The sequence below is a fragment of the Mustela putorius genome, unplaced genomic scaffold, assembly GCF_011764305.1.
Source record: "Mustela putorius furo isolate JIRA1106 unplaced genomic scaffold, ASM1176430v1.1 tig00000589_pilon_pilon_pilon, whole genome shotgun sequence".
In the NCBI taxonomy this organism is placed as follows: Eukaryota; Metazoa; Chordata; class Mammalia; order Carnivora; family Mustelidae; genus Mustela; species Mustela putorius.
Window position 1 is genome coordinate 8,128,576 of NW_025421425.1, and position 144,179 is coordinate 8,272,754.

A 144,179-nucleotide genomic window follows, 5' to 3' on the forward strand; every position below is an offset into this window, starting at 1 on the left:
AGTAGAGGCAGGTAGTAACAAGGAACGGGTTAGACCTCAGGCTCATGCTATTTAATACTTGAATCTCTTCCGTCTCACTTATTCAAAAATAGAGCCATGTGAATAATTGTTCTACAACATTCTTTACGCTATTTAAAACTAACTTGTTCTTTGAAGGTTTTAACAGGCGATTATGGGGGAAGGGCAGCCAAAGAATTAAGGACTGTTTTCCTAAGACTGAGGTCCCTCTGCTTTCATACCCTGCCCTATGTCTGTAGAAACAGGTGGGCACCGTCTAGAAAAAGCCCTTGTATGTGAGTCAAGCAAACACCCTTTATCATTGATTCGATGTATTTCCTGAATAGAAAATGCAGGTGAATAGAAAAGTATCTGGGGGCCCATGGGATGGCAGGGGGGGAGGGGGCAGAAATCACAGTGTTCAAAAGGGAGAAGGGAGTTGGGAATGGGAGTATGAGGTTTTGTTTTTGTTTTTTAGATTTTTTTTTTTTTTTTTTTTTTAAATCTGCCTTTTGACAGAGGGCCAAAGCCAGCTTGCTCCTTCCAGTTCGAGTCTGATGCTTTGTAGTAAAGACATGCTTGCTCGGGTTTCCGAGCTAACGTTTTACAGGACTGGAAGGGGAGGCTGAAAGTGGGAAGCCAGGTGAAGTCGTGTTCTTCCAGTTCCTCAGCGTGTAGGGACAGAGACTGGAATTCAAAATCCCGGAGGTTAATTTTCAGCACTGCTCTTGAAGCGACTGCTCTGATTTGTGTTCCAGTCAAGGAAGGTCATCAGGGAAGGGCTCAGGGTGCATGGTGGGCCCCTGCTAAGAGGAATATCTCTGCACCGCGTTCGTCTACACCCCACTGCCGGCTAGACACCCTGACCCACAGCAAGGGGCGGGCCCCCCGTGCGGAATGTGCTCTTAAAACAAATCAAGTCTTTTCCAACTTCATGCTCTTTTTAACCAGGGTTTTCCAACCTTGTCATTATGGGCATTTTAGACTGGGTAATTGCGGGTTCTGGGGCTGTTCTGGGGGTACCGTAGGATGCTTAGCAGCAATGCTGATTTTTACCCATCAGATGCCAGGAGCACTTAACCCCCTGGCACCTTCTTCTCCCAAATGCCTCTAGATATTGCCAGCTGTGCTCTGGGGAGCAAAAGGGCATCTGCTGGAGAACCACTGATGGACACAAAGGAAGGCCTTTCACTTGGGTATGTGAATGGTGAGGTTGTGAGCACGGGAGGGTTGGAGGGTAGGACGAGAGAAAGATGAAATGCATTTACAGATTCCAATATTTTCCTTTGATTAAAAATCATAAATATATTTCAGGGGGAACCAAAGCTGTACAATTTTGTATGTCACTTTGGCTGTCTGGCCTTTATAAAGCTTGCAGTTTGAAGGTCAGGTCTTTGAGCATTTACAGAGATTCCGTTATCCACCCAGTCCTTAGGCACAGAGCTGAACTGATCAAATCCTCTGTGGGGGTCTCGGAGGGCTTGGGTGACCACAGTGGCCTTGAACAGGAGCTAGCCAGAAAGACGTCAAGCAAATGCAGCCGGGGTAACACAAATGATAGCATGTCACCATGCTTTTGTTTCACTCATGTTGGTTCATATCTTTTATTTGGGGTCTTAATTCTTTTTACTATTTAGGAGAAAAGGAAGGGGAAGTGAGGAAGATGCCAGGCCTGGGTGGCTGATGTGAGAGGTCCAGGAGGAGCGGCGGGCGAGGTCTGGAGGGGAGATGAGGTCTACTTCCTACTCTCCTGCACACTGGATAACAATTTGGAAAGCTGAAGACCCACTAAAATTCTTGGAAACTGACTAGTAATTTAGGTGACAATGTATCCATTATATTGCAAGCAATTCTTAGGCAAATCTTTCAGGAAAAATCAGTAGTCACTGGATACCTCCTCTTTCGGATGAGTAGTTTCATAATGCACCTTATCTTTCACCGAAGCAAATCATTCAGGCAATTGAAAATGACAATAGAATTCATTTTACAACCCAGAAAGTACAGGTTTGTTTATTAAAAATATATCCATTCCATTGGGAGAGTAAAGCAATTTTTATTTTCATGAGTGTCATGTCAAACAGGTAATTAAGTTTGTCATAAATTGCACCTTGAACTTATCCATCCAAGTCGTTAGTTTAGGATGTAAGCAGCTAGTGATGTCCACAATGGTTAATGTTAACAACTTCTTTTAAACTCCAGAGCTTCAAATGCTTATTCATGAATTCCCTAGGTGTGTGTTTATAAAATTTTTCAAGAGCATGCACCTTAATAATGTAAGATGTTAGAAAAATGACTAAAAATCAGACTAAAAACATCACCATATTGGATTTTATGTAGTAATGGATTGAGATGAAACATTTCGGTCACCATGTGATACATGAGTACAAATTCTGGGATTAATAAATAGCCCTATCAACCAATTACATCATTGTTTCATTAAAGAAGAATTCCTTAAAAAAATCCTTTAAAAGGACAACTAGATCTGATGGTAGATAAAATTGACAAGACACAGTCTCACTGGAGTAAGCTTCTGCCTTCCATTTCTATAGTAACCTGTGATCTGTTTTCCAATCACTCCTTTGAAAGGCTTGTTTTCTCCATCAGGAACATTTGACCAGAAGCACTGAAGGTAACAAACATTTCTTTCTGTATTGTCTTTTTTTTTTTTTTTTTTTTTTTTGAAAAATTGGACTAAGGAAAAATAGAAGATAACATTCAGAGGCCACTCACACAAACACAACAGTTTTATTAGTTTGTGGATGACTGACATTATCTGAAAGATCACAGAGTTAAAAACTGAATATTAATGAAATGACCATTCAGATGTCCTAACAAATACATTCAGTAAATGTCTTGAGCTTTAATAAAATCGCTACTGCTCATTTGATTTGGTAAAGTAAGAACTTAGAGGCCTGCTTGGGATGACCTAAAATTTTACAGCCCAGCAGTTTTCAAACTGCAGTGATTTTTGCCTCCCAGGGGACATGTGGCAATATCTGGAGACATTTTTGGCTGTCCCAGCTCGTGTCACGCTAGTGGTGGTGGTGATGGTATGTGTCGCATGCATGTATACTCACTACTGGTAACTAGTGGTTAGAGGCCAGCAGTGAGGCAAGCATCCAACAGAGCCAGGACAGTTCCCTCCCAACCCCCCCCCCCCCCCCCTCCAAAATAAAAAATTACTGGCCCCAAATAGGAGGTTGAGAAAACCAATATATAGCCTCACAAATGCTGTTCTACAATGAGGGACATATATCGAACATATGAAATTATTGAGCGTAAATGTTCAAATATATAAAATGCTTTGGAGGCAACCCTAGTTGAAATTTTCTTCCCTGCTCTTGTACTATATTTACTTCTTTGCTATTTCATTTAAGTGGGCAAAAAAAAAAAGGAAAGGAAAGGAAAAAATTGGGGGAAAAAACCTACATAGAAACAAAATCACCATTTTTTAAAATCCACTTTTGGTTAAGAAGTGAACATTTCCAGCTTACACGTGTTTAATTTGCTGTGGTCATATATGAACTGTAAATATCCATTCAGTGCCATAGTCTAGTGTTTCCCCTGCATAATTTCTAGCAAAGTTGAAGTATTGGGTTGACACTAAATTTAAAATATAGTTAAGTTCTGTTAAGTTTTTTCCCGTTAATTGAAAATGGACTTACCTTTCCTCAGTGGAATGCGGACGCACTTGCCTTTGGCAAGTGCCAAATTTGCCTTTAAATATGGTGGCATTTTGTCTTCTTGATTCTGGAGGAGAACCTTACCCCCTAAATCCACGCACAGGTCTGGGGCTCGATCCACCTTGAAGGAGGACTTGCAACTCCACCGCTTTCTTTGCTGGGGTGCTGGCAAACAGGAAAGCAATCCAAGCACAGCCAGAGGGCGCCAAAATGCCGCAAATAACAGTTCCAAAGGTTCGGATGGTTGCGGGAAGGTAAAATTGGCTTTTGTCTAATGAAACAGCTGCGGTGGCAAGCGTTGTCGTGTTATTTCTCGCATTTGCTTCTTGCCAATAGATAAGCAAGGTGGGTATGCAACGCCACCCTGACGGTTATTTTATGTCCCGGTGTTAAAGTGGCAGTGCCTGAAGCCACCCGGCACGTCGTAGGTGGTTGGCCACGGCTTTGACCTGTGCGCTTCTAGGCGGCCCGGGAAGGGTTGCCTCCACTATCCCAGTCTTCCCGGGAATTGGTTGCCCCTTTTAAAGCACAGACATAGAACACCGACGGTTCCTTTCCTCGGGCTCTTGTCCCTTCTCCCTTCTCGCCAAGTCCCGAGAGCATTCTTGCAGGGGCACGCCGCCCGCCCCACTAGGGTGGACCTCGGCGGTCGCGCTAGTCCCCAGCCGCAGACCTCCAGGCTCAGCCCAGCGTGCGAAGGCGCCGCCTGCCCAGCTCGTCTGGTCCGCCGGGGCGCCGCCCGGGCTTGCCTGCCGTTAGCCGCCACCCTCAACCCCGAGGACGTCTGCCTCGATGGGCTGAGGGGAGCCACCAGGTCACCCTCACCCTCACCGCCCGTCCAGGTATCGCAATCTCAGGCGGACGTCGCGCGCGAGCGGGATTAGGGTGCTGCGAAGGGTAGCAGGTGGCAGGGGGCGTCATTCATCACCTCGAGGCAGCCCCTTAAGACTGAGCGAGACGGAGCACTTCCTATCAAACCATTCCAAAGGGGGTTGAGATGGAGAGAAAGAGAAGAGACAAGGGCCCACAGACAGCCCTGGCGCGGCGGGGGAGGGGAGGCGGCGCAGGGCTGGGTGGGGGGGGGGGGCGCGGGAAAGGACAGGACAGGAGGAGAGGGAGGGGAGGGAGCTGGGGAGGGCGTGGGAAGCCCTCCTGGAGGGCAGATGAACCGGCCGGAGGGACGGGGGACGGAGGGGAGGGGAAGGGGACAGGGGGACCTCCGGGACGTAAGGAGGGGAGCGGGAGGGAGCGCAGTTGAAGGGAGGCGGGCGGGGCCCGAGGTGGAGGGGAGAGGAGGGAAGGGGAGGGGAGGGGAGGGAGGCGGGCGGGGTACGCGGGAGGAGGGAGGCTGGGCGGGCGGACGCGCCGGGGGAGGGCGCTGGGCAGGAAGGGGAGGGGGAGCGCGAGCGCGAGAAATGCAGAGGCTGCAGCGGCGGCGGCGGCGGCAGTAGCGGCAGCGGCGACGGCGGCGGCGGCAGCGCTCCAACTCGCTCCTCGCTCCGGGCTCCGCCGTCGAGCCGGGGAGAGAGCCTCCGCCTGCGGCCAGGCACCCGCCGGACGACGCCTGCGACCCGGGCCCCTCGGCGCCACCGCGCTCACTCAGGGGCGGCACAGGCACCCAGAGCCGGTAAGGAGGCGCGCCCCGGAGGCCCCGCCGCCCCCGCGGACCCGAGGTGCCGGGAGCCCGGGGGCTCCGTGCGCCGCCGCCCCACCTCGAGGCCCTTTGTTCTCTCCGCGCCGCGGCCGGGGGCGTGGGGCGCTGCGGGCCCGATTAGACGGCGCCCACCGTGGGGACCCTCCGCGAGGCTCCTGCCGCACTTCGGGGATTCGGGGGGATGGGGGCCCCCCGAGGTGGGTGGCTTCAGCCTCTTGCAGGGTGGGAAGGGTGTGGGGGTGGCGAGTCTGCTAAACGGAGTTGGGGGGTGGGTAACGTGAGGGAAGCTGCTCGTTAAGGAGGAAATTGGCGAATGCGAACCCCTTTAAACGCAGAGTCCCGAAGAGACGGTTGTGTGCGGCCGAAGGGAGCGTATCTGTCATCCGAACCATTCACAGCCCGAAAGAAAGCGCTTCGGTGCGCGGGGCGCAGCTGCCTGAGATGGAGGGTGGGGGTGGGGTGGGGCGGGAGTAAGGGGGAGAGAGAATACGGGGATCTGGTGTGATCCGGAGGAGGGAGGTGCCTCTTTGGTGTCACAAATGGGGTTCCTTGACCCGGGGGACTCCTGTCTCTCGGCCTGCGGTGGCCACGGAGCGCGAGGTTCCCACGACGACGTGCCTCCCGGAGCACATCGGAGCGGAGCCGAGCCGCAGCCTCGGACGCGGCCGCCCTGCTTTCCCACTAACCTGTGGGCTGTGTCTGAGCACTTCATTTTTACGGAGGTTTGGGTTCCGAGATGCGCTGGGCGTCTCCCCCCTCGCGGCCCCGGCGGGGAGGGTGTGAGCTTGAACCTGACAGCGCGCCGGCCCCCACGGCGCAGCCCCGCTGCGAGCGAAGGTTTGGGGTTTAGCAGGTTTTGCCGAAAGCGCTAACGCTGAAACCCGACGCCCGGTGCCTGCCTCCCGCCCCACGCCCTCCCTCCGGCCTCCCGCCCCCGAAAAAGAAAAGCGGCGAATCCCTGGATCCGTTCGCACACGCCACGCGCGGCTACTAACCGCATTCTTTTCATGAATATTCATCGAACGCTCGGCCGGGCTCCTTATCGGCGTCCCCAGAGACATTTCCGCCGCGAAACGAGCTCCGCGGACAGCCTCGGCCGGTGTAGTGTTCACCCGGCCGGAGTCAGCCCCGCGCGCGCGGGTGCATTTTTTTAGGACCTTGAGCGGGGTTGACACACCTCGGTCTCCCGCGAGGCCGCGAGCACATGTACGGGGGGTTAAAACCGAACAGGTTAGCGTCGAGGGGGTCGTTGGGCTGTAGGGGTGTGGATTCCCCTCCCCGGGATTACAGCCAGGGATAACCGATCTCAGTACTGCGGGCAAAATGAATGAATCGGGACTGTAATTACCTATTCCTTTGTCTTGGCCTCGCGCATGCGCCGGAGAGCAGGGTGTGGAGGGCCCCGGCAGCCGCGTCTGATCTCTCCATCACCCACCCACCCACTCCCTTCTGAAGCCGAGGAACAAAGGCGGTTGCCCTAAATGTTGCGTGAAATCCTTGGACACAAATGACAGTTTTTCCCCCCTCTGTGTGTGTGTCTTCTTTTCCAGGTCACCTTGCGTCTTTTGCTTTCTTAGTGATTTCAGTTGACGAAAAATAAGATGGTCCTTGGTGATGAGAGCACACTGTGGCTTAAATATTTTTGTGACCGAACCCTGTTAACTTTCCTTCCTAGTACTCTTCATTGTCCTTTTTTTTTTTTTTTTTTTTTTTTTCTGTAGCTTATTGCACTGCAGTGATGGTGGCCCTCGATTTGCATCAATTAACCATTTGACAGATTTTTTTTGCTGCTGATCCTTTGATTAAGGGACATTGGTTTCAAAACTGACAGTGGCTGTCTGCCCCTAGTGTCACTGCTTGGGAGAAATTAAGACATTTTGGCGTTTATAGGAACAAGATGGCCTACAAAACCCAGAACAGAGAAAATGGTTACCTTGTCAGAATCCTAACCCTGTTTTTCTTCTTGATTCTTGCCTCATTGTTTCACTAGGGATCCCAAAAGGCCAGCCCCATGGAGGTGAAAATCATTGGTAGGGGAGAAAGGAGGAAGAAGGCAACTAGGGCTGATGGGGTGAAGATGGTTGATGGAATTCATAATGCTTCTCTTTCTTTTTTTCTTTATTTCTTTTTTTTTTCTTTTCTGTACTGTCTAAAAGAAGCCATGATATATATACCTTTGATGGTCAATTTTCTTTAAAAAAAAAAAAAGGTGTATTATCCAGATTATGCACATTTAGATTTCTTTTGGGTTTTGGGGGCTACTTTAGTCTACTATCCAGAAGGTGACTTACGGATATAAAATAGCTAAATACGGTATTTTTGCAATGGCCCGTTTAGAATTTTATGTTTAAGTATTCTCCGTACATCCTGGTGGGACGATATCGAGCAGGCAAATGGAAGTCATCTCTTTTGTTCCTTTTAATAAGGGGATATTGATATTGATCACATTTAATATATCAGAACCTATATTTGGTAGGATAGCTGGCTGGTACCCACTCTGTTCCTTCGTATTGGGTGGCTTATTACAGTTTAGGGGGGTATCTGCAGTTTTTTTCTTTTTCTTTCCCCTTTAGATTATGTTTTTGAGGGAGAAGTGAGTTGGAATATAGATGGATTTGGATAGCAAATATATGCTAATATGTTCCAAATTCAGAGAGTCGTAGGTTTTTAAGCAAGTTGATTTTTAAACTGAATTTGGAAAAAACATCAGTTACCTTATTCTTTTATCTCGTTAGTTTTTTGGCCGTCCTTAGCAGGTGGAGCAAGGGAGCTAATGGGCCTTTTGACAAAAACGTGCCAACAAGAAGCATATGGGCAGTGGCATTTTTGTCTTTAACTGGTGCTCATGCTTTCATTATGGCGAACGGAAGAGAATCTTCTCTCCTGCTGGACCACCCTAATTTGAATGTCCGATGGAAGGGCTGTGGCCAAGGGCTGTGGCTCTCTGTCATTGGAGGCATCTTTACAATTTCACTGGATTTACCAGAACACATAATACTATAGTCGAAGATGTGATGTCTTCTGCCTCTTTAGTTTTGTGTGTGTGTGTTTTTTTTTTTAAACAAATTCACATTAAGAACAATTTAAAAACCATTTTTATTCCGTGGTCAGATAAGCAAAGTGTGGAAAGCTTCGGTTTGGGGGAGATTGGGTCACTGTGAAATGCTGTAAAAATGGATGTCTGCGTGTTATACACAGTAGTTTTGTAAAAACTTAAAAAATCCAAACATTTTTTAAGGTGCCACATAAGTGCACATGGGTGTATGCATTATATACATGCTCATATATACACATTATATATACATACATATGTGGTAAAATAAAATCTTATTAATGATAAGCTAAACTAGTTGGTGTAGAATTTTATATGGTTTTGGGTACTTTATAGTGCTTCATACTGGTCTTTGGAAAATAATCAATTTTTGGTCTTTCTAAACATGTATGTCAATGTGGGAGCCTAGGTAGCAAGTGTCCTAAGAAGCTCATTTCCAGTTTCTAGCAGTGTAAAACATACGGGTTGCCTCGAACATCTTAAATTAAGATGTTCATTTACAGGCTTAAAAACTCAGGTGAAACGCCACTGAACTTGAAAAGCTGTAATAAACAATGGTTACAAAATAAAGGACTTATGAAATTGTTCTGTCTTATTTTTCTGACCTCTTTTAAAATTTTGTTTAAAAAAAAAAATCCGGAAAAGGCCTTTGCCAACTACCGTGTCAGAAGCCATTGCTTTTGGTGTCTGGTTCTATTGAAAGAAATACTCTGATGTGCGTAGGCCTGTAGTTTACATGGAATTATACCTACTCATTTTACATCTTCTTTATCAAAGGTTGACATCTCAATGACCATGTTAGCTGGTGAACTGGAAGCCAAGTTGCGGCTGAGGGAAATTGGAGGACGTAGGCAAGCTGTTCTCTGGGAAGTGGGTGCCACAGCATCTAGGCTTCCATCAAGTTTTCTCAGCCCACCCAATCCTTTCCATTTATTCTAGTGTCTTAAGACTTCAGATAACCCAGTGCAACATGAACTTTATTCTTTGGCTTAATTATGGTAGATAAATAGTCAGGAAACAGCTTTGAGTTGTGATGATCCCAGAATTTTTTTTTTTTCCCCCAAAGATAAAGTACTCAGTGTGTTTTGAGAAGGTACATCTGGGATTGGTTCCCTAAGGCACAGTGGAAAGGAGCTGGTTTGAAAGCACTTAAAGACAGTGACTAAACCACTGTGGGCAAATGACTTCAAGCCTCTCTGAATTTAACTTAACTTTGGTTGTACCATTGGGGTAATAATTCTTATTTTCTCGCGTAATAAGGACCACACACAGAGCTAAAATGTGCCTAAGCACAATGGCTAGCTCTCGGAGGCTTCTTGACTTCTTACTTGACTTCTTACTCTTCATTTTCAACGGTTGTGTGATTGTCATCACTAACTCTTTCTGTATGTTGAGCTGTATTTTTGTCCCATGCTGATTAGTCAGGACCTGTGGGTTTCAGTGTATTCAGTTGGAAATCAGATATTTCAGTTTCAAAGATGCTCAAATACCATAATTACTAGCTACTGTTCTCATACATGTACATATTTGAAATTTAATGAGACACTGTATGGGAATTTGCCCAAAAGTGGATTGAATGAAACCAGGGTAGCCACCCTCATTGAATTTCCCATGGCTGCTTACGTAACTTGAGAGATGGCATTTACATTCTTACTGGAAAATACGGGGGTAGTCCTAGAGCCACAGATGCTCCCAGCCTGCCAAAGGAAGATTTCTGTTGAATGCTGTTCCCTCCATCACTATTAAGACAGACATCTAGGTAAGTGTCCAGTGAACCACATGGAAAGTAGAGGACCATATGGAATCCAGTTCTTACCAGGATATAGTTAAATTGCAGTTTTAAAGGCACAAGCCTGGGCGCCTGGGTGGCTCAGTGGGTTAAGCCTCTGCCTTCAGCTCGGGTCATGATCTCAGGATCCTGGGATCGAGTCCCGCATCGGGCTCTCTGCTCAGCAGGGAGCCTGCTTCCTCCTCTCTCTCTCTCTCTCTGCCTGCCTCTCTACCTACTTGTGATCTCTGTCTGTCAAATAAATAAATAAAAATCTTAAAAAATAAATAAATAAATAAAAAATAAAGGCACAAGCCTTAGCAACACTGATTAAACAGCTTTCTCTTGTCCCCCCCTGGAAGTCAGAAATCGGCTGACACGGATGCAGAGAGAGTCCTGTGGTGGATTTTCCTTCTTCCGCAACCTGAGGATTTAAATAACCTAAAAAATCAGGCTTTCTAAAGGCGGCAGATTTTTTTGAACAAAAACAGGAAAGCAGAGAGTTTTTTGACTAGCTAAGGCTGTTGGTGAGGGGAGGTTGCAACTGAGCAGGTTTCAGAGTCTGGGAATAAATTCCTGAAAGCTTTGGAAATTTAGAAATAGAAACCATCTGCATGCACACCAGGGGCCCAGGCCATAAGAAAACATTTCAAGATAATATAGAAAACGGCATTTAGTGGGGAAGGCAAAGCATTTGCACAGTATTTCCTCCTTATCACTTAGACATTTTATGAACTTTTTTTGAATTATTTTTCTTCATATTTTCAAAGGGACTGGATTTCACTGGTTTGTTGCTTAAACTTCTCTTTGAAATATATTTCGGCCATTGCTTGTACAGGGTGTGAAGGGTATGATATTTAGAAAAGCCTGATTTGGAGGGTTGGGTATGGTAGAGTTGGACTTCACTGGGTTGTTTACTAGCTGTGAGGCCTTGGGTAAATTGCTTAACTTATCTGTGCCTCAACCCTCAAAAATCTGTAAAATGGGGGTTACTCTATTGGGTTGTTGTAGGGATCAAGTGAAATCATCAAACACCTAGGACACTGTCTCATGTATTCCGCATGACTTTGTAAGGCCCAGTCACCATAAAGTGGTGAGCAAACCAGCTTTCCCTCTATGTCTCTAGCTATTCACATACTTGTCCAAGAGGTCATCAAACAGGTCTTGGACAGAAGTTGGTAGAACGTTGGTAGAACGTAGAAGTATGTGGTCTAGGAAAACACGCCAGGTGTAGCCATGATACCTCGAATATGTTGCCTAGTTTCGGAAGTTCAGACTGAGTCGATGAAGACAACCCCAGCCTCCGTATTGAACTGCTTTTAAAATGGGGCCAAAAAAAGTGAAAGCATCAGAGAAAGGTTTACTGTTTTGATAAGGTTGAGATCTGGGCAACACTGGATGACCTGCGAAGTAGACACAATGCATTCAGATTCCTTGAAGTAGGAAGTTTGTTGGGTCCTGAACAAGATGTACTTGTCTGCATTTGAAAGGAGGGTTTTAGTCATTGGTACAAAGATCGACATAAACCAATCTTGATATTTAAAATTGGGAAGACACATGGTTTACACTTGGCCAATATCCCTACCACCCCATGCCAAGAGTAAAATGTGTATTATTCAGGAAGTATTATTATTGTCACCTACCTGGTCACAGAATTTTTGAAATTACCATCATGGAGACCTGTCATCCTGGCTTCTTAAAAAAAGCAAAAAGGAAGTTGGGTTTGGTGAATCCTGGGATCACTGACCCTTTCAGGCCTTTAATTCAGGGCTCTCTGCCCAAGTGGTTTGTGTTTTTCCTCCTGGACACTGAGTTTTGCTGTTAGGTGAAGGTAAAGTCATTGTCATTTTGGTTAAATCATTTTCTTTCTTTCTTTTTTTTTTTTTTTTAAGATTATATCTGTGAGGGAGAGAATGAGTAGTGGGGGGGAGAGGGAGAAGCAGGCTCCTTTCTGAGCAGACACTCCAATGTGGGGCTCAGTCCCAGGAGCCTGGGATCATGACCTGAGCCTAAGGCAGGAACTTGAACCTACTGAGCCACCCAGGTGTCCTAGTTAAATCGTTTTCTAGTTTTTTTAAAAAGTTTTTTGAATCTTAGGGATTTAGGAGGGAAATTTTATTTTCTCCTCTGTCAGGTGTTCACTGTAGGAAAGGTTTTAGATATGGATGTTATGTCTTTTAAAGTTTTCCTCAGTGAAAGCTTTTTTTTTTTTTTTTTTGCTGTTAATCTGGAGAAGTTGAAGGATGGGGGAGGACATTTGTTGGTATTTCCTGTATATCATATTCTCTAATTGAATTTCAAAACCATAAAATGAATTTTACCCAGAAGTAAATAAAAAATGGAGGGCTCCATAATGTAGGTAAGACTGTAAAGCAAATAGAAAGTGCTAGAATTCAAATCCATGTCTGATGGCCCTCTCCTCCCCAGTGCTACACTGTACTTTCCATTAAGCCTTGGACGTTTTATCTTACGTCAGACGGACGTGGGATAAAGGGGTGACCTCCTAACATATCAGCATTTTCAGTTTGGATTTAGAGAGAGTTGTCCTAAGTTCTTCAGTGAAAAATTACTTATCTAGGAGAGATATGATGCAGAATAAATATTTAGTCACTGAATACATGAAGTTGACCTGTAGATTAGAAATGCTTCTTGTTAGAGTGAACAGGAGCTAATATCCTTAAGTCCTCCTTTTCTTGGATGGCGATGATGATGATGACGATGGTCATGGTGGTGGTGGTGGTGAGGACTCTTAGATGGATGTGACTTTGGTTGGCCCCTTCACTTTCCTTATTACCCTTCACTGGTGGAAATAAGTGCTTGAATGCCTTCCTTGTAATTCTGCCCTTGAGATACTAATCAAGATACTACTTGACCCCCTTCCTGCTCCGTACCTAGCGTTGCCTGATGCGAGAAACAGACTGAATCCCAACGTTGTGAACCCATTTCATTCTGCCTCTGCAGGATTCATTTAGGGGAGTTTGGTGGCTGCTTTTAAATACTACTACCCTGGCTACCCTAGCCTCAGCCTTTTGTAAATACCTTGTGTCATCCTAACAGAATGTTTGAAAGCTCATGACCGACACTTTAGAGCTCAGAAGGATCTTAGAAAAGTCGGTGGCTTACTCAAAAGTCTTGAGCTGGTTAGTGGCGGGTGGAAAACCAGGTTATTTCCCAACAAAGCCTTCCTCCAGCTGCCCCTCCCTTCTGTGGAATTGAGTCAAACTCTTACTCAATTTCTGCAACTTAAATTCCTGCCATGCTTGTACCCTGGTACCATTTTTTGAAAATCCAGTCCTGATCCTGGGTGTCTGTTCCTGCCCATCCTCTTCTCCCTGCCTCTGCAGAAACCATCTCTTCTGCCTTTGATGGACCCACTGATGGGACTTGTCTGCGGAGAGTCCCTGCTGTTCTGCTAGCTGCATGCCCTCTTTCCTCTTCAGCTTATCTCTTTTTTCTTCTTGCGTCATAGGCACGTGACTTCCTTCATAGGCCAAAGCATTTATGGCATGCATTAAAATAACTTGGTTAATAAAACTAAATTTTGGTGTCAATATCTTTGTTTCCCTCCTTAAATGAACCGGGTGCTAGCTTGGGGGGCTGCAGAGAGAGGGTACACAGTTGAAAAGAAAGCCAGTTGGCTTTAGACTCATGGTTGGTGGTGGTGGGGGGGTGCTGTAAAATGAGTGGAACAATCCAGAATTGGACGCTGGGGATGCTGAGAGTGTCTTGGCAGATCCAGTGTACAATGTTGTGGAGAAAGATGGACACCAGCTTTTATTACTAGTGTTATCTGGCCTCCTAGTTTGAGAGGTACATAAAACATGAGGTTTAATTGTTTTTCTTTAGAATTACCATTTATAGTATTGGGACCGACTAGAGGATTTGAAAGTGCCGCAAGGTTCTGAAGTAGCCATGAAAATACGGCACTTAATACGGTACTTAAGTTGTTGCAAACATTTTGTAAGGCTTAATAATCAGGCTTTTGAAACTTCTGTCAGCCTTGTAAAAATACGTGGATTTGCACTCCGAGAAACCGTGGTAAGTTTACCTCTGATGAGATGCAGTTTTCATCTCCTATTTTAAGTGATCTGTTTAGACGTTTCAATAAGTGGAGAATAAGCTTTGGTGAATTTCTGTTCTTCCCAGGGAAGCCCGCAATATGGAAGTGACTTCACAGTTTTAGTAGTGCTTTTAATTACTACAGTTTCGTAGGTCAGAAATACAGTCCCAGAATAAATCCAAGTGAAAACCTCTTTTTTAAGTTCTCGAAGAAACAGACCTTAGAGACCAGGCTTTGCTGGTTGAGCTTCTGAATTACAAGTTTCCTAGATTGCTTGGCAAATCGATTTTGAACAGACCCACTTCACTTACCTGTTGACCTCTGTTCAAAACACCATTACCACACAGACTAATGGAATAGCCAAGTTAAATAGTAACACCAATTAATTGGGGAAACACTGTATCAAAAGAGAAAACAACAGCAGCCATCTAGTAACTGTAAGAACCTCCCGCCTTACTTAAGGATATGTAGAAGGAAGGTCTTGGGTCTTCCTGGAGTATTGTCTCAGCTTCTCTGGGCCTGTAGAAATCTGTAGGGGCTGGAGGAATGTTTGCTGTCTTTGACCTTTACAGATGTTCTCAGCTGTTGAGTACAGAATAGCAGCATCTGTATTCGCCTTGGGCATATTTGAGATGGTTGTGGAAAAGGCAGATCTAGAGAAGTCAGTGATCTGTAGGCGGGAAGATGAGAGATACCTTTCTGCCTTCCGTTATCCTGCATTTCATCAAGGAGGTAGGGTAAGGAGACGTGACCACGTGGGCGTTTACTAAAGACATTCAGATGATTAAATAAGGTGGTCTGGAATCTTCTCTGGATGCTTCATTTTCTTAAGGAAAAAAGAATCTCAACAGTTGGTGGTGACAATAGCTCCCGAGGCTTCTCCTGGTCACCCAACCTCAGCGAGCAATGAGTAGTAACCAGTAACGCCCTGTTGACAGGGAAGTTTGTTAGACTGTGCTCAGATTTCTTCGGTAGCCCTGATAATCCTTTGTCCAGACCTTAAGCCTTGAATTCCCAGGGCTCACCCAACTGGACTTTGGAAACCCACGCGGTTCTAGAATTTCCAGTGCTTGGCTTTCAGACAAATAGGAACAGGTGTTTGTAACACTGTTCTTCACAAGGTGGTTAATACAAGATTAATAATGTTTTCTCAGGTTAAGTGTTTCTTCACGTGACTACCATCTGAATGTCATTCTTCTCCCTCCTCCAATGCAGGGGTGGGCTCATGATCGAAAAGCCACCCCGAAGGTTTCTTTGCCGCAAGAGACAAAAACATTAATAGCTCACTCCATTCCCCTCCGCCTTTTGTGTTCTAACTGGCTTTGTTTCCGCCATCCAGAGAGTTTAGCTTTATTTCACCTGTACTACAGTCTCTTAGGGTGGAGGTCATCCTGGGAGACCCCTGATGGCCCCAAGGGAATTAAAACACATGATTTCAGTAAGGTAAGAGCGGTCGTTTTCAGTGGAACAAACACGGTGGGAAAGAAGTTTTCCTAGTATCTCTAAGACCTCATGTTTAACTTTCTACCAACTCTGAGTGCAGGGAATGTTACAAAAAGTGAATTTTTGGAAAAGTGAATATGAGTGTTTATAGGCTTCACTTCGCTCCCCCACATCCAAACAACCCTGTCCGTTAGCCCTTCTGCTTTATAAAATACCACTTTGTTAGACATTGAACTTGAGTGCTGTCCATACTAGCACAATCTCTGACTGTATCCTCGCTTCTGGCAACAAATCCTAGGATGCTCGGGAGAGCAGGTATTGGTTAGAGGGAGCAGTTGGCAAATTAGGACAGATGAACTCATGTTCCCCTTTAACTTGCCTTCTCTAAGCCAATGCCTCCTATTTTCAGTTCTCCTTCCTGTATTGATTGCCATAGGCTAGGCATTCTACCAAAGGAGAATCTTTTGTCGCTCCTTTCTATAGTGAGGTAGCCAGGAATCTCAGATAAAGGGTAGAGAAGTCCAGAATGATGTAATACTGCAAAAAATGTGACTCTGGTCGCTAAGGGGAGTGGAAAAAAAAAACAACCCCAAAACTGGAAGGCAGTTTCGAGTTGGGCATGATTAGTGTTGGAAGAGGATGTAGCCTGGGGGAGATAGAGGTGGAAAACCCCACCAAACCCAACCCAACCCCTTAGGGCATGTAGACAGTTGGTAGTCTTGCACGTGACAAGGCTAACTCGGCAGACCCTGGCACGGAAGCACTTGTTTGCATAGTGTACCTGGTAGAGAAATCATCTAACTGCTTACAGGAAGGTGTTAGAATGTTGCAATGCACTGTGGTGAGTGCTAGGTTTCATTGTTCCAGTTAAATCTGATTCTGAGAACCTGCTGAAGGATCTCCCGACCCAAGGAAGGATCTCCCGACCCAAGGAAGCAGTTCGGTCTTGCGGGGGGGGGGGGACACTTGTGCAGTGGCATTCCTTGTTAAATACTGATGGTGCATAAGATGGTTCTGAAAAGGAGGAAGGGGCTGTACTTGGAAGTTTTTTGTTCGGTCATTTTGCAGCCATGTGTCTGGCCGGAGAGAGGGGAAACACCCAATCCTTTTCTGCTTCTAGAAGTGTCTGGATTCCCTGTGTGTGGGCAGGATTTCTGGTAAGTACAAAAAGTAAGCAAAACTACATTGTGGCAGGTCAAGGGTCAGTGACGCCTTGTCAGTGGATCCCCACTGCTCCCTCCGTCTGAGGTTCATGTGACAGAGGAAGGGGTACCGGGGACTGTAGGAGACACCAGTGCTGTGCTCCTGCCTATGTCCTCTGGCTGCCATTATGCAATACCACATGCTGCATGGCTTAAACAACAGAAATTGCTCTTCTCACAGTTTATGGAAGCTGGGGGTTCACGATCAAGGTGTCGGTGTATTTCGTTTCTTCCAGAGTCTCTCTCCTTGGCTTGCAGAGCTGCCCTCTAGCTGGGTCCTCCTGCATTCGAGGGCACACACCTGTCCCTGTGTCTCTGCCAAGCACAGCAGTCCCACTGGGTGAAGACCCACCCCAGTGGCCTCATTTTAGCTTCATCACCCGTTGAGAGACCCTGGCGCCAAATACATTCACATCTTGAGGTCCTGGAGGTTACAGCTTCAGTGGATGGATTGTGTGGAAACACAGCTCAACCTGTAACAACTCGTGCTTGGTATTAAGAAACAGTGAGGAGCGTTTGAAAGTCCTATGCAGAAAGCTGCTTCACCGGTTGCTACCCTCGAGGAGGAGAGTGGAGAGAATCAACAGTGCTTGAGCCCCTGGCTTGGTCCTCACCAACCCATGGGGGGCAAACATAAGAGCCTCCACTTGACATGAGATGAAGAGAAGTTAATCTTCCCCAAGAGTCACATCACCAGAGAATGGCAAACCTGGTATAAGATTCGAAAGTCCTGTTTCTGTGGCATCATTGTCCTGGGGGCGGCAAAGGGTGTAGGCAGATCCTGTCCCCTCTGTTGTGTGCGTGATGGACTTGGGTCCATGCCAGGGGCCTTGGAATGAATCCTCAACACAGTGCCCTAAGCTGTTGCCACCAACTGGTCACCATTAGCGCGTGGCCAGACAGCCTTGTATCATGATTCTTTGCCTCTGCCCGAAGGCTTTCCCATTTGGATGTCCACATACCCAAATGTGACAAGAGAGTGAACAAAGGAGTGAGAAAAAGATTTCCTTAGAACAGTGTAAAGAACTAGCTAGTCTTGAGTAAATGAAGATGGAGTTACTCGGGGAAGGCTCTCTTTAGAAAGCTCCTACCAAGAGTGACCGTGGCAGAGAGACCTTACTGTAGACGGAAGAGTTGAACAGATGCATTGGCCAATTTGAAATCCTCTTCTAGCATCAAGGCTTATTGGTAGGGATAAGCCTACCAATTCATAGGGATTGGTAGGGATTCACCACACACAATCTTACCATGGAGCAGGTTTTAATAGATGGAGGTGATGGGAGACGGGGGTTTTAACAAAGGCAGGTGTGGGAGGAGTGGGTAGAGATCTAATGAAAGATTTACCATACAGTGGGACTCTAGCAGGTGGAAAATTAAGAAGTGTCAGGAATCCTACAAAGTCTTGATGACTGCTGACATCAAGGCTAATAAATTTTGGGTCTTTCCAAGCAGTAAAACAAGTAGTGATACTGAGGGGATTTTTTTGAGGGACATTCTCAACAAATGTGGGTGTGGGGTGGGGTTTTGTCTCCGCTGAATGTCACACTTGGGAGAGACTCTTTCTACAAAAGCAATGTGCCGTGTTTGAGGTACCCTCTGGAATGATTCAGCCATTGCCTTGGCTGTTTAAAATTTCAGGTCACGTCATGTTGTGTTAACTACAGCAATAAAAATATTACTTCATTAATCCACCACGAAATTGAATATAATAATTCCGTTTTATCAGACAGGATAAACCACGGGCCCTAAAATAATTGAAAGTTGGTGCTCTTTAGTTTCTTTTTAAAAGCTTAGATTACTTTCTGCATAGAATGTGCCATAAGTAGTAGAATTTTTAATTTTAACTCTTTAATTTATGCAACGTCTCTTTCCAAGCAGATGTCCGTGGTCCGCAGTTGAGCGCTCATTCTTGGCCGGTCCCTTCTCCTCTCATTGCTGAACACTGGGCTCTTCTGGTAACAAAGCTCTGAAGTGCGCCGTGTCACTGTCTCTCCGTCTGTTCAGTAGCCTCTACTCTAAGCCGTGAACCTCGCAGAAGCTTCTCTTCCTCTCCTTGATGACCGCCCTGATAACTCGTCTATATCTGAACATGGCATCCCTCTGCCAAAGACTTGATATCATGACTTTCTGGTCCACTTAGAATAAACTATAAAAATCCTTGCTGATCTGCAAGTCCCCGCACATTTATCTTCTAGTTTCCTCTTCAGACTCCCTCCTGCTTCTCTCTCATCCGCCCTCTGTTCTCGGCCATATGGCCCCCCACGTGGTTCCCCCTGTGCTGCATGCTGCCTCTTGCCTACTCTCTTCTGCCTGGAATATTCTTTTCCCACTGTCCAAGTATTCTTCAGTGAAATGCCGCTTTTTCAGAGATGCCTCCCCTGCCTGTCCCCACATCTCTTGGAGCACTTGGTGTTTTTGTTCTTGCATTGACGGAAACGGATGTGATTATTGAGTATCTCCACTCTTTTGGATGAAGAGACCAGAAGGCAGGAATATATTGGTTTTGTTGACCCATAACCGTGTTCTAGGACAGTTCTGATGGCAGGCACTCCATGTTTGTGCAGTGTACGAGGTTGCCTACTGCACATTATCTTTCTTCTGAAAATCACCTTTGGCAGCAGAAAGGGCTTCATTTATGGACACTAAATTTCACCTCATCTGTTGTGCTTACTAGGAAGATGAATATCTGATGAACTCCAATTAGTGTAATTATCCTGTTTCGAGGCAGTAAGTTTAGTAGTAATTGTTCTAAAGCCCCGAGACATTACGAATAATTGGTACTAATGGCTTATGCCCTGTAAGCCTCCTCCCTAGGTAGGGTCTCCAAGTAAGAATGAAACTGTATTATTGGTGAGAAAAAAAGCACCATTACACTGTGGAATCTTTCTGGAAATACAGCACAGCGGGGGAAAGCTGGGGCTGATTACAGGTACCTTCTTCTTCCTTTCCTCCAAGTGCCTGGATGGAATCCTGGTTCGCACTGGATCGGTCAGGACTGAACAACTTAACTAATGCATTACCTAACAGCCCCTGTGAAGTTGGGCGTGTTGGGCCCCCCAGATGGTGTGTGGTTTTAAATCTTCACGCCTTAGTTGATCATAATAAGTAAAAGTGAGTTCAGCCCCGATTCTGTGCTGTAACCACTTACTCTAACTTGTACATCCTCCAAGCTTGAAGCTTGCAGCTTGCTTCGTTCCTCGTTGGATGTCAAGTTTCTGGCTCAGAACCTGTGGTTGCAGGAAGGGCTGAATGCATGGAAAGGCATGTTTCCTTTGGCCACTTGGCATCAGTCATTCTATACAAACAAATAAGGCGTATTTCATATTATTTGTTTTGCCTTCAAGTCCAGGAACCAGCTGGTAATGAACCTTTAGCAAACATCATAGTGTTTCCTTTAGGGGGTGGGGCGTACACAGTTAAGAAAGCACTTGTAATTCCCCCTTCCCCTCCTCATTTTCATACTCTGCTTGATGGTCAACATTCAACTGTCATAGCCGCCTCCAGGAGCGCTGTGCTTTAGTTGAAACTAAGATGTTTAGAGCAATAAATACCGTCAACTCTTGAGATCTCTCACAGATCTGTGCCTAGTTTCCTAAAGCTGAGTCTTGTACTGATGGGATTCTTATTAAATAAAAAAAAAATGTTGGTAGTTTTTTACATCGATGTAAAATCAATTTTCAAATCAATCTTTAAGAAATAATAATGCAGGGTTTCGGTAAACTTGTGTCTGACAGAAATAATTTACTCATCCTAAAATGTTTCTGGATATTGATCTTTTCATTTGCAAAATTCTTCCTGTAACAGGTTTCTTTTTACGTATTAAAGGCTGTAGTTGAGATGATCACAGTCTTCGTTGCCTACATTTGTGAGCTGAGGATGGGCTGCGAGACCCTCTGTGTGATTTATACCCTACACACTTGCTACTAATGCTATTAAATCAATACTTCATCTTTAAGGGGTCTCATTTTGAATGAATTCAGTTTATGGATTAGCCAGTGGCATTCTCTGCACCTGTAACCTTCCCCTAACGCCCCTCAGCTCGGCCTCCAGAAGGGCACTTCTGCATCCATCAAGAGGAGCTAGCCATCAGGAAAAGGGAGAGCACAGCTGGAGGTGGTCTCATCCTTAAGGTCAAGCCCGTTAGATTTCAATTGGGTAGTGGAATAGGAAGGGCAGTGGTCACTCTTCGCAGTAAATTTTTTATCTTAGGCACTATTGAGGCCCCCTGACTTCACGTTCTGTTTGGAACCCTTGGCCCCATTGTAGGTTAGGTGCTCAGAAGGTGGCATTAGCTGGCAGGACGTGGTGTCCGTGGTTGAGCAGGAGTCCTGACACAAACTGGCTGCTGTGTATTTCCGAACAGTTTCCTAGATGGTATTTCCATCCTTTATTTTTCCTTGATCCCGATGATGTGACTTGCGTTAAGGAAGCCCAAGCAGTATTGCTGTGGGTGTTCAGATTTGGTCGTCTTCAAACTCCAGGGAATTCATGTGGGCCTCGGTCTTTGGCTGTCGTGAGCACATACTTCCCCTCCCTCCTCTTCTGCTTTGTAAACATGTTTTTGGGGGTCGATGGCACGTGATGCACGCTGACACATTTGCAGCCATAAGTAAAAAAACTATATATAATGTATATATACACACACACACATATATATAGTTAAAACATACAAATATTGTTTTTGTGGTGAATGTATCCTTTATTTAAAGATCAGTGTGGAGACCAAGCTCCTGAAAAGCCCTTCGAATGAGCAACCGATGTGGGATTCATCTGCTGTTAAAGACAACATGGGAAAATGCAAACCACATCCAACTGTTGCAGAATTACTGTTTGTTTATTGAATGAGCTGGGAGATGCAAAGACCGGCGTCCTTCCTTGAAGGAGCTTAGAGCTGGGGAAGGCAAACAAGCACACCAGTAATCACAGTGAGACAAGTGTTGGTCTCTAGATGCGTGAGACAGCCGTTGATTCTACCTTTTCTCTTTTCTACCTGTGTGTCCCTGGACCCGCCTCTTTCACTCGACTAAGCCATGTGAGATACTCCCAAGTTCAGTTGGCAACTGCTGAGTTTTCTGTGAATATCACTTGTGAGCGTGTGGAATTCAGGATTGATTTTGTTTCATTTAAAGGTCTTAATTTTCTAAAGATAGAAAAGACATTTATGTATCCTACATTTCCATCCAAAATAAAGCACTCAAAGGATTAGAAATGGAAGGAAGAGCCTTCCAAAAAGTTAGTAATTAAAACACAGTAAGAATATACTTTGTGTCCTTACCCTGCAGTGCCTGAAGGACCTCTTGGGGCAATGTCCCCAGGGCACTCTGACCTGTCTGTCTAACCGCACTGGCGGGGTGGGTACTCAGCTGGAGACACTGAGGGAAGAATTACTGTTGTTCTCTCCAGAAGATTCTAGGGAAAGCTCACGGCAGTGTGCAGGATCCTTCAAATTGTTACTCCAGGGAAGCTGACTTCTTGAATCTAAGGTGTAAGTGGTGTTTGTCCTTTATTCCGGAGAGCGAAGTAACCCCTAGGAACACAAATTGGGGGTGCATGGAAACAACTCTGAAATTACACATCACCTGTGATACAAAGGGGTATCTCTGTACAGAGAAAACATGTAGAGCTTCTTCATGAATTGGGTAAGTGTGTAGTGCTAGGGAGGGCAACAGATTATTTTTCCCTTAATATTTTGTTACAGGAATTCTATTTCCCTCCATGTATAGTCCCTTTCGCCCAAAAGTGCTGGTTTTTATGGACTCCTAAGTTGCAAAGAGTTTACAGAAGTAGCTGAGACTCTCGAACGTGATTTTTTTTTTTTCTTTTTAATCTCAACAAAGTTAGGGCAGGGTTGGTAGTCAGTCTCTTACCATGCCTCTGGCCTTAAGCTTCCCATCTGATTTGTACACCTGCCATCTGTAATGGCTCTTTGACCAGTGATGACTTGTCACGGGAACCCTGTCTGCTTCAGTGCAGTCTTTCTAGAACTTCGGGCAGTAGGTGGCCCAGAGTAATTCCTCAATGTGAATCAGCGTATTAATCCTTGAGGTTATTCCACCTTCCAGGGAGAAAAGCAAAAGTGACTTCTTATTACAGGTATTAAACCAGTGTATACATTGGTGGTGATCTTGGGCACATTATTCAGAGAGCTAATTTCCCGGCTGGTAAATAGGAAATCAGTTGTTCCTTTGTGTTAACGTTCTGTCCTAAATCGTTAAGTGGCTGCTTAATATATTCTGAAAGTGGGTCTTACGGGTTCAGTTTAAAAACCTGTTAAAGAAAAAACAAATATTTTAGTAATAGGAATTGAAGATTTATATGAAGTCATAATTCTGGTATCTAGAGGCTGAGTAGTTAAATACGATTAATGCATACCTCCCATTAGGTCGATATTTTAAGAAAAAATTGCTAACAGGCAGTCTTGATACAAATACATTACAATTCTGGTTATCCAAAAAGCTGGTGTCTTATTGTGTAATTCCCCTGAAATTTTCAAAGACTGGGATTTTTCTGTAGAACTTGAAAGCTTGTTCATGGAATCTCCCAGCCATACTCCAGAAACACCCAAGGATTCTTCATGAAAGTGTTGAAACAAAGACTGAAGGACTGATAAGGTTATGTGATTAGGGACATGAAGAACCTTCATTTGAGCTCATCTGGAATGCTTTTCTGAAGTAAAAGACAGACTACATAGTTCTTAATCTTAGTGACTTGGGTAGTTTTCATTTTGGAGAAGGAAAACTGCTGAAGTCTGTGGTTCAACTTGCAGGCATTACAGGTGTGGACCCACGGGAATGAGGATTCTGTCACCTGACTCTGGCTAGGGGTTCCCTGATGCTGCTTTCTCAAGTCGGGGTACTCGAGTCCCCAAACCAGAGCGTAGCACTCTGTGTGTGTGTGTGTGTGTGAGAGAGAGAGAGAGAGAAGGCTGTGTAGTTCCGTAAAGGCTTATTAGGGGGGAATTACTGTCTTTTCAACTTGGCACTTCGATTGCCACTTTATTTGGTTTTGACTTGAAATATTTTGTGTACTTACTCTGTTGTCCAGGAGCCCTTCTGTTTTCTATTTATTGAAGTTGCCTTTTTTTTTTTTTTAATTAAAAAGAATAGCTCGGGACTTTTCCTTCTCCTTAAAATCTTAGCAGATTCATTTGGTTCTCGCCATTTCAGCTTGCTTACACGGGAAGAGTGGTCGCTGTTTCCAGCCAACCCAGTTTACATAGCTGGCTTTCCGAGTTTTTATTGAAACCAAAATAAAACTTCAAAGAAACTGCCGAAGCTTGAGCCTCCCGTCTCTCCCTTTCAACTAACACCTACCAGTGTTTATCTTGGGAATAATTTGATGTTTATTTGCTGAAACGTGTAGTTAAGTGTTAATGGAGATGAATGTCAAGCTTCAGAACGGTGTGCCGAAACCTTTAATATTCTGTGTTGAGCATTTGATGCTCTGTGGTCAGGGGTTTCTGCGGATCCCATGAAAGCGAGAAGGAAAAAGGGTTGCCTGCCCCCGACGTGGGCTCGACTGGACGTGCTGGAGGGTGGCCACAGGCCTTATATCATTGGACCTTGGCACACCTTTTCCTTTTCATCCGCTGCTGTGTCTCTGACTGCCTCACGCCACCTCTGGTTTGTCACCGTGTTTTCTAGCACCAGGAACTGTTCGTAATTTCTGGTAAATACTGAAGTGTGACATAAGCGGTATTGCTGTTGAAACATGACTCAGTATGAATTGCATTTAAATATTGTTGTGACAGTGACTTTTCAAAGAATACGTGGAAATTTCTGTTTGAGTGTAAACTGTTAATCACCTGCTTTCTGTTCAAGTTTGGTAATCTTTGGTATCTTTTAAGTCTCTTTCCACCCTAGTGAGGAGTGTCCAGGTCTGATAAATGTCTAGGGAAGGAGGATTGCTTTAGTGCTTGCTCATTTTACCCATATTGGAAGCCAGTGGAGTTGGCTTTATCTAACAGTATGTAAACGAGTTGACAGATAGAACCATCCGTCACCTTCTTACCTGGATAATCCGTCAACACGTGACAATACTGCACATGGCCTTTAGCTCCTCCTAGAAAGAAATACAGCATATATGAAAAGGCCTCTCATTCCCTTTTTTAAAAATAATTTTTTAAAAAGATTTTTCATTTATTTATTTGACAGAGATCACAATTAGGCAGAGAGGCAGGCAGAGAGAGATGAAGGGAGAGAGGAAGGGAAGCAGGCTCCTCGCTCAGCAGCGGGCCCGATGCGGGGCTCGATCCCAGGATCCTGGGATCATGACGTGAGCCAAAGACAGAGGCCCACTGAGCCACCCAGGCACCCCAGTGTTTTTTTTGTTTTTTTGTTTTTTCCGCTTGATAAACCATTTGTGAAGCCACCAAATTCAGAGTCTGAATACATGGGTCAGTGTTGGTACATGCGACAGAAGACCATATGTTTGGTGGTGATGGTTGACCTCACACTCATCCTGGGGTGAGGCCTCAGTGTCCCGAGGATGTGTTTAGATAGCCCGGGCTGTCGATCCAAATTACAGCTTCCTCTGTCTCTCTTCCAAGGACTGGCAAAACAAGGCTGTTTGTCATTAGGGCCCATCTAGGATTTCAGATATGTACGGCATATGTGCATCTCATAATGTCCTCTCACACTTGAAAATCCAGGCTCTAGTTTGTGAGGCAAAGCTCTTCTAGTCTGGCTCCCCCTCTCCCCCCCAGTCTGTGAATTTGTACTTATTCAAAGTCCCTTTTACCGCTGACTACCGTGGTGGTGGCGGAGTCTTCGGAAATGTCACTCCCGTGGTGTGCTGGTGGTTACCTTTCTTCCTTCAGTCTGTAGTCTGTAGTTGGAACTGTTAATAGAGATGTAATTTCACAGACTGCTAAATAAAAAGCCTGGATTATTGTGATTTCGACTCTAAGCTGACAGCGTAAAACCTTCATCACAGGGAAGACAAAAAACTGCGGAGATTGATTTTGTTTTTTAATAGTATTTTACAGCATTTTATAATGTCTTTTAATGGCAATATAACAGAATAAAACCTTTTGGTCAACTGAACACAGGCTTGCCATGTGCCATCCAGGCAGTGTTCCAAGCTTTACAAAGACTGACATGCTAAGGAAAAGTCACCTGATGAAGTAGGTGCTGTTACCCATTGCGCAGATGATGAAATTTTGACACAGAGAAGTAAGAAAGAGTATATGCAGCCAGTGTGACTTCGCCCTTCGGGGCCCACTCTCCATGCTAGTAATTGGCGGGAGCACTCCCATTCAGCAGGAACACGGACTTTGTTGCTTCTAATTTGGGTAACTTTTACTCTTTAAGTGCTGTCCATGTTGTGCGGTTATTGAAAATGAACTAGATTCCTAAGCTCGCATAGATCCTGCCCGGCAGCTGGAGCAGAGCCAGTGCCCGTGGCCTGCCTTCTGCATGAGATTCCCTGAGAGCCGCTGGTGTCCCAGACAGCTCCTCCCCTGGTCCCTCCACCTGGGTGATGAAGGGGTGTGTCGTGGTCCATTCACCTGGACTTAAATCCTCAGGTCACACCTTATTTGTGTGAACGGTCGTCGGCTCAGGCCATTGCCTCCAGCCATCTTACCTTCTGTGTCTAATTTGACGTGAAAGAGGTCTAATTGATTGGGTTTGCATTCTTAGCAGAGAGATGCTTACACTGTACACCGTGAACAGGGTTCAAGATTTCTAATTGATATTTTAGGTTCTCAAATAGTAGAAGATAAGTTTCCATGTTATGGGAATCTGCATATTAAATATTTCCAGTATATACTCCCCTGATAAGAAATCTGTACATTACATATTCCCAGGGTCTGGAGGACAGAATGGTAAGAGGAAAGGTTAGTCCAGCACTGTGTGTGGGGGTGTGTTTGTGTTTAACATTTAACACATGCTAGTGTCGTTGGATTTATGCTTGGGAGTGAGCTGCTTTAACTTCCACTGAATTTTATATTCCCGTCACTATTGTTTGCTTTGCTCTGTGTGTACAGGTAAAAATTGTACTGACCCTTAAACATGAATAGAATTTAAGAGTGTTCTCCAGTGTCGGGAAGACACAGTCTGGCTTAGTAATTTGTCATCTGTGACCATCTGGGGACCTGTGTTGTAGTTTGTAACTCCTGCCAAGCTGGGGTCCAACATTGAATTCTAGGGGGGTGTCCCCTCAACCCACATTTTAAGGAAGAGGGAACTCGTGATAGAGGACTCTGAGTTAACCGCGCATGCACTGCTGTTGCATGTACTGTCAGATACTAAAGTGATGTTGTAACCAAAGTAGGACTTGATAGAGACATATTATTGAATATGTATTTGCATTGATGTGCATTGAAGATACTATAATGACAGTTTTTTTAAAAGGTAGTTAAATGTCATTGTTGAAGTAAGACATTTCCCCCTGTAGTGGCTATCAAATAAATTACATTAAATTGTTTCCTTATTTAACATTGATAGTATTAAAATTATTTTTAAATTAAAATGGAATTTAAAAAGAAAACAATATTTTGCGCTCTCATTTTGACGGTGGGGAGTGTATTTTATCATTGTTCCGTGGAGCTATTCCATTAACACTGTTTGGTTTCACGATTATATTCAAACTGTTAATACACATTGTATAAGTGATAAGTGTAAATACTGAATACGTATTTTATATATAAATCTGTACAAATCTAAATTCTGAGATGAATGAGAAATAAATTGTATAATTTTATAGACTTTTAGAAATTACTAGGCTCTGCATAGAAAGTTACATAATTCTTTCCCCCCTTCTAGGCAGACTGTCTCCTTAAATTAGGAAAATACAGAGAAAACTTGGCTGAGGTAAGAAAAGACAAAAAATAAAGGGGTAAGGGAGGGAAGAAGAGACAAGGAGAGAAAGAAGGAATTGAGATCATGGGGAATAAATTCATCGTGTGGGACAACTCAGCTGGTATCAGGATGGATCGTTTGGAAGCATCTGGATTAGAACGATGTACGTGAGACACTTCAGCCTGTGTTTGCTTTCTTAGAGTCGGTACATAAAACTGGGAAATGTGGTGAATTACTGGTAAGTTGAATAGTATGGATGAAACGTGTGGATAGAGGGGAAAAAAATGTCAAGAAGAGTCTAGAAAGGGATTAGATGTTTTCTAGAATCTTTCTAGAATTTTTGGAGATAGCTTCATAGTAGAGCTTCATCATACTCAGAAGCGTTTGAAGGATGGGACCTCTGGGTGGCTCACTGGGTTAAGGCTCTGACTCTTGGTTTCGGCTCAGGTCTTGATCTCAGGGTCCTGGGATCCACCCACGTACATTGGGTCCCACACTCAGTGGGGAGTCTGCTCGACATTCTCTCTCTCCCCCTCTCTTCCTGCCCCTCTGCCTGCTTGTGCTGTCTGTCTTTCTCTCTCAACTAAATAAAATACGTCTTGGGGGGGGGGAGTATTTGGAAGAGGTCTTGCAGCCAGGTAACATTGCCCCAACTTGTCCCCGCTTTGAGGATGGGCTTAGCCTCTTCAGAGGACGGTCTGAGCTCAATCAACGAGAACAGAACCCTTCCCATAAAAGACCTTTGGGAAAGGTAGAAATTCTAGATCACAGTGGCCATGACAACCCTGGAAACGAGGTTGAAAACTGAACCCCGTGAGGGCAATGGGGAGCCAGTGCACCCGTATTTCATTGACGTGTGCATACTAACAGAGCAGCACGGGGACCCCCCAACCCCCAGCGCAGTGTGGTGACTCGGCTGGGGGAGAAAAACCCCCGAGCCAGGACTAAACTGCATGCAGGCTGGTGAGCGTGAGGCGGATTTTTAGATTCAGAATGGGATTCTGGTGGTTATTTCAACTATTGCTATTTAATTTAATTTGAATTCCTTTAAGCACAGCTTACTCTTAAAGAAACGGTACGATGCTTTGGGTCAACTCACATTTCTGTAACTAGACATGGGTGTGTGAGGCTGTTTGTAACTTAACAGGAATGTGAAAGAGGGGTTTCATTCCCTAATTGCCTTTTTCCACAATTTACTTTACAAACTCTTCCATACAAGACTTTTACCCAAATTGCGTTTTGCTCCCCAGCCCTGAGTCTCTGGGGATCTGAACTCTGGCAGCAACCATTAGCAGAGAAGGACTAAGCGTCTATCATCCTGTCTCACCTTATAAAAGTCATTTCAGTTTCTGAGTGTTGGATTCTTACTTGGATTGAAATTCTAAATGCAGATCTGAGAGGCCTTTGATTTGCAGCCTCGTAGACTGAGAAGGGTTCCACAGGTGCCCCAAAGGATATGGATTCTGACTTCCTGCATAGAAGTAAGTTCTAGTGATGTTTTCGTTGGTGCAGGGGATTGAAAAACATAAATGTTACTCTGTCGTCATTCAGCTGGAAGAAGTAGTTGAATACCAGACCGCCCACTGGATGGATGTTCCATGTGCTCTGATCTCCAAGTTGTAACCCTTATCGGGAGTGCTCCTTCAAAAGGTGGGCATGGTTGGGAGTCAACTTTGATGTGGCCTATAAAGTTCCCCGCCCAGCACTTAAGCTGGCCTTTGATGGGATAACTCCTCAGTTAATTTTAAGAAATTGTACCTCTTCCAATGTAAGACAGTGGCTGGAATTAAGTATGTGAGAATGGCTCGCCCAGTCCTCGGCCCGTCATATGTCCCAGACTTAACTTAAAAGAATTGGTGGACTTTGTGTTATGAGAATCAGGGGATAAGTGTACGGTAGAGGATTTGGAAAATATTTAGCATTTTTATGGTCTCTTTTAACAGTGGCCCACTGTTTTCCTGGGGGGGATGGCATTAGTGATCAGAGAAATCAGGAATCTCTGCATCTGGGCCACCACGGGGCTTTCTTGGCCATGGACTGGGCAGTCCCCCAGGGTCATGAGTCTTACTTTGTCTTGTTCCTCAGTTACTTAGGACTTTGTTTCAGTTCAAATAGGTCTGAGATATCCCAGACCTGGGATAGTGAACAGATGGTTTCATGCTAGTCAACATTCTGGTAAATACGGAGCACATGATTGGCTCAGTTGGTAGAGCACGTGATCTTGATCCTGGGGTCTTGCGTTCAAGCACCGCACTGGGTGTTGAGCTCACTAAAATAAACAGGTATATGTGTAAAAATAAAAAATACTCTGGTAAATAAATTTTAGATGGTTACCTGTAGTCATCTTGTTGGAATTCTCTTCAACTGTAAATGGCAATAGTGTCTCTCTGGCACACACTTCGATTTGGCCGCTGTTTGTAAACTGTTGTGATGGAAAGACAAGTTCCTGTTTGATGTTTGTTACCTGGAGAAATTGACCAACAGGTGTGCCGATCAGCCTCCGTTGGGACCTTACTAATCTGCTGATCCTGAAGTGAAAACGATCATACCATACTTTCTTTTTTTTTTTTTTTTTTAAAGGTTATTTTTTGGCTCCTGGGTGGCTCAGTGGGTTAAAGCCTCTGTCTTCGGTTCAGATCATGATTTTAGGGTCCTGGGATCAAGCCCCACATCAGGCTCTCTGCTCCACGGGGAGCCTGCTTCCTCCTTTCTCTCTCTGCCTACTTGTGATCTCTGTCTGTCAAATAAATAAGATCTTTTAAAAAAAGAAGTTATTTTTTATCATGGGCGTTTGCTCTGTGTGATGGATAAGGCAACAAAATTTTGAATTTCAGTGCACGTGTGATGTTAATTCTAGGTTGACTGCCCTGTGTACATTTCAGTGGTAGCAGGGTGAGGGGGTCATTTCACCAGAATAACTCAAAAAGTACCTCCAGCTCTAGTTGGACAGTACTCTGGGCAATGGTGGTGGTTCATAATCATTGCCAGAAGGACAGCGCAGTGTGTCTTCTATGACGGAATCTTCTCATTGTGTACACCTGAGGATTTGTAAAACCAGGTTCAGACTCTGACCAATTTCAGTCACTGAGGGGTTCTTGCAAACTCAAGTTCCACTGTACGTGTCAGTTTCCTTCTGCCGAGAGGATAGCGCGGAGCCCTAAAGCAAGCATGTTTATGGTTGCCCACATTAAACAAGAGGACCCTGGAAGACTAACGTCTGGATATAAATACGTGCAACATGGGGGCTTAAGTGGGTACGAGAAGAATCAATGAAACAAGATGGGATTGGGAGGGAGACAAACCATAAGTGACTCTTAATCTCACAAAACAAACTGAGGGTTGCTGGGGGGAGGGGGTTTGGGAGAAGGGGGTGGGATTATGGACATTGGGGAGGGTATGTGCTTTGGTGAGTGCTGTGAAGTGTGTAAACCTGGTGATTCACAGACCTGTACCCCTGGGGATAAAAATATATGTTTATACAAAATAAAAAATTAAAAAAAAAAATACGTGCTACATCACAGCTGTATCTTAAAGCTCTTAAAGTGCTTTTTCCTATTGTTGTTCCTTGATTACCTTTTTTCTAGCCCCAAACCACCATTCCACAAATCTGAACATCTCTTAATTATGGAGGCCTTTTACCACATTATATTAAACTTTAAAAAATTCACATCTCAGATTAAATTTATTTTGCAATAACGATAGATCTGTATGTGTTGATATGTAGAAGCTCGAGGGTATCACTGTTACTGTAATCATTTGTCTTAGCCCTTCCAGACAGCTCTGGAGTCAGTGGCTTAAGCAGTAAATGCTAATTTCACTCAGCTTTGAGGCTGGGGTTTCCAGGATCAAGGCACCGACAGATTCGGGGTCTGGTGGGAGCTCTCTCCCTGGTTGATTGAGGACTCTGTTCTTGCCCTCAGCTCATGGGGTGGAGGGGGCAGATGCTCTTTGGACCTGTCTGAGAAGATCACTGATCTCATCCATCAGGGCTCTCCCCCCCCCCCGACCGCCCCCATGACCTAACACCCACCTCCCAGAGGCCTCCCTCCAAATACCATTACACTGGGGATTAGGTTTCAACATAAGAGCTTGGTGGGGGAGCATTCAGTCTGTCTGGAGTCCTCTTTATATTTTGGACGCCCTGCTTTATTTCTTCGAGATCTCAAAACTCAGATTTTACAGGACCCTTGAGAGCTGACACCCTTGCCCTATGCCTGTGGGGCCCCACGATGCAGGAGACTTCCCTATTGCTGGCCTGGACCCGCCTCACCTCTTGGGGGGTGGGTTTGACCTTGCAAGCCAAGGTGTCAGATGTCAGACTCGCACAGCCTTGTTTTTCAGCCAGAAGAGAATTCGAAAGGTAAGCAGCCATCTGCTCTTCCTGCACGTAACTGCAGGTCCAGAGTCGACCTCCTTGCGTTGCAACGTTCAGGGTCTTCATTCAGGGTCTTCTGTTCACTCCTGAGCTATGCAGCGAGCAGAAGTCTAGATAGATGTGATTCACTGACATGGAATTTGCAAAGCCAGATTCGTTACCAGAGGCTTCTTCAGTCTCTTCTGTCAGTGGTAAGGCAGTTCCATCATCTTTTTTTTCAAGCCCTACTTAAAATCACTGGTGACACACAGTTTTAAGCCTTCAGTGTCGACTCTCTCATGTTTTGTGTAAATGGCTCTTTTTTTTTCACGTACTAACATTTCTCTATCTTTGCCTGCTTTGCACCTTGCTCTTTCGTTAATTTTCTTAAAACTGACAATCACATCTCTCTCTCTCTCTCTCTCTCTCTTTGGACCATCCCTAAGGCTTTTCATTTGAATGTGTTTTGAGGGTTCCATTGCTTTTATTTACTGCTAAAACTCTTGCTAGTGCTTTTTGCTCCATCCGTAGAAAAATAGGCCCATGTCAATTTGATGTTTGTTCCACTTGTCTAAAATGTTATTTTATTCTTCATAACAACTGCATTTTATAGGACATGTATTCTTCAATGAATGTGTCTACTTTGTGACATTAGCTGCATTGCCCTTACAGTAAGTATTAAAAATCACCCTGATTTTTGTTACTATTTATTTTGCACGACGAGTAATATTCTTTGTGGTGAATTCATTCAGATTTGGTATTTTCAGGTGATACCATGTTCTGACCACCAATTGTTGAGAAGTGCATGTGTTGGAAAGATGGTCAGGTGGGGAAGGAGCCCTCCTATGAATAATTCTATTGCCAAATGTGTTGAGATATTTTAACCTGAATTTTTGGTGCTTAAAGAGTGGTTTTGAGAAATTTAACACTGGTAGAATTAGATTTTTTTTTTTTTTTGCATAGAGCGGAAGTTTTTAAGTTATAATGGCTAAAATGGCAGAGAAGTTTAATTCTCTTTTACATAAAATTCCAAAGATGGGCAGCAGGGTTCATGTGGCAGTTCACTGGGTACCGGGCTCCTGTCTCTCAGCTTTCACTCTGTATCTTGACTTCTGCCCTCATGGTTCAAAATGACTGCTGGAATGCTGAGCTCTCTTTTCCTCAGAAGTACCTATTAACACTTTAGATTGTCTTTTGTTTCCCAGCACTTAGTAGTGGAGTCATGAACCTATTTAAGTAAAAGAAAGACATAGTCAGTTGGAAAACTTGGTGGGGCAGATGGTGGTTCTACTCTTGGATAGGGAACGCAGGAAAAGGAGTAGGTTCAGGTATGTGGGAAAGTTGATGATAAGCTCACTTGGGGGAAATCTTGAGTTTGAGGTACCCAGGGATGTCCATGTTGGGTCGTAGGTATACCACAGCATGGCTGAGTTTGTGGCTCAGGAAAGAACAGTGGGTAAGCGATCGACACAAGACAGAAGAACCCCCAGCATCCCTGAAGGCTCTTGAGGTTGTGCAAGTGGGTGAATCTCTCAGGAAAAGCAAGAGAGGTGAAGTGATGAGCACCAAGGGTGATGCCTCCGTGAATCTTTGAAGGAAGTCATGGACAGAAAAGAGAAGAAGGTTGAGGCCTGAAGATGAGAAGGACCGGTCTGCAGAGGGAAGCTGTAGCTGTGTTTTTCTTTTTTACTATTTTTTAGAGGGGCGAGGAGGAGCAGAGGGAGAGGGATAGAAAGAATCTTAAGCAGACTCCACACCCAGCGTGGAGCCCAACTTGGGGCTCATTCTCACAACCCTGAGATCACGACCCTGTGCTGAAATCAAATGCTTAACCAACTTAGCCACCTAGGTGTCCCAATGGCTGTGGGGTTTTTTTGGTTTTTTTTGTTTTTAGCTTCACTTTCACCATTGGACTATTGTTTGATTCTATGGAAGCATCAAAAGACAAGCATTAACTTCAGAGAAGGTTAGGTATGATCTAATTTAAAGGGCTCCACCACAAGACCACGCTGTCTGTTCAAGAAGAGCACTGAAGTCTTTGTTGTCTCATTTAATTATTAATAGATCTTCTCTCAATAAATCTTCCCTCGCAGGAAGGTATTATTATCCCCATTTTATGCATCTGAAAACCAGGCATACACAGGTTAGGCAGCCGTCTCTTTGCCGTGCACAAAAAAGGGATGGTACTGAGGGATTGGAAACCAAGCACGTTCTTTGATTCTGGTCAGGATTTTGTGCTTCAGTCCCATGCATGCCTCCTGAGGGGTTCGATGACCTGTCAGCAGTTTTTGACCTGGAAAGTGCTGTGTTGGTAACTACAAACTAAGTTTCTTTGCTCTCAGTATTCAGAATACACAAAGTGATGAGAATTTAAAAAAAAAAAAAAGAAAGAAAAGAAAAACAAAAAAGAAGGTGGGTGACCGTGTTGATGACGATGATGGTCTTGTTTCCCAATCTTAAAACATTCCCCTGTGACCATCTTCTTTACTGATAATGTTACTGCGAACCAAAAGGAGCGTGATTGATCTTTGCAGCACCTTTCAGACTTGAATCGCATCCTCATCTGATAGTAGAACTGAGTCACTGGTCACTTGTGTTTGTCTTAGACTAGACAGGGGGTGCTTGGGTGGCTCAGTCCATTAAGTGTCTGCCTTTGGCTCAGGTCATGATCTTGGGGTCCTGGGATCGAGCCCCGCATCTGACCCCATGCTCAGCAGGGACCTGCAAACTTTTCCTCAAAGGACCAGATAGCAAATGTTTTAGGCTCTGCCAGCCATGCAATTTCTGTCAGATCTACTCAGGCCCATTTGTGCAGGATGAAAACAGCTCAGTGTGTAAATGAACGGTCATGGCTGTGTTCTAATTAAACCTTATTTTCAGCAACAAGCAGGCGACCTAGTTTGCCGACTCCTGCTCTAGAAGAATGCTTAACTTCTACAATTTCTGCTGTTAATCCTGCAACTAAAATCATTTGACAAAACTGTGGAAATAGTGAATTACTTTTTCTTATTTCTAGAACTCAAAAAATACTTAGCTAGGTTTGTTCTTAAAATTGACTTTAGCTCTGTAGTGATCTTTTGTAAGTGTAATGCCAGTAATTCTGGGAGAACAGATGCAAAGTAGGAATTTGGAGATCCTGTCATATTCTCTGTTTTATTTTCTCCTGTGTACTCTGGACAGAATTCTGAGTTACCAAGGTCCTTCTGAAACACTCAAAAGTAGTCTACATCTTTCAAGTCAACCCCAAAGTCACGTAGACACTTGATCACCCAACTGAGACTTGAGTTGCTCTGAGCACCATCAGTCTGCACCCCAGCACCTGTGGTGTTAAAGACTGGAGAAGGGGAGGCTTGGATACTCACACTATTGGCAAATTTTCATCCTTTTATTCCCCACCGATCAGAAGACCACTAGTGCATTCAGGAGGCTTCAAAGAACAGAAAAATTCTTCAACAGTAGTTCATCTGGTGTTTTTTGGTTTGTGTTATGCAGATGTCCACACCTATCTTGGAAAAGCATTGTAAAGTGAATTCGCATATTACAATGTGTTCCAGTTGCAGCCCTTTGATTTGTACCATTGTTGAGAGTTTTTAGTAATTGAACTAGACTACATTTTTAGGGGAAATACCTTTTTTCATAAAAGAACAACTAAGAGGACATTAGCATTGTTTATGCAGATTAGTGCTGATTATGAAGAATGAGCATAATGAATTTGTAAAGAATCATAAGCAGATTCTCTGTTCTTTTCAGCTGTTAGTTCTCATTTGTTTGTAATAGAGAAAGCAGATTTTTGTTAAAATAATTCTAGTTCACCTTTTGGGTTCCTTTAAAAGCGCCTGTCCCTCCCAGGCAAGCTGCATGCATTGCAGTAATACAGGATGGCATCTTTTTTCTTTTTTTTAAGATTTTATTTGTTTGTATTGGAAAGAGAGGACTTGAGTGAGCTGGGGGAAGAGCAGAGAGAGGGAATCTCAAGCAGACTCCCTGCTGAGCTGGGAACCTGACACGGGGCTCGATCCCAGGACCCTGAGATCATGACCTGAGCTGAAATCAAGAGTCAAGAGTTGGGCTCTTACCAGACTGAACCACCCAGGTGGCCCACAACAGGATGGCACCTTTAACCCACATACCCTCTCGTGGCCTGTGAGTGCTAGTAGCTGTGTGACCTTTGGCTGTCCTCCTGACTTAGTGGAAATAAAATATTTTCTCCTTGTGCAAAAAGGTCTCGAAGTTCGAGTGACTGGAGGAGCTGGAGCTTGGATTTGGGAATCCTAAGAGTCTCTGATAATCACACATGATGGTCAAGTCTTGCTAATTCTAAGTCAAAAGACTCCATTTTGCCTGGCTTAGAGAATGATTGGGATTTTAGCATCATCTACTTTCAGAGTTACTTTATGAGGGGATATAAACCTGTGAGTAAGTAGAAGGAAGTCATTCCGATAAAAACTGCTACATTTGTAGTGAATCTGTACTCAGTCAAAATAGTCAAGAACTCAGTGACAGTTTTGAAGACCTACATTTATTTCTCTTTTAATTTGTTGAAGAATTGCAAATCCCATACTTGGGTTGTCACAAAGTATGAGTCATGTGATCTAGGATAATGAATTTTTACTGTACGTCATGCATGGCACTGATTCCTAAGACATTTTAGGCTTACAGTAGATAAGAGGTCCGGTGTAAAGGGGGAGAGAATAAATCTTAAAGCACCAACTCTGCTGGATGTCTGTATTTCGAATTTGCCAGCTTGGCCATTTTGTTTCAGTTGATGCTAAAAAAAAGTAACAGTGTTCTGAGAACTGATGTTGGATGCTCCCTCTTTTATGGGCAGTCTGAGGTCACGTTAATTCACACTCTGCATCTTTTTTGGCCTTCCAGCTGACTAAAGGTATAGCTTTAATTTTCCATGATAATTTATTCTCACCTTTTATTTATATATTTAATATTTTGGACCCATTGTTCAAACATGTAAATAGTTTCGGACCTGTAGATTTTTTCTCTATTGGCATTTGTTGTATTGATGTCTTACATGTCTCAGATTTTAAAGAAGATTTAGCTCAGTCCCTTTGTTTTACAGAAGAATGTAGGTCCAGAGATGCGTGGGACAGGTGTCTCTAGTCACTGGGGTTAGAAGGGGCTGTCCTAATGAGTATTCTCTTTCCCTTTGATTCAACTTAATCTATTTTAGGTCTCATGTTCATGACATTGTAAAATAATCTGTCCACTTAATACTACAGTTAAGTATGCTACGATTTTCTCCATTAAAACCAACTCATAAGTCGCTTCCAAGGAAAGCTTCCAAGCTTTTCTTCTATATTCTCCTCACATCTAAGAGTCCTAGGGAACCTGTGGTACTGTGCATATCTAAGGCTGCCTTCTGTTTTGAAATCTCTTCCCCCAGTCTCTTACCCCACACTGATGCCTAGTGTCAATCAGGAAATGTTGCAATTTGTAATCCACTTCTCGGAATTGTGTTACAGTGTGGGAAGTTGTGGGGATGCACGGTTGGTGGTGGGAATGAGGAGTGGAAGTCTCAGTCTTTTCTGAGGCCAAGTTTTGTTAGCTTGGATCAGATAGATTTTTTGTCACGTTAAGGAATGTCTTCTCTGTCGCTTCTGCCTTCTGTTTTAAATGGACTATATGTTTGCCTTTGACTTGTTTACTAAGACAGTACACCTCTCCTCAAACACATCTGTCAAAACTTCAGGATTACTTAACACTCACTCTGTCACCAGTGTATTCCATTTAGCAATGTCCTCCAGACCGGAGTAGGTTTGTAGACTGGGAACTCGAGGTACCCCACATAGGAGACAAGGGTTGAGTGCATAGGATGGATCCTTCGTCTGTATCAGAAGGAATTCGTACCTGTTTGAGTGAATCCTCAGGTCTCCGGGATCAGCATGACTTCCTGCCCTTGCCTTTAGCACCCCATGTTAGCCGCGCTCACCTTGTTCCACATCTCCGGGCACTACAAATTTGAAAGGCATCCCTAAAAGAGCCCAGAGAGCCTCGTTAGCAGATATGTGGGCCACTGCCTATGCATTTTCTACTCTAACTCTGCAAAATAATTGACTTTTAATTTTAGTGTACTTGCTAAAATTGTTTAAAACCATGCTGTCAGAATCCAGCCCTCAGGTTAGCATTTCACCTTTGGCCACTTTTAAGAGGTGTTTTTTCCTGCAATGTGGGTTAGCGAGACCTCTGGGAACTCGGAGTCAACCTAGGACTGTGCCTGGGTGTTTGTGGTGGTTCTGAAACAAATGGGAAAGTGGATTTGAGTGCTCAATACGGTCTTATCCAGTCCACACTTGATTATTGCACATTTGTACAAAGGTCTAAAGTTACAGACCTAAGGGTTATAATCATAGTCACTAATATCAAAAATGAAATAACCAAGCCTTGAGGGATTTAAAAAAATGGCTTAATATAAGCAGCTTGTAGTGGCCATTGATGTGAGATTTTGGAGTCTGGGAGTGAACCGTGAAGAGAGAATTCTTGAGACATCTTCGGTGCATAAAAGGTGATTTTAATTAAAGCACGGAGAGAGGCCCTGTGGGCATAAAAAGTTGCACTGGCATTGGAAGGAGGGACTGATGATATGCTTGCCAGTTGGGAGGGGGTTACGGATAGCATAGGTCTCTAAGGAATTGGGAAGCAAGGTTTCTAGGACCTTGAGGGGTCATGTACTTACGTCTAGTAAAACCCGAATCATGAGACCTTTAAGATGTATGGAAGATGTGAGCTGTGTGTTTGGAGGGTGATTGCTAACATGGATCTTGTGCGTGTGGAGAAGGAGATAAAGGAATTTTCCAAGGGGATTTTTGTATGTTAAAGGAGACTTACAGGATCCTGGATATTGGGCCCTTTAGCAGAGTGCTGACACGGAGGCCATTGAGTTGCTGGGGGAAGGTCAGTCACACTCTGCCTGTCCAAGCCTCGGCAAGGCTGTAAATTGGAAGTTTCATTTTTTTCTGTATTTTACCTTGTCTTCACATCAGCCATCATGAGATTCAAACCCAAGTTGAACACATGTTTAAAGATTCAAGTTCACAAAATCATGCAGTTAATGGTGTTCTTTCCTTTTCTGAGGGGAGTGATTGGGGTCAGTGTGTTGTGGCTTGGACACCCCGGGAGGGGCTCTCCTGAGGCACTGATAAGGTGTTGGTTTTACGATAGCGTGTAGGGCTGGTATTTAGCATTTGGTCAGCAGACGAGTCCCTACGTGCTTTTGGCGTGGCTTGGAATGCAGTGCCTTCTTTCCTCGTGGCCCCCGAATTCCAAGGAAACCGCTCACGAATTTGGGCAGTCTGTTTCCTTGACTGGCTTTTTTCTAAGCCTGTGGGGGGGGGGGGCGCTCGGGGTGGGGACAAGAAATGGCTGACTTCTTGCCTGAATTTTATGCTAAGATTCGGGAAGGGTATCTGGTAATTCTTCTACTTTGTGTTTGAATAAATTATTTTGTAGCAGTGGTGGAAAATAAAATATTCTAGGAGAAAGGTTTATTGATATTTCCATTTTAAAACTAAGACTGAACTCCAGACATGTGAAATGGGCAGAACAGAGTATTGTGCGTGGCCCTTTGCCACAACCTGTCAACCTACCTAAAGCAAGTAAGATGGAAACACACATAGTTTGGAAAACACTCTTTCCCAAAGTTGCTGTAAAGCCCCTCTTGAGACATTTTTTTTTTCTTCTGGAACGTGTTCCCGTATATACTGGGCTCACTTAGTCATTTGGTGTTCCTAGTTGGCCTTCATCTTTTCTCAACACGAGGCATCTGTTCTTATCATTGTACGTTTTTGCACTTTTAGTAACATTTACTTGCTCTTAAAATCTACAGATTATGTAATGAGTATTTTAGGCTTTCACCTAGGATTTAAATGTTACGGACCGTAACTGAATCCCATTTCCATGCGTTTGCCTGTTCTGAATGCAGTACTTTGATCCACCTGTGTTTTACTGCCTCTTGAAATTCAAAGTTACCTATTCACAGAACTGAGAAATGGTTTTAGGCACAAAAATGTAAAGATCCGATTGGGTTCCTCCAGGGATTCACGAACCAGGCGGCTTCCCATCTGGCAAGTAGGGGGTAGTTCCAAGGAAGTGCGCAAAATGAAGGCTTTCACTGGAAAGAGGGTGGGTTAGGACGTTATTAGCAAAAGAAAAGGATTGTTTCAGGCAAGGTCACCTTCCCTTAGCTTGGGGGAGAGGAGCTGCTCCTGTCCTGTGGATTACTTCATCTTCCTTCCAGCCTGGAGAGAGCCCATGTGACAGATGACCTCATTGGTGCTGATCAGAAAATTCCTGGCTGATGGGGTAACCCCGCATTTCTAGGGGAGGTTGAAACTGCAGTTAGCTTAGGTGTTCAGGCCTGGTTTGGGGACTTGGCCTAGCATAAGTGATGCCCTTTGGGCCCTGTGGTTTTCTTTTTAACAAGGTAAAAGAAGGTAAATGAAAATTTGCTGAACACCTACTGTGTGTCATGAACCAAACTGTACTCTGTCCTGCAAATACTTCGTTTAATGCTATGAACAACCTCCCCCACCCCCCTTTTTTTAATCTTTCACAGAGGAGGTTGAGTTTGCTGAGGCTAACGTCCTTGTCCAAGTTCACATAGCCGGCCTTGGCCTGCTGACCCGTTGCCCACGTTTCTCTGACAGAGGGTATCAGATTGGGGCTCAGGACTCCTGGGTGAGCCAGGAAAGTCCATTTGAAGTAAAAGAGAAAACCTATTTTCTAAGGACAGAAAATGGATGCTTCTGAAAACAGTACCCTCTCCGAGGGAGGGCTGCAAACTTGAACCACAACTGAAGTCTGAGTTCTGTTAAGAAGGGAGTTTACAGAGCCCTCTGGCTACTGGAGTGTGTTCTTCCCCAGCCTGTGGCAGAAGTTGCTGGCGCCACAAAGGAGCCCCTGAGGTGTGGTGGAGGCCTAGGGGCTTCTCTGCAATGGATAAAACCCACCCTTGGGGCAGAAGCCTTGCCCTTCTCTTCCGGGCTGCCTCCTCTGTGGCTGAACAGTGTTATGGATGAGGAGGTTAGAGGAGGTGGGAGCAGGTGGCCGCCCGGGAGTTTCTGGAGTTTCTGTACGGGACGCTAAGTCCTGATTATTGTGACATAGTCCTGATTCTGATAGCACAGAGAACTCAGATGGCTCAGGAGTCCAGGAGACTTCCTTGGGGCTGATCCCACCCTGTTTTCTACACCCTTACCTCTAGGCTAGACCCTGCTAGGTATGAGTCCTTAATCATGCTGGTCTTTGGGATTTTCGTGTTTCAGTTTATGCAGATGATGCAAAGCCTTCCGTGACTCAGTGTCAAAAGGTGCAGACCCCGTCTGTCTGTGTTGCTCAGTGAGTGGCCCTGGAGCCACTGGCTTCAGGTTTACCAGGTCAACTTGTGAAAAAAAGTTGATGCTTGGGATCCATAAGGGTCTGGAGATAAAACACCTAGGGGACACAGCTTGGGGTGTGTGTGTGTGTGGGGAATATACTGCCATTTGGGGGGGCTACATTACAAAGCACATTAAATGTCACACTGTGTTGTTTAAACTCAACATTACAGGGATGCCTGGGTGGCTCAGACCGTTAAGCATCAGCCTTTGCCTCAATTCATGATCCCAGGATTCTGGGATCCAGCCCTGCATTGGGCTCCTGAGTAGGGGAGCCTGTTTCTCCCTCTGCTTGTGCGTGCTTTCTCTTTCTTTCTCACAAATAAATAAATCAAATCTTAAAAATAAATTAACTCAGCATTGTAGTAGCCTCTTGAAACCCAGAGAATCTCGTTCATCTGTGCATGAATACATACGTTCTTAATTCCCCCAAAGGTTTACTAAACCCTGATTTGTTTTGTGCTAAAGCCTAACATCAAGACAAAAAGCAAATTCTTTGTTAAAAAATCAAGGACGTGTATATAATACTTTAGAATGGTTTTCCTTGAAAATGATTAAAATATGAAATCACCTCAGAATTGGAAATTCTACATTCACCATTGGTGCCAGAACCAAAAGATACATTAAAATGTCAATATGTGGCCATTTTAAGCGGCCATAAAAAGTGTGAACCAGCCCTTTATGACTGGAGATAGAAAATCCTGGAAATAGAACTGCGGTTACTCCCTGAGGAGGTGCACCTCCTCCTTCCCTTGGCTACCAGTCAGTCTTTGTCCGGCGGACTCCATTGAGTGAGTCTCTTATGGCTCCAAGCCCAGGATGGACTGTCTAGTTGACCAGTAGGCTGCAAAAATATCTCAACTTCTGGAAGCCTTTTTAGTTTGTTTGTTTTTTCCCTGCGCTTTATTTAATTCTCTCTTGAGAGTCTGAAATTAGTCCCAGCGATAGGACATATTAGTTTCCCGGGTCTGTGGATGGGAGGAGTGGCTCAGGAGTGATCTTAGTTTGCATGTCCTGAGTTGGTTGTGGGTTCACTTACCAGCTTTATTGATCGAAAGAACAGGTGATTCCTATCAAGTCCAATGTTAGCATGCTGGAAATAGGGCTTTTGAAAGGACTGCTCGTTAAGTGCACATAAATAATGATACAAATCCGCAGCAGACGCAGGAAGGTATTTAACTATCGACGAGAATGAATAATGCATGTTTTCTGATAGTGTCTGCTGCAAGTGGCAGGATGTTTTAAACGGGAGGAAAAAAGCCCTCTCTGCCGAAGGTCTGCATTTGGTCAATGTGATTTTCAAAGACAAGCTTAACTATCATCTATTGGATTTATAGGGCCATCATCATCAGTTCGGTTTTATGGTTAAGCTTTGTAGAATCAATAGGAGGTATACTTTGAGAAAAATGGTTTCTCCAGTATGCATACAGCAGCTTCAAAGATAATCTGGCCAGTGTTACTGCAGTGGTTTGTGTATTCTCCCTGATGGCGAGATGACAGCTAGCTCCATAGAATTGGCCATCATGCAGGATCTCTGGAACTTGGCCGTGTCTCATTTAATGGAACGGACGTTTCAGTTACAATTCAGCGTACTTAGATCTACTGCTAAGTGAATGCTTAGTTTATAGAACTGAATTTATACTCGTGGTTCTTTTCCTTTTTTAAGTTTGTAATTTGAAAATTGCATGCTTTGGTGTATAGTAAGTCGGCAATACTTATCGGGCATCCATCGTGAATTAACCTTAACACAAAGTCTTTGTTCTGGGGTTTTCAGATTTATGTTGAATAAATTTAAAGACAGCCTTTGAGATCAGTGCTGAAGTAAGGCTGGTTCTGTTCTACTGGTAAAACTCCCTACACAATACAACAGAATAGAAATGAGGTAAGGAGGGATGTTTCTGGTAAATACCACAGACGGATGGCTCATTAAAGACCCAAGACCAGATTGCGTGATCAGGAAAACTAAGTGTGGCGAGGTGGTTCTGAAGAATTGATGTCCTTTTTACATCTCCACGGAGAATCTGTGTCTAGAGACCCAGCCGAGCATTCCCATATCCCAAGCCCTTTTATAATGCAGCAAGCAAGCATTGTTGCTTGACTTTTGCCCATCAAATCATTTCGCAGTAAGACCTCCCCAGATTGAGAGGTCACTGTGTTTGTCCTTGAGCATTTTAATTGATGAAATGTCTGTCCTTTTCCTCCTTGAACTTGAGAAATCCTAAATGTTGTTAAATGAAAGAAGCTAAGTGATAAGATAAATGACTAGACAAATACAGACCAGAAATGCTAGAAAGATAAACAACTATTTCAGATGCTCATGATTTAACATTTACGGTAGAAAGATCTTACTGAGATCTTAGTGAATCTTTTTTCTGGAATATATTACACTGACCATATTCACTTGAAAGAAAGTGATGTGGATGCAGAGTCTGGGCGCACTGTTGGACTTGGATTTGCCCTCACTCCTCTTTCTCTTCCTCCCCATCTGTCTAGTAAATAAACTTGGTTTTTTTGACTAACTTTCTGGCTCTTCCAGAAAGTTGAAGTATTAGTGATTTCTCCTCCTTGTTGCTACTTGAGCTTCTTTCTTTATTCTTTTTCTTTTCCCATCTCCCCTTAGGTATTTGCAGGTCTTCCCAGTCCTTGTAAACTCCATCTTGACAAAATTGCAAATTCTTGTCTTGACTTCTCCCTTCCTTGAGCAGCACTCTTTCATGTTGACCATTGTGGGTGGTCTGTGGCTCCTCCTAGACTGTCTGAGCCCTTCCTAAGAGACCTTTGTCCTCACCCCTCTACCTGGGTCACTCCAGAGTTAGCAGCTGACAAGTCGTCACCAGATCAAATTGCACAATTTCTGTCCTATCTCTGTTAACTACTTTGCAGCTGCACAGAAAACCTCCAGGCTGCTTCTTTTTTTTTTTTTTTTTTAAAGATTTTATTTATTTATTTGACAGACAGAGATCACAAGTAAGCAGACTGCTTCTTAAAGTCCTCTGTCCCTTTGCTTTCTGAGCCATAGACTTTTCCTTCTTTCCCAGCTACTTTTAAGAGCTCATGTTCTACTTTCTGCCACCTAAATACCAACATTCTGTTAGACGACCCTTATAGTTTTACATTCTACCACCACACTGCCCCCCCTCCGGCCTGGTAGATACATCCTCCCCATCTCCTAAATCTCCAGAGGGTTTTCTTAAAATCTCAAGTGGACCTTCCTGGTTTTCACATACATACTTTCTACATTGCCATCTTCATCTACAGATAGCATAGCCATCTTTCAAGGCCATTTGTCGTGGTGGCTGACCCCTCAGGTGAGGCAGCCCGCTTGGGCTCAGTACCCATGTCCAGGTGGGTAATTACATAATTGTCCCAGGTGAGCTGTTCACCTGCACCCTGCTTTTGTTTCCTCAGGGTAAAGTGGAGGTAGTAAGAATTCCTTCCTCCTAGGATTCATGAGGCAGCTATAATGAGTTCATATACACAGAAATTAAATAGTAAGAGTTCTAGGTAGAGTAAGTACTGTGTGTGTAAGTACTTTCCGTATTTCTACCATCTCAGACCCCTTTTTCTCTATAAAATGTTCCTGAGCCCTGACTGGGATGAAAGGCTGTCTTTTGGGGGAATTTTCACTCTCTTAAAACACTTCACATCCTCTCATTTTAATTGTCTCTGTATGTCTTCTCTCTCCTGCAAGGCTAGAGGAGGCATTTTGTTGACTTGTCCCTGTGCATGGCTTCTTATACTTGTTTATACTTCAAAAAGCTTCCTTTTTCCATTAAAGTCAAGTCTATTTTTCTAGAATAATTTTTGAACATCTGAAGTTTTAGAGGCCACTCTGCATGTTGGATTTATTTTTTATTTTTAAGATTTTATTTTTAAGCAATCTCTGCATACCCAACGTGGGGCTAGAACTCACAAACCTGAAATCAAGAGTTGCACGCTACTGAGCCAGCCAGGTGCCCCATCTGTTGGGTTTTTGGTGAGCGATCTCCAAAGATAACTTGAAGATGCTTCTAGTCTGTGCTTTATGAAGGAGGATAATGGAGAGGTCACTTGTGGTTCATTTTGTTTTGTAGCTGAGACTGTTCTGGTTTTGTAGGTCCAACTCTTCTTAATCAACTCTTTGGTGGGAAAATTGGGTTGTAAAACTATGAGTGTGTCTGTCCTTTTTTCCAAATATTTCTTGCACATTTTTATAATAACACTTTTTGGTGCTTTTTATTATGATGGGAATAAATCATCTTAAATGTTGTAGAAACTTGGGACATAAGTTGACAATTCTTGCTACAGTTCCCTGTCCCCAGAGGACATTCACATCACCTCCATGGTGGTGATGTTACAGTTGCTGAATAGAGGCTTTGACTGAACCAGATACCAAGAACAGTAATTTCAACAGTGTATATTATCACCAGGCATTGATAAAGCCTCACAGCAAATCAGCTGTGACCAAGCGCACTCTGGTAGGAATACCAAAGACGCACATAGGCTCCAGGGTCTTTATTTCAGTTTTTCTCTTCTGGAATAAAAGTTGTGACTATTTAAAAGAAAATGAACAGTCATTTGTTGATACTCAAAATTGTTGGACATAACCAAGTGAATGCTCTCGTTCCTCTCTCCTTATTGAATAAAGCTTTTGAGTTTGTTACGTTTCTTCGTTCTTTGTAAATTCTTTCTTAAAGGGCCATTTCCCACCCCCGCCTTCCTCTAATCCTAGCATTTGCTTCCGCTGGATTTGGCCAATAACTTGGATTTACTTGTGTGTCCGGAGTCATTATAAACCCAGTTGGTCTCCTGAAGAGTTCATTTGAAAATGCAATTCACAAGTCAGCTCTGACTTTTTATAGGTTCCTTTAAAAAAAAAATATCAATACTGGATTGCTTTGTCTATCAACCTGTTGAAGCTTTGCAGCCCTGAATTCACAATTGCTTGTTCAAGGATACAATGTTCGTACGCTCTGGCCATACATTTACCCTTGTCAGGAAACATCGATCCTTTCTCAGCATCCTTGTGAAGCAGATGTATTTTCTTCTGATTGTAAAATGGAAACAAAACAAAAAAGAGACTGGTTTGTACTGGTCCCATCATGAAGCAGCAGTCAAAGCAGGAATACCAGTCCCGTTTGTGGCACATTCATTGTTGTTTTGCTGTATGGATAGAGTCGTCATCTTCATTGTAATCTGTTTGCAGTCATCCTTAGAAATCCTTTTCTCTTGGTTCTAGGTGAAATGGTAAGTTAATCCACACTTGCATTTTCAAAATCAAAACTTGGCAGTGGGTGGGACCTTTGTGTGATTCAAACTGTCCTACAGAGGAGATGCTTGGGTATTAGAGAAGGAAGACATAAATAGAATAGTGTGTGAAGTTGTAAATGTCGTAACTTTGGGGTCATATGGGAGAAAATTTATATATATTAGCCGTTTTTTTTTATTTGGTTCTCTATACCAGTTAAGTATACCAGTTACTTTCATTGTCCTAGAATTACAGTGGTGTTCACTGGCAGAGCAACAAAAGTGTGAAAATAATGCTAATAAGACATGGAATTGGGTGATACATGGAGTATGTAGTAATTGTAGAAAGAATACAGTGCATGTAGGCCCCCGTGGTTTTGAGGTGGTTAATGCCTGGAAACTGTGTCATCATGCAAGGTTGCATTTTCTGAAGAGAGACAGTGCTATAATCAGGGCATGCATTTTTGTTCCAAAGACTTGTGCAACACTAATAAATATAACCAACACTGTGCTACTGAAATAAAGATTCAAAGATCACAAGTGATGACTCTCTGCATATCAAAACATCTAAAATTCAGTAAGTGGGCAAAGATAAATATTAATAGTTAAACTACCAATAATTTCATTTGCCACCAAGGTGCAGACGGATTCTTGAAAGCTGTTTGGACATGGTGGGAAATGAGCAAAAATGGGAGAAGGGGCACAGGGGATACAGGCTTCCAGTTACTGGATGGGTAAGTCTTGGGGATGAAAAGTACAGCATTGGGAATATAGTCAGTGGTATTGTTAATCGTGTTGTGTGGCGGCAGATGGCAGCTACACAAGGGATGAGCACAGCTAATGTGTAGACTTGTCGAATCACTATGTTGTACACCAGAAACTAATGTACCGTTGTATATCAGCTATCAACTACAATGAAAAAAAGCATCTGGGAACTTTGAGGCATGAAAAAGAAAAAAGTTTTTCAATTAAAAAAAATACAGCAAAATAGAGATGAAGTGTCCCCCACTATGTAGAGGAAGAAAGCAAAGCTTGGGAGAGAGGAATTCATTGGGTGACACAGCTACCCCGAAAACACGCAGTCCATTTCTTATCATTGAACTCTGTTCTGATGGCAGTGGGACTGTGAGGGTGAGAAGAATGTTCTGGAAAAAATAAAAAGCAAGCAAGCTATTAGGATGACCCAGGTGTCCGGAGGGACTCTCCTGGGGTGGCTGGCGGGCATGTTACTTAGACTTGCCTCAAAGGACTAAAATGTCGAAGTCAGCCCTGCTTCTTCTTCTGCTTAGAACTCCTTTTGATCTAACATTTCTCTTTTTCTCTTTCACCTGCACCCAACCAGACTCTTTGGGAAGTGTTTAATATCAGGGACTAAAGACAGGAAAGCATAAATGATAGCTCCTAGAAACCCGACATTTCACTGGGAAGCCATAGGAACAGCTCCATCGTGGCTAAAATAGTGATAGATGCTCTCCAGGTAAGGAGGGCTGTGCCTTCCTTTGTTTTAAAACATTGGCAGTTTTTCTTGACTGAAATCGAAGATGGTTGGGATGAAGCCATGTGTTTTTCTTGATAGCAGCCATATAGGATTTGGGAACCTCAATTCTGGAAGAGGGAGAGCTGTCTTCTGTCTATGGAGGCTGTTGAACACTAAGTCACATCAGGGGTTCCGCTCACCACAGCAACTGGTGTCTGCCAGATTGTGCTCCTTTCTGAGCACCAGAGAACAGAGGAGCTATTTTAAGGGGCTTCCTGATTTAGAAGGCCTTTGCTTTAGCTTCCGTGCATAATGGAGTCAAGGTATAAATCCTGTACAGCTGGGTGTTCTCATTCTTAGGTGCCCTGGAGGTGTCCTGCTAGGGAAGTTTGCAGGACAGAACATTTGGCTTTAGTTTCTGTAGGTTAAAAATGCAGAAAGATACTGGATCTGGTGGAGGAGTAGATTTTCAGAAAAAGCATTATATGGAAGCTGGAGAGAGACTTTATTCAAAATGAAAAATATTCTGTCTTGCCTGTCTCATTCACTGTCGCTCTAGCTCTCTCTTTCATGTGAAGGTAATGAATCTTGGCCCTTACTGTGTTTAAAATCACCATGACCTCATGCTGATATTCCCAAAGCAGAGTTGGCATTTAATATCTATACCTGGTCTGAACTCTTCCCCGACTTACAGACTCCAAAAAAAATCTTCTAAAATGTTGCTTTCTGGTAGTTTTGTAAAAGTGGTGGTATGTCCTGGCTTTGTCTTGTGTGACTTTTCCATGACAATAAATGTAGAAATGAATTATCCCCTAATTGGGGGGGGAGCTATTCATGAGAGATGTCGTAGATAAAACTGTTTAATGAAGTTATGAGCATGTAAGAGAATCTAGAAAAGATCTGGACCTTTACAAACAAATTGAAATTTTTTTCCCCTTGGAAGAAATGTTCCATATATCTGTGCCCAATTAAAGATAAAACAAACAAAAATGGTTCTACCCAAAGTAAGTGGTATAATTGATTGGTGACGGTAGTGCTTATGTGTTAAGCTCTTCCGATTCTCAAAAGAAAGGAAAAGAGAAGGAGTCTTCAGAGAAAACCTTCAACTCCCGCAAAATGTAGACCATTTTTTTAAGTACTGGACAATCTTAATATTTATTCTGTCTCAAGAATTAAACCTACGTTTTTCCATAAAATTCAAGATAGCTTCCCCCCCACCCACCCCCCATGAGATCAGCCTAGGTTTACGCAGAATTGCCCTGTATATTTTAAATACCTCTTGCCAGCTCTTGGGTATGAGGGAGTTTGGTTAGGAGCTTGAGAATTTTAGCACTTACTGAAGAAGAAGTGAATCTAATCACTGCTTAGATCATTTTTCTCACCCGTAGCAAGTGGGTGAAAACTGGTTTCTGGCAGACAAAATAGATTTTGTCAGGAGGCCACACATGACTAAGCGCTTAGTGTTAGTGTCCTGTGAAACAGTATAATCTTGCTTTAGAAGGAAGGCAAGTCCTCCATTTACACTGAGCAGTGTTCCTGAAGCATTTGCAAACACTGTTGGTATCGGCTAATTCTGGATGAGGCCATGGGGATGATGGCAAGAAAATAATTTTATGTTTTACAAACACTTTTTTAAAAAGATTTATTTATTTCAAAATGAGAGAGAGCGCAGGGAAAAGGTCAGAGAGTCTTAAATAGACTCTGCACTGAGCATGGAGGGCCATCTTATCACCCTGGGGCGCCATCTTATCATCTTGAGATCATGACCTGAGCCGAAACCAAGAGTGTGACTGCGCCACCCAGGAGCCCTATAAATGCTTTTTATATACAGGAAACAGTTTCTTTAATTAGACTTAGATAACTGCTGAATTTATATATATGTGATATATTTAAGTAAGCTCTGTACCCATTATGGGACTTGAACTCATGACTCTCAGATCAAAAGGCACAAGCTCTACTGACTGAGTCAGCCACATGCCCCAGGATTTATATATTTGAATGGTTTTCGCATGACACAGGATGGGATTAGGAAACTGTTTAATTTGGCAACTCGGGCTTGGTAATCATTTTATGTCACTGTCTTTCTATTTAAGTCACTGACCTCTTTTTTGAGGGTTACGTACTGCTCTAGCAAATTGGACCCAAGAACTCTTCCCACATGGTTTTTCTCAATATTTCTACACAACACTTAACTGAATGTCGTGTTAGCTTGAGGAACTTGAGATCGATCCTCTGTAGACTGACTTAAATTCTGTTGAAAAGATAGTTTTCAATTATCTTTAGCATTGCATAAAAGGGAAGATGGCTAGCATTTGATCATTTTTAGAAAATGCTCCTTCTTAGAGTGTGACACAGGGCAAATCTTGCCAAGCAGGACCACCAGTGGTTGGTAGGTGACCCGTCAAAAGTAGGTCAAGGGGAACAACAGAGTATTTTCTGTAAATAAAACACTACAAAATAGTTCTGCATGAGCCAAGCCAAAGAAACATGATTTTTCAGACAGTTATGTCTTTATCTGACATGTTTTCAGTGTTAAGTTCCATTCTCACTCAATGCTTAAGAGATGAAACATTCTGAAAACATTTCCTAATGTAATTGAAGGGGCGCCTGGGTGGCTCAGTCAGTTAAGCCTCCCGCTCTTCATTTCGGCTCAGGTCATGACCTCAGTATTGTGGGGTTAACCCCGAAAATGGGCTCCTCGCCCAACAGGGAGTCCACTGAGATGCTCTCTCTATCCCTCCCCCTGTTGTCTCTCTTTCCAAAAGAAATTAATCTTTAAAATAATGGAATTGAAGATACCAGAAAATACTTTTTGATAAATATTTGGATTTATAAAAATAAAATTTTATTTCTAATTTTTAACAGGCTTCACATATGTTGAAAGAAATCCAGTTATATCAGTAAGCCAGCTGACTGTTGATTTCATCTTCAGGGTGCAAGATTACACACAAGGTGTAATTTTTTATGGTAAATAATTCGCGGGCATTCGAACTTGATTGTCTTAGGATGTTCCCGCTGCTCTAAGAGAGTACCATTGACTGGTGGCTTCTAAACAACAGAAATTTATTTCTCATAGTTCTGGGAGTGGGGAGTCCAAGATAAGGAAGTAGCATGGTCAGGTTCTGGCGAAGAGCCTTCTCTGAGTTGGAAAATGCCAACTTCTTGCTGTGTCCTTACCCTTATGGAAGGGGCTAGGGAGCTCTGTGGCGTTTCTTCTAAAAAAGGGCACCACTCCCATTCATGAAGGTTCCACCCTCACGACTTGAGCACCTCCCAAAGGTCCCATCTCCTAGTATCATCACCTTGGGCAATAGTTTTCAACTTAACAAATTTTGGGAGGATACAAACATTCAGAATATTGAGCATAACACATTTTTCACACACACTAGTATTTTGTTAGTGTCACAAGCATTCATAAAATACACACGCACACACACACACACACATAACATCCCCCACCCCCAAGAATGAACTTTAAATATCTTCATTTTACTGAGTAGGAAATTCGAGACCCAGAGGGGAAGGTGATTTGCGCAGTCTTCAACAAATTACTTACAGCTGGGACCAGCACTCAGCATACTTGCCATTTTTAGCAAACTTCATATTGAGTGCTAGGTGGTTTGTTTTTGACACGTCTTAAAAGATTCATAATGTATTTAATTTTTTTCTAAATGACATTTGTCCTTTGCCTTTCTGCCTTTATTTTCTCAGACTAAATTTTAATTCAGAGGCTATGCTGAAAATATATTTTTTTAAAGATTTTATTTATTTATTTGACAGATAATCACAAGTAGGTAGAGAGGCAAACAGAGAGAGATTGGAGGAAGCAGGCTCCCTGTGGAGCAGAGAGCCCGATGTGGGGCTTGATCCCAGAACCCTGGGATCATGACTTGAGCTGAAGGCAGAGGCTTTAACCCACTGAACCACCCAGGCGCCACTAGATTGGTTTGTTTTAAGGTAAGAAAATTAGGTGCATATCAGGAAAGTTTTAGATGAGCTGATCACATTAGAGCACACACTGCAAGAATTGTTGTTGAATGAATTCTGGATTGAATTCAGCTTGTAGAGAGGTGATTCCGAGCTCCGTGTATCCTGGCGGTTGTGTCTACAAAATAAATACGATTTAGATGATTTTTGGTGGCTAAGGAACATCTTCCATGTTCCTTGGCAGGCTTCCTAGAGCAAAAGTAAAAAAGAATTCAAGAACTCTGTAGGGGAAATCATATCTATTAGAGTATGTTGATTACAACGTAACCTTTCAGATGATTTCTTGCCATTAATCCCCCAAAGAAATTTTTCATGTTAAATTTAAGTGCTCAAGAGTCATTCATTTTTTTTTAGGTTTTCTATAGTGGTGATATATAGGATCACTATATATATATAGTGATTTTATATATATATATATATATATATATAATGAGAAAAGAAAATATGGTACCCAACTTAATAGTTGCACATTAGCTTGAAAACAGGATTTTGTTTTATAAGAAAAAAGATACTTGGGGCTCCTGGGTGGCTCAGTTGGTTAAGCGTCTGCCTTCTCCTTAGGTCATGATCCTAAGGTCCTGGAATCGAGCCCTCTCTCTCTTACTTCTCCTCCCCCCTGCTCATGCTCTTGCTCTCTCGCTTGCTTGCTCTCTCAGATAAATAATATCTTAAACCAAAAAAGTGCTTGTCAGCTTTAAGGCTCAACAGAATATTTGCTTTGAGAAAAAATTGCTTTTTTGTGTGTCTTTCTCCACCTGAAGATGTTAGAGAAACACACCGTTGGAATTTTCATGAAAGTTCCTGAATACACTGTCCTTTATTAGGAAAAGTCATTAGCTGCCAATAAACAGAGGCAAGTTGTGTCAGAAATGAGTATGTAGGGGCACCTGGGTGGCTCATTCATTAAGGGTCTGCCTTCCGCTCAGGTCATGATCCCAGGGGTGCTGGGATTAAGCCTAGCATCAGAGGCTCCCTGCTCAGTGTGAAGTCTGCTTCTCCCTCTCCCGCTCCCACTGCTTGTGTTCCCTCGCTCACTGTGTCTCTGTCAAATAAATAAGTAAAATCCTTACCACCACCACCACCAGCCCCCCGCCCCAAAAAAAGAAAAGAAAAGAAATGAGTGTGTAGTGTAAGCTAACAACAGGGAGGTGGTGGATGCGGATACGGGCTCTGAGTTCCCTCACCCAGGAGAACCTTAGAGAATCAGCACCATTGGTCCCTGCTCTACTCTTTCATGGCCTCTCTTCTGGACTCCCACTTCCTACGCGAGGTTTCTTTGATCAGTGCACAATGCCAGAGTGACCCTCTCTCTCCTCCCGTCACCAAAAAGCAGGACTTCAGTTTTTCTGAATATTCATTTATATCCAATAGAATTAATTAACCAGAAAAAGGTCTGGTTTTCTAAGAGTGGGGGAATAAGTACAGGCCAGCTGTGGGACCCAAGTTAGGACCTTCAAAATATTAAAGTATTGGTACTTTATACAAGAAAAAACTCCTCTGCAGAAAGTTGGATAAAAGGGGAGGGGGAGGCATTTGAGGGTGTTAGCTCACTCCTAAGAAACTGAAGTCTAGCTTACTAGCTAAGATGTGGTCAGGCTTGTTGCCTTGTGCATATTTAATAGGCAGTAAATGAGTTTCAACTGCAGAATTTGGGTTCTATCTTCATCCTCGTGACTGAAATGGATTTTCTCTTGTTTTTCTGGAACAAATGAAGAGGTAGTGGGAAGATGAAATACTTCTTCTGTGGTCGCTCTAGTATCAGCTCAAATTTGGAGGATGGAGATTTGCTGGCTAGTCTACAGTAGACTAATTTACTGTCGGCAGCATGGTGACAGCGTATAAATGCACCAGCTTCCTTTCCACGTACACTCAGTCATCAGGCACAAGCTTGGGATACACATAGAAAAAATGTTCATGATGACACTTAAATATTTTTAAATATTCTTTTAATTACAGCGCTTCTCAGACCTGATCATAGAGCTTGTGTGTTCCGAGCCCATGTTCTGCCATTCTCTTGGGATTTACGAGGATAGAACTACCCAAGAATTGCAAAATTAAATGTTGGGGAAAGGAATTAACATTTATTGCAGGCCCATGAAATGTCAAACATTGTCCTGATGCCTCATGTTAAATTCTTATAAGGTTGACATTTTGTGCTGTACAGGAAGTAAGAGGACAGAGTTTAAATAGACTTGCCCAAAGATTCAGGGCAGGTACACTGTGGAGATGGGATTCATAGCAACATGTTATAGGAGTCAACCATGAGGCAACATGCAAATAGTCCATGAAATAATTCTTGTCCAGAATTTTCTAGATTATGGACAGTGAAGTTCTCTCTCTGTTGTTGCTGACTGTTAGGTCTTCGCGTTGGCATAGAAAATAAGTCTGTAGTTTTGGTCCTTGTGGCATCAGATTCTCTTGTAATTTTAAAGGACAGCTCTGGAGTTTGCTTTCTTTTGACGTGTTTTAACTACGAGATCAACGTAAGTGTTGGGTTATTATATCATCAACACATGGAGCTTAGTTCAGTCCATCAGCGTGGGTCGCGTTTTAGTGGCTAGTGAGTGTCCCAGATGTGGAGAAATGCAAAAGGTAGTCTCAGCCTTCACTGTAGCTCAGATTGAGGTTTAAGTGACTTCCAAGGTGGGTTATTTGTTGCTGGGTTTTTGTTTTTTGACTGCCTTTTTTTTTTTTTAACCTAGATGTTTGAACTTAAAACTTTATATACCAGCTAATTTCCTTCAAAATTAGAAATAACAGATTCGAGAGAAATGGTTAAAATCTGTGCCCGTTGCTCTCCTTACTTCTTATGGATACAAAGCTCCACTGACAATGGGGTGATGACAAGGTTAGGGGCAGAGAGTACCTGAAGTTCTGTGTTCATCATTCACTTGGTGATGTCTTGAGTTCTGAGTCACCCCACATCTGTGTGCACCAACCTTGTGACCCAGCGTGGGTAACATTCCTGAGATGAGCTCTGTCCTGTTACCGGCTTGTTCATGATGTTCCCTTTGACCTCCTGGATGATGCCTTCTCACCTTATTTCTGTTGGATTTGACCTTTTCCTTACGATACTGCCCCATGAACTCTGCTGGTTAGAATTTCCATATGGGTAAAATGAGCGTGCTAATGGTAAATTTACTACCTTATGGTACTGTGGAGAAGATTAAATAATAATTTAGTAATGTGTTTAGGATTAGGATTGTGCTTGACACTCAGAAAACCATTAATAGATGTTAAATTGCATATAGGCAAGGTTTTCACCCATATTATCTTGGGAAAAACCGGACTACCTTGCTTTTCCAGGGTTCTTGTGGATTCTATAAGCCTGCCTCTGATACCCCACTGCAACTTCTACAAGAAAATTAGCAAAAAGCAGGGGTGTTTATTAACTTTGTGTTTGAAAAACAGATAAGGATAGAGACTTTCTTATTTACAACTTGATGATATGTATTTATTTCCAACCCAGAAATGAATCGCAGCTGGGCCTAAAGGATAGAAAGTGTCCCTGACTGTGTTTCCAAAAACCAATTTTAGTAACATAGATTTTAGGTTTGTAAACCAACATGACTTTAAGCCTCTGGGGATGGCCGTATAGAGTTTCTTGCTGTGTGTGTCAGAAAGAGGCACTCCTTTATGTTCAGAATGCACACCACATTTACACTTTGTCTTCTATTCTGTAATTTGTAAGTTGGTGTATGGTTTTCTACTGTAGAATGGGAGAATATATAGAAAGAGCAGAGCTGTCAGGTTTTCTTGTTTCTTAGCTCTAACCTAATGTACCAGAATATATCTCAAAGTGTCAGAGCTGAAATTACTTCTGACATTCCTGCACACTGGCTAATTAACTGAGTTATAAACTATTTAAAACACTGGTCCAATTTTTTTCTTTTTGTATTTTCATTTTTGCTTTGTGATTGCTTATAAGATTAAAGTATATTTAATTGTATTTTACCATATGTATTTGCCCCCACTTCTGAGGGAAAAATAACCCAAAATTAAGTCAAATAGAAACCATCATTGGGTGTCTGAAGTGGGTTATGACCAAAAACCATTCCTTTTTTTTTTTTAAGAGATATGTAAGAGAAATTCTTTCGGAACATAATAAAGGCCTTCCTTCAGACTTGGAACATTATTTTGGTCATCTTTCTGCTTACTGCTTTTTTTCTTCCTCCAATGTTAAAGGCATTCCAGACAGGAAATTCACATACAGGGTAGAAATTAGCAGATAGAGACAAATTTTGACTGAAGAATAGCGCTCTCCTACCTAACACCCAGCTTTTAAATAAGATAAATGTAGATTATTTCACTCTCATGAATCATGCATGTTTCCAAGAAGTGTAAAGAATAAAATTTTCTGTTCTAAATGGATGACTTAAAAAAAAAAAAGGTTACTGGTCAATAAGAACTTCATAACTCAACCCAGAGTCATCCTTCACCTAGGACAGAGCCAGGTCAGCTGTCACTTGTACTCCCCTAGGCCCCAGAGCAAGGCTCTCTCTCTCCCCTGGTCTCTTCTTAATTGTGGGGACTAAAGAATACTGGCATTGGATCTCTTCCATGCTTCATCAAGGAGAAGCAACAGATTTTCCTCTGAAGAGCAATAGTTTCCAGGAGTTCCCACTGATATATGATGGTATCAAAATGCACTTGAAAATAAAAATACCGTGACTGTGTCGTTCTGGCAGTGTTTCTAGAATGAATTTATTATTTATAATTTTAGGATTTATTATGTATTTGGGTTCATTTTCATACCAGAGGAGAAAAATCAAGGATTCAAATACAACTGTAGTTTCTGATGTCAGAATCAAAGGCCTTCAAGAAGTTGGGGAGTTCACCTGGAGTAAAAAAGTCCATTAATGACCATTTTATTAGTTTGAATTCGAATCCGGTAATTGACCATGAGGGACATTTCTATATTGCTGTAGAGTATCTTTAAAGCCAAAAACCTCTAAAAAAGCAATGAATACAAGTCGGACACAACTAACCAACTAAATGTAGCTAGAGACATTGTCTAGGGTTTTCGTGTTTGGGGCGACAGTTTTCTTTTAACTGGTCCTGCTGTACTAAGCAGATAGGCCAAATACTACTTGCTTTGGTCTTTGAAGCTATGTGCGCTTCTATGAGCAGGTATATGAATAACGGAGTTTCAGAGGAGTTTGTAGTTTGAGACTATTTTCTAGAAATTTGGGATTGTGCTTTCATCAACAGCTGTGCCATTTCTCGGGGAAGTATTTTAAGATTGTGAAGGCTTTTTCCAGCTCTGCCGTGGATCTAAAATGGCTGCTTCTGCCATTTCGCACAGAAGTGCTCCAGCTTCTCTCGGAGCCGCCCGCCAGAAGGCACCTCACGCGCACACACTGCCCCGCCGGCCCTTACCACGGCCGAGCTTAGTATCTAATCACGGGTTCTTTGCTCTGCGTTTCTTCTGTCTTCGCTTGCTGCGGCTGGACACGGTGTACTCGAGCTCTTTCACTTTTTTATGATGCACTTTTTAAGAAATTTTGGATTGTGGCAAAAGACCGTCCACAGCAGCTTGACCCCGGTCGCCCTGGTGGAAGCGTCCCCTCTCCAGCAGCTCGCTGAGCTCTTGGCTTGGGAAGCAGCAGTGGCCGCCGTCAGTGTTCCTGCAGGGCAGCGTCGCGGCCCAGGCCGGCCCCTGAAACAAACTAGGGTAGACTTGAGGGCGTCTAAGGGGGTTAGTTTCTCCCTCCGGGTCGCGCAGGCGGGGAGGCCGCACGTGCAGGTGCAGGCCGGTGCGGGCTGTGCGGCCGCGGGTGGGCGGTTCCCCGCCGGGCCTCCCCTCCGGGGACGAGGGCGCGCCGCGCCACCAGCCCCGACCGACGCGCGCCACCTTCCGGGCCGGGTCCCCGCGGGAAGGCCCCGCCCCCCCGCCTTGCCCTCACCGTGGGGGGTCGGAGTTGGGCCCGGGAATGGGGGCGGGGGAGGTGGGGGGCCCCCGGATCTCCCGCGCGAGCCGGCAGTAACCCGTGTCCGTGTTGTGCCCTGTTGTGCTGTGTTGCAGAACCGCAAGATGGGAGGCAAGCTCAGCAAGAAGAAGAAGGGCTACAACGTGAACGATGAGAAGGCCAAGGACAAGGACAAGAAGGCCGAGGGAGCCGGGACCGAAGAGGAGGGAACCCCGAAGGAGAACGAGACCCAGGCGGCCGCCGAGCCCGCGGAGGTGAAGGAGGCCAAGGAGGAGAAGCCCGACAAGGACGGCCCCGACGCGGCGGCCGGCAAGCCCGAAGACAAGGGAGGCGACAAAGACACGGCGGCGGCCGCCAAGGAAGACGCCCCGAAGGCCGAGCCCGAGCAGACGGAGGCGGCGGCCGAGGGCAAGGCCGAGCCCCCGAAGGCCGAGCCCGCGCCCGCGGCCGGCGACGCCCCGCAGGCGGCGGAGCCCGAGGCGCCCGCGGAGGCCAAGGCGGATGACAAGGGCCCGGAGGCCGGGGAACCCACAAAGACTGAGGCTCCCGCAGCTCCTGCCGCGCAGGAGACGAAAAGCGACGGGGCCCCGGCTTCAGACTCAAAACCCAGCAGCACCGAGGCTGCCCCGTCGTCCAAGGAGAGCCCGGCAGCCACGGAAGCGCCCAGTTCCACGGCCACGGCCAAGGCCCCGGCCCCCGCAGCCCCCGCAGACGACGCCGCCGAGGCGCCCGCGGCCAGCGCCGAGCAAACCGTAGCGGTCAAAGAGTAACACGGACACCTCTGAGCCCGGTCCCGCTCCCGCCGCTGTCTCTCTCTCTGTGTCCTCTCTCTGTCTCTCTCTCTCCTCTACTAACTCGTTTCAATTGGAAGTCATGATATGTATTGCCCAAGGAAATAAAAATAATAATAATAATAACTAAAAAGGATGCTGTCCCATCGAGGGAGGGAGGGGGTGGGGAGAATCCAAATAGTATTTTTGTGGGGAAATATCTAATATACCTTCAGTCCTCGTTCCCAGTCAGTCCTGGATTTTGAAGATCAATGTCTGAAAGTGCACATCTTCCGCACCGACTGCTGCCACACGCCCTCCGCCGCCAAGATCCGAACGTTCTTGTCTTCTGCAAGGGGGCGTCGGGAGGGATGCGATTGATTCTGCCCGCGGGGCCTATGCCAAGGCAATCAGATCTTTATGAGAGCAGTATTTTCTGTGTGTTCTTTTTAATTTACAGCTTTTCTTATTTTGATATTTTTTTAATGTTGTGGATGAATGCCAACTTTCAGACAGCCCACTTAGCCTGTCCACGTGTGTATCTTGATGCCAATACTCCATTCTTCCTCCCCAGGTACTTTTGGGAGTAACAAACATTCTCTCATCCTACTTAGCCTCCCTAGATTTCTCATGACGAGTTAATGCATGTCCGTGGTTGGGTGCACCTGTAGTTCTGTTTATTGGTCAGTGGAAATGAAAAAAAAAAAAAAAAAAGTCTGCGTTCATTGCAGTTCCGGTTTCTCTTCCATTCTGTGTCACAGACACCAACACACCACTCATTGGAAAATGGAAAAAAAATAAAAATTAAAAAAAAAAAACAAAAAAAATGTACAATGGATGCATTGAAATTATATGTAATTGTATAAATGGTGCAACAGTAATAAAGTCAAACAATTAAAAAGTAATGAAGACTATGGTTTTCTTTCACCACCCATCCTTTCCTCTGTAATTACCTCAGTAGAGAACAGAATGCTTTGTTGGACCTGTTCCTGGTGGTACTTGGGTAGAAAGCAGTGCGCTCCTATTTTCTCGAACATTCTCTGTTTCAACAATTAGCCGGTGGATCCGTGTCTGTACACTACCTTGGAGAGGCCAAACTGAAAACTGACTATGGCTATGGATAGGCACCCTCTAAAAATGGATGTTATTAATTTACTTAGAACAGATATTTTGAATAAAACAAGAGGCAATAAGTGGAGTTGAAGGTTGGAAAGAGAATTAGAGGATCTTGTAGAAATAATCCTATGTACATGCATTGTGAGACCACTGATGATGGTGATATTTTATCCCGTTACTTAACCATATTCCTGCAAAGCCTGGAAAGGGGACCCAAGGGCTCTGAGGAGGCAGAAGAGCACTGTGAGAACAAGCATGGAACTGGACCTCATAGTGGCCCTGTCCTGGTTTTGTCACTAATGACATATGGCTTCTAAGTCATTAACCTCCAAGCCTCCCTGTTTTAACTACAAGAGGGTGAAGGCTTTATGATGGCTAGAGAAAGACTCCTTTCACTTTGGAAATATTTAGTAGTTTGTGTGTACACCTGGTGACAATTTTATAGGATGGATAGATGTTACGTCACCTCCATTCCTTGGTTTCTCCCCCAGAGCTTGCTCGGATTCCGTATTCTGTAGTTGGGGAAGAGCATGGAGAACCTGGATAATTTTTACTGAGTGTGCTCATCGATCTGGAACATAAAAGGAGAAATGGTCTCTTGGATCTCTTGGTAGTCACTGGGTCTTTTCTAGTTGGATTCTAGAAACTACATCTCAGATGTAAAGCTCTTAAAAATGAACTCAACCCTAACAAAAAGTTTTTTCGTGATTGAATCAGATAAATGACAGATTTTGCTGGGGAGTGGGATTGGGTGGTAATCTGTAATAAATACAGTTTCACACTCTAACATAGAAAATTTTCTGGAGAACTTGGGAAGGGTCAGTACACTGGAATTAATTCCCAAAGAGACATGAGGGATACAGTGACCGCAAATGAACCTGGTCCTGTTCCTATGGGTTCAAGAACTTGGCTCCAGTTAACCTGAGTGGTCTGTAGTGATTACCACACCTAACATGTTGGCAGTGGGTCATGCTGGAACAAAAAATGGTGAAATTGAATCCCGGGCAGATACAATGAGTGTTGGGGTCAATTCATTTCTATTACCGCCTTTGGCACTTCTGGTTCTTGTTTCTATAGTGAAATGAATTTGAATTCTTAATGCTTGAAAGCACAGCATACAAGAAATATGTAAACACCTTAACCACCAACCACCTGTTTTAGGTAAGGAAAATGGCAGAGGAATGTCCAGGTTGTTCACAGTGTGTCCTGGCAGATATAAAATAGCCTGGGGGCAGGTTGCTAGTGGTGGGAAGAAGAGAACAGATTCAGTGAACCCTGGAGGACATTTATATGGTTACTAATATTAAATGCTATGCATTTCTTACAGATAAATGTGATTGGTGGAAGTGATACATTACACATTCACTGTGTTTTCATCCCTTTCTTTGAGTTAAAAATTTCACTGGGTTTTTTGGTGATCAGAACAGTCAAATCAGGGACGGCTGGCTGACTCAGTCGGAAGAGCATGTGACTTGATCTCAGGGTTGTGAGTCCCATGTTGGATGTAGAGATTACTTAAAAATCTTAAAATCAAATCAGCCTCCTGGGTTAAGAGTTATCACTATAAATCACTGTTTAGGGGTAAGTGAAACTAAAGAGATGTTTCCTCTGTTGACGTACACTTCGATGTGTTGGGTAGGTAGCATATGGGAGAATTAAAACCTGAGCCAAGTATGCCTTTTTTTTTTCCTCCTAACTATAAGAATTATGTTCAAACAATTAAAGTCATCAATGTGGTCACCAAAATTAAGTCAGACTTGAACCTAACTGTGGTTCATGTTTCAATTCTATCATACTTAGGCAAACTTAAGATGTCTGAAATCATATATTCAGCAGAAAACATTGCATGTGTGGGAGTAATTGGCTCAGCCAGGAAGGGAACAATTGGGCAATCCATATTAATTTTGGATTAACCCAGATTATACCCGCCTCGTGAATAATCCAAGCTGAAGAGGCACACAGGCAGTGCAGTGCTTAACAGGCAAGTTAGCCCTCTTCGGAACTCACCACCTGTTTGGCCCATGAACTCATGAGTACAACCACGATGAAGAATGGAGGGTTCCAGGGTCTAATACTCGTTGGGGACCTAATGTGTATACTGTAAGGAGGAAACAGGAATTGAAATGAACTTGTCCGAGGTTACCAGCTTTGTCTCTCCATCTTGAAGATCCTGTCTAGGGGCTGACACAGCCCCTGCCTGATGGAAATGGACCCAAATCCCAAGAGCTGGGGAGAGCCAGGCCTTCCAGGGTGGGCCTTCCTGGCCTCAACCAAGACCATCTTCAGCCTGGCCCTGTTGATAGAGGCAGAGGTCACACATGGCCATGATCCAAGAACAAAATTCACCATTCTTGGAGAATCTTCCAGTGGGGTCCAGACCCAAGGTCTAGCGTACAGGATGGAATTGATGGCCAGTTCTGGTGCTGACAAGATCTAGACATTCTTCAGCTCCCCAAGTTGGGTAAATTGGTAAGTGCCAGCAGCTATACAAAGTTCGTTTTCATTAGGCCTCCTGAATCCACAGTTTTCTTCAATGAAACATCATGGTGTATTGAAACATGCTATCTTCACTGAAACATACAACATACCACTTAATGTCTGCTGTCAAGGGTTGGTGCTGGGACACACATCTTAGGTTGCTACTTTACCGATAGAAAGCTGTGATACACAGCCAATCTCAGTCAAGTTTCATCTTTGGGGACAAAACCTACTATTCATAAAATGACTATTTTGGTGATCAACTACTTGTCCCAAAATCAATGAGATTAATCTTCATTCTTTTGATCATTATTTTTAACTAATCCCCTCAATATTAAATGTTGGATGCTCAGAAGATAATTTAAGAACAGGCCAAATAACACTATCACTATAGTTGTGAGGTTAATCAATAAAGTTTTTATATGCATCCTCATAAAGGAGGCAACATTTGCCTCATTTTAGCTTACAGGGCTTTTGGTCTGCCAAAGAGTTAATATTTTAAACATTTAGTTTAGAGACTGCAGTTTTTTAATTTTTTAAATTGAATTTAATTTTAAATTTCTTTTTACTATTTTATTTTATTTTTATTATTTTTTAAATTCTCTCTGCTACTAGAAAAGTGAAAAGGGCCATGCAGGGAGTTTTTTGTGAAGATACAGATCTTCGGTTAAAAAAAATAAAAGCTATACCTTACCCTGAGCCTATACATTTCATGCCTTTTTTCTTTCTTTTTTTTTTTTTTTTTTAAAGATTTTGTTTATTTATTTGACACAGAAAGGGAGAGAGTGCACGAGAGAGCATAAGCAGGGGGAGCTGCAGAGGGAGAGGGAGAAGCAGGCTCTGTAATAAGAAGGGAGCCCAAAGTGGGGCTCCATCCCAGGGCCCCAGGATCATGACCTGAGCCAAAGGCAGACGCTTAACTGACTGAGGCACCCAGGGACATCCCTCCCCCCCGTTTAATGCCTTTTTAATGATAGAAATTTTACTAATGTATGAAATCTTGAAGTCCCAGAAACCACTGTTTTGGAACATTTCTCTGAGTCTTTCTCAGTCTTCATTTTATTGACAGCAATTTTCTTTATGAAACTGTATTCTTCTATCCACATACAGACTTAAGTAAAAAGAGTGAGTATCTTCTTGGAAAAGAACTGTGATCTTTAAAAACATACTCTTAGGGTAACTGTACACACCAAAATGAAAAATCAAATAACAATATCATATATCTCTATCTCATGTACACTTGACCTTCATATTTTTTAAGTCCAAATATAACATATGTTCCTCATTTTTTTCCTTTGAGGGTGGTTTTATGTTTCTCCTGAGTTTCTCTCTGAGTCCAGAAAGTTCACGTTTAATATCACTCATTTATAAATTAATTGGCCTCATATAATGTATCCATTTCTTTTGTGTTCGCTCCCTCAGGCCATTGTGTTAAATTGTCAAATGACAAAATGATGAAGCCATGTGCGCCGATTTGGAATCATTTAGAGAGTGCATATTTGTTTTCCTCACATCTGTTCTTGCTTAGAGAGCTTAAGAGGGTAGGAGTAAAGGGGGCCTCAAGAAAAATGCTGTTTTGGGGACGTCTCATCTTAAATATGATTTTACATCTATTTCCGGATTCTGAAGCCTGGTAGGCGAAAGATTTATACGACCTGAAGAGAAACCAGAGTATAAGCCCGATAGGCTACAGGCTTCCCTAAAGCCGTGGGTGGAGAAATGTAAACTAAAACTTCAAAAAAGAAATCTATTTCTTAAAATCTACATTCTGATAAATTTTTTAAAAACGTATGTTGAAGACTGAGTTCCAGTACTAGTAAGAAAGGCTTATTACTGGCAACCTCACTATCTTTTGGCTTTTTAAGCTATGAATGTATTGAAGTAGAAAATATCTTGGAAGAGGCACCGAAGACTTGCCTCATAAAAGAATAAATTAATTCTTAATGTCGCCTGGATTGTAGTTAAGGGACACACAACCAGAAAGCCAGGCCCATCGTGTGGTTACTTAAAGGAAAAGCACACATTTTTTTTTTCTACCTTGAGGTAGATACATTCCCTTGTAATAAAATTTTGTTAACAAAAAGAATGGGGGAGAAAAATTTTAAAAAAAACAAAAACACAAAATTAAAAAAACAACAACAAAACCAAAAAAGCCCCCAAAACAAACCTTCTGGCTCCTAAGAAAGTGCAATTATTCATGCCAGGGAAAGACCACATTTCAGTACTTTCCTGACAGAAACAGCCCTGTTTTGAGATTCGCCCGTGGAAAAAAAAAGGGGATGACGTGTCTGATGACAACGGTCTTTTGCACAGGGTCGGGGCATTTGATCTGACACTTTACCCTGGTAAGGGAAGTGACGGAAGGCCCCAGAGCAGCGGTGACCAGCCTTCACCCTCCTGCTTCGGCTCAGACATCTAAGAATAGAGCTGCCTCTCAGCCGGAACCACCCACTGCAGGGTACCGAAGTCTGACTAGTATGCAAATTCCCTGGAGGCTTCTTTTTCTCTCTTTCTTTCCTTTTTTTTTAGGCGCATATAATGGAGACTATATTTTACTTGCTACCTATTCAGTTGCCTTCTCTGGCAGGAGCTGAAATTGCCTTGACATTCAGAGCGAATTCTACCTTTTCAAAATAAAACACACACACAGACACACAGACACACAGACACACACACACACACACACACACACACGCGCGCGCATGTAAAAGCAACAAAACCCCAAATACTACAATTTGGAGACCAGCTAATGAGAATACATCAAAAAGAGATGCTTACATTTCTGGCGCTAGTCAGCCCCTCATTATAACTTTTTGTCTTTTGTTACCTCTCCTCCTTACTCTGTTTCCTTTGCATTTTGTCTTTCCCCGTCAAGTTTTCTCCTATTTTTCGGTCAGCTGATTGAATTCCAAAGCGGTCATGTCCGCCAGCTTGGCTCCCCTCTCCCGCTCCTGTGCTCCTACTTTCCCTCCTTCCTTCCTTCCCTTGACACAAACGCTTGCACTGGGCCACAACTCGAGAAATGACATCCGTCTTAAATGTGTAGTAGCTGTTGTCGTTATTGTTGAAGTGTAGTGGACACACATAGTTGCATTAGTTTCAGGTGTTTCACAAGGTGATTGAAGTCACCTTGGGAGTGTAGCCGCCATGTGCACCGCACAGGGAGAGTCTAATACACTGACGGTAGTCCCTTTGCTGTACCTTTTATTCTTGTGACTCTTTCATTCCCAGACCGGAAGCCCGTGTCTCTTACTCCCCTTTATCAACCTCCCGTCTCCCTTGCCCCCACTCCCCGGTTTGTCTGTAGCAGGGAGATTAGGAGGATGTATTCAGGATACGAGGTAATTTGAAATACTTTCTATGTAGGATGCTTATTAAAAGAGCATCTTTAGGGGCACCTGGGTGGCTCGGTGGGTTAAAGCCTCTGCCTTCAGCTCAGGTCATGTTCCCAGGGTCCTGAGATCAAGTCCTGTATCGGGCTTTCTGCTCAGCAGGAAGCCTGCTTCCCCCTCTCTCTCTGCCTGCTTCTCTGCCTACTTGTGATCTCTGTCTGTCAAATAAACAAAATCTTAAAAAAAAAAAAAAAAAAAAAAGAACATCTTGAATGTTCCACCCCAAGAAGTTCTGTTCTAGAAGGTAGGGCCGTGGTTTCTAGATGCCATACAAACTGGTTACATAAAGTCTTCTTGCATATTGAAATAAAAACTTTCCAGGCTCCTAGGCATAGCTTTGATTCAGGAGTTCTTGTGGAAGGTGGAGTTTTGTGGAGCCCTTCTTTGGGGATTAACTTTTTTTTTTTTTTTTAAATCTATTTATTTGATGGAGAGAGGGAAAGAGAGCACAAGTAAGAAGAGCAGGCAGAGAGAGAGAAAGAAGCAGGCTTCCCATTGATCAGGGAGCCCAGTGCAGGCTCCATCCTAGGACCCTGGGATCAGAGCTAGAGCCCAATGCAGACACTCAACTGACTGAGCCACCTAGGCACCCTGGGGATCCACTTTGATAGTGTAACTTGCATAAGATTGCGAAGACACAAGGTTAAAATCTGGGTTTTGTGGCTTTTACTCTCACCTTAAGTAAATTCCTTAACATCCTGGGGCTCACTGACCTCCTTAGAGAAAAAGGGAATAGCAACAATAATAGAGTTGCTGTGAAAGTTCTCAGTGGGACCTAGGAGTGACCTGCTCACGACATATACTCCATGAACCACAGCAGAGGTTTCAGTTCCTTAGAAAGGCTAGGATCGTAAGCTCTGGCCTGATTATCTACTGAAATTATACAGGAAAATGTAATGGGAAGACATTTCTTCATGTTTCTTTAGAAATGAAAAGGCAATGCCCATGGAATCGAGACCCAAGTTATCCTAGAGAAGACAACCTTGTTTGTAGGAAAATGATAAAACACATATATGATGTATGGAAACTGTTTGGGAGGGACATCAGGATTCAAGATGGTTTTCCTGAGAATATTCAGATTACATCACCAAGATAGCTAAGGTGTGAATCAAGGAGAGAGAACAAATTGCCTCAGCGTATGGCAGATGAAGTCACTGGAGTCCCAACTGTATATGCAGGTGGCTCTGGGACCTGGAAACAGATTTAACTTTTTGGAGCCTCACAGTGCTCATCCGAGAAGTAGAGAATATTCCTGTCTCAGGGCTCGTGGTGAGAAATGAAGGTCATATTTAGCACAGTGCCTGGTACATAAATGCTCATTAAATGGATGTCCTACCGTGATGTGCATTTCCTTCTTGAATGAGTGACAGTGAAGATTGGGGCAATTTCATCCTTCCCCTCACCATGATTTTTGTGATCAATATCTCTTTTAAAGCAATATAATATTTAATGGGTTAAGTCTGGCATGGTCTTTACTCATTCTGTGTATGTCACATGACATGTGCCCAGTGGCTTCAATTAAGGCAGGGACGTGGAAGGGGGGTGTTCCAAGTAGAGCGTTGAGGGTAAAAAGGAGTTCGCTGGCTATGATGCTGTGGTTTCAGGGCTTGTAGTGGCAGAAGTTGGGAGGTGGGGAAGAAAGCAAGCTAAGCTGGGGCAAGGAAGCAGAAGGCATTATGGGCATGAGGGAATCACAGCAAGAGGGAGCCCATGATAGCGGACAGTTGGGTGTTGGCTGATGACTGGAGATGAGAGATGGAGATTAGGTTCTATCATTCCCTTTGAGGACGGTGAGTTCCATCCCAAATGGCCATTGGTTTTGTTTAGTAAGACCTGGTGTGAGGTCTTTCCAAGCAGTGGTCAGGGAGGTGATTAATACTGCTCCTGACTGATCTGGGTGGTGACTTCTTGGAAACAGATGCTGCCCAAATGAGTAGAAAGGAGGAAGCCCTTAATTTTCTTTAAGATGTCCACTACTTTGCCTCAGGAGACCTTGTAGTCTGGGACTCAAATAAAGCCCAGCTGGGTGAACCTGCTTTGCACATGGGCCAAGCACGCTCTTCTAATCACCTGAAATCTCTCTGAAGACTTCCGGTGACTTTATGCTTCTTCACTCTCCCTCTCTCACAAACTGCATTTAGAAGATGCTGGCTGATCCCCTGGTTTGAAGCCTATTTCTGAGACTTCGTGAGCTCAGGGACCTTGGGCAAGTTATTTAACCTCTTACTGCTTCGTCCTTCTTATCTGTAAAATGGCAATAATAATATCACTTACCCAAGCTCAGATCACATAATGGATCTAAAGCACAGGACCTGGAAGCTAGTAAGGGACCAGAGAAAATATACTGCGTTGTATCTTCCTGTTTCTTCAACTGTTCCCAGAACTCCAGGCTTACTGGACTTCTTCCAGTTCACCTGTTAGCACTGCTCTGTCCTTGAATCTGCCTAGACTTCTTTTCCTTCATAATCCCCATGTCTGTGTGTTTCTTGCCTTTACCACCCCCTATCACTGAGTGTCTGTAGGTTTCTCCTCATTCTGACTCAAGAAGACTGGACATAACTCATGAGGTCCCTTTGTTGCTGGCAGACAGCTCCCTACCAGCCAACATCAAATTCCATGAGATTGACTCACGGGCATGTGATTCTTCCCCCACTAGGCTGAGTGACTTGAGGGTGAGGGCATTCCTTCTCATTTCCTTATTTCTAGTACTTTGAACGTTGCCTCACACTTAGTAAGTATTTTAAAAATATTTGATGAGATGTAAATGATTCATATACTATGACCTCTATGTTCTTTCCCGGACTTATTTGTCTTTTAAAATGAGATTTAAAAAAATTTAAGTAAAAATGATTCCCAATTGTTTAGTTTCAGATAAATGGTCAGGCAGAGGGGAAATAGTTATTTGGGGAAGAGTGGGGTGACATTGGGTGGGCAGCGCAGTATTATCAGTGAAGATCATCCTAGAACCACTGGAACTGTGTCATGCCTGGCCATTTTTGACTCTCTCAATTAAGAGCACCAATCCTTTATTCGGTAGCAACATCATCCATTATCTTATTAATGAATTTCAAATGTAAATCGTATTTGGAAAAGAAGGAATGTGAGTGCTTGTCCTAATTCAAATATTATAAATGAAAAACATCTGTGACTCCCCGACTGAAGCCAAGCGGTATTATTTTACAGAGATGTTGAATGAAATGGCATCAATGAGCTTCAGATGTCTGAATAGATTCCAGTGGATCTCCAACAGTATTCACATGGGATTGGGCAGTCATTGAATCGAGGTCCTTATAGCCATCTTGCTGAAAATACTGTTATTCAATTTAAATTTGGATAAGACAAAAGCAATAAGCAAGGCCTTTATTTTGCTTAATATTCTTTGGACAAAGTAACATTTACTGTTGGGTTCTTCATGAGTTCTTAGAAATTTGACAACTATTTCAGAGTCTGATTTTCAGTCTTTTTCTGAAGGTCCCACAGGAGGTTCAATGGACTGCTCTAACCTGATTAGAAGAGCTGGTATTTTCTTACCTAGTTCTCACCAAGTCTTCCAGATGACCAACTAATATTTATTAAATAATTATCTTTAATTTTCTTTACCTTTTTTAAAACAAGGAAGTCAAGGTTTTCATACCAAGTCTAGAACCAATCCTTTAAAGTTCTTAGATATCTGGAGAGTAAGTTTATTCTGGGAAAGTCCCTATAGTAAAGTAACATAAAGGTTATCCTCTCTCTATGTTATGCACAGTGATTTGGTCAACTTCCAGTGGAAATATACATGATTCTCTTATAGATTTTCTTTTCTGAATCATGGTATTTTTTTCCTAATGGGGAAAAAAATGTCTTCATGATTTCCATCAATTATAGCATCCACTAACATGCTAAACCTACACATGTGCCTATATCTTCATTATATTTCCATAATTAGAAAAAAGTCCTTACTATTCTTCATTTATACAAGTCATACAAAAGGATGTTTCACCTATATTGCACTTTAAAATACTACTGTTAGTGTATTAAAGCTTGTTCAATGATCAAATTTTTGATACAATGAAAACAGTATGTATAAGATTGTAAAGTACATGGATTATTCTAATTAACAAAACACTCACGTTGGTATTTCTCCATGTAAACTGGCCTCTGGTTTTAAGGAGAAATTCTGGCTAGTCATGCTATTTAGCTTGATCAATATTGTCTTATAATCTCTGTCTTCAACCAAACAACTGGATCTGTCAGTGATCCTTAACTTTGATGAAATCTTAGTTACCTTTTTTGAAGACCACCATCTTGTTGGCTGCCCAACCCTCTATATTCCATAGTTCCGATTCACTCATATGAGGTCCTCCTGATGCTCAAATCAAATTTTTCCAATTTTTTCTATTTCCCTATTCTCTGAAGCAAGAGCAAATTCATAGTTATGAGAGATTTCATACCAGCTACAAGCCACCACAACTTTCCAAAGCAAGAAGAGGCCTAAAATACGGCTGATGATCCAGATGGTTTTGTTGAGTTGAGCCTAAAAGTATCTTGAATTTTGCCTTCATTTTTATTTTTTAGACTATGACTCTGCACTGTTCCTTGAGACTGGTTGGGTTTACAGAAAAGTTAGAAGACAGTGCTGTGTGATCTCTGAGGACTCGTGAAACCCAAGGTCCTCAGGTCAGAGTTGTATATGGGACAGATGCCTGCCTGAAAACAGACAGGGCCCAGAAATGAGCATGCCAACTGGGAACTAATGAGTTGGTAGAACTAATGTCTACCATTCAGTAGAACTAATGTCTACTAATGGTAGAACTAATGTCTACCACTCAGTCAGTAGACAAAGTACAAAATCAAAGATCTTTGTGATTTATGTAGTGAAACACCGAGCCATCTATGCATCTACCATAAATGCTTAAGCTTTTAACTTTTCCCTAGGCCTTCCAGAGCTTTTCCTGAACATGTGGGAACATGTGTACTCCGGCTGTTTGCACCCTTCCTTATCCTACTTGTATTTCTGATAATAGGTGTGCTGAATATAAGGGAATTTTCACCATTTTGAAATGGTAGAGGTGGAGGATAGAAACAAGAAGTTTCTTATCATATTTACCTTTACCAGTTAACAAGTATATTTAAAGATAACTCATAGCAACTATGATGGAGAATTTTCTGCCCAAGAAAACCATTCTAATTTGCCATAAATAGGAGCTACCGGAAGATGGTAGGCACTTGAATTCTAGACTGATAGTGTGGGCTGCTGCCGGCTTGGGATGAGAGGCACACTGGATCAATAAAGATCCGTAAGTGTTAGTTAGAATGGGACAAAGTCCTAGCAACCAAGCGGAGACTCTAACCTGCCTTTAGTCTGGATTGAAGAACACTGAGGAAGCAACAACTATGAAATCCCCTTTTATTTCCTGTTGGGTCCCAGGAGCACCTAACACCATCTTGCCAGTCTCCAGGGCAGACATCAGACTGCTTGAGAAACAATGACCCAACTGTCAACAACGAGCTGTGTCTGTGCTCAACGGACGCCATCTAGGGTTGTGCTATCTTGAACATCATTTCTGTTCATGAAGCGGCCAATACCATCAGTTGAAAAGTGAAAGATGAATACAATCACACACTGTCCTCTTTTAAATAACATCAAAGAACTCCTTTCACTGGCTTTGTCATTAACTTAATGCTCCTCAACCCAGAAATAGTGATCAAGAAGAAACCCACCACTCACTTTGTCTCCATACAGACTGTGCCCTTGAGATGCCCTTGAGATGTCTTCTCTAGAGTTTGCTAAGAGCCGCCTCCAGCCCACTCTTCCAATCATCTAGTTTTGCAGTTTCAAGGCCATAACTTCTTCACTTGACCTCATCTCTCTTCCATTTCCCTCTGTACTTGTCCATTTGTGCTGTAAGGGTTAAAATTAAGGACCAGTATTATGTGTTGCCTGCACATCTAGGGGAATCTGGGAGCGTCTTGAAGGGTCAAACAGTGTGTTACCCCCAGCTCTCTGCTCCCCTGGGCAGGGTGCTCTAGCCAGTCCTTATCATAGAGATGTGCACTGGTCCTGCTTATCCCTGAGTGGCAGGCTCCTTTCCCCACAAGTCCCCGGAGTTATTCAAACAAGCTCATCACAACTTCTTGGGAAGGGAGAGCCACCTCACCCCCTTGTTACTACAGTGTCAGGCTCCCACAACCTCTGCCTGTTCACTCTGCTCCCAAGTGCCTCCCCTGTGTACCCTGCGGGTGGTGTCCTCTTTTCCCAGGCTGTGCATATGTGCGTTAAGAAACTGCTGTTGCTGTCATCTGGTCTGTGTTGAGCATCATGTGTTTGGTCCCCTGCATGACTCTTGGGTGGGGATTCCTTCCTTACCCGGAGGTGAGGAGGTGGTGATTGAAACATCACCTATGACCTGCCACTGCTGCAACAAGAACCTGTCATCCCCCCGACCATGCCCATGGGTGCAGAATAATTGGGATGGAAGAAATCAAGCTGAAGACACATTTACATTAAGCCGTCAGTATGTGGCCATTTCCACACATTTTCTGGGGATGCAATTTTACTCAGTGTAATCAGTGGGTGGGAGAGATATTTTTGGGAAGTGGACATCCTTAAATCCACTGAGGGAGGACTGTCATCTTTGCCTGATGGTAAGACCTGTCCTAAATATCAGCTCATGTGTTATATAGCAGAGGAGGGAAGCTTGCCTGAGTGTAAAATATAACGTCATGGACATAAGACCAGAAGTGTTTTTAAGAAAACAACAACATGTAGACCATATTTTAATACTCCAAAGTCCTTACTAAAAGCCATATCGCCAGGTGGAAAGAAAAGATTTATTTCTCTTGCTCTTGAAGTAGATGGTATGGGGGTAAATAACAGGCTCAGGGGATTCACTTGGTGATTTACGAGTTCTGGTTCTAAATGCTGATTATCCTGGCTGAGTCACTTACCCTTGACCTCATCTGTAAAATGGGAATGAGAATAACATCTACCCTAGGGGGGTCCTGTGGGGACGAATGGAGTGAACAGTGCCAGGTCCTTGGTAAGTACTGCTTACATTTTTGTGCCTTTTTTTTTTTTTTTTACTACATAGAAATCTCAATCTCAAATCGATGTTTGACAGCATCCACATGTTTTTATATTACTGACTTTCTGTGGATTTATGGCTAGTGTCTTAATTTAAATCTGCCTCAAAGCCCCACTTGTTCTTGATTGAATTGCCATTTTATTTGAAAGTAATGTTTTCTCCTGTCTGAATTACTGCAAGGGCGAAGACACAAGCACTGGGCATAAACGTGGTTGGTGCATTCTTGGCAAGCAGGTGACTCCGTGAATACAAAGTCAGGAATACATTCTGAGTTGGTAATCTGGACTTCTCCACAGTAATGACAAACTTATTTCTGCATTCATATCTGTGCTCAAGATGGCTGGATTTCTCAAAAAGTCTGACTTCCAGAATAAGAAAAAATGGTTCTTAATTATTGCCTTGAGGAATTGTTCCGTGGTCACCATAAGTCATATTCAATTTTCACTAGAAAAAAATCACATTTTAAAACAAAAGGCTATTTTTCGTGTTGGAAATGTGGCTGGAGTTCCATGCCCTGTTTGTCTAGTTAATCAGACCTCTAAAAGGGCAACATTCCTGGAGAGGTACTAACGTGGTTTGGGAGGGGCCATTATTTATAGATAATGAGTTCAGATATGGGTGAGGTTGATATGTACATTTATTAGAGATAGAAAAAGAAAAGAAAAATTGGATGGAAACATTGCAGATTCAGACTTGAACCTTAGATTAACTTAGTATATGGGCAAACAGGTGACAATGGGGAGTGGCAGGTCTCCATACATATGTCTGCAGGTGTATAGGTGCTTTTAAGTTGGTGGGAAAGAAACAGGCTGAAGGAATGGGAAATAATTTTAAGACATCAGCGATCACAAGAAAGGATTGATTGACATCAGTGCATCAGAGGAAGAATGACATTGCTACCATCACTTTCCGCTCTCCTGAGACCATAAAGTATAAGAATTATTGCTATATTAATGATAATTTCTGGAACTACCAGTTTACATTTTTTTTTCCATTAAACCAGAGGAGAACCAAGAATGGAAATAAGACCGGACCCTCTGAGGTTAGTTTTTTTTTTTTTTTAATTTTATTTATTTATTTGACAGAGATCACAAGTAGGCAGAGAGGCAGGCAGAGAGAGAGAGAGGAGGAAGCAGGCTCCCTGCTAAGCAGAGAGCTCGATGTGGGGCTCGATCCCAGGACCCTGGGATCATGACCCGAGCCGAAGGCAGAGGCTTTAACCCACTGAGCCACCCAGGTGCTCCACTGAGGTTGTTGTTTTTTTTTTTTTAATATTTTATTTATTTATTTGAGAGAGAGACAGTGAGAGAGAGCATGAGCGAGGAGAAGGTCAGAGAGAGAAGCAGACTCCCCATGGAGCTGGGAGCCCGATGTGGGACTCGATCCCAGGAATCCAGGATCATGACCTGAGCCGAAGGCAGTCGTCCAACCAACTGAGCCACCCAGGCGTCCCGCCACTGAGGTTGTTTTTATGATAAATTTTCTAGCTGTTGATAAAAATATATTTGTCTTGGATCATTCATAAACTGGGGGCAACATCCTTGATAAGCAGATATCTGGAATTAAAATCACAGTCAAAATCTGAAGCACTTTGGTGGCCATGCTTATGCACATTTCCAGCAGTAAAAATTCACTTTTTGTTTTAAAGAGATACCTTCTTTCCTTTTAACCAATAAAATATTGTACGTGTGTTTTGTGCAAACCAAATGGTACGATTTGTGGATGCATTTAGTGCTATCACAGCCCTCTTTTCCAGGGCAGGGGGTCAGGTTATGGAAACTCATGAAATGTGGACCCAGAAAGAAGCCAAAGAAAACCAGGAGCAGAGATCAAGGAGAATTCCTGTTGTGAACCCCACTAGGTATTGCTCTCCAGAAGTTCTCAGTTCCTCACTTAGACAATAGTCTGTCCATAAGGGGGTGAATGAGAAAGATGGTGAACAGACTATGCAGTAATGGTTGTGTGTAGAGAGAGGAGACAGAGAATCCATAAAAGTAGACAGGAAGTGTCACAGCCTGAGTCCATCGAAGATGAGGCGGATGGTGCCATGGTGTTGGGAACTCCTTTTCTTTTCCCATTTAAAATATAAGCTTAGGGCGCCTGGGTGGCTCAGTGGGTTAAGCCTCTGCCTTCGGCTCAGGTCATGATCTCAGGGTCCTGGGATCGAGTCCCACATTGGGCTCTCTGCTCAGCTGGCAGCTTGCTTCCCTCTCTTTCTGCCTGCCTCTCTGCCTACTTGTGATCTCTCTCTGTCAAATAAATAAATAAAATCTTAAAAAAAAATAAAATATAAGCTTAGTTATCATCACAAGAAAAAAAAACCCACAACCATGGTGACAGATATTAACTAAACTTAGAGTGGAGATCATTTCACAATGTATACAAATATTGGATCGTTCTGTTGTATACCTGGAACTAATATAGTGTTGCATGTCAATTATTCCCTCAATGAAAAGAATTATAGTGAAGTGATAAAGGCAGAAGAATTAAGAGTGCATGTAAGGAATCTTTGCCGATGTTTCTCAAGAACACTTGAAAGCATCATACACTACAGTGCACAATAAAATATCCAGTGTGTGTGAAAATGACCAAAGGAGAAAGAAAAGCTTAAATTATGCTCCATGCCTTTCATGGGTCAGTTTCTTTTCATGGTACGTATCAGATACTTGTTCTCCTTGGTTACGCTGTTATGAGAAGTGCCTACCTCTCCTCTTTTGTTTCTTCTTCTGTCTACAGATGTCAGGGCAAAGCTCCAACCCGTCTTTGACATTAAGCAGAACAGGCTGGTGTCATATTAATTGTAAATTCATGTGCTTATACTGTATATGTGTACGGTATAAAGAGCTGTTGACTCTCATCCTCACTCGTCTCCCATCATAGCTGCTGCTCTGTCCTTCCCCTTTCCGTGCTTTGTCCTCTAGCTTGGAGATTACAAACTCAGGAGTGGTGAACCCGGAGGTTGCAAACTCAGGGGCCGATGGAGCTATGTAGGGTCGAGCGGGGACTATGGCAAATTGTTAAATGGCTGGTGGCTCCTCAGCTCCCATAGATGATTGCTATAAGTAGATGCAGGCTTAGAGTTTCCAGAATTTTTCTCAAAAGAAGCCCTTGTTTTGGATTTTTATGGGAGATGTCTGAATTTTTATATGTCAGTTAATGTAACATGTAAAAATGTGTGGGGCAATTTTAAGTTTGTGGGGCAAATCTCATCCATAGATTGCAGTCTGTCATGCCAGCCTTATCCATTTTTGAAATTCACTCCATCTCTGAGTCTCCCCTATGCCTGACCTGCATCTAATAAGATATGTGTTAAGGGTAAAAATGTATATTTAAACACCATTTCAAGCTAGAGTACAATAGTAATGTTGCATAATAATATATAATATAAGGTAATAATAATAGTATATTAAAATAATATAAGCCTAGACAGCAATATATTTCCTAAATGGGTTATATATACTCTTCTGTTATAAATGGCATATTAGGGAAAAGGAAACATATATAATTTATTCTTAAAATCCTGAATTCATAATAGAACAAAAGAAAGCTCTAGTTAATATTCTTCAGTGGTCATAAACCTCTCTAAACTATTATGATGTGGCCTGGGGCAAATTTAGGATGGTAGGAATAGAATTCGGACAAAATAAAATATAATTATGATCATGTCTATAGTACAACAAACACACTTTCATTAAATCATGGAAATAGGAAAGTCAGAATGGATTGTATCAGTCATGAGGAACTTACTGATATTTTTTTTGTTCTATCAATAGCTTCTTTTTTTTTTTTTTTAAAGATTTTAGTTATTTATTTGAGAGAGAGAGAGACCAAGAGGAGGAAAGGAGTGGAGGGAGAGGGAGAAGGGGTTTCCCCACTGAGTGGAGATCCTGACACCAGGCTCGATCCCAGGACCCTGAGATCAGGACCTGAGCTGAAGTCAGATGCTTAACCGCTGAGCCACCCAGGTGCCCCGCTATCAATAGTTTCTGTTGGTAAATATGAATCTATCAGTCTCTTACATGAATCTCCTTGCCAAGTTCTTGCCTTTAATAAACACTGGAATAGTCACATAGTCACCTTGCTACTAATAATGTCCTTTAACCCCTCTGATATATCCTTCAAAATCCCCAAACTTAGCCTTGGATAATGCAATTCTCAGGCTGATACTGTTTTGGGATCTTTTATCAGCTTTAATTTGCCATCGTGGCATAAGCATCCTGCCAAATCTAGTTCAATTACACAGAATGAGGGGAGAGGGGAGAGGAGGAAACCCAAACACCTCACTCCTTATACGTCAACCCCCATGTGAAGACTCTCATCAGTCCCATGACCATGGTCATTGGAGAGTCCCACTGCATGGTACCCAGCCAGTGTCATCCCCAGGGAAGCCCTTGCTCACTGCAGACAAAGTTTCATGACATCTCCTTGGACCCCTCTCAGCCTCAAATCTTCAAATCTACACCAGCCTTGCAACTCTGAGTATTTCAAAGAACCCATCATTGCTCTGTGGCAAATTTGCTGAGATCTTAGCTGAGCAGCCCATTGGTCGCTTGATCCACTGCCTTGTTGTCCCCATTGGCACTTAAATACCAAGAGCCAGGCTCTGAGACTCCCACTTCTGTGGCCCCCACTTCCGCAGCCCCCAGGTTGCTGCTGAAAGCTGTTGTGCATTTACTTTTCTCTGCTTAGTTTTAAAACCCAAAGCTGTTTGTATGCAGCTACGTCTTCTTGCTGAGAAGCCCTCTTTTTTTGTGTAATTACTCTATGGATCTACTTGGAGTCAGCTGCTCCCTGGAAGAACACACTCTTTTTGGGATCCTCCCCTGTAGATGTTCTACATAGAAAGCTTCTCATCATGGAGACAAAGCCTGGACTCTTACAGACAGCTGCTCCCAGAGGACTGCTGAGCCCTAGTCCCTTGCTGGGTTGGAGGGTGGGGCTGAAGAGTGATGGTGTATTCCAGCCAGGCGTAGCTGAGACAACACAAACTTTCCTCCCTTGGTTGAGATATCCTCACTCCTAGGGACATCTGAGACAACACAAACTTTCTTCCCTTGTTGAGATGTCCTCACCCCTGGGGACATCTGAGACAGCACAAACTTTCCTCCCTTGGTTGAAATGTCCTTACCCCTAGGGACATGGGTCAATACTGTGCAGACTGACATGCGTCACACTGACTTGACACTTCACAGTAGGTCTTGGAAATCAGACCTTATCAGGTCACGTTGAACTGTCTCATGCTTTTTAGCGAATACCTGGTAAAATTTAATTGTTCTCCTCTTGATGAAGTTCCACACTTTTTGGTCATGACACGGCTGCAGCAGCATAAATGAAAATGACTCTTTCTTAAAACATTATTGGTCTCCCCCCCCCCCCAGAATAACCTTTTCAATACTTGCAAGTAAGGGACTAAAATACTTCCTATAGTTCTGGCAATACTGTTAACTTCTTGTTCCTTGAGTTCTCAAGGTCTACGAAGGGAAATTTATTGAACCTCTCTGCTCCTGCAATCGGCAGGAATTGAGCCTCTACTCATTTATGTATTTATTCAGCATTACAACACCAAATACCAGGCACCAGAGATACAAATCCTTGCTCTTGAAGACCTTCTGGTTAGAAGGTGGAGATTGCAGCAGCCCAGACTTAGTGTATCAGAGATCTTGTGTTTGTCTGCATTGTAGAGTTTACTGAGTCAATGGCAACAAGTTTTCAAGGTTGGAAAATACTTTTCTTGTAGAAAAATTTTGCTTATAATGGTATTTATTTTGTTTGGAGTTTGGCCTACACTCTGGTGATAACTCAGTTGGGTCACTGGGCTCTGAAAGAGTGAAGGCCTCTTGTGTTTCTTTTTCAACATTGGTGGAGAGTTTTTGGAAAGCTTCCTGCCTGTCATCTGATTCAATGAGAAGGTGGATGGACAACTACACAGTGGCTAAAAGCAGAATTTGATTCTGTAAGTGAAGGAGCCTGATGTGCAAATATAGGAACAGGATCTTGTTTCTTGTGAAGAGAACTGTTTTGTTTGCTTACGGAAGGCACGTCTTTCTTAAAACTGTCACTTCCATGAGGACATCACATTAGCCTTGGCTAGGAACAGCAAATGGCATGTAGTCTAGTTGTTAAAGATCTTTCATCAACGTAATTAATGTTGTAATGGATGAAGGAGTCCTTAGTTGAAATTTTAAAAAAAGAAGGCATAATGGATGTTAGAAATCAAAATGTGGTCTCAACTAAGCAGTGACTTGTACAACTCACAACCATTTTGACTGAATTGACTGGATTCAGTAAGCACAAAAACAAGATAGGTCTTGCAACCTTTCGTGAGGTACATAGGGTCAGATAAAATAAACTGAATACTCTTTGAAGTCACCTAACAAGTCCCAGAAAAACTAGATCTATCACCGGTCCCCTAAATTCTAGCTCAGTACAAATCCAAAATCCTAACACTTCAAAGGATCATGAAGTGATTATTGGAGCAGATATTTGGCTCTAGATAAAAATGAAGTTTTTATTGTCACAATTCATGTAAATGGTGTTGACTTTGGGTGGCAAACAAGCTAGGATCAGACATGCTTGATATTGCTTCAGGCAATGATGTCAGCAGTTGCGTGTTGAATAAATAAATTAGAGATTTCGTGAATGCCAAGTACACAAGCGGAAACACAACCATCTCTTTCCATTTGCTTTACATCGTGAAGTTCGTGTGTAACTTCAGGGCAAAACCCAGAACAGGTCCACTGGCCAATCTGGAGACTAGTGAATATTTTACAGGATGGTTGATAAACTACATGAATGCTGAGAAGAATTCCAGCCAATTTCTCTAGTCACTGGGAAGTGTCTGAGGTGAATGAAGACTGGTTGGGGCAGGCTTGAAATCTTGATTCTCCACATGGGTCTCCTCCCCCCACTCATCCCTGCCCAGATTTGGTTCCCTATTCAGCCCTGCACAGACTGAAACAATTCTCTATGAAGTCTGCATTCAGCTCTGTGACATTTAGCATTGTGCTTTTTAAATTATTATTATTGATAATAACTGCTATTTACTGAGGACTTTTTATGTGCCAAGCACTCATTTAGGGGGTTAGCCACCTATATTTGGTCTTTTATCTCTGTGAAGTCATTTTAAACATTTTTCAAAGTTTTGAATATGACCTTTTAATAGATTTAGACATAGATTAAGAAGGAGGATTACAAAGAATAAATTTGCAAACAGGTCCTCAAACACTTGTACACAAATTTTCATAGACACATCAGTTACGATTGTCAACGGTGGGAACAGCCCAATGGTGATCTATGAATGAACCCATCAACTGCGGTTTTATACAAAAATGGGACATTTTTCAGGCCTCAGAGGAATAGAGTGTTAAGATAAATACTGCTACAATGTGGAAACATTGAAAACATTATGCTGAGGGAAAGAAGCCCAAAATAAAAGGTTTTACATATAGTATGATTCCATTTATATGAAATACCCAGAATAGAAACATTCGTGGAAACCAACAGCGGATTGGTGGTTACCAGGGACAGCTGGAAATGGAGAATGACTGTTACGAGATATGGGGGTTCCATTTGGGGAGATTGTGGTAGCCATGGAGGTGTTGGTGGCACCACTTTGAGGAGGTACTAAATACCGCTCAGGTGTACCTGTGTAACAGCTCATTCTTTGTTATGTGAATTTCATCTCAGTAATACTAATTTAGGACCAAACTAAAGGGATCTAATGTTCTAGATCCTGTATTCACCCTTTTTCATTTCCAACTTGAGGCACTTCTGAAAGGCCCTATAGAAAGGAGCAAGCAGTTGGGTTGGTCTCACTTACTTTAGGTCTTGGTTCAAAGGTTACCCTTTATTAGAAAGTTCCTTCCAGCCCACTGGTAACCATGCCCGACTCACCCTTTGTTTTTATGGCACTTTTCACCAGCTGACATATTTATTTGTTAATTTTTCTGCTTCACCTCCCAATTAAATATAATCTCTCTGAAAGCAAGAGTTTTATTTTTAGTCCATTGTACCCAAGACAGTGCCTGGTAGGGGCAGGAGTCCAAGATGTATTTGGTGAATGAACAAACACAGTATCAAGTCCTGATTTTCTTCACCATTAATCATCATGGGAACCATAAGACAGTAACATCCGTGGGGGAAGGATGGGTGTCATTTATCTTTTACTTCCACATCTAGGTCGATGCCTCAAGCTGAGATGATGCTCACTGAATAGTGTTGGGACTAAACTAAAGACAGTCCAATTGGCAAGGTGAGACATAGGTAAACATGAAGTTAAGTGACGATGCGGAAAGATCGTATGATTTTACAGTGGTGGAAAGAGTCATCTGGGAGTCATTAGATTTGGCTCCTGATTCTGGCTCTTCCTCCTCTGAAGAGAGGATTTCAATCTATCTAGTTTCAAGTTTCTCACTACAAAATTTAGAAGGTGGGGCCGGATGGACTTTCTGACCCATCCTAAGCTTTAATTATAATGCCCATACGTGTAGCAAAGGAAAAGTGTGGTATATATTTAACTAAATGGAAAATATCCCTAAATGGAAAAGGTATCTGGTTAGCTTCTCTCCCCCACAATCTGATCAGGTCTAAAGAATAAGAAGTCTGAAGAAAATCTCTTCTGAATGTGAAATTTTGTTGCTTAGTATAATTTTGTGAAATGTGGGCCTGAATGAGTTCTACGATATATTCTAAACCCTTGAGACAACAACCTTTACTTGGAAAAGTGGTGAGTTTATGCAATTTGACTTACTAATGTAAATTCAGGAATATAATACTGCATTAAAAAAAAAATTCTCAAGTTTGGTAGGATCTTAAATGAATCTTTAAGCCTACCAAGCAGTGAAAGGTCTGATTGCAATGATTTCCAATTGGCATACTAAAGTTCCCCCCAAATTTCTCTTGTTTTAGTAATATGAGAGGTATTTGCAAGCTCTAGATAAATACAAATCCAGAACTGAAGCCCAAGCAAAAATTCTGTTCTCTCTGCCTAGGGCATTTGACGTCGAACAATAATAGCAATATCATGCGAGCAGGAATCGGGGTTCAGCTGACTCCTTGAAGAAACTAGTTGGCTTCAAGACACTTAACATGCTGAATTCTTTGAGATTCAACAGTAGGGACCTGGCAGGTCTCTCCCTCTCTCTCTCTCTTTGGAGGGGAGGGGGGAGGGGCAGAGGGAGAAGGAGAGAGGGAATCTCAAGTCAGCTCCCTGCTGAGAGCAGAGCCTGAGACTGGGCTGGATCTCACAACCCTGAGATCCTGACCTGAGTTGAAACCAAGAGTGGGACACTTAGCTGACTGAGCAACCCAGGTGCTCCTTGGCACCTGGGTTGGGCTTTTAGTACAAGAGCGGAGAAGGGAGCTACCACAGACAAGAAGCAAAACCCAACACTCCTTCAGAGGCAAATCCTCAACTAGGGGCAGCACAATAGAGACATTTATGAAAGGCAGGATAAAAATCCATTTAATGATTTTTCCTTCAGAGCACTGTGAAAAAGAAATAATCTTGCCAAATGAAAGTAATTTAAATTCAATTCAACAAACATTTATCGAGTACATACTCTGGGACACATACTGTCTTGCAGAGAAAACAAAAATGGGGTTGAATTTTTAAAAATCTAAAGGTCGCTGTATTAATGTGACCAATAAATGACTAATTTCTTACTCTTAATTCTTTGTCCTTTTAGGGGACATTTCTGCCGCATTGTCACATAGAATGTAATTTCCTTTCCTTGCCCTGTATTCCTTGAAATGTGCACGATTATTTTTCACCATACTTTAATTTTGTCTTATATTTTGTTTCATACTTTTTACAATTATATGTATATTGTACCATATATTATATATAATTACATATATATAACTTTAAATATGTATATAAATTTTTCCCTCTCTTGCCAGGACTAAGAATTTCTTCCTACTCCCTCCCATCCCCCACCCGCATGGCCTCTGCCTGAATGTTTGATCTGGTTCTTTACTTTGATCCAAGAAGCAAAACTGGGTTATAATTCTTGCAGCGATTATTCCACTGTGCAAATTAGTTAAATTCTCCAGGCCTCACTTTTCCTTTTCACAAAATTTATAGGCAATAAAATATGGAAAAATAACCTCTTGGATTTATTGCTGGAAACCTTGGTGGAGCCGAGCTCACAGATGTCAGGAGGAAGGATGGTGATAGGGCACAGATGGCTGATAGGTGGCCGCCTATTAAGTTGACCCTGTATTAGCATAAAGTAAATGTTTATTTAGTTGCACAGCTTGCAGGATGTCACTGAACGATTGTGATAGAGGTCTTAGATTAATGATAAGATCTGAGATGGCCTAAGATGAAATATTTAACCAAGAAGTATTTTGCATCTCACCAAGTAAGATGATAAAGATACCAGCTTGCTGGGTTGAATGTATCCCCAACAACCAACTGGCAGATTAATCCTATAGAATCCACCACGTCCATTGGGACGTTGACAGAGACGATGCCTGCTACTAGAAATTCAATTAGAGACTGGATTGCACCTGTAAGGGGAGGTTAATATTCAATGTTTTGTCATCTATGTGACTTCTGAAATGAACCTGCCAGAAGCCTCACTAGGGATCCTAGAGTGGTAAACAGTGTCACCCAAGTGACACTGCACAGAAATCAGGATGGTTTTGAAAATGGCAAATTGCTAGACAATTCCCTCCATCCTCCCCGAAGCAGGACATAACCGTCTTCTTCGAGTCATGTTTGTTCTACTCATGTTCTTTGAGAAGCTTGTAGGTCGAAAGTTGAGAGAATTGCCCGCAAAGAGCTGTCGCTGTTGAGCTGACGTGAAGGATCAGACACTAAAAGGTGACCAGCAACCCTGGAAGTTGGCGTTGGCATCGGAAGGCAGTGCACGCACTGCTGCGAAACCGGGCTGGGGGAGTCCCTCAGGGAAGGCGTCAGGTTACCTCTGAGGGAAACCAGTTCCCAGGAGAACTTGAAAATCAGCTCACCTGGGGGATTTGGTTGCTTGTGTAGCTTTTACCTATAGAATTTGCGCCAACTCATGTTAGATGAGGTATTTTCAACCCCTCCAGGTGATTTTGATGACATTCAAGTTTGGAAATCAGCATTCTAAGTCAAAAGTCTGCAAACCATGGTCCACGCACGGGCCAAATTTGGTGTATTGCCAAATATTGTATGGCTGGTGAGCAAAGAATGGTCTTTTTAAATTTTTAAATGCTTAGAAAATGTGCGTACTATTTTGTGACATGTAGAAATTATCTAAAATTCAAGGTCTCCAAGTGAGAAATGCATAGAGTCAGGCTCACCCCAGTCCTTTGGGATCACAAACTCCAGAGCAGGGCCCAAGGATCTGTGTTTGAACACACCGGTGCCTTGTCCTGTGGCGTGTTTGATTAAAAGCTCATGAGTGTCATCTGTACAAAAGGCACCCTGCCAAGGCTTCTGTGCTAATGCAAATGCGTGTGGAAGGAAGTGCTATTCATTTGAATTCATTTAAATTCATTTAAAAAAGTTGTTCTTTTTTTTTTCTTTTTTTTTAAGAGAGGGGGAGTGGTGGGGGAAAGAGAAAATCTTTAGCCGGCTCCATGCCCAGCGTGGAGTCCAGTGGATGACTCCATCTCACAACCCTTGACCTGAGCCGAAATCAACAGTTGGATGCTTAACTGACTGAGCCACCCAGGTGCCCCAGTGCAAACTGCGTTTAAGGAAGTCTTTCCTTGGGCCAAGGAAACAGATCTATCTGGCTCAAACAATATGAGATACTGGAAGTGCAATTACTTTTTCCCAGTATCCCAGGCATTCCAATCCAGGGTCACCCCCACACATAAGGCAACCAACAAGCCAAAAATCCCTTTAAAATAAGTTGATATTTTAAGTCTAATTATACAATAGAACTTTGAGCTGTTTTCGTCTTTTTAAAAGTTTCCATTAATGGGTATAGACGCCGATAGATGAAAGGCTGAGTGAATGAAACCTTTTACCGCTTAGAAAACATATCCACTACCAATGAGAATGAACAGGAAACCAAGAATGGAAAGACCAAAGAATTGGCTATTACATTTTTTAGCCAATTCTTCCTTACAGGGGACTTACCATCTCATGGTCACCAGGAACATTTGGAGAATGAAATGTGTTTGTGTAAGTTATTTGTAAGTCAAAGATAAAGGAATGTGACTCTTGGGACAGTTAATGTCCCTGGTACTAGTAGTTGTGTTTTAAATGCAGCCGTGGGGTCTACAAACACTGTTCCAGGAAGGTGGGGCTGGATGGAGGGAAGACCCGAAGGTGTTCAGGTGTGCTCCTGCGGGAGGCGTGTGGGAACAGAGGAGGGTGGAGAATGGGAATGCTCACAATCACATTTCCCCAAGAGTTTTGTGATTATTGTAAACAATCAAGGAGCGTCCTTGGCAATATTTTTGAATTGAGGGAGGGGCCAAGCGAAGGGGGTCAGTATCTGGCCAAGCACAGGTCAGTTTTATCTACATGGTTACGCCAGAAGAGATTACAGCTTGCAGGATCCCAAGTTACAGTTCTTCCACTCACAGTTGTTTTGCTGGACGAGGTGAGGCCCCATACTTCCTGTCATTGCGCATCTCCTTTTTTCCCCCACAAACATTTATGAAACACCTGTGATGTGGAAAATGGTACACACTTGGAAGTACATCAAGTTTATCATTTGTGTAAGTCATTTGTAAGAGCTGACATTTCTCAAAGACCTTGGATTTTATTTATTTATTTGTTTGTTTATTTTAAAGATTTTATTTATTTATTTGATAGACACATCGAGAGAGGGAACACAAGCAGGGGGAGTGGAAGAGGGAGAAGCAGGCTTCCCACTGAGCAGGGAGCCTGAAGCGGGGCTTCATCCCAGGACCTTAGGAACATGACCTGAGCCGAAGGCAGACACTTTATAATGGGAGCCACCCAGGTGCCCCTCAAAGACCTTGGATTTTAGTCTGAATCTGTTTAAAAACATTGTCAAGTTGTTAGATTTGAAAATATTTGCTGTGCAAAAATAATTGAATAAATTAATATTTTGGCTGAAGTTGCAAAGTGATCTAGTGTTTTTGGTACTTTCCCCCAAATATGGTCAGCATACCCTCAGCCTCAGCACCACCCGGGCACCATCCCAGACCTATTGAATCAGAATCTGGCCGGGGCGGGGAGGGGGGGTGTTTGAGGGGGTGGAGAGAGCCCTCCAGGTAATTCTGAGGAGCCCTGATCTAAGTGAAATGATGAGACCATGTACTACTGATTTTGTTCTAATTAGTAGTTTGAAATTTTAATAATGAGAAAAAAGTATGGTGGATTCAGCAAATGGGCAAAAAAGGTCAAAATTTTATTTTTCATGAAATTGAAAGTATTGCCGTATGATAATCATTTACATAGTCGGGTGGTATGAGGGGGGACGTGAAGAGCTGCGGGGGCAAAGCATCGAGAAAGGCATTTGATACTTTTTCCCTTGAAAAGGGCTTTGGATTGAGTTTCTATGTTAATTAAAGTTATCTGGGCCATTTAATTTGAATAGTTGGCACATAACCAATAATTGCATAGGAGAGATTTTCTCTTTTAATAAAATTGGAATCTAGAACATACTGAAATAAAGAAACTTACACGTCTGGTTCTTTAAACTAATGCTTCAAAATGATCCGTGAAAAAAAGAATATTTTGTTTTTGTTTGCTTGTTTTTTGTTTCCAAACGCATCCTGGACTGTTACTTCTGTAATACAAAATTAAAATAAACCACTAGAAAAATGAGATGAAAAAGATGCACAAAATGCAAGCACCAGATTTTATTGCTACTGTCAACAGACACTGAATTACTCTAACAAATGATATTCCCAAATGCTGACTCTCCCTTTCTGAACCAAGCTCATTGTGGACTGGTAACACACAGATCACCGTGAACACCAATTTTCAGACCACACTTGAAGAAGCCTGTTTAAACCACGTCTCTACTGAAAACACCAGAAAACCAACGGCAGTATAAGACCAGGTGAGTCAACCTTAACAAGACAAGCAGCAGAGAAGGTTCTGATGACTTGGCTGGGATCTCAGTCGGACCCTTATTCTTGTGCCTCCATGTTCTTACCTAGAAAGTGGGCATCATAATAGTTACCTCACAGGATGGTGGAGGGAACTTTTAGTGGTTGAGAATCTATTCAAGGGGGTGCTTTAAGTGAAAGACTACAGAATTTCAACTAGACGTAGGGGGATGAGGACAACACGGAGAAGGAGGACATTGAAAAATGGTCCGATCCATGGATGGTAAATCTTGCTAGTGTTAATTAAATTACTACTGTAGGGAGAAGGAGGGACACACACACACACAACACACACACGGTTGTTATGGACTGCAGGTTTGTGTCCCCCCCACCCCAAATTCATCTGTTCAAGTCCTGAACCCAATGTAGCTGTATTAGGAGATGGGGCTTTTAGGAGATAATTAGGATTCAGTGAGTTTATAAAGGTGGGGATCTCGTGATGGGATTAGTGCTTTTATAAACAGAGACTCACATAGCAAATTTATCTTTGTGTATGGTGTAAACACATAGCTGGAAGGCAGCTGTCTGCAAGCCAGGAAGAGAGCTGTCCCCTGAACCCTGCCATGCTGGTGCCTGATCCTAGACTTCCAGTGTCCAGAACTGTGTGAAATAAATCCACATGGTTTAAACCCCCAGTCTATGGTGTTTTGTTATGGCAGCCTTAGCCAACTAAGACAGTGGTGCTCATGAGGGAGATCCTCGGAATTAGGATTTCCGGTTGGATTGGAGTTAAGAATAGTGACAAGATCCTTTGACTTACGGGCCAGGGAGTGGTTGGATGAGAGGGTAGCATAGGCTCTCTTTAATCCCAATTTGTAATGCTCGAGACTAAACTCAAAGTTTACAGAGTGATGCATAGTCAAGTTCTTTTTATGGTCTCTGTGATGCACCACAAGCAAGTTAGAAGTGGGGCCTAAGTTCTTGTCCATTTTCATGCATTTTTTAGTTTAAACCCAAAGAGGTTGCTATCACTTCTATGTCAATTCATTCAAGAATATTTAAGTGCTCATGAAAGTGCCAGGCACGGTTCTTGACACGTAGGATACCGATATGCTAGCTTAGTCTGCACCGCTATGAGGAAGTGCCCTAGACTGGGTAGGTTGTAAATAACAATTACTTTTAATTGTTATTTTACAATTGTTATTGTATTACTTGTAAATAACAATTACTTTTCATAGTCCTGGAGGCTGGAAGTCTGGGACCATGGTGCTGGCACGGTCGGGGTCTGATCAGTTCCTCTCCTGGCTTGTGGGTTGCTTTCAGCTTACAGACCTGGGTACTGACTTCTCCCTATGAGGACATAGGTGGCAGGGGATGGAGAACCCTCTGGAGGTCCTTTTATAAGGGTACTAATACCCCCCTTGTGAGGGCTCCACCTTGTGACCTTATCACCTCCTGACAGCCCTATCTCCTGGTACCATCACACTGGGGATGAGGTTTCAACATATGAATTTTGGGGAGACAAACATTCAGCCTATAACACATATTCATCTGTTTTCCTTGCCCTAAAGAAGCTTGATGAAGTCCCAAAAGTTCATTTTCGCTTTTGTTTCCTTTGCCTTTGGAGACATATCTTGGAAGAAGTTGCTGTGCCTGATGTCAAAGAGATTACTGCCTATGCTCTCCTCTAGGATTTTGAAAGATTCCTGCATTGAGGTCTTTTATACATTTTGAATTTATCTTTGTGTATGGTGTAAAAGAATGGTCGAGTTTCATTCTTCTACACATAGCTGTCCAATTTTCCCAGCACCATTTATAGAAGAGACTGTCTTTTTTCCACTGGATATTTTTTCCTGCTTTGTTGAAGATTAGTTGACCATACAGTTGCGGATCCATATCTGGGCTCTCTACTCTGTTCCACTGGTCTATGTGTCTGTTTTTGTGCCAGTACCATGCTGTCTTGGTGATCACAACTTTGTAATAAAGCTTGAAATCAAGTAACGTGATGCTCCCAGTTTTGTTTTTCTTTTTGAACATTTCCTTAGCAATTCAGGGTCTCTCTGGTTCCACACAAATTTTAGGATTGTTTGTTCCAGCTCTTTGAAAAATGCCAGTGGAATTTTGATCAGGATGGCATTGAAAGTATAGATGGCTCCAGACAGTATAGACATGTTAACAATGTTTATTCTTCTGATCCATGAGCATGGAATGGTCTTCCATCTTTTTGTGTCTTCTTCAATTTTTTCATGAGTGTTCTGTAGTTCTTCAAGTACAGATCCTTTACCCCTTTGGTTAGATTTATTCCCAGGTATCTTATGGTTCTTGATGCTATAGTAAATGGAATCAATTCTCTAATTGCCCCTTCTGTGTTTTCATTGTTAGTGTATAAGAAAGCAACTGATTTATTTATTTTTTTTATTTTTATTTTTTAATTTCTTTTTTTTTTTTAAGATTTTATTTATTATTTATTTGACAGAGAGAGATCACAAGTAGGCAGAGAGGCAGGCAGAGAGAGGAGGAAGCAGACTCCCTGCTGAGCAGAGAGCCCGACGCGGGACTCGATCCCAGGACCCTGAGATCATGACCTGAGCCAAAGGCAGCGGCCCAACCCACTGAGCCACCCAGGCGCCCGAAAGCAACTGATTTCTGTACATTGATTTTGTATCCTGTCGTATTCCTGAATCGCTGTATGAGTTCTAGTAGTTTAGGGGTGGAGTCTTTTGGGTTTTCCATATAAAGTTTCATGTCATCTGTGAAAAGAGAGAGTTTGACTTCTTCTTTGCCAATTTGAATACCTTTTATTTCTTTTTGTTGTCTGATTGCTGTTGCTAGGACTTCTAGTACTATGTTGAACAAGAGTGGTGAGAGTGGACATCCTTGTCATGTTCCTGATCTTAAAGGGAAGGCTTTCAGCTTTTCCAATTGAGAATGATATTGGCTGGGGGCTTTTCATAGATAGATTTTATGAAGTTGAGGAATGTTCCCTCTATCCCTACACTTTGAAGCATTTTAATCAGGAATGGATGTTGTATCTTGTCAAATGCTTTTTCTACATTAACTGAGAGGACCATGTGGTTCTTTTCTCTTCTCTTATTGATTTGTTCTATCACATTGATTGATTTGCAAATGTTGAACCACCCTTGCATCCCATGGAGAAATCCTATCTGGTCATGGTGGATAATCTTTTTAATGTGCTGTTAGATCCTATTAGCTAGGATCTTGTCGAGAATCTTGGCATCCATATTCATCAGGGATATTGGTCTGAAATTTTCCTTTTTGTTGGGGTCTTTGCCTGGTTTGGGGATCAGGGTAATGCTGGCTTCATAAAAAGAGTCTGGAAGTTTTCCTTCTGTTTCTATTTTTTGAAACAGGAGAATAGGTATTATTTCTTCTTTGAAAGTTTGGTAGAATTCTCCAGGGAACCCATTAGGTCCTGGGCTCTTGTTTTTTGGGAGGTTTTTGATCACTGCTTCAATCTCGTTACTACATATTGGTCTATTCAGGTTGTCCGTTTCTTCCTGATTCAGTTTTGGAAGTTTATAGGCTTCCAGGAATGCATCCATGTCATCTAGGTTGCTTAACTTATTGACATATAACTGTTGATAATAATTTCTGGTGATTGTTTCTATTTCCTTGATGTTAGTTGTGATCTCTTCCTTTTCACTCATTATTTTATTAATTTAGGTCCTCTCTCTTTTCTTTTGGATTAGTTTGGCCAATGGTTTATTGATCTTACTGATTCTTGCAAAAATTCTAGGGATATAGGAGCATGGTGGGTGGGGGTAAGGGGAGGAGAGATAATAAATAATACACAGGTGTGTTAGAGGTGGTGGTGCTGAGGATTAAGGGAGGAGGTCTGGGGGTAGATGTGCCAGAGTGGGCCGGGTTAGTGTGCTATGTTAATAGCTGACTGGGAGAAGAGAAGATTTGAAGGAAGTGAAGGAGTTAGTCCTTTAGCTATCTGAAGGTAGAACTTGCCGGGTAGGGATGATATTTGTTATTATTATGTTCATTTTCTGCCGCTGAATTTGTATATAAGATTTATATAGGCTTTCCCAACATGATGTCAAAGTGGCTATTGCTGGCTTATCCTGGCCAGCATGGGCACTTCTTTTTTCCCTTCTCCGTGTTCTCTTTGTTTCTAAACTGTAGTTCTCTGTGGAGGGTCTTGGCAACTTTAGCATCACCTGGGACTTGTGAGAAGTGCAAATGGTCAGGCTCATCCCAGTCCTTTGCGACAAGAACTCTGGCCTGGGGCCCAAGGATCTGTGTTTGAACTCCTCCTCCAGGGGATTTTGATAATGGCCAAGTTTGAAAATCAGTGCTCTGACTCAGAAGATGGCGAACTCCAGCCCCTGGCCCAAGTCTGGTCAGCTGCCTGGCATTTTATGGCTGGTCAGCAAAGAGGTTTTTTTTTTTTTTTTTTTTTTTTTTTTTTTAATTTGTCAGAGAGAGGGAGAGAGAGCGAGGGAGCACAGGCAGACAGAGAGGTAGGCAGAGGCAGAGGGAGAAGCAGGCTCCCTGCCGAGCAAGGATCCCAATGCGGGACTCGATCCCAGGATGCTGGGATCATGACCTGAGCCGAAGGCAGCCGCTTAACCAACTGAGCCACCCAGGCATCCCGAGGGTTGATTTTTTTTTTTTTTAAGATTTTATTTATTTATTTTACAGACAGATATCACAAGTAGGTGGGGGGGGGGAAGCAGGCTCCCTGCTGAGAAGAGAGCCCAATGCGGGGCTCGATCCCAGGACCCTGGGATCATGACTTGAACTGAAGGCAGAGGTTTTAATCCACTGAGCCACCCAGGTGCCCCGAGGGGGTTTTATATTTTCAAAAGGTTGAGAAATGGGATTACAATTCTAGGACATAGGAAAATGATCTCAAGGTCAAGTTGCAGTAACTGTCCATAAATACAGTTTTGTCCTAATATGGCCATGCCCCTTCCTTTACAGATCGACTCCAGCTGCTTTCATGCCACGAGGAGTTGTGACACAGACCCGTGCTCCAGAGAGCCTGTACACTTACTCTGCGGCCCCTCCAAGCAAGGGTGTCTGAGCCCCTGCTCTAAATCCTTTGTTCCTTTATCTCCTGCCTCCATCTCTACAGCCCTCTCCCTCTCCACCTCTGAGGACTCCTTGTGGTGGTGGAGAGATTGGTCCTTGTCACTAACCATCTCCTACCTGGGCTGGAGCTCAGCCTCAAAGAGGATGCTACTCTTCATTTCAGCACACTGCTGTGCAGGGAAGCAAAGCAACCTTGCTTTCCATATGCAAACGACATTTACCCATCTCTGCTCTGGGAGAACATTGCTTCCATATACTTTGCATTCAGAGTTTTGGGTTCAAGGGTGAGGGTGCATATTTTGGTAGCATTTGATCATGGATCTGGTTTTAGCGGAGCAGGCCATGGGGCAGGGCACAGCCTGCTACCCCGAGTTCTGTCTAGAATGCCTTGGCACGCATGTGGTGCAGATGATCGCAAATTGTGGAAATGAAGACTTGTGGTTTAGGAACGTGGCAGTTGTGACTCTAGATGAGATTCTATGTCTGCCAAGTTGAGACTTTCACTTCCTGAAATATTTCTTGAGTGGCAGAGACGTGCGAGCTGCAAACAGGGAGTATGAATGCCAGAGTGGTGGGTGCCTGTGCAGAACGAGATGGTTCTCTTCCTTCCCTCTGCCTGGCCCCCGGCGGCTTCTTTCTGAGGCGACAAGCTTATTTGCTTAATGCTTGCGCAATAACCTCTGAAACCAAAATTAATCTTCAAAGCCCTTACTAATGGTGGCGAAGTGGGGGGTTGGACGGACGACTTACGTGAACGACTTGTAACATGACGAGGAATATTTCCTTTGGTTTAAGTTTTGCATTCATTGAATCATGGGAGCGTCTGAGCACGATAGCGTCACTTTCCTTACCTCTCCTCGGGGAGATGGCAGTGACCGCTCAATTCCTCCCAGGGCTCTGTTCTTCTTGGACTTAAAAATGTGGTCTGTTCGGTTCTCATAGAGCCAGCTGGGCTTTGATTCAGGCTGGTGAGGGGAAGGGTGTGTGTATGCACACGTGCCTTCTGGTGAGGAGGGGAAGACTGGCTAAGTTCTAGACTCAGAGGTAAAGCTTGAAGGAGGAGCATTGTGGACGTTTCAGATGGCTCCGAGGACGGAAGGAGGGCTACATGATGATGATCATGGTTGACATGAGTAACAGTTTTATCTTAGACAACCTAGTTCTGTTTGCCCGCAAAGAGCAGCTTTTCATAAGCACCCACTGGGAAGGTAGGAAACTGCTGTCTGGGAAGAGAACAGGACGGCATCAAGGAAAAAGAAGAAAAGAAAAAAGCATGGGGAATTTTGGAAAGACCTCCAAGGAGGAGGTCTTTGTTCTATTTAGACAGATTACTTTTCCTTACAGCTTTTACTATGAAAAATTTCAAGATACAGAGGAGGTGAAAGACGAGTTTGACAAATACCTGTCTACCCAGCCAACGAGATTCAAGAAACTGTTAACATCTCCTTATCTTTGCTTTGTGCACTCATCTGCTTATCCATCTGTCCAACCATCCATGCCTGTGTCCCTCTCTCCATGTCTGTATCTATCCCATTCCATCAATCCATTCATCCATTGATCTATTTTTCCATTTGTCTCTCTTTTGAAAACATTTCATTTTTAAAAAAAAATTTTCAAGATTTTATTTATTTATTAGAGAGACTGTGCATGAGCTGGGGGAGGGGCAGAGGGCGAGGGAAAAGCAGACTTGCTGCTGAGCAGGGAGTCCCACATGGGACCTGATTCCAGGACGCCAAGATCATGACCTGAGCCAAAGGCAGACAGTTAACCCATTGAGCCACCCCAGGCGCACCCCTTTTTAAAACCTTTAAAAAATAAGTCACAGATATTATGAGCCTTGATTCATAAATTAGCATGCATCTCTTCAATATAAGGACATTCATCAGCATATCTTTATACTTCAAATCATTAATGGTAATTCCCTGATATTGTTAAATATTCATGTTTATTGAGTTTTTATTTAAATCATTACGCTTTTCACTTTGAGAAGTTGCTTTCCTTTTAAATTTTGCCTCTTCCCCACTCACATTTTAAAGTTTTTTTTTTTTTTTTTTTTTTAAGAAATGTCCTTGGGGCACCTGGGTGGTTCAGTGGATTAAGGGTCTGACCTTGGCTTTGGGTTATGGTCTCGGGATCCTGCTCAGTGGGGAGTCTGCTTGTCCGTCTGCCTCTCTCCCTGCTCATACTCTCTCTCTCAAATAAATACATAAAATCTTAAAAAGAGAGAATGTCCTCTAAAAACTAGTACAGTTATTATTTATATTTTATCTACTAATTCCGGTATGTAAAGTTTTGTATGTCTGTTTCAACTGTTTGCTATTTTTGCAGATTCTCTTAGGGTGCCTGCTCCCTTTGTGTTTCCTAAATTTTGAATGAGAATTTCCCATTTTCCTTGGAAATTTATTAGTGAAAATTCTCTGAGATTTGGTTTGAACTTGAGTTCCTCCAGGAAGTATATATTTTGCTTCTACTTGAAACAAAGCTGAGACTGCGGCATTCCTGTTCTCTGCTGAGATGTTTCTGATCACATGGGCAGTGGGTAAATTTGGCCTGAAAACCCATGTAAGGGCCACATGTAATTACAAAATCTTAAAGGACATTTCTGTTTCATTCATGTGACATGAACTTTGGGATAGGTATATGGTTTTTGTTTTGTTTCATTTGGCTTTGGTTTCCTTTCATGTGTGATGTATTTCTTGGTTCCCTTTGGGTGATAGCTTTAGGTAAAAAGTCTCCTATTAGATTTCAGGTTGAACAATCTTAAACTTTACTGTGTCCTCAGAGTTTAGCATAAAACCCTAAGAATGCAGCTGCTTTGGGATTGACTTGCTTTTCAGAGTTTCTGAGTTTCCCTGGATTATCATATTGCCAGAAAGAGCTATTGCATAAATCCTTCCTTAAGATTAGAGGAGAGAATATTCAAGAAAGAAGATGGCTGACTTTCCTGTAGGGAAAGACAGTTTCAAGGTTTAAGCTTAATTTCTTGTCTTGAAATAGTCTAGAAAAAATGGTGATATACACACTTGCATGCCAAGATTTTCTATTTTATTATAATCAAAAACATGACATAAACATTGACTTCATCTGACTCTAAAGCAAATGTTCAATTTTCTTGCAGCAGTGGAGGTTATAAATTGTCTAAAAGGGGATACTTTGTGCTTTCCAAACCAGGGAGACTACATAATGACCTGATTAATAACCAGAAGATGAAGTTTCTGCTTTTGATCTTTAGAGCAAGAAAAGGTTTCTTTAGATCCACAAAGAGTTGATTCCATAAGGGAAATGAAAAATGAAGGTGACTTTTGTGGTTGTAATCTTTAGGATGGGCTCTGTAGGAAACCACATGTCTGGCATCTATGACGACTCCAAATGAATGAAGCCAAAGACTACAATTTGACTGAATGACCATCACCATTAACCAATCTGAAAATACAAAGATGTTGTAAAGTAAAAGAATAGATCTGGTAGACAATTTTATCTTAACATTTTGAATTTTCCTATCAGATAGTGTAGAAAACAGTATCTTTTTTTTTTCAGTTTGACTCATGAATAAAATTCAAACCTTTGAGTTTCTATGTATGTAAGGAAGAAAATGGGATATTAGGGCAGACTTCCTGTTACATGTCCTCCAGGGTAATTCCATGGGAGAAGTAGGATACATGGACGGGCAATTAGCTTTCTTATTTTGAAGATGTAGGGGTTATTGTTTTTTTTTGTTTTTTGTTTTTTTGTTTTTTGTTTTTTTGTCAGTTGGCTATATCCTCCATACAGGTAAAGTGCATGTAGATATCAAGCTCCAGAAAGTAACGTTGTCCTGTTTCTCCCAGAATGGCTGAAAACAATCTAAACCACAACACACTCAAGTTCAAATCACTGGATAAGGATTTTATGGGTCTTTTAATTCTTACTTGGGTCCTCCTCGCAAAATTCCTCTAATACGGATGGAAAGAAGTTCCCCTTTCTGAAGTAAGATGATTTTATTTGCTATTTTAAAAGAACTGATGACAAGTCCTTCAATACTTTGCTTCTTTAAGAGTTCTATTAAGTAATGAAACAGGACAGGAGAGGCACCTACTTTTTGGATTAAAAATGATGGAGCAGCTCCTAGACTTGGGCCTGTTCCAGCATCTGAGGCCATACACACAGTCCAGAGAAGCCCAGCGGAGCATTAGCTTGTACATTATTTTTGTGCACTTTAGTTGAACTTGCCCTCCGGCCTGGTGTTGGAGAGTTTTTGGCACCAAGTTTTACAAACTCCTATATCACTGTCAACCATGTAAACATTCTTCACTTTCTACTATTTTCTCTCTTTTCTTTTTGTTGCCATTATCTTGGTCTGGACCCTCTATCCCAGCTTGCACTGGGCTTTCTGTTGTTAGAATTTTAACCAGTTAGAATACTGCCTCTCACCTCTCCCCACCCCGTCTGCCCTCTGTGTGGCAGTCTGTTAATTCTTCCAAAAGCCATACAGTTTAGAGTCCCTGTGCTCAAAAACATTTAACAGCTTCCGTGGTGGCTCCGTAGAAAAAGTACAGACATTGAAATTTTGCTTTAAGGTCCTTTAGGATCTGGCCCTAAATTCCTCCTTGTCCAACTTTATCGGTCTCTTACAACCAATTAGAACCCTCTCTCTTGGTTGTATTCATTTACTGTTAGCTCAACAGAAATCATTATTTTTGTAATGTGAAACCACAGAGAACGATGTTAAGGATAAACACCAATGGATGTAGCAAACTGAAAGATTTAAGAGATGTTTTAACTCTGGATATACCTGGCACAATCTTTCTTTTTAACTCTTTGGTGGCCGTAGAGTGATAAGAATGAATCCATCTTACCTGGAAACAAAACTTCACATAATATAGGAAGCTTCCTCTTCAGATAAATTCTTTCTTCAATGTTTCTTTCTCTGTCGTCTTCTTTTGCACTTTTCTCTTTGACATTTATTATCAATACTGTCGGCAGACCCACGTTCCTGAATATTTGCCATCCTCAGAACAGCTGGGTTTATTTTGATGGATGTTCTGTTATTCACTGTGCAAACACAGCATCACTTTGGATGTGCTTTTCCAATTGATAAATATTTTGAGGGTTTATTATGCATGGGTGGTCTTGTCCATAACAAAATCCCTTGTTGATTTTGGCAGATTTCTACATTCACATGTTTGTTGCTCTGGAACTCATTTTGTTCACTAATTCTAACCTCTAGATCCCTTTACTCTCAAAAACCTTGTGATAAAATCAATACTTTTGAATTAAAATGTTACCTATTTATGTATTTTAGTCTCCTTTCAGTTTTACTTTTGGGGTGTATTGTATGCTCTGCATAATACGTTATTGCATTAGTTCATTTTATGATTTGTAAAGAAACGCATGCCGGTATATTGAGGATGAGCACATAGTTTTCTCATGAGAGGGGTGTATGATATTATGATATTAAAAATTTGGAGACCATCTTTTTTAAACCATTGATTTGACATTTACTATGTTTCGCAACATGCAATAATAATGTTTTCAAAAACAGCTTTATTAGGTATAGTTCATATTCCATAAAATTCACTCATTCTGAGTGTACAGTCAAATGACCTTTAGCACATTCACAGAGTTGTGTGACGATCAGCACAATCCAAATGTGAAACCTTTTTATTATGCCAAAAGATCCCGTGTGCTTATTTACAGTCCCTCTCTCTTCCTACACCCAACCCCAGGCAACCAGTGAGTTTTCTTTCTCTATAGATTTGTCTTTTCTGGACTTTGTGTATAAATGGAATTATCCAATATGTGGCTTTTTTCACTTAGTATATGCTTCTGAGATTCACCCATGTTGTAGTAGGTATTAAAACTTCACACTGCAGAACGGTAGTGCACCATTTGGGTAGTCCACACTTCATTTATCTGTCTACCAGTTAATGGTCATTTGGATTGTTTCCACTATTTTGGTTATGATGAACAATGCTGCTATGGACATTGACGTGGGTGTGTTTGTTTTTATTTCTCTTGACAAGAAAATTTCCCAAGAGTGAGTTGTTGGGTCATATGGTAACTCCATGCTTAACTTTTTAAGAAACTTCCAAACTGTTTTCCAAGATGACTGTACCATGTCACATCCTACCAGTTTTTCTACATCCTCCTCTTTAACACCTGATACTGTCTTATCGATTATAGCTGTTCCAGTGGGTGTGGCTAGTATTGCATTGTGGTTTTCATTTGCTTTTCCCTAATGACTAATAGCAAGACTTTTCTCCATGCATACCTTCATTGGTGAAATATTTATTCAAATTGTTTGCTGATTATCTTTTTATACCTTTTCCAAAACAGGAATCCTTCATCAGGATAGGAATTATACGTTATACTTCTTTGAGCCCCAAATACTTGCCTGGTACATGATAGGGTCATTCATATATTGGTGTCCCAAATGCCCCAAATGATGACAATTTCATATATTAAATGTAGAAGGAGCTTTGTATTTTATCTAAATGGTTCACAAATCCAAATGCCTACAGTTGCCATGCTGGTAACATAAATGTGTAACCTGGGGTGACTTTAGGAAAATAAGGAGCAGTGGAGAGAGCAAGCTGTCCTTTAAGAATATATCTATGTTCAATAAAATAATCACTGTGCAGGCAAAGTAAGTCCATTCATCACTAGATTTGAGCTCCCCCCCGCCCCCTCCAGGCCGGGAAATGCACACCATGTCCTCCTCCACTGAGCCTAATTCTGGAGAAGTCATCAAGCTACTCAAGGTGTGTTTCCCTCTGTGATGCTGTGAGGGTCTTCTCTGAGAGATTACACAACCTCCCGTTGTCTTCTTTTCTCCAGCTTTCCACATCCATTTTGCTACAACCAAAGGGATCTTCCCACATGCGGCCATGCTGATGATGCTGGCACACTTAGAGCCCCCTGCAGACCCCTCATTACTCTTTAGGTCAGCTTGGAATGCTGCAGTGCCACCCGAGAGGGGAGCAGATGGGAGCCTCTTTCACTGGTGCCAGCACCCAGCTCCCTTTCTCACCACTAGCTCTTTGCCCTGTCTTTTCATTGTCCTGTAGGATCTCCTGGACTCCACTTCCCCCTTCAGCTGGTTAACTTCCACTGATCCCTCAGCTCACTTTAATGCAGCCCCTCTTAAACCTTTCATAGGACCCCATTTTACTCTTGTCAGAGCATATTGCATATTTTATTGTAATTTCCTTTTTTCTTTTCAATTTCTCTATTCCTCAAGGACATGGGTTATGCGGAACGTATTTATTGGTGTATTCTCAGTAATCAGAGCTTTGATTGCGTAGAAGAACCCCCAAAGATCACACAACATGCCAAGTGAGTTGATGTATAAGGGGATCTATAACATCACCTTGGGGAAGGACATCTTGGTGAAGAGTCAGTAAGCCTGAGTAGCAAGGATGTGATAAAATTCCCATATACCTGCCCACAAAGTTGATATCCGATTTTCACTCATAATTCTCTGAGTTTGAAGCTTGGGGTCCATGCAGAATTTTGCCTAGCTCCAGGGTTAGTGCAGGTGCTCAGTGAGATAGTATTTGGAGCCTGAGGATGAGAAATTGGATGGTGAGGCTCCAAGCTGGGGAAGGTTTGTTCTCATGTGATCCGACAGGTTTGTTCTCTCTGGTTCATGCCTCTGCCCTTTAGTTGCCCAGCACCTTCTTCCAACAGAGTCCTGGAGGGATTCTAAGTCACTTATGTAATATACCAGTTTCTCTGATATGCAAAGTGATGGTTACCTTATTAATTCATGGACTTAGTCCTCACCCAAGGAAACTCAGGGCTGTTGGAGATCCCTAGGTGCCAAAAATATGACTTCATCTCATTTCGAAGGGCTGAGGTCATCTGCAAACTTGTAGGGCCATATGAATTGGCTTAACTTTCACTTGGAAAAGGAAGTTATGCTTCAGGCTGAAAGTTTTCAAGTGACTTTTTAAAACTTGACTTTCGGTGATACCTGACATTGGTATGCTATCTTGATGACTTGTCCTTAGGCTCCAAGCTTTGAGGGCCCCAGGAAATGGGAACTGAGGAGAGAATGTCTTTCCTTACACCCATCTTCCCTCTTTCTTGGGAGATCGGGCCTCTTTTGTGGAGCTTGCCAGGTAGAGTCTCCAAATTCTAGGATAAGTAAAACTCTGCCTATGATGTTGCTCTTTCAAATAGCCTCCTGTGGGGCTATTGGCAATACCACAAAGGACACGGTAAGTGGAGTAAGTTCTTCCCTTTGGTGTTACGGTTTCCTCGATCTCTGAACCCTAGAGTTTAAAAAAAAAAAAAAAAGGCAGTGTGAGTAAAAGGGCTTCTGACTCCTCAGTCTTACTAATTAGCATGGGCTTAATTAATAATATTTTAACACTTCATTTATTTGGCATAGTTGTGGAATGAGAGCCTTCCTATTAAATGGGTTATTAAGGGATTTTTACCCTGATACATATTAAAACATACACTTAATTATCTTTACAACTACAGAAACATACTTCTCTACATTATTTACCATTTTGTAAAAACCACAGTGGAATGCCATACTGATTACTTAGGCAAAGCATTAAAAAGACCCAGATATTACACGTGATTTAATGCATTTCTGTGGCCAGGGCTTTTGTGTTGTAGTTCATCCTTCACTAAAGAGCCCCAGGCAACTGGGCTTTTATTTTCTTCCTAAATTCTGTGGGGGGGGGGGGGTCTCTTCTTTTTTTTTTTAAGAGTTTTTAAGTCTCATTCATGTTGTCAGGTTGTGACTTCTCACTTCTTTCTTCTAATATTAGATCTCTTATGGCTATCCACTCTCCACACCCCTTTCAAATCTGTGCCTTCAAATCTTACAATGGACCGAACAAGTAGACCACTGAGCTGGTTAATCTTACATAAGAGTGATTAGGCGCAAAGATACTCTCCTAAGAGTTAAAAAGAGGAAATCTACTAAATGGAACGTGTTATATCTGAGTTGGTTAGTTTTTAAAATTCTAGGCCTTTTTTCTTTTATGGGCAGTTTCTCCATGGAAATAATGTGTTCTTTCATTGTATCTGAGTGTTCAAAGTAAAGAATACAATTCTAGAATGAATTTAACATTCTGTTGTTTTCTAGCTGTGAAGATGATGATGGAGAGACAGAGAGAGAGAAGATAAACATCACAGAGGTTCATCACAAATCAGTTTTCATCTTTTAGCAATCTAATTTTTTGCCTCACCCGGAGGTGATCAGACTGTAAAATAAATCACACTGACAGTATCAGTTTCTTGCTGTTGCTATAACAAATCAGTACAAACTTAGTGGCTTAAACATATATATAACTTTTTATTAATTTACAGTTGGGAAGCCAAAAGTCCAAAATCAGTCTCGCTGGGGTAAAGTCAAGGTGTCTGCAAGACTAGCTCTTCCTAGAGCCTCTTGGAGGGGGGGAATCTGTCCCTTGTCTTTTTCAGCTTCCAGAGTCTGCCTACATTCCTTGGCTCATGGCTCCTTCCTCCATCTCCAAAACCAGCCTTGCAGTACCTTTAATCCTCTCTGAGCATGTGACCTCTGCTTCCATCATTCCATCTCGGTCTCTGAGTAGGGGCATCTGGGCTCCCTCTTGTGATACCATCGTGATTTCCCCAACCTCACCAGATAATCCAGGATAATCTCCCCATTTCAAGGCCCTTAACTTAACCATACCCACAAAATCTCTTTTTCCAGGTAAGGGGACAGATCCACAGGGTCTGGGATAAGGATAGGGGTGTTTTTGGTGAGAAGAAGGGAACATTGTTGAGTCGACCACACTAACTAAACTCACATTAGGCTGCTTTAAAAACTAGAATGACAACTTAGAATTTGGAATTTTAATATATCTAGTAGGATAACTGGAATTACCTATTACTTCAGACACTCTCTTTCTGCCAGGGCACTGGCCAAGTGAGGAGACCAAATAATGGGAACTTGCTTGGTGAGTGGATATACCTCAGTCATGGCCAAGAAACTATAGAAGCTTGGTAAATTGTCTTTGTATGCTGTGATACTTCTACCAGCTAGGCAGTACTGGCTGTTAGAATTTTTTTTTAAAAAATTGTTCTTGAGTTCTGATACCCTGGCAAACTCAGTCTCATTGGTTCTTCTTTCACTAGTTCTCATGGAATCTATAACTTGCGGCTATAATTCTGCTTTCTAGTCTACAAAAAAATGTGACAAAACTGTGTTAAATTAACTTTAATCTACATCCTACAGGCAGTTAAAATGCATTACTCATAATCCCCATCTTGGGGTGAATCCATAGCCTGTGAAATATCATAACAAGGAACCAATTCTTCCTTTTTACTTACTAGTTCAAATCTCTGAGAAACAGGAGGCAGGAAGTAACTCTTCATTGGGGCCATGAGTTGTTTTCAAGGTTAAGTGAATCCTTGGCTGGGTCTCAGTGCCTTTAGGGGATAAGGCATAGGACCCAGCAAGCCAAGGGAGCTGCCATGGTTAGTGCAGAGCTCAAAGTCTAGAGCCATCTTAGTCCTGTACCCTCCTACTTCAGGGAGGATGAAGACGTCTCACCAGGACCTGGACGGGAGCTGTCTGCACAATACCGTTTTACCGGCCTGAGAGTGAAACTTTCATGTAAAGATGCCTGTCAGAGGGCCCAAGAGCAGGTTGGGGACTTTCCTAAGCTTTAAGAATAGGTCTCCTGACTGTTCCGCACCTGCTCCCTAATAAATATTGCTACATTTGTCAGAAATTGGACTAAGTCTTGCTTTCTTTGTAATCTACCACCTGGTATTGCATCTCTGTGTGCAGAAGGTTGGGGTAGCAGGTCTTGGTGAGCATCAGCGTCACACAGAGAGCTGGTCAAAATGAAAGTGACTGAGCCCCAACTCCTGAGTCCCCAAGGCAGTAAGTAAGTCTTGGGGAGGGGTTGAGAATGTGCATTGCTCCCAGGGTCCCAGCTGCTGTTGCTGCTGCTGCTTGAGGTCTGCTCTTTGAGAGCCACTTGCTCTGACTTAAACCAGCAAAAGCTAATTTTTTGCTCATACCACGTGTCTCCCATGGGTCTGTTGGAGGCTTTGCTTTGCAGCAGGCCTGATCTCACTTTATAGTCCAGGCTGATGGAGTGTCACTGCTTGAGGTATGTATGTGAAAAAGTCTTGGCAGGTATCATGCTGGTGATTAAAAGACTTCCAGCAGCTCACTTGCTAGAGCTGGTCACATGACTCAGCCCACCAAGGGATACCATGAAACATGATTCTACCTTGTGGCCCGGAGGGGGTTATCTGAAAGTTGGTAAAATAGCACTGATGATTATCACAGGTACTATCCAGCTCTACCTGAGAGAACCTGGTAACAGCTGAGCAGTCAAACTGATTTTAATTGGTTCACAGTGCTTGGGAAGATGTAGCTGAGGCCATCGTGGCTCAGTTTACCTTGATAATTGTTTCATCCTCTCAAATAGAATGGGCAATCGTACTAGCCTCATCGGTGCTGGATCTACACATCATATCCAACTCAGTTCCTCTTAGGTATATGGTTGATCCATCTCACCCCCATAACTCCCTTTTTTTATTCTTAATAATGCATAATTTAAGCATAAACAAATATTGGCTCAGAAATTATTTCTCAAAACCTCTTTTTGAGTCACCATGTCAACAAAAACTCCTGTCCAACACGGTCCTTTTTCTGATTCTTAATTTCTTTTGACGCAGCCAAAGACAGGAGTTAAATCTTCACCAAAGGACACCCCATAAGGGAAAATGACTGGGTGAGGACTGCTTGTTTTCTATTCTTGGGTTCGATCACTTCAGCTCATCAGGGAAATAAAACTGTCAGCACAACATCTCTGGGCACAGAGGACATGGGTAGGGTATGCGATTCAAAGGATTGCCTTAGGCTAAAGCCACTGTGTAAGCTTTAATTAACTGGGACAGCCAGGGGCAGGTGCTGTAGAAAGGAACATGATCATTATTAATGTTAATTTTTTTATGTGAATATTGGGGAACTCCTGGATGCATTGCTTCATAATTAATTTTCTTATAAGTTATGAATGTGCTAGGCTATCCCCTAAAGGAGGGTTGGAGAGAGCAACTCATTTAATTCAGTTTAACTTTTAGAAACTCTTCTTGGAATCAAGTATTTATGACTATAGTTGAGTTTCCCTTTCTTGTGTGGCTTTCTAGAACCTAGCATAGCTTTGCTTTAAGGTGGGAATCGTTAATGACTACTGCTAGGCTTTTCCAGAATAGTTTAAGTTCCTTGGGCACATTTTTAGGCTGCAGGCTGAAGCAAGATGAACGGAACTTGCGACTGAGTTGGAGTTTGAATCAGTTATGGCAGGAAACACACAAGTATTTGTCAATCAAATAAATTTTTTGTTTGTTTGTTTGTTTTAAGTTGAGGTTATCCTGATCATTGGTTTTGGTTACATCAAAGTGTTTTGACTTATGCAAAATATTGAATATATTCTAATATTTTATTTTCTTAAAAGTCGAATTTGTGGAGCGCCTGGGTGGCTCAGTGGGTTAAAGCCTCTGCCTTCAGCTCAGGTCATGATCTCAGGGTCCTGGGATCGAGCCCCGCATCGGGCTCTCTGCTCGGCAGGGAGCCTGCTTCCTCCTCTCTCTGCCTTCCTCTCTGCCTACTTCTGATCTGTCTCTGTCAAAGGAATAAATAAAATCTTAAAAAAAAAAAAAAGTCGAGTTTGTTTGCTTCCTATTGTTAACACTGATATTTTTATTGTTCCTTACCACAAATCTTAAAATGGGAACAGGTAGGGCAAGCTACTTGTGTTTGCCCCATGGCTTAGAAACCTGGCTGATAAGACCATTTTAAGTTGAACCGGATTTTCAGGTAGGACAGAACTGCTAGAATTCAACAGAAGCCCTGAGCAAGGCTGAAGTCAACCCTGGGGGTGACTGGGATGGGGGAGAGCTCAGTGGTGCAGAGAAACAAGAGCACATGACTCCTTTTGTAAAATGAGGACAGTTAGAGAGATATAGGATATCATAGGATATTAAGATTAAATGGTATAATATGCAAATAGCAGCATGAAGAGTAAGTACTCAGCAAGTAGTAAACCCTGAGTAGAAGTTCTTTTATTTATGTCTCTCTTCCCTATTCCTTCTTGCACAAATAAATAAGTAAATAATCAAGCAACAGGGGTACACTGCTGTCTTGCCTTCAGTGGTAAGACATTATGGGGCCCACAAAGAAACATCAGTGTCTTCTCTGGAAGGATTCAAAGCCATTGGCAAGACGAATCATAAGCAATGACTTAGAAAATGTAGGACAGAAAGAAATTCTCGTCGATTCCCAAATAAGTATCATACAGAATGTGCATCAGAGAAATCCAGGAGGCGGAGAAGTGACTCTGGAGTCAAGTGGTCTGGAAGGAAGGAGCCCATCATTTGGTTGGGTCCAAAATCATGCTGGTGGAGGTGACGGAGGGCAGGGGTGTTGGAGTACTAGGTAGGGAAGGGCAGTAAGATTTAAAGCACAGAGACAAGAAAGTGTCAAGAGACAAGAAAGAGACAAGAGCAGTATATAACTTAGTTTTTTGGCAGGAAAGTACTGGCGAGTATTTAGTGACAAAAAGGTGTGTTAGAGTCCTTTTAGGGTGGACCCTTGCTGATGTAAGTACGTTTTTGTTAGCACCACTTTGCAAACAGGATTGAAATATGACCACTAACATTTCAGTTGGGAGTGCACATATTTGATGCTTTACTATGTTAGAATATGGTCATTAATATGATCTACTCATAAATAGAATCAACACAGTGTAAGTCCACAGGCATATGGTAAGTTCTCCAGAGAGCCCCTTCATACCATCTCTCACTGGTTTTTAAATAACATTCTATGCTAACCAGATATTATACAGTATTTATCTGATATCATATAATAGTTATCCATCGTGATAAACTGCTCATTCTTGGCACTGGCTTTATTTGGCCCATGGGATGTACTTAATGACCTGGCAATAGAAAATATTCAGTTTTGGATCAATATAGAAGTACTTACATCATATTACATTTAATTACCTATCAAAATGTATCTACTATTGTCATAGCTTATCACTTTTTGGGGGCTGCTGATGCTAAAATAATATTGAACATCTTGAATAATTCATATATTCTCTACTTTGTCACTTTTATTGAACTCTTCAAAGTACTTCAGATAATTTTCACCTGTAGTGTGGAATTATTTTGTGTAGTTTGATGTTATAAAAAGCATCTAGAGCAGCATCTGTATCCCCAGTGGCAAAGTTGATGTTTTTGTAGGATTAAAATATTTTCTTCATAAAGTAACCAACTAAGCTTGCATCTAAGAGACATGTGCTTGATGACAAATATTTCTTCTTTTTATATTTTGTGCGTGTGTATGTGGGACCACCATCAAGAATTAGAGTAAAAGAGGAAGGAAGGAAGGATGAATATAATCCAGTTATTAGATATATTTGGATAGTTCAGATGTCCTAGATGTATAGGAGGGGTTTTTTTTTTTTCATTTTGTCAACATTTTATTATGAAAAATTTTAAACATATAGGAAATGTGAAATAATTTCTAAAAGATCTTTCTTTCTTTCTTTCTTTCTTTCTTTCTTTCCAGAGAGAGAGAGCACAAGCAGGGGGAGTGGCAGACAGAGGGAGAGGAAGAAGCAAGCTCCCCAATTAGCAGAGAGCCCAATGTAAACTCGGTCCCAGGACCCAGGGATCATGACCTGAGCTGAAGACAGGCACTTGACCAACTGAGACATCCAGGCGCCCAATTTGAAATAATTTTAAGTAAGCATCTCTACATCCACCACCTAAGTTGTACCATTAACATGCTACTGTGCTTATTTTAGCAGATGTTTATCCGTCCCTCTACCTGCACGTGTACAGAATTTAATTCTAACTATGTAGGGGCTGACCAAGTCAACCCTCTGCAGAACTCTAGTTGTTTAGCTTTATGCTCACCGGGTTCCCATTGTGTTCCAAGCAAGACCAATGGGACAGATTAGAAGAGTCAGTTCATTTGATCAAAAAATCCTTCTTGAGCATGTTCCCAGCATGATTCTGTGGAGCTGTACAGGCTTAGCTATGTAACAATCATCTGGGGAGCTTGTTAACTTGATTTTCTCCTAGATTTCATTCCCCAAAATTCTTAGTCCATAAATCCAGCACGAAGACTTGAAATCTGTATTTCTTCTGAGACGTCTTTCAAAAGGCATCAAAGATGATTTTAACACGTGGTTGGATTTGGAAACCATTGAGCAAAGAACTATATCTTGCAGTCTTTGGAGAAGGCAAGACATTTTTTGGGGAAAAGTCAATAATTCAATATGAAACCAAACATGAAATTCCTTGGTTTACATTCTAAATACTAGAGACTTTCAGGGAATGGAAAGACCAGTGTGGGCTAGAAGACTGGTCATCGTCTCATGCATGACAAGAGGCTTGAGAGAATGAGAGGGTAGTCCTGAGGAGATCGGGAGTTAATAGGTTTGGGAGGGTGACATGCTAGAGAGGCAGAAAATGTTAAATTCCTGAAGAACTTTGAGAGAACAGTCTTGAAGGTCTATAGCCCCTCTTCTACCAGTGAAGACACACTGATTTTAACACACACTAGGGCATTTAGAACTCTTCTCATGGAAAATTTTAGTCATTGAATTCATCCATACCTTAGGACGAAAGGGGAATTTTTTCTGGAAGGCTGGAAAAGCTATGGGAAGGCAGGGGTGTGGACCCCGATGGGTGTGAAGCACAAATCCCACTGGGGCTCTCTCTTGTCATTTCTCATTTCAGTTACGCTCTGTATCGGCCTCATTCATTCAGACTGGCTTCTTCTTTATGGTGACCAATCCCCTTCTATCCTTTCCTTTGTCCAACTCTCATCATGCACCCTCAGGCATGGACACTGGGGCGGACACAGCGGTGAGTGCCAAAATTACAAAAACAAAAATAAAAAGCAGAGTCTCTGCTAAGGACATGGAAGAGGGCAGGAAGGTTGGGGAGCTCTTTGGTAGGCCTGAGACAGCCCATTGGTAGATGTGGGCTGGAAAGAGTTCTGTCCCATAGGAGAGGGCAGTGAGGGTAGGGGTGAGTCTGCGGCCTGTGAGAGGCGGGCCATGCATCATTTTCATGCTATTTCAAAATTCTGTTCCCTTTCCTTTCCTCTGTTTTGTGGAGTCTACTCAGTTCTGTCTAGGCTGCCTCTTCAGGGTGCCAGTGGCTCGCCTCCGAAGCTCTTCTAGGCTGTTCTCTGAGTAGCACCCGGCTTGCTAAAAGGCGCTGGATCTCGAACAAGTCATAATAGTTTCTGACAGGATCTTTCTTTTGAAGGAAAAATGTGAGAAAGCAAAGGGAGATAAAAATGTCTTTGTTTTCACTGAAGCATAGTCAGAATGAATAATTAAGAAATTGATACTGAATTCAGCAGCATTATCCGAGCTGCTAGTCAAAAGAAGGTGGAGGAAGGTGTGGGTGTGTTTGTGTTTCCAGATGACAGGTGGAAGTTCCTGAGTCTGTTTCTCTTCATGGCTCCATGCAATGGTGGGTTGAGGACAAAACTCTCTCCTGAGTAAGAGCTATCTTTCCAAATTGACACCCTTAGAACAGGTAAATGGCTACCCCATTGTATGGTTTCAGGAAAGAGACAGAGTTCTAAGTCCAAAATAACACCCTTAACCCTATGTTCAATATCAAAATACTTTTGTCAGAGAGCCCCAATACTTTCTTCTACCTTTAAAAAAAGAGACAGACACAAATATTTCCGGAAGAGTTAGGACACTGATGGAAATTCATGTTAAAATGTTTATAAATCTTATCAAATGCTTTCCTGAATTTTTTTGTTGGGTGAGGCATGTGCACGTGCGTGTTTGCGTCTGTGTGTGTTAATTAGTTACAGGACCTCGAATTCCGCCCAATACACAATTTTTGCCTGCAGCTGATTATGATATTAAGTTTTCATTCTACTTCACACCAGATGCAACGCATGCTTTTGAATGGGAATTCTGTCTGAAAAATAATAACATAGAGTCAGACACTGGAGGGTCTCAGAATATTTGTGGCTTTGACTATTTTAACAATTTGTTTGGTATTAGCATTCTGCGAGGCTAGTTCTCTCAAAACTTAAGTCTTTTTAACGAGCACAGACGAGTTAACTTTTTTCTCTCAGATTTCTTTGTTGAATAGCAGAGAAAAGTTCAACACTCCTTTCCCAATGTGATATCTTTCACAAGAGTGTTATCTGCTTCAAATGACAACGTTTGGATGCAATTCAAATCAGATAAGGCCTGTTATTTATTTAAGGCCCTTTAAGAACATGGCCGATTAGAGACTTGAATAATAGGCACATCGCTGAGGTTTCCTAGAAAGGGCTCAGTAATAGGGTTTTGGAGCTCCCATTACAAAGCATGGCGGGTTGCCTGTTTTTAAAGGAATGTTTATTTTTGGAAATTTACGATTCTCTTGTTAGCTTCACACTCCTTTGCTTATAGGTGTTTCAAATAAATTTGAGCTCTTGACAGGCTATTTTTTTTTTTTTTTAAGATTTTATTTATTTGGGGCACCTGGGAGGCTCAGTGGGTTAAAACCTCTGCCTTTGGCTCAGGTTGTGATCTCAGGGTCCTGGGATCAAGCCCCACATTGGGCTCCCTACTCTCAGGGAGCCTGTTTCCTCCTCTCTCTGTCTGCCTCTCTGCCTACTTGTGATCTCTGTCTGTCAAATAAATAAATAAAATATTTTTTTTTAAATTTATTTATTTATTTGACAAAGAGAGAGAGATCGCCAGAGAGGGAATACAAGCAGGGGGAGTAGGAAAGGGAAAGCAGACTCCCGCTGAGCAGAGAGCCCAATGTGGGTCTCCATCCCAGGACCCTGGGATCATGACTGAGCTGAGGACAGCTGCTTAACCTATTGAGCTACCCAGGTTCTCCTTGTCAGGCTATTTCTATGAAGTCACCTCTTTTGTTTTTTTTTTTTTTTTCCCTCACAGATTGCTTGCAAGAAAGAATTAGAATTAAAAATATTTTTTTAAGATTTTATTTATTTATTTGACACAGAGAGAGAGCACAAGTAGGGGGAGTAGCAAGCAGAGGGAGAGGGAGAAGCAGGCTCCCCTCTGAGTACGGATCCTGAATCAGGGCTCAATTCCAGGATCCTGGGATCATGACCTGAGCCGAAGGCAGTCTCTTAACTGACTGAGCCATCCAGGAGCCCCTAAAAATAGGTTTAATGAAACTATACTCTGCAGAATTCAACTAACGTCAAATCAAGAGTTCACCAAATTTCTATTAATGAATTACTTTGTCAATTTATTCAGTATACATTTATTGAGGGCTTACTATGCGTCCGAACACCACTGTCAGATGTGATAGATAAGTTCTCTACTCTTGTTTGACGATACACAAATAGGCAAATTCCTATGAGCTCACATACACACACCCCTTGAGTATTACCTCAAGGTGAAGGGCTGAGTAGTGACCATGCCAGCATCTTTCTTCAGGGTGCTAAACATAGTCACTTTGGAGAGGGATCACTTACTCTGGATGACCAGAGTTAGGCTTGTAAAGACCTAGGGAAGAACATTCAAGACAAGAGAGAAGAATTGACTCAAAAAGGTCTCAAGACGGGCATGGGCTCAGTGTGTTGGAGGAAGAGAAAGCAGGTCTGTGTGGCAAAAGCTTATACGGGGAGGTTCAGAGAAGTGGGCAGGGTCCAGATCTCCAGATCATGGACAGTTATGTAAGTCAGGGGAAGAAATTTAGGTTCTAAGTGCAATAAAAAGCTACTGGAGAGTTTTAAGCAGTGGTATGGCATGATCTAGTTTAATTTTTCTTTAGAAAATGGATTATAGGAAACAAGAATGGAAGTCAGGAAATCAATTATGAGGGAAGCATAGTAATCTAGGCCAGTGGCTTCCATGCAGAGTGCGAGACCAGAGAGCCTATGGGGTGATCTCTTAGGCTGGAGAAAGAAAATATTAGGGGTGTGTGTGTGTACATATGTGTGTACATATGTGTGTGTATACATATGTATGTATATGTGTATGTGTGTGCATTACATATGTGGACACATTACAGTTTTTTCTTTAAAACTTTCTATTTCCATATTATATAATGCATAATATATAAATACACCATACGTATCTTATTCAGAAATAAATCAACATGCATAATGGGTGTGGATGTGTTCAAAAATATTTTCTTGGTACAGGTATGATCCAAAAGCTTGGAATTTATTGGTCTAAGTGTCAGGTGATAATGACTTGCATTTGGTGGTGTAGTGGAAATGGAGAGCGGTAGATGCCTTTGGGATAAGGTTTGACGGTAAAAGTAACAAGACTTGGATGCCTGGTGGCTTAGTTGGTTGTGTCTGGCTCTTGATTTTGGCTCAGGTCATGATCTCAGGGTTGTGAGATCGAGTCCCATGTCAGGCTCCGTGCTCAGCATTGAGTCTGCTTGAAATTCTCTCTTTCCCTCTCTGCCTCTTGCCCAGCCCCCGCTGCCCCGTACCCTGCTCCTGCTTTCTCTCTCTCAAAAAATGAAACAAAACAAAATAAAAACCCAAAAAACAAAATAAACCAACCCCCCCCCCAAACAAACCACACCAGACCTGTTGAACTGGGTTGTGCTGCAGGGTGGGGCCAGTTATAGCTTAAGACACAGCCCTGGGCTCAGGGAGCCTTGTAATGCTGTTATTTTCTTGACTGGGGACTGGGCATGGAACAATTTTCAAGTTTTTGTTTACATGCCACGTTCACACACAATATGGCTCCCACTTCCTCGAGACAAAATAAGTGTCTCTTCATTTTAGGGCCACTTCTGCACAACATCGGGGCCACCGTTAGCTTTATAATCTCTGGAGTTGTGCGGCGGCAGGACAAATGGTTCAGAGTTACACACTGAAAAGATGCTGTGTAGGGGTGTGTGTGTGTGTGCGCGCGCGCTGGTGTGTGTGAGTGCACACGTGCACGTGTGAGCATGCACGTATCGTTAAGCCTTTTCTCATAGAGTGACTTGGTTTAGGTCTGTTCTCCCGCCCGCCTCCGAGATGAGGGTCTTTACTTGAGTCTGTAGAAACCAGGGGATATACTTATCAACCACTTTACGGCTGAGAGCCCAGGTCTCTCGGATGAGAAGCAGACTTGCAGTGGGGGCTGGAGCCTAGAACTGAGGCTTTCACGGATTTTTACCGACGATGCTTATAAAAGACTGAGGCCCCGGGGTGTGGGGATGGCCACATGTCATCTGTTTTTGCGTTTTGTCAGGCTCGATGGAACATGTAATACCTGTTCTCCTCTTATTCCGACCCCCAAATCACCCACCCATGTGAAAGGCATTTGTGAACTATGTTAATCTTATTGACAAATCTGTCCCCAGAAGATATTTGTCCTTTCCTGCGTGCATGCTTATCCCTGCATTCGGAGAAACTTGCCCTCACACAGGCCTGGCCCTGGCCTTCCCTGGCTCCGCCTTCTTTACCGCACAAGCGGTTTCCTTCTTGAACACAACGTGCCGGCTGCTCTCACATTATCCTCTGGGCAAACCAGATCCCTCCCTGAGATGGAATCCATGCACCAACTCCTACACAGATAAATGTCTTTACGTTGTTGTAGGAGTCTGCAATCATTGTTACATGTTACCAGTCATGTTGTTACTATGATAAAATGAATTCCGAATGACTGACCAACAGAGGAACTGTTGGAGTACAATCTGTATTTACATTAGACACTGTCTTTTTCTTTTAATGAGGGAATGTAGTCTTCAGTGAGTTACTGAAAACACAGCGTACTCTCTTTATCCTGGGGTGAAGAACACAAAATTTTCCCCAAGAAACAGGAAAATTATCTTTTATTATATTACCATGTTTGAGTTTCTCATGGAAAACAAAGCACTGGGTGAGCTGTTAAAATAGGTTTTGTTATTCCAAAAAAGAGACTTACATTACAGTAAGCTAGGACCATTTTTTTAAAAAGATTTTATTTATTTATTTGATAGACAGATCACAAGTAGGCAGAGAGGCAGGCAGAGAGAGAGGAGGAAGCAGGCTCCCCGAGGAGCAGAGAGCCCGATGTGGGGCTCAATCCCAGGACCCTGAGATCATGATCTGAGCTGAAGGCAGAGTCTTTAATCCACTGAGCCACCCAGGCACCCCAAGCTAGAACCATTTTTAAGAGAGGCACAGAACCATTTATTGTTTTTTAGCAAAAAGCATGAGAAAAACTACTCCATCATTTCGTGGCTGTTGTTTGTCTTGGGAGGAAACTGAGGTTCGGATTCTGGGTTTGGTCTGGAATATTGGGAAACAGCAGAGACAAAACCTCTGCACTCCAGCAACTGAAAAATCAGCCTGGGAAAATTGAATATATATGTACAAAATGACTGAAAAATGCTTGATGATTAGAAGCCAAGCAGAAAAACGCATCATTTCCCCTGACAAACCCTGTTTGTGTGTAGCCTGATTATAAGAACCACAGCTGCATGTCAGCACAGGAATTTGAGTAAAAAAACGAAAGCAAAGGTTGAAAATGTAAAATCTTCAGATAGAGGGAGGCCACTTCTCAGGCTCTCTACCTGCCTCATGCGTTCTGCATATGCTTATAATGCCTGAAGAATTCCCCACCTGTATCAGTTTTCTTTTGCTGCTATTAAAAAATCCCCACAGTGGTGCCTGGGTGGCTCAGCTGGTTAAGTGTCCGACTCTTGATTTTGGCCCAGGTCATGATCGCAGGGTTGTGAGATCGAGTCCCGGGACGGGCTCTGTGCACAGTGCGAAGTCTGTTTAAGATTCTCTCCATCTGCCCTCTGCCCATTCAGGAGCGCGCGCTCTCTCTCTCTCTCTCAAAACAAAAACAAAAACAAAAAAACCCCCAAACTCAATGGCTTAAAATACACAAATCTATTAACTTCTAGTTCTGGAAATGGGAAATCCAAGTTCAGTCTGAGGTAAAATCAAGGTGGAGCAAGCCTGCGTTCCTTCTCGTCTCTAGAATCTGTTTCCTTGCCTTTTTTAACTTCTCGAAGCCACCTGTGTTCTTAGTTGGAAGCATCATCCTCTAACTTGAAAACCAGAGGCATAGAATCTCCAAATCTTTCCCTCTGTCCTCTGCTGTTTTCAACACATCTCCTTCTTTCTTGCTCTGACCCTCAAGCCTTCCTCTCCTGTAAAGGCTTCTGATTAGATAAGGCCCACCCAGACAGCCCGGGATAATTTTCTCAAGATCTTAGTCACATCTGCAAAGTCCCTTCTGCCACAGTAGGGGACACATTCTCCGGTTCTGGAGATGAGAGTATGGGCATCTTTGAGAGGCATCACTCTTTTTTTTTTTTTTTTTTAAGATTTTATTTATTTACTTGACAGAGATCACAAGTAGGCAGAGAGGCAGGCAGAGAGAGAGGAGGAAGCAGGCTCCCCGCGGAGCAGAGAGCCCGATGCGGGACTCGATCCCAGGACCCTGGGATCATGACCTGAGCCGAAGGCAGAGGCTTTAACCCACTGAGCCACCCAGGTGCCCTGAGAGCCATCACTCTTTATACCACATTGGCTTTCTGTTCAGAAGCTGGACTTTTATCCAAAAGCTCACTTTCTATGGTGAGAAGAGTGAGGCATGTACCTCAGGGGACAAATTAAAGGGAACACCAAAACGAACAAAAAAATTCAGTAACCAAAATAACTTTTAATGAAATATTTTTAAAAATTAAAATTTCAAAAATCGATACCAAAGTTTTAGATATAGACTTTTAATTTTTCCTTTGGCTCCAAAATGGCCCCACATGACAGTATCCTTTGCTTAATTAGCAAAAACAGGCAATCCAGCCTACATGAATGAGATGTGCTGGTGTGGAACTTGGATTTAGAAAGAATAACCAAAGGAAACCGGGGTCTGGCCGGTGTTTTTCTTGCTGGTGTGGTTGGGCAGCTGGCGACTGAGGGGGCAGGGGTAGAAAGCATGCCTGGCCTCAGAGGTGGGAGCTGCTGGTGGGGGCGGGGGGCATGGCTTTGGGAAAATGCTAGAAGCCTTTCACTACTAGCCGTGGCTAATAGCCACGGGTGGTGTAATTTAAATTATGTGACTCAGCCGAAGATTCTGGAAGCTACCTATTATTCTTGGTTAAATCCCTTTTCTACTGAAAAAGCCAATTTGCTGTTGTTAGTGACTAAGAATGCTGAATAATGTGATTTATCACAATAAGGACTGTCTGATTTGGTGAGGATAGCCAAGTCAGAGTCACAGCCAAGCACCCATGTTTAAAGAGCAGCATGGCAGTGACTTCACCAAGGAAATACAGCGTGGACACCTCACCCCAAAACCCGAGGCTAATATTCCCCAGAATCTAAAAATAAAATCGTTACCACTCAGTTCCTTACCTGGAATATTTCCCTGGTTCTAAATTAGTAGCTTATTCAGGATTTTATTAGTAATAAAATGATACTGACTTTTTCTTTGCTTACTGGATAGCAGATCAGTTCCTGTTGGAATCATATGGAAGATGCTGGAAGGTCCTTTCTGATGTGAGCCTCCTCTCTCTCTCTCTCTCTTTCTGCATTTTAAACAGAGGTAGAATTATGATTCCAGATTTCTAGGCCTTATCTTCCACTTCCTAACTTAACTAGTCTTTCTTTGGCTGGTCAAAGATGGTACCGTGATAGTTTACTTCAGCATCTTCAAAAGGCTACCTGGCTTGTGTAGCTACATTTTGTTCTTTCTAGAGTCTTTTCTTTGTTAAAAGATTTCTTATCTTTTGTCCAAATCTATTTAGCTGAACTGACCATATATTAGGATCAACTGTACATTAAGAAAATAATTCCTTTCATCTGATCAGAGACTGATGGGTTCTGGTTTAAAGTGGCCAAGTAGAAAGACCCAGAACTCACCTTCTCCCACAGAAACGCTGAATCATTCGCTACATACAGAATCATTTCCTCTGAGGGGACAAACACAGGAAGAGAATCATGACTGATATCACATCATAACTCTGTGTCTCGTGGAAAAGAACAGATAAATAATATTAAGCAAATGTGGAGATTACTAATCAAGGTAGTTGAGGTGAAGTGAGCCATCAGCTACTTTTCTGAAAGTTTGGATAACATGCAAGTTTTAGGGCAGTGAAAATTAGCTGAGAATAGCCATCAGGCTCTGGCTATCAGTGGCTCCAACTCTAGGATGGTGAAATCGTAGTTCTCACATGCAAAATCAGGGGCTCTCTAGCACTCCCTCCAGACTGACTTTTTCACTCCATTATTTCCCTCCAGCGCTTGAACCCTGAAATCACTATGGTTTAAGGTGGTTTTTGCCGGTTTGACAAATAGGACGATATAATCTATGACTGTGCCCATCTGTGGAAAATATCCCTTTTTTGACCTCTTTTGGGAGAAACTGCCTAGTTTGTTTATGGGGTACTGAACTGCCATCTGTATTACCAAAGATAAAAGAAAAACACTGTATGGCTTGCCTTCTAGGAGCTTAAGTTTTAGTTGGAGAGTGGAAGTTTATATATTTTATTTAAAATTTTTAAAAAATTTTTATTTATTTCTTTGAGAGAGACAGAGAAAGAAAGTGAGTGGTGGGAGAGGCAGACGGAGGGGGAGAAGCAGACTCCACATGGACCAGGAAGCTCAACAAGGGGGTTGATCTCAGGACCCGAGATCATGATCGAGCCCAAGGCAGACATTTAACCAATCGACCTACCCAGGTGCTCCTGCCCCTGGAAGTTTTTATTTAAGAAAAAAATATGGAGTAAGATATGAGAATGTATGGAATCAAGTGCAAAAGATTGGGGTACAAACTAAGAATTACGTAATTTAAAGGTTTAGACATTTATTTAGATAAATGACAGTCAGAGGGGGCCATCTGAGAGGGCTTTCTTGCAAATGATTATGGTGTAGACTGCTTTCTCCTTTCCACGGGAGAAACTTCAAAACTGAGAATGTGAACTAAAGAATATGATCTGAACTAAATTCATACTTAGTTGAGATTATGAATTAAAGAAGGCTGGAACTGTTAGCATAAGAAGCAGGAGGTTATCAGCTTGGACCGATCTGAGAAAATAAAAACCACGTAAGATATTTCCAGCACATAGGATTTAATATGGGGAAATAGATTGTCCAATTATTGGAAAGGCTGGAGGAGCCCAAGAGGAAAGGGTGTTTCTGGAGATAAAGGGCCGTAGGGGGCTGCTGTCTGTCCTGCAGCCCAAGCCCATCCACCCCAAGCTGCCTGCCATGGTCTCTTGCTTCCACCTGGCCCAGGTGTCCTGGGGGGACCACAGGTGCTGGTAGCTGCTCCTCCCGGAGGAGGTCATGTTCCTCCTCTTGTTCTGCCTCCCTCTAACCTCCTGTGAAACCTCCTTTAGCAGGACCTACCCTGGAAACCTGCTGGTAGAGGAATCTGTGCAATGCAGTTTCCAGCCTTCTAGCTCCTGCTGGAAACCACCAGACATTATCTGGCTGCAACAAGTAGGGGGAGCGGGGAGAAGCGTGATGCCGGGGCGTTGTCGGGAGCTTTCTCCAGTGGTGGCTGAAGTCTCATGATCCTGACAATGCTTTGTTTCTTTCTTTTTTCTTTTTTTTCTCTTCTCACTCACACAGTCTCCCTTTGGGTTTGTTTTTTTTCCCTTGTCATGTTCTGTCGTATTAACATTATATGCATGTTTTATAGGACTTAGTTTTGCCTCCCTAACTGAATTTTTAGATTGGGAAGACAGCTTTATTGATTAACAAAGAATTTGTTGGGGAGGGAACAAAATTCTCTTTGCAGGGCCTATGACAGAGCAGTGAATTAGACATTTATAATCTGTTTTTAAGGAGCTGAGAGTCCAGCAGGGGACTCTGAGAATAAAGAAATAAATGCCTATTTTTTATTACTTGGTGACAAATGCTGTGAAGAAAAGCAAAGTAGAGGGCGGTGATGGAGATAGGCAGTGTGGATGGGAGAAGCTATTTTTTTAAAAAAAATATTTATTTATTGGAGAGAAAGCGAGAGACAGAGAAAGAGAGAGAGAGAGAGTGTACAAGTGGGGTGAGGGGCAGAGAGGGAAGCAGACTCCCCTTTGAGCAGGGAGCCTGAAGCAGGGCTCCATCCCAGGACCCCAGGATCTGACCTGAGCTGAAGGCAGATGCTTAACCGACGGAGCCACCCAGGTGCCCCATGGGAGGAGGCTGTGTTATACTGGTGGCCAGGGATAGATTTTCTGATAAGGGGACCTGTAAGATATGAGAGAGGGAACCAGGAGGACATCCCCAGGGAAGGAACTTTCCAGGCAGGACACAGCCAACACAGAATTGAGACAGGAGCTAGCAGGACATGTTAGAGGAAGGGCAAAGTGTCCAGGGAACGGGGGAAGAGAGAGTGCTGGAAGGTGGCAAGAAATGTGGTCACATGGGAAGGGGAAAGGGAAAGAAAGACACAGATCTTTCATTTTCCTCCTAGAGTTTGTTTCAAGATAACATGTTTAACTCCTGTCTTCAAACCCAACACCCACCTCCCCAAACATGAGCTTTTTCCCTTTGGTTGTTTCTTTTTCTTTTTTTCTCTCTCTGATGTGAGTCTGTAGCAACATTTATTTTCCCTTTATTAAATTGCAAAGACCACTTTCCAGAATGAGGTAGATAGATCGGCTTTTCCTGCAGGCAGGTTGCCTTAGCAACAGGGCAAATCTTACCCATTTCAGTGAAACCTTATCAATAAAGCGGTCTCGTACGAGACTAATGTTCACATCATTAAACGCTGGCTCTGCTTTTCCTCCGATCCTTAACCAGGGCACTTCTCACCTTGCTAATGAGGTGCCTGCACATTGACTAAATTTCTTCACAGGAGCAGACACCAGGAGAGCCCAGTAATAGAATGCTCCTTAGCAGTCACCGTAGACGACCCCAAGTTCCCATATCGCTATGGCTTCCTTCTTCCACCACAGCACGTGCTGATCCCCCGTGGACAAAGGCGTGCGGTTTCCATGTTGAACACTTGGCATCTACTCAGACTTCCCAGTATCCATCACCCGGAAGCCTCATGCAATAACAAGGCCGCGTCTAGAAGCAGGAAGCGTGTACCTAGTCTTGCCAACTGCAGTCTACGAATGAACAGGTATGTGGGTCCCTGAACGGGCAAAGAAAGCAAAAGAAAAGAAAAACCCCAAACCTAAAAAACCACAAAACCCCATACCTCTCAAACCTTTCCCTTAATGCCACTGAGGTACATTATATAATTTATAGTAAGAAACAAGTATATAAACTAAAACTTTTTTGTTACAATGAATTATATTTATGAGAAATTTTTATGAGAATATTTATGAGAAATCTAACAAAGAAGTTCAGAGAAACAATATATATTTACACACACACACACATACATGTGTACCTAGATACATCTGTCTATGTCTCTATGTCTCTATCTCTTTCTCTATCTCTGTCTCTATCATCCATATTTGTCATCCTCTACATCTATCTATTGATCGATTTGTTGATTCACCTTTGGGAATAGGCTCCCATGAGTGTGGGGGCTGGCAATACTGAAATTGGTAGGGTAGATTTGTAGGCTGGAAATACAGGTAAGAGTTGATGTTTTATTTTATTTATTTTTTAAATAAAGATTTTATTTATTTATTTGACAGAGAGAGAAATCACAAGTAGGCAGAGAGGAGGCAGGCAGAGAAGGGGGTGGTAAGCAGGCTCCCTGCTGAGCAGAGAGCCTGATGCGGGGCTCGATCCCAGGACCCTGAGATCATGACCTGAGCTAAAGGCAGCAGCTTAACCCACTGAGCCACCCAGGTGCCCAAGAGTTGATATTTTAGTCTTGAGTCTGAATTCTGCAGGGCATCAGGCCAGAAGAAGGCAGGTTTTCTATGTTACTGTTTTAGGAGAATTCTTTCTTCTGATGAAATCTCGGTCTTTGCTCTTAAGGCCTCCAACTGATTAGATGTGGCCTATCACTTTATGGAGAGTAAACCTCTTTGCTCAAAGTATATTGATGTAAATGTTAATCACATCCATAAATACCTTCACGGCAACACCGAGACTGGTGTTTGACCAAACAACCGGGTCCTAGAGCTTACCCACACTGATGCATAAGATGAACCATCACAGGGCTCAAAACAAGACATTTGATTTTGATAGCTCTGTTTTCTAAGGGCAATTTCATTTTTAAAAATGTAAGGGGGTAAAAGGAAGTGAAAATAGGATGTAGAAGAAATATGGGAGCTAGAATAAAAGTGATTCTAATAATCTTAGCAACTTCCTTATCCTTCTTTTAATTTCCTTAATTATAGAACTTTTATATGGCAAAACCATTACAGATGCATATTCAGTAAGCTGATGAATCAGAATTTGCTTTATAATTATTTTATATGGTACCGTCAAGTTAAAAAATAATCTTATACTTTGACAACAGAAAACTACTACATATCCTGGATAAAATTAAAATCTGTGTAACTTGAGGCTTTTTCAGCTCAGATAATTAATGCCTTTCATTAATGTGGTATGGTCTGATTAAAACAAGTAATAATTGGCTTTGACAATAAAAGTGTAGAAAGGGGGGTGCCTGGGTGGCTGGCTCAGTGGGTTAAGGCCTCTGCCTTCGGCTCAGGTCATGATCCCATGGTCCTAGGATCTAGCCCCGCATCGGGCTCTCTGCTCAGCGGGGATCCTGCTTCCCCCTCTCTCCCTGCCTGCCTCTCTGCCTACATGTTATCTCTGTCTGTCAAATAAATAAATAAAGTTTAAAAAAAAAAGTGTAGAAAGGACTAATATCAATGAATTAACTCATGTGGGGTTTCAACACTATAGGGATGTCTCTATAGCTGTGTGGCTAGAGCTTAGATGTATTTATGCAATCTTTTATGATGATCAGTTTCCATCATTAGAGGATCTTCTCCTGCAAAGCAGGACCCGTGACTTCCATGTCTTGGTAACTTTCTCCTCCATCTGATGTAGTCTCTGCTGATACTGGACCACTAATGATATTGTGAACCCAGAAGTATTGCCATATTGAGAAGGTTAGTTTTATGTCCAGGTTAGGGGACCCACTTATTTAATCAAATACTGCTGTGAAACTATCTTGTAGATGTGGTTGATATCTACAATCAACTGACTTTAAGGGGATTGCCCTTGATAATAGGGATGGTTCTCTGTCAATTAGTTGAAGGCTTTAAGAGCAAAAACTGAGTTTTCTGAGATGAAGAAGAAATTATGCCTCAAGACTGTAATATAAAAATCCTGTCTGAGTTTCCAGCCTGCCACCTGCTCTATGGGTTTCAGACTTGCCAGCCTCTACAATCATATAAGCCAATTCCTTGAAATAAATCTCTCAAAACCCTCATATATAGTGAATACATACACATATAGATATATTTATATACACATACATATATATTTGTAGATATATATACCCTACTGGTTCAGTTTCTCTGGAGAACCCTGAATAATACCCACACTAATATTGTTTTAGTTTGATTCATTCATGTGCATTGTTGAACTTGCAATGTATCTGTTAAAATTTAGTGTCTAAATGATATTGCTTAATTTAAGGGAAATAAGTCATTTAAGCCATGATGTTGTGGACCTATTTGTACAGACCAAACAGCTATTTTTCTGGGGATGGCCAATGACTTGTAAAACCTTTTGCAAGTTGGATTGAATGTAGGGTTTATTAAACTGGACAGTATGATCTTATAAATCTAACTTGTTGGGCTGTGGGACTCAACATGGAAAGTATTAATTGCCAAATATTCCTTAGAGTTGAGTATCTAGTCAAATAAACAGACTGATATAATGGCAGAGCCTCAAATCATGACCGATTGCAAAGTACATGGACCCTCTGCAAATGGGGGCATCCATGAACAGGAGGGTTGAAGACATTTGTCGTGTCAGACAGATGACATTCAAAGGTGGTGGTAAGTATCCCTGCATGAAATTTCAGTGCCTTAAAAAAGGATGCCAGAATCTGAGCCTGGTTTAAAAACAAATATCAGCCAAGGGATGTGGCTTTGTTTTCTGAGAAAGGACACTAAGATAGAGACTGGCAGGATGCCCAAGGTATGGACTAGTAAGGAGCCTTCCCCAAGCTGCCATCGATAGGTCTGTTTGAGAAGGTTCTGGGTATAGATCCATTCTCAGTACGATTGTAGAAATGCAGACACTAACACACAGTCTTCAGAAGCTCAGCTTGAAGCCAAATTGTGATAGAGGACAAAAAACTTTTTTTTTCTCTCTCTTCTTTCTCTTTCTTTCTTTCTTTCTTTTCTTCTTTTTTTCTTTCATTCCTTTGTCTTTCTTTTGTTCGTTCCTTCCTTCAGATTTTATTTATTTTTTGAGAGAGAGAGAGCACTGGGGGGGGGGGTTGGAGGAGAAGAAGAAGCAGGCACCCTGCTGAGCAGGGAACCCAGTGTGGGACTCAATCCCAGGACTCTGGTATCATGACCCAAGCCAAAGGCAGATGCTTAAATAACTGAGCCACCCAGGCTCCCCACTGGCAAGGGTTTCTTTAAAGAGAATTTTCTGTGTGTGTTGAAACATGTGGTTTTACAAATTATCATGAGCGCCACCAAACCCACAATTTTATTACTCATAAAAGGTTCTTCTGCTTTCTTGAGTTAACCAATGAGATCTGGGAAGTGTGACATAGTATTATTTATTAGAATTTGGGCAAGCCAGGTCAAGCAAGTCCTGGCTCAGAGGGGATGGTTTTGGATGATTGGAATCAAGCATAGCATGGGGGGTCCCTTTCTGTTCTTTCGTCAAGGCTGGCAACTTCTCATCTGCTCTCTTTCTCCAGTGTTCCTGCTGAAGTTACCCCTCCAATACCTTGCTTCCTGACTTATCACCCTGTGACCAGTTTTTCTTCCTCTATTCTGCTGATTCTTCTTCTCCTCCTCTAGCTTGCTTAAATCCTTTCTTCCTTACAGAAGTGGTTTAAAAGAACCTAAATGGGGGCATCTGGGTGGCACAGTCATTAAATGTCTGCTTTCAGCTCAGATCATGATCCCAGAGTCCTTGAGCCCCACATCTGGCTCCTGGCTCGCCGGGAAGCCTGCTTCTCCCTCTTCCTCTGCCCCTGCTTGTGTTCCCTCCAGCAGAATGTCTTCACTCATATTAGAATGGTCCTGTGGCCACAGGGACAAAGCCTGCTTCTTCTTATCTGGCTGTCATTTTTTTCATCTTTATCTGTGCCTGTTAACAAGGATGGTTTCAGTTTCGTGGTCCTCTCTCAGGAGGACCTCTCTTGGAAGCTTAGCAAGCATCACTTCCTTTGGCTCCTGTCACTTCTCATCTGCTTGGCACACCCTTCATGTTTCCTTTCTCGTGCTGGGCATCATGGTATGCCCTGGACACATAACGATCAAAGACTGTAGTCTACCTCCTCACGAAAGCAAGGGTCCAAAAGGCCATCTCTGATGACTACACAAACCTGGAAACAGGGCACCACATTTCCTTGTAGCCACCAAAGAAAGCCCTCCACAAAGTGTTAGTAAGTAATCGTAGATGTTACCAAAGATTTCCAGGGAGATAGCAGGAGAGAATATCAATGACACAGCCAGTAATCATAATACATCTTGGTAAGGTCTGAAACCAATATCATTTCCTGTCTCTGCGTTAAACAATCCTGGGACCCAGCACATTTTACTTTCCTTGTGTTACCTGGAGTTAGGAATACTTTCCTCTCTGTATGTGAAACAACACTGATGACCAATCAACAAAAATAAAAAACAAAACATAATGACTGAAATCTTCCCTACTCACTCCAGAAAACACTTGTCCAGAAGGCAAGATTGCCAGTCATCGAGTAGTCCAGTCTCCAGGGCTCTCTTTGAGATCTCATCTCACTGTCCCCATCAAGCCACAGCCCAGATGTAACAAGCTCTGACCTATTGCCAGCAGCTCTCCACCTAGCCAGACTTGTCTGAAGATGACCTGAGTCTCAAAATACCAGATATATGTTTCCTCAATTTCTCCATTTTGAGACACTAGTAATCTCTGTCAAGTACTGTCATTACAGAGAGTCAATAAATTAAGCTTTGCTTGAGCAACGAGTTTTTTTGGTGGCTTTTTGGGAAATCGAGATATTTTTTCTCTCTCTCTGAAAGTCCACCATCTTCCAGGCTTCTAATCCTCCATCATGTGGCTTCTCAGTGAGCCTCTAGCCCAACTTCCTCTTTCTAAGGCAAGGAAATTTAGGTCAGCCTGATAGGCATTTGGAGCACCAACCGTCAGGTAGACTAACCTAAGAATTGACCTGACCAGGTGGGTTTCTAGCTGTGGAAATTAAATGATTATCATCATAACGGTAAATAGCGTAACTCTACCTTGAGTCTGGATGGTGTGGAAACCTCTGTGGAGTTTTTATTCGTTTTTTTTTTTCATTTCTTTCCTCTTAACCTATCTCAGGAGGCTGAAACAGCTGCCCAGCAGCTGCTCAAGAAATCATTTGAAAGCGTAGAATCAGCACATGACAGGAAGAAACATTCACAACTCTGACTCTGCCATACTCCTCTCTTCTAAGAAGAGTTTGTTTTTTTGTGTGGCTATAGATTTACATGAGAATCACCTTCCTCTCCGACCAATTTCTCCCAACGCCACGGTGTGTCTGATTTCCCACCCCCCCCACAAAAAGAAAGAAAGAAAGAAAGAAAGAATACAACAAAATCCAGAAATTCTTTGGGATTAACCAGTGTTTCTGTGACTCTTTTGGAAACATGGTGGAATTTTTTAGGGCACAAGTGTGCTTTTAAAAGTTCCCTATAAATATAATTTTTAATGACTAAATAACATTCCATTATGGTCACATTCAGTAATTTTCTTTACTACTTCCTTATTCATGGACATTTTGGATGTTTATGATGTTTTAAGATTTTGAACATTTTAAGAACAAATCCTTGTCTGCATCCCATATTGTTGCCTTTCAGGGTAAATTTCCGGTTGTGGAAGGACTGGACAAAGCTATGGCTATTTTAAAGTCTCTGGCTAGACATTGTCCATGGGTCTCCATTTGGAAATGTGAGATGTCCCTTGTGAGTTTTACTGCACGGCAGAAAAAACATATGTGGACTTAGTCATGGGCACTAGGTGCTGACCATGTTTATATGGAAACTGAACTTTTGAATATGTCATTACCTTTGCTTTTAAATAACAAGCCGACCCAGTGGATGGCAGTCAGGGTCTCTGTGTTTAGGGAGAAACATTTACCATTTTAAATGCAAGATCTGGGAAATGCCATACCTCCCCATGTCCTGCCGGAGCTACAGCCTTCCTGGAGAACGTAGAAGCCAAGGTTCTGAGATCGTTTTTGGTCTCAGATGAGGCATTCATTCCAACTTGGGAGCGTCATCCTCCCCCGGAATTACCTTCTGTGTGTTCTTTTTACTAGAACACATTGTACTTTTGAAAAGCCAGACCCTCTTTTCTCTTCTTCCCTTAGGCTGTGTTGAGAGTGGTGCATTTTGATAAATTGTCTAACCAAGCAGAGCAATTAGTGCCCAAGGAGACAGGAGGCTGACTGCCTTGCCGAATGAATGGTTTTCATGGGAACAGCGGTGATCACACTGGACTCAGCAAGGAAACTTGCCAGTGACCTTGTTCGGTGCTGGCCCTCCTGTCTGGTTTTCTAGAACTTGTTTATATTGCTGATGCTGTAATGAACAGCCCTTTTCAGGGGGCAAATCCTTGAGATCGTTTTAGTCCCAACATGAGTCCCGGTGCCAGTCAGATGCTGGCTGAGTGATTGCTGTTCTCTGGGAAATTAGCTCAGAAATCGGTAAGCCCCTGGTCTTTTACCTCCTGTGTGAGGCTTACTTCCAACCACTCAGTCTTCAGATATTCATCAACTGGCCAAGCGGGTCAGATCCTTTATTGGGGACTGGGGAAAGAGTGATGGATGAGACAGACAAGGTCCCGTTTCTCATGGAGCTTATATTCTAATGGGTAGAGTCAGACCATAAACAGATAAATAAATACAAAATGTGTCCGATGCTGATAAGGAATGCAGAGAATTAGAATAGTCCGCTACGATGGTGAATTTCTTTTCCTGTTTGGATGATCCAGGAAGGCATATCTGAGCTAAATTCTGCATAATAGCTCAGACTCGCCTGTTTAGGAGAAGGTTGGAACATGTCAGGCCAAGGAAGAAATAAGTATAAATCCCCAAGGCACGCAAAAGTTTGGTGGACTTACCAACAAAACCAGAAGGAAGGCCACATGGAAAGAACTTACTGAGTAAGGGGACCTGGTATGTGATGAGGCCTTGAAAGCCAGAGTGAGGTGACAGGGTTTTGTTCTGTTTTTTTAAATTCTAAGTATGATAGGACGTCAATGGAGAATATTAGGCAAGGAATGACATATTGTCATTTATGTTCTTAAAAACCCACTCTGCTGGGTGAGTGTTAACTGTCTTACAGGCACAACAGAGGAAGCCACAAGGCTACTCAGGAACCCATTGCACAGGGGATCCAGGAGGGGGACAAAAATGGATTGAGCTAGAAAGGCAGCCGTGAAGATGGAGAGTAGTCGTGGAACTGGGACATGCACTTGCACATTTTTTTTAACAACAGCCAATTCTCCAATACCAACTGGGTGTCCAACAATTCAGTTCAAACCTACTCAGGGTCAGTACAGATCCTACAGGTTAGAGACCCAGTTCTACAAGACTTCCCTACTTTAGACACAAGCAGCGTGTGGGGTCTCTAGGTTCCCTCACTTTTGCCTGGCTGACTACAACTTTGGGGTGCCCATGACACATCCTCTGCTTTGATAATTTGTTAGGAGGACCCAGGGAAGTGTTATACTTACTATCAGAGTTATTATAAAGTATACAGCAGAGAGCAAGCTGGAGAGGTAAATAATGTGAGGTCTGGAAGAGTCTGAAGTATGGGAGCCGCTGTCCCTATGGAGTCAGGATTCACCACCTTCCTGGCATATGTCCCTCAACCCAGAAGCTTCTTGAGCCTCACTGTTGCAGAGTTTTTATTTATCCAGGTTTCATTGCATAGAAATGATTGATTAAATCATTGACTTTTGGTGACTGAAGTCAATCTCCAGCTCTGCTCCTTTCCCTGGAGGTGGTGAAAGTTCTTACCCTCAAACTATGCTTGGTTCCTTCAGGGACCGGTCTCCATCTTGAACTATCTAGGGGCCCTGTCAAGAGTCATCTCATCAGCGTAAACCCAAGTATGGTTGAAAGAGGCTCATTATGAATATCAAAAAACACTCCTATTTCTGAGGAGATCCAAGGGTTTTAGGAACTCTACCAGATCAGATCTTTATCTACAAGATCAGATATTTATTTTTTATTATACCCCAGAACTGGAGACAGATTTTATAGACTTGGATGTGGGGAAGGGAGAAAAGAAAGTCTGGGGATATTAGCTAGGGTTCTCTAGAGAAACAGAACTAATATCTATCTATCTATCTATCTATCTATCTATCTATCGTCTATCTATCTATCTATCTATCTATCACCCATCTAAAAAGAAATGGTTCACGCAATTATGGAGGCTGGGAAGTCCAAAATCTACAATATGGGTTGGCTGGCTTAGGACCCAGTGGAGCCAATACTGCAGTGCCAGTACAAAGATAGTGTACTGGAGCATTTTGTTTGTTTGTTTGTTTGTTTGGAGAGACCACTCTTTTATCCATTCAGGCCTTCAACTGATTGGATGAGGCCCACTCATGTTATAGAGGTCAATCTACTTTATCCAAATTTCCTCAGTGTTAATGTTAATCTTGTCCAAAGACACTCTGCAAGTTGACCCATAAAATTAATCATCACAGTGGGTAACTGCAAAAGTTTTCCTGCTTATGTATCACCAAATTTTACTAGTGTCTCAGCTTATTCAGTAATGATAAAGACATGTGACATAATTTGAATTTTACGATTTCCAAAGTTTGTTTAGATCACTCTGCAAGATTTCATTTGCCCTCTAGAATTATTTTGGGTGGTAGTGGGGACTTAGTGGGAAGAGGAAGAGAGTTAGAATGACTAGTTGATATATTTTAAAATAACAAATTGACTAGAAATTTCTTGCCCACTGTATAAAGAAAGAATGAAGACCGAACACACATGTGTTTATCGGCAAACTCCTGCAGCGCTATGAACCTGTCTTAGTTCCAGGAGTCATGGAGCAGCTTCCATTCAGCAGCTTCCTTACCAATATGCAATTTTAGTTTAACAGACACAACGTGAACAAAGGTTTGCAGCAGGATGGAGTAGCCCCCCTGCTGGGTCCAGCATCGGGTGAACTGTCTCCTGAGGAAAGGAGGTCTTCGCCTGTTGAGGGTGGGAAGGGTAGAACATTGTCCATGGTTTGTGCCAAACCATGCTCAACCAAGTGAAGACTGTAGGGTCTGCAGAAGGTGGGTCACTCAACTCCCCTAGGACTTCTAGGACTCAAGCAAATCCTCTTGTAGACTTTCTTCCTGCTCACGGGGTCCCTCATGTCTTCCCTTTCATTATATCCCCAAATCATTTATTTTCTTCAGGATCCCCCATTTCCCTAGCCTAAGGTTGTTTTCTGGTCTTTGGAAAGAAATCATTTCCTTTTCAGGCACACTCCTGCAGGAATTTCCTTCTTTCCTTTTGCACTGCCCTTAGCATAAGTTCTGAAGTGCCTTGGCTTCAATTCTGAACTCGGGCTTTGGGAAACCGAAAGTTCTGGGCTTTTGAACTCATGCAAACAGAACTGTTCGAAATAGAGTGGGGTCCAGGAAGGTGTCAAGGGTTTTGGAAAGGGAAGGGAAAAAAATGCTGGAGGAAAAGACAAAAATCATTTAATATCTCCAAAGTGTTAACCTGACTAATAAGGATGAGTACCTCCATCAATATTTTTCTTTTAAGTAATCCACAAAAATCTGCTTTCCCATCAGTTTCCAGAAAGATAGCTCTTTAACTCTTTCAGTCAATTTTTAGTAAGTAATATTTTTTTCATAATGAGTTGAAAGGCTACCCAGACATCTGGGAAGGCCGTAAAAATGAATTAATTTATGGACACAGAGAAGCTGTTAAAAAGAAGTATAAACAATAACCTCCATTTACAAATTTTCCTCTACCATTGGCCACCCTGTCCTCCTTATAGACTTCTCTTGGAGGCTTCCTCTCATTTTTATGTTGTTCTTGGTCCTTGCCTGGAAGTAGATGGTCTCCAAAGTAAAATGTATACACAGGGCTGGGTTCGGAGAAGCCAGATGATCTATTTGGGTGTAGAGAGAAAATATGAGGCTTTATACTTAAAAATAAAAATCTTGTCCGGGATGCGTGGGTGGCTCAGTGGGTTAAAGCCTCTGCCTTCGGCTCAGGTCATGATCTCAGGGTCCCGGGATGGAGCCCCACATCGGGCTCTCTGCTCACTGGGGAGCCTGCTTCCTCCTCTCTCTCTGCCTGCCTCTCTGTCTGTCAAATGAAGAAATAAAATCTTTAAAAAAAAATCTTGTCCTTTATATTATTCTATTTTTTGATGGTACGATATTAATACCATTAGGACATATAATATAGAAGTAATCACAGTTGCACAATAAAAATATTTAGAACTCTTGTGCTGGAAATCTTGCAGGTTTGCATTTTCTTTTCTAAGCCTGATTTTCTAAGTTATTGGTCTTCAAAGCTGAGGTTGTTTGTAAAAAGTGCTGATTCCTGTTGGTCTCTCCGTCCCTGGTTATGTTTCAGTTGATCTTAGGTGGGGCCCAAGAATCTGAATTTTAAGAAGGTTTCCAAATGGTGCTTGAACAGATGTTTGGAAAAGACCTCAAAGTTTTAATTTCTAGTTACTCATGGCATTTCTTTGCAAAACATGGGACAGTTACCTGCTGATTTTGACTAAGGCCACTTATTCCAGACTATGACCCTTCAGATAGGTCTTCTAAATTGAAGCAATGGCTGGCCATGTGTATTCAGCCCTTTTCCTAGATTCCAGGAGAGGAGAGGGACTGTTGAAGATATTTTACTGTCATCTTCAATTCTTGGCTCTATGTGTCCTTCCGTTGCTCTCTGTGTTGTGAATGAGCAGTCGTATCACTACATTTGTCCCCTCTAATTCTGAATGCGACAGTGTCCTTCAATGATGCTTCCAATGGCTTGCTTTTCCTGCCCCAAAGAGTGGCCCTCTATGTGTGACAGACACCTTTGACATGAGCACTTTAATACTAACATGGAGGTATGCTTTTGTAACCCTGGCCCAGGGGCATGCCCATGAGTGAACTAAATGTGACCTTTAAATATCCCTTCTCTTAAGGTCTTGCCTTGTGGAACGGAATGCTGGGAAAATGTCATTTCACCTGGTAAACAGCCTCACCAGTACAATTTGCTCTATTTCCACCACTGGGGCGGGGGAGTGGGGGGATGTTTGTTTTAGCTGTAAATTATTTCCTATTTCCACAGAGCCTAGTGAAGGAACACAAGACGGAGAGGGGAAGGAGTGTCAGCTGTGCCACGGATAAGTAAGAATTTCACCGTAGTGATAGTCCGGCTAGGGCACGCAGACCTTGTATAGCAGAAGCCGACTCTCCAAGGGTAGAGTGGAATCCTGGAGAGTTTTTGAATGGATTCAGATTCAGGATCCTCAGCTTCCATATATTACCGTTCTTGGGACGTGATCAGCCTTAGAGCATGCCCGTGAAGGTGCTCAGTGGCTTCCCTTCCCACTTCTCCTCTCAATCTCCTTTCTGCTGCTTATAAAGAACAGCATCATTATGCAAGCTTGGTTGCAGTGGAAGCACTTTGGGAAGGCCAGACAGACTGGACAACTCAAAGTCCCATATTAGTGTCAGAGAAATCTCTTTTAATCCAGACTTGAAAACCCTGCCTTGCCCTCTTACTGAAAAGAAAGATAAAGTATTCCCCCCAAATTTTACTTTTATTGCTTATTAATTACCAAAACCTATGCATGCTATGTTGTCTTGATCATTTGTGGACTAATAAAAAATAGTATTGGTTCCTGAAACCTCTGCCCCCCAATTTTAACCCAAGTGACTTAAATACTACATAAGTTTAAAATTATCTACCTATGTTTGATCACTTGTGATTGAGTGATCAATAAACAGCATTCAAAGGGAAAAATATATCCCCTAATGGCAAATTATGTGGGAAAAGAAAATATGGTTTCAAAGAGAAAGGAAGTCTTTTCAATTTGTGACTTTTACAAAAGAACTTCTGCTTGTGTTTTAAGAATGGATGACAGTCGAGAGCACTTAACTCTGCTATTTAAATTAACAGTTTAGTTTTGGGGTGCCTGGTTGGCTTAGTCGGTTGAGTGTCTGCCTTTAGCTAGCTGAAGGAAGAAGCACTTATTCTGAGGGCGAAGAAGGCAAACATTGCGTGGTTGACATGTGACATGTTAAGCTGCCAATGGGACAGCCTCTACCCCAAGCATCAGGTTACACTCTTACTATGGCAGATTTTTATGTGACTCAAGAAGCGGACTTACTCTTTTACAAATAATTTTTTTAAATTAAATTTTGCTTGTAGGAAAGGCTCCTGCTGATTGGTAGTTCTCCCCAAGCTGCTCATCTGTAGCCATTCTCACAGCAGGTGATTTTCTCAGGACAGAGAGAGCTTCACTGTTTTTACCCTCTTCTTTCTGTTCCACGGAGAAGAAGAAAACCAACTGAGTGTCAGCTGTGACTCGTGTATCTTCCTCCCTGTAAGTCAGCCGAAACCCTTGTCAGGAGCTTTCTGGACCCCAGGAGCCTCATGGCTCTCTTTTCATCCATCCTTCTGAATTGTAGAATACAAGGGACCTTGGTTACTGAATGGGGATTTATGGGAGGATGTGGCAGGACAGGTGCAGGGCTGAAGAACACACAGGATGGTCCCAGACCGACACTTTTTGTCTCAGAGAGAGCTGGCTGGTACAGCCAGCTAATGGTGCCCCAGACATTTGCTCCTGCCTATGCACCTTTTACACGTGACCCTTGCAACAGTCCTGCCCTCTGTTCCTCCTCCATCTCCCCCTTAACTCTGAATCATTCTCTGTGCCAAGGACTCACAACAGAATGTTAGGATTAAAAATGAAGTAGTTAACAGCAGAGCTTCCTTATTGTTCTGGGACTTTAGAAATAAAAACCTTTTCTGAGGTCTTGGATTAAAAATCTCATCTTCGCTTTTTCTTTTTAATGAAAATAAATTTGCACCCGGTGTTGTATTTTTTGGTTGAGAGGACAAACATCTAATACGCAGTTTAGATTAACTATGTTACATAATATAACATACTTATACTATTTGTTTACCTCCTGTTTCCTATAGACAAAATCATAACTAAATATATAGTACGGATTCTATTCTCTCTGATCATAGTAATCCATCTTTAAAGATTTTATTTATTTTGAGACACACACAGAGTGAGCAGGGAGAAGGGACAGAAGGAGAGGGAGAGAATCCCAAGAAGACTTGTGCTGAGCACAGAGCCTGATAAGGGACTTGGTCTCACAATCCTGAGATCATGACGTGAGCTGAAGTCGAGAGTCCAATGCTTAACCAACTAAGCCACCATAATAATTGATTTTGAGAAGCCTGATGAATCTTGTCACCTTGAACCATAGGCATTTCAGGTCAGCAGTAGGTTGAACTTGATATAATTTAGAAATGGGCTACCTAATCAGTCTGCAGCATGAAGAGGTGGGCCAATCCCCAATTCCCAGCTCCCTAAGGAAAGGAGGCAGCCTGACATGGGGAGCGCTAGCCTCAGAAAAGGTTTTGTTATGGACAGTAAGAGATGTAAAATCTGTGCCAAAGTCTCTCTGTTGTCAACTTTCCAGCTCCTCTCCTTTTTCCGTTCTTATTTCTTTTATGTCTTCTCGAATTCAGAATGGATCTGATAATCTTTCCTTCTTTTCTTTTCTTCTTTCTTTCTTTCTTTTTTTTTTTTTTTAACATTAGACCACATGGATGCTAATCAAAAACCAGAGTTTCCTGAATTCAGGCAATATAACTTAATTTATTTTTCTATAATAGAATTTAATTCCTGTTTCAAGCCTTCATTCTACCAGGCAGCAAAACCTTGTTTATTTAGGAATCCCTTTAGCCACTTCCCACATTCTGTAGGGGGTCCAGCCTTATTTCCAAGGATCTTTTAGAGCATGACTCTTCCCAGTGGGAGTGAGAGGGAGTCTGGCTGTCCTCAGCAATCCACACCACCTTCTGCTGGGGATACTCATTCCTACCTGTGTTCTGGTCACTAGTTCATTCCTATTATACTTGTTCTGGGTCCTCTGACTCTCATTCTGCATCCCTGCCAAGCATGGCGGAAAGATCCACCCCTTCATTCAGCAGGCTTCCTACCTCCTGTCTGTGTAACCCCTATTTTTCTGATTCTCCATCACCAGTCAATTCTGGGGTCTTCTTTCCCAGGACCCATGTAAACCCTTCCAGAAAGGGGGTCTATGGCCAAGCCTGTGTGCCCTGGGATAGGAATGAGAACAGGGAAGATCTCCATTCCTCAGGCACCCACCAACTGCACATTCTTCTGCTCCCTCTGAGTCTTTCTCTCTCCTCCTTCTTGCCTGAGCAAATTTCATCTTAGGGACAGAAAAAGAAGGCCTCTGTCTCAGTACTGCTTTGAAAACTGAGGCTATCGTATCGGCCTGCCTCCAGCCCTTCTGTCCTTTATCTTGTCATCCGGTTTTATTTTTCTCCACAGTGTTTTCATGTGCTGGTCCTTTAGAAAACATCTGTTTGTTGACTCTTCCCCAGCAGAATATAAAGGTCTATGAAAATAAAGACTATTTTCAGTACATAGGACAGTGGCACGCAGACGGTGCTCAATAAAAATTTGTTGAAAAAATACTGGATGAATAAATGAATGAAGTTGATCCTTGTGTTCTTTTTGAGATATTCCTTTCTTGAGGCAGTAAAAATAGAGTTCCATTGCCTGAGCTGGGGGTGGCGTGGGGGTGGTGCGAGGGAGGGATATCAGGCCACACATCCCAGAGAAAAACAAAACAAAACCTCAAAGTTAGATAATATCTCAAAACATAGTCTCATTATAAATATATACATATATACACAAAATGATAGCCCTACTACTTAGGTTCTATGAGGATGGAGTTGGTGTTTTCCTCAAGGTGGAATAGTCTCCCTGGTTCCTTTCTGGTAGGTAGATTTCATTTCCTGGTCTGCTTGCTAGAAAGTACTTGGCAGATACTTGGAATGTAGCACGGTCATTCATCTTGGGATAGCTCAGTAGAGATTTTTGCTCCCAGTCATATTCATGTGTTCTAGCCCGAGTCACTGTTTACATTCCTTTTGCAAACTCTTGATATAGCGGGGTTGCAAAATCACTGCGGAATGCAATAAAATATAAAAATGAAGACTTGAGTGGGAAATGGATTTGAAGTTCATGGTGGTGTTTCTTTTCCCCAGCAAATATATTAGCAGGGAAAACACATGCACAGATAGATTTATTTTTCCAGAAATAATATTTGTTCCAAATGACTTCATTCTAAATAGAACTGTAGTTCTTTTTTTTTTCTTTTTCTTTTGTGAACTCTGCAGTGAGTATTAAGGAACATAAATATTTTGAAAAGACTTACTTATTCATTCATGTATCTTCAGTTGAGATAAAAAGACATCAAAGGCATACATTGGGGAAAACCAGCGAGAATCCCTGAGGCCGTAAGTCTTAGTGAAAACTCTCCCGGGTTAGAGAGGAGAAAGATTCGGTGTTCTCTTCGAGAGTAAACTTTCTCGTAGATTATAAGCAGCACCAAGATTAAAGATTTTAAATCCTATGTTTATTCTTAACACTAAATGATGACTTTTCACATCACAAATTACTGTCTTTGCAGTCATTTAAAAATACAGGCAATAATGGATCCATGAATCACAAGTTAGATATTGGGGGTTGAAAATGTAGCTTGTGTTTTGCAGATTCTAGGCATGTTTGGAGACCTATTTCTAAGAAAAACTGTGTGCTTTCCACACAATTCAAGTTTTAATCAAGTCTCTCTTTTCTGGTAACTCCTGGTTCAGATGTTCCTCATTTTCTGCCATCCTGCTCCCTGAAGAAGTGACTTAAACTAGATCATCTTTTAAATGTACTGAAAGCACCGGCTGCAATAAATCAGGAAAGGCGATCTCTTCTCCACACTGAATCACTACCTCTAATGTAGCTGACTTTTACATTTGAATTCCCTGAGGCATGACTTAAAGCTTGGCCCTCTGCCAGACTGCCATTAGGAAATTTGCGCAGGTGACTCCAATACACTCAGTGTAATTGCCCCCAGGCTTGCATCTGGTCCCCACAAAAGGACAAGACACATTTGTGTGTCGTTTTATAGACAAAAAAGACATACTATGGGAATTTTATTACAACATCCACTTTACGTTACCTGTTACTGCTTATGTGCACATAAGAAAAATAATTTTTTTAGATAGCAGGTCTATTAGATAGTAGGTCTAATCAAACCGGAGAGGAAAATACATTCCTACCCTTTTTTGTATTTTTCCCATTATAGAGAAATCTCAAATAAGGGATGTGTGTCCACACTTCAACTAGACATCATATGCCTATTTGTTGCCTCCTTTCTACGTTTGCTGCCAAATAGGGCAATTTGCCAATGAGGTGTTCTAGGAGCTCATGGAAGGTCTCTGTGCTTTGATTTTTGTTTTATGAGTTTGTGGCTCATGAAAGAATGCAGACTTGCCCAAAAGTTCAGTTCACTGTAGGAGCTGAGCAGCCGGTATTACTCGTAGTACCTGGGGACTCTTTTTCTCTGTTCTCCTGGAATCTGAGACGCAAGATTTTCCAGTGAGAGTTAACCTTTGAAATCAGCAGAGTGGGATTCCAATCCTTTTATACAAGGAATTCTTTAAAAAGACAAAATAGCTTAGGACTCTCCGAGCTAGTGCAAGTGGTCTTTCATCGGAGAGGTTGAGCCCATTTGGAAGCTTGGGTGGAAGAAGAGTCAAGAGCAGACAGTGCTTCCCATCTAAGCACTACCTAGGGAAATTGAGTCTTAGCCAAGAAACCTCAAGGGCTGAGGACCCCCAAGTGATACCACTGCCCCGATTCTAGAGGCGGAAGCCCAGATAACATTACCTTTCCTATTAACCTTTATTGTCTGTGTTCTGATTGCAAATTCACTAGGGTCACTTGCTGAAGACCGTTCTTTCTTTTATGTTTGTCTGCCTGGCATTTCTCAGTGTAGGCACTCAATGGACAACGACATGCATCAACAGAATGTTGTTCCTCTTGCATACTTGGTTTGTGGATATGCCCCTGAAAGACATCAGGTGACATGTCCAGCTTCCTAATTCATTCGGTCAACAAGTACTCATCACACACTCACTACGGGTAATGACAGCTTGCATGTCCTCTTGGGACAGAGCAGGGAATGCCTCAGGGGCTCAATGTCAGTTTCTGCTTGGAACTATGTGCAAGCCTTTCTCTTGTTCCCTTCCATGCTGGAATCTTTCTCAGTGTTCCATGTGGCTCATTCAAGCTTTGAAGGGCTTTGATCATTTTCATTCATTTCCTGGGTGGCAAGATAAGGGGCAAAATGGGGAGTGTTTTGCAGGTGAAGCTTTTGAAAACCTTGAAATGCAAATCGTTCTCTATTGTCACTTTCAGGGCTGTACCTTCCGGGATGGGTGTCTCCTGGGTTTCCAGAAAGGCTCCTTAACCCACAGCAGATTTTGGTGAATGATATAAAATCTTGGGGTCATTTTGGAGCTGGTAGGAGCCCGAGTGAATATCTGGCCTAGCACTTCTGTTTATAAAAGGAAACAGGTTCAGAGGTTAAGGCACTTGGTCTAAAACTTGGTGCAGATTCTGCAAGAACAATTTTATTTGCTTCTGTGACGTGGGACAAGTTTTTTGTAGTTTCTAGGAGCGTGCTCTCTTGATCATGGGTACTTCTATCACTGATTGTGATACTCCTTTAATTATTAAGATGTAGACCAGGCAAACTCAGCTTTACTCAAATTTCACCAGAAAGTCTATAATATAATTTCAAAGAAGCAGGGAATGTTTTAGGATACCAGTGGTCCAGTCCTGATGAAAATTACAAATCAGTGGGGCAGCCGCCTATATAGCAGGAAGGCCTGCCTCTGTTGTTTCTGTGACCCTGTGTCTCTGGTTGTTTGATGGCATCAGGTTGTTACTCGCTGTGACTTGTGTTAGTCACCTTGTTGCGGTCCAGTCATCACCTCTGAGAGCCTCCGAGAGAGAGTGCTGGTAGGCAGGCTTCTCAGATGGCCCACAAGGGATCACCACATGGTCTTGTGTTATTCTCTTCCCTCGAGCCTGGGCCGTGCCTCGTGATCTGCTCTTAACCAACAGACATGGCAAAAGTGAGAAGGTGCCACTTCTGAGGTTATGTCACTGAGGACTGTGACTTCCATGTTGCTAGAAACCCTCTTTATTGCCTTCTTGGCTTGAGCACACTGACGAAGCCAGTTCCCTTGATGGGAAGGCCAGCATGACGAGGAAGCGAGGAAGGCCTCCGATGAAGAGCACCGGGGAACTGAGACCCTACCATCAACTGCCTGGAAGGAACCAAATCCTAGAAGCAATCATGTGGACTTGGAAGCAGATGTGTTTTTTCCATTTGAGCCATAAGGTGGCCACAGCTCAGCGTATGCCTTGATGGCAGCCCGTGAGAGACCCTGAGATGAAGGGATGCAGTGAAGCCTTGCCTGGATCCCTGGCTCACAGGGACTATGAGGCAATAGCTGTGTGTTGTTTTAAGTTGTACATTTTGGGAATAATTAATTTATAGCAATGGATAACCAAAATGATAGCAAAAGGGGTAAGACAAGCTCCTAAACATACATTTATTTTAAATGCATTGCTGATCACGGGAATTTTTGCATTATGCATGACCTTAACTTGGCAACTGCAACACAAAGAGCATTTTGAATGAAAATGCGTTCAGACAGGAACGTGCAAAACTCCTCTGCTCCTTTTAAATCCACAGGGACAAGGAAGCTGCATTTGTGACTTAATGTAAAATTTGAATTGCACCAGACTTTTTCGATTTGGGCAATTGTGAAATGTGGAGAGAAGAGGAAATAACACATGCCATCATGGTATTCATAATTACACAAATCATAATAGCAACTATTTACTGAGCCCTTGACATGTGCGAGGTAATGTGTTAAGTGACTGTGAACCTCATTTATGGAATTCCTTTACCAGCTCTAAGGTAGAGGAAGGTTATCCCAACTTTTCAGTTGAGGAAAGGGATGTTTTGATGTTTTCCAATGAGTAATTTGCAGGAGCAATGACATCGGAACCCATTGTGTCTTGCTGGAAAGCCTGTGTTTGTTCACAGTCATCAAGCTTAAAAAATTACCTAGTGACACCCATTCCTCTCCTCTGCTTTGTTCAGCCAGTGGTAGCAGGTCATTAGCAATGCTACTTTGTTTTGTAAAACACAAAAACTAAACAAACAAACAACACCCCCCAAAAAACAAAACCCAAACTTCCTGACTCGAAAAGCCACTTTTTTCCCAAGAGCATGTTTGTAACAAATCATATTCTGCCTTGTGATTTTTTTATGCTTGTCCTGTCAGTTTTATTAGAGTTTGAACTCTTTATTCCCCAAATATTTGTTCTAGTCACAAATACGTTCCTTGAGGACAGGAATGCTCTTTTACACCTCGGAGTTCCTGGCCATGTCTGTTACCAGACTGAGCAAATAGTGAACGTCCAGGAAATCTCTGTTTATGAATTTGGGTTACGCTGAATTACATACAGTAATCATTTGAGAGACGATTTCTCTCTAGAATGACTATCAGCTTTGCAGAAGTAGCCAAGGCTGTCAGGAAAGTCTTAGCTTAAGTTATGCTGAGAATTAGAAGTTACCACAAGATCAGCTGATGAATCATTTTAGGGGCAGCCTTACCCTGGGCCCCTCCTGAGAGATCTGGCAGGTAAACTGGGGTAACCAACCATTCTAGTTTCTCCAGGACTGAGGGGTTTCCCAGCACTGTCAGTGCTAAGATCCGGAAAATCCTAGAGAAACTGGGAAGAGTTGGTCATTACAGCAGGGATATTGTTCTGGTCAGAATATTTGTATACCATGGACACCCCACTCATCTGTTAAAGCCCTAATCCCCAGTGTGATTAGATTTGGAACAAGGAATTAATCCAGGTTAAATGAGGTCTTACACACCAGGCTGATGAATGTGTTGGCCTGATGGGCCTGATTCAATAGGATCAGGATCCAATAGGATCCAATAGGATAGCATTCTTTTAAGAGGAGATACCAGAACGTGCTTTCTCTCTCTCTCTCTCTCTCTCACTCTCTCTCTCTCTTTCTCTGCCATGTGAGGACACAATGAAAAGGAAGCCATTAGTAAACCAGGAAGAAGACTCTCACCAGAACCCGACCAGGCTAACATCTGATCCAGGACTTCCAGCTTCTAGAACTATGAGAAATAAATCTCTGTTGTTTAAGTCCCGTCCCAAGCCTATGGTATTCCATTATGGAATGCGGATTTGGTGGCAAAGGGTGCTGTTTTCACTACAGTTACTTTTTTATGAATTTAAATTCAACCAACCAACCAACCAACCAACCAGTCAACCAAATTCTATGTATCTTAGAAGTATATGGGATCCTTTTATTTCACGAGTAGTATATGTTTCTTACCAGACATGCGAGCTAGATTTACATAGTCAGTGTAAGGGTGGAAGATCTAACAGTATTTTGAAGGCCATTATCATCAATATTTATCTGTGATGTGCAGACAGACCCCCTGGGTCTTTTCTATGTTACAGATCTTCTTTGAAGTTCTGGAGAGTTTTGCTCACTGAGCAACTGGATGGGGTGCAGAGAGGAATAAAACCAGGGAGTTAGCATGCTCTACAGGTTCAGGAGAACCAAATTAAAAGCTCACATGCCAGGCTATTTAATTTATTGGCTTGATGGGTAGAAAGATACCTGCCGGGCGAGGGTGGGTTTGAAGAATCAGATGGAGAGAAATACAAATGAGTATAATTCACACTATTATTTCTTGGCTGTGTTCACACATGGATGAAAAGTTTTTCCTACCTCAAAGCTGGCATACATCTTTTGCCACTTTTTCTGAGCTAGTAGCCTGGCAGCAGAAAGTTGGTGGAGAAAATCACACAATTGAGAGCTTGACTAATTTTTTACTTTCAAGTTATTTTAAACTTCCGGTTGGCAATGCCTGGTAGTTCTACTGTGTTGCTTTAGAAGGTGATCTTTCCTATTCACTGAGGTTCATCTTTCCTACCTTCCTCTCGATCTCAAACACCCCAGCTCCTCCTTCAGCAGACGACCCTGTCTCATTTTTCATAGAGATTTAAAAAAGGGTGTCATTGGACCTAATCCAGGAACAAGTCACTGCCAATGATAACGATCCACTTTGACCTGCACCATATCTTCTTCTCCTGTTCAACTATGATGAAAGAAGTGTTCCTCTTCCTCCAGAACCATTTGGTTCATCTGAGTTCAGTATGCTTGTTTGTTCTCTGCAGGCACCTTCTGAATTGGTCCCCAAAGATTCCCATCTCCAGGTATTCACACTCTTGTGCAGTCTTCTCACTGGGTTTGGCAATTTGCCTCTATTGAGCAGAACAAGGCAGAAGTGATGGGTTGTCTCTTCTAAGATTACAAGATCGGGTTATAAAAGGCTGTGACTTCTGTCTTGGCCCCATTTCCTTTCATTTGCTCTCTGTGATGACGCGGCATGCAGATGTTGTCGTTGGACCCTGTCTCTCCACATCTGGACCCCATTCACATTATTCTGAGGTGAGTTCTTTACTTGTGGAGACAGCGATGTTGACTAGCACCCCCCAGTTTCCATTGTCTTTATATACAGAGGAACAGACAATATAGTTTGCAGAATGTAAAAACAAGTTTTGTCTCTGAAGTAAAACCTTCCCTTGCATTTGATAAATACCAAGTTAGAAATCTTACTATGCTTTTTTTCTATAATCAGCTATTACTTATATATGACTTTCTCCTCCACACTTTGTTCTCAGTTTGAGTTTTCCAACTTTATTCCAGTTCAATACATTAACCTGATTGACATAGATAAGAAATTGATTCAATATTTCTTTGGGAGAGAGAAAGATAGGATTATTTTAGAAGAAGATGCAGCATTTTCTTGATGACCTAAAATAACATATACCCAACAGAAGAACAGGAGGAAAGAGTCGGTGCTCCAGGAAGCTGTCCACACTCTAGTCACTTTCTGCTTGACTAGACTTTGTAGGCAGCCTGACTCTGGGTGAACACGGCATTGTGCAACCCAAAGTTGAAGTAGTTTAAAATTTTTCCCATTAAAAAGAAAAGAACTCTTAATCTCACAAAACAAACTGAGGGTTGCCGGGGGGAGGGGGTTTGGGAGAAGGGGTTGGGATTATGGACATTGGGGAGGGTATGTGATTTGGTGAGTGCTGTGAAGTGTGTAAACCTGGTGATTCACAGACCTGTACCCCTGGGGATAAAAATATATGTTTATAAAAATAAAAAAATTAAAAAAAAAAAAAAAAAAAAAGAAAAGAACTTCCTAAAGAAATCAGAGGTGTTTCTCAGGTGCTAGGTCCACAAATGTTTTTCTGATCTGTCCAGGAGCATGGGCCCATAGCAGGTGCCACGAGCTTCATCACAAAACAGCATGTGAGTATTGGTTTATGTGAGATCCTGAATGCAAATGGAGAAATCAGAGGATGGTAGAGAGTCAGCTCTATCTAGGCAGAAAAGTCCTCTGGTATTGTCCCCCCTGGATCTCCAGCAGGTACATGGCATATAAGAAGCACTTAATGGATATGTATTAACTAACTTGAGTAATGAGGTTGTAGGTAGCACAACTAGTCATTGAGACAAAAATTAAAAAAAGAAAAGCCACCTGAATAACAGGCTGCTTGTTGAATTTAATCCTCACACCCTGAAAAGACTCAGTAAGTGTTCTTTTGTATAATCAACTGATTTTCAATTAACTTGTAATAACTACCTTAATAATTCTAGAGCGGTAATTTGAATCTGAAAAATCGTCTAACATTTTCCTTTGTAGTCTGTTCTGGGGAAATGAGTCGCAAATATTAATTACTGAGTGGGGATTCATTTTTTTTTCTTTCTCTTTTTTAATGCAGTGGTAAACATGCTGCACAAATATTAAATAATTATTGGGTTTTTGATAATTTAGAAGTTATTAATAATTGCTGGGCCCAGGGAAGATTTTATTCAGCTGTGCGAGCACATGGCAAAAGAAAGCAAGCTTAAGTTATGGAATTTCTGCTTCTACTGGAAATCTGTTTAAAAATGAAACTGGAGAACATGTAATTACCCCAATGGAATGATTACGGGACTTCGAAAAACTGGTTGCCCTAGGCGGTTAACTGCATGATTAAGGAATGATAATGGCATTGAGAACGCGAACCTTGTCCAGTAGTGATCTCAATTTGCATTTTGGTTCAGCAAAGCACAGAGGTTAACTAAATACCAAAGAGCACTGAACTGCCTAGGATTTGCATCTTTACATGGTCATTAAGAATTCAAGAAAATAGAATATAATATTTATAACACGGTATGGACCAAATATCCCTCCAACTTCCTATACTTGTGAGGGTAGAAAGCCAGAAGGGGCCATATTCTTCACTTATGCAACTGATAACCATTAATTTTCTAAGAATTTTCCAGTGATTGCTTGCTTTAAAATGTAAAATGGAGCCAGAAGCTTCAGCATGTGTTAGTCACACTGTAATTTTGGTTATTTCTTTCTAAACTTTCTTTCCAATGCATATTTTTTCCCCAATGCATGTTTTTTAGAATAGTTACAATCATGTTTTTCTTCAAATTTACCCTCACCCTTTAAAATCTAATTGTTATAAATGTTACTGGCATCCATAATAGCAAGAAATCTGGAAATGAAGTATATTTTCATCATAGTCAATGGGCACATGGCACTCTTAAATGTATTGGTTATGAAAGTGATAGCATTTAGCTGACCATCCCCAGATAATTGACTACCTCTATTCATTTTTTAAAAAAAATTTTCATTGTTACAAATGAGACAAATGTCATAATGCATTTTCCCCCCATGAATTTGAACTTTTTCTTGGAAAAAAAAATTCTACAAGGGAAATTAGTGGGTGAAAATTTATAAACCTTGGGGCACCTGGGTGGCTCTGGTGGTTAAGCATCTGTCTTCAGCTCAGGTCATGATCTTAGGGTCCTGGGATCGAGCCCTGTGACGAGCTCCCTGCTCAGCAGCAAGTCTGCTTCTCCCTCTCCATCTGTGATTGCTCTCACTCTCTCTCAAATAAAAAGAAAATTTATATATAACCTCTATTTAATAGCTCAGAAGCAAATATTATTTGGAACCTAGTTGTTTTCAAGGTAATTAGCTTAGAAATAAAAGGGCGATTTATTAGACGCAAACTATTGCATATACAGAACAGCAGGAAGGAAAGAGAAGCGCTTTTGGATGGCTGGAACCAGGGACTTACATGTCCTTGGGGTTTTCTCTGATTCTGGGATTTAGCTGTCAGCCTCATTTCATGCAGTTAGTAGTTGGCTTTTATTTTTTCTCCCAGGGGTAACACAGCCTCGCCAAACTTCTGTGTTTCCACCAGTAAGAAGGGACTGGATTTAATTCCAGTAGGGAAGGTTCTGGAAAACTGCCTTCATCCCAGCCTGGCTGGGGCAGGTGGCTGCCACCGACCCATCCATACTGGCTCAGTGGGCAAGACCCAGTAACTCAGACAAGGTTTCAGAGACCCAACTTTTTTTTTTTTTTTTTTAGGTCCATTTCTAGAGAACGCAGAACTTAGGTGAGCCAGGAGCCTTTGTTATTTACACCCATGTATATAATAAATATGTCTTGTCAGTTAGCAGTCCTATAAACACTACACAAATGTACTAGTTTGACGACATCTTCACTAGGATGGGCTATTGACATCCTCCTCATCATCATCTTCATCATCCTTACTATTTTAAAATATTTCCATTCTGATTCAGGAAGGTGGACCTAACAGACATGTATGTAAGTCCTCATTCCCCCAGTTCCATTGGAATAACATTAAATAAATACAATAGCAGTAATTCCATAAGAACTCTGAAGGAGATAAAGAGCCCTAAGTTGGTCGGTGACTTTGATACATTTATGGAAGACACAAAGATCATTTTGATGGATGAGAGAGAGCAGAGGATGCTACAGTCCTGAATATGTGCAGAGAAGGCCACAGTGGAGGTAAGAATTGTTCTTACTGATACGGCCCAGAGAGGCTTCATGCCTAGAGTCTATAATATGAAGAAGAAAGGGGAAAGCAAAGCTATTGCAGAGATGTTATAGTGAAGGGTGAGATGCCAGGGGCCTTCGACCACCCTTGCTTGGGGCAATTCTACCCTTTGGTGGGTAGCTTGACTACACAACCTTAGCAGGTGGTGCCCAGATAAAACCAGAATAAGATAGTTCTCCAA

General features: G+C 42.4%; 1 protein-coding gene across 2 annotated transcripts; it reads left to right on the forward strand.

The window, feature by feature from the left end:
- Positions 1–4,382: 4,382 nt before the first annotated feature.
- Positions 4,383–59,696, forward strand: BASP1 (brain abundant membrane attached signal protein 1). 2 transcript variants are annotated; one of them, XM_045082034.1, is made up of 2 exons: positions 4,383–4,522; positions 58,117–59,696. In XM_045082034.1, exon 2 carries the CDS (start codon positions 58,126–58,128, stop codon positions 58,789–58,791), a length of 666 nt encoding a protein of 221 aa, XP_044937969.1. In that variant the 5' UTR covers positions 4,383–4,522; positions 58,117–58,125; the 3' UTR covers positions 58,792–59,696. The 2 variants fall into 2 exon arrangements, with proteins under 2 accessions (XP_044937969.1, XP_044937968.1); XM_045082033.1 differs by lacking the exon at positions 4,383–4,522 and adding an exon at positions 5,090–5,307.
- The last annotated feature ends 84,483 nt before the right edge of the window (positions 59,697–144,179 follow it).

Bases quoted from the DNA above. Each gene is read 5' to 3' on its own strand.
- BASP1 (XM_045082034.1), top strand. From the start codon at position 58,126: ATGGGAGGCAAGCTCAGCAAGAAGAAGAAGGGCTACAACGTGAACGAT.